This window comes from Canis aureus, chromosome 14 (assembly GCF_053574225.1).
Source record: "Canis aureus isolate CA01 chromosome 14, VMU_Caureus_v.1.0, whole genome shotgun sequence".
Taxonomy (NCBI): Eukaryota; Metazoa; Chordata; class Mammalia; order Carnivora; family Canidae; genus Canis; species Canis aureus.
Genome location: NC_135624.1, coordinates 48,130,023 through 48,247,132, shown reverse-complemented (window position 1 = coordinate 48,247,132; position 117,110 = coordinate 48,130,023). Strand labels below are relative to the sequence as shown.

Below are 117,110 nucleotides of genomic sequence, written 5' to 3'. Positions count from 1 at the left end.
GACAAAGGCCTGGGATCTAGAACATAAAAGGAACTGGTACAACTAATAATAAAAAAGATGGGATCCCTGGGTGGCGCAGCGGTGTGGCGCCTGCCTTTGGCCCAGGGCGCGATCCTGGAGACCCGGGATCGAATCCCATGTCGGGCTCCAGGTGCATGGAGCCTGCTTCTCCCTCTGCCTGTGTCTCTGCGCCTCTCTCTCTCTCTGTGTGACTATCATAAATAAATAAAAATTAAAAAAAAAATTAAAAAAAAAAGATAACCACGTCAACTATATTCATTTTTTTTTAATTGATAGCATCGAGACCTAAGGGGAAAAAAGGACGTATTTTCTACTGTGTTCGTAACTCTGTGTTGTACTCAAATGCACCACATTCACTAGGTTCATAATAAATACTGTTGACAGAATGAACAATAAGACAAAAAAAAAAAAAAAAGACAACCAAATTTTAAAATGGGCAGAGGACTTGGATAGACATTTCTCCAAGGAAGATAAACAAATGACCAACAAACAAAGAAAAAGATGCTCAACACCAGTAGTCATTAGGGAGACACAAATAAAAGCAACAATGAGACAGCACTGCACAACCACTAGAATAGCTATAATTTAAAAATTAATCAAAAACAACAAGACCAACAACACAGAAATACCAAGTGTTGGCCAGGAATGTGGAGAAATTGGAACCCTGGTCCATTTCAGGTGTGAATATAAAATGTTTCAGCCTCTGGGAAAAATAGTTTGGCAGGTCCTCAAATGGTAAATGGAATCCCCATAGGACGCAGCAATTCTGCTTATTGAAAACACCTACTTGAACAAATACATGCACATGAACGGCAGCGCTATTTACAATGGCCAAAAGGTAGGAACAACCCAGATGTCCATGGATGGATGAATAAATAAACCAACTGTGGCATATGCGTACAACAGAGGATTATTAGCCATAAAAAGGAATGAAGTGCTGATGCGTGCTACAACGCAGATGAACCTCGAAAGCTTGGGAACATGGGCCACATGTAAGAAGCCATACACAAAAGGCCACCATGTTGTATGATTCCACCTTTTGTGAAACATCCAGAATAGGTTAAGTCTGTAGAGACAGAGTAGACCAGCAGTTGCCAGGAGCTGGGGGGGTGGGGGTGGGATGGGGAGGAGACTGTCGAGTAACTGCTTAATGGGAAAGAGTTTAATTGTGGGGTGATGAAAATGTTTTGGAATTATATAGAGGTGGTGGTTGCACCACTTTGTGAAGGTACCAACTGCCACTGGATGGTGCACCCTCAAACAGTTAATTTGATGTTAGTTTACCCCAATAAAAAACAACAACAACAACAACATAATAATGCATTCGAATTTAGGCCTTTTATTATTAATAAATAACCTAGTAAGACACTGTAATCTAAAATGCTCTCCCATCGCAATGCCTCTTCTTTCTTCCCCCCAGCAATGTCACTTTGATTTCTCTTTAATTCTTTTTTTTTTTAAAGATTTTATTTATTTATTCATGAGAGACACACAGAGAGAGAGAGAGGGAGAGAGAGAGAGAGGCAGAGACACAGGCAGAGGGAGAAGCAGGCTCCACGCAGGGAGCCTGATGTGCGACTCGATCCCAGGACTCCAAGATCACACTCTGCACCAAAGGCAGGTGCTAAACCGCTGAGCCACCCAGGGATCCCCAATTTCTCTTTAATTCTCAACTAAGTGCTTGCCACCGAGAATCACACAGGGATGCACGGATTGGTAGGGAGGTGTGTTCTTTGGATGGACAGATTCATTCTTCTCCCTTTTCTATCAGCTGGCTTGTTTCGAAGGGGACATAACTCTTGATTTACCTTAGTTCAATTTATCCATCCTATCTTCCCGAGGTATGCAGCAATGAGGTCTCCTAGATACCTGTAGTTCTTACCTCCTTGCACTCGTTAACAACCTCAAGCCCACTTTGTCGGTCACCATGCCACTACCCTAGTTTCTCAAAAGCACAGGCTGTGAACCAATCGCATCTGAATCACTTCACCCCAAATCCAGGCCCACCGAATCAAACCAACTGTGGGGGCATCCCCAGGAATCTGCATTTTTATTCGGCAGCACTGCCATTGCCATTGTCTTTGTTCTGGATTCCCCTTTGATAGTTAATTTACGAATTCATTCAACCATTCATTGAGTGCCCACCCAGGCAGTAGCCTAGATACTAAGGCGAGGAAAGAAATGGTAACCACAGTTTGCAAAACAAACAGATGAACAAAAAAACCCTAAAAAACCTGTACTTTGATTTGCAAAATAGATTAATTGTACCAAACGTAAACTATCTAAACTCAAATCATCTTAACACTAGCTCATTCAGACCTTTCTATTTCAAGATAAGGCTATAGTAACAGCAACGTCACATGGATTTATGTGTTGCAAAGACCGCGGACAGTGCTAGCAACCTGCCACATTGATTAACTCTGTCAATCCTGACCTAACTCTGATCCTGCAAACTCTGTAAGTATCCTTCCCTAACTTCCCTCTTTGGAGACCCTACTGAGACTCTGTCAAAGTCATATTTTTCCTTGCTCGGCAATTTCAATAAACTCTGCTTGTACAAGCAGCAGGTTTCCTTGGTGTTGTTTTTGTAGGGCTTCAGCAGCAGGCAAAGATATAAAATTGTTATTTTCTTCTATGAATTATCATTCATCTCCCTTACTGTTATTATGCATTCTGGTGTGTGTGATACTACGCCTAGAACCTAAATTTATAGTGTTTCTGGGCATTTCCCTCTTAAGCCACATCAGTCAAGACACATCCATTGGCTGCTTGTTCTCTACACCTTGAGAACAGAGTATTGGAGAGTTATTTCAGGAGTTAAGCTCCTGAAGCAGTAACCATCCCACGGTCTTAAGCAATTTGAAATGTCTAGATCCTGTGGCAACAAGGACTATGATTCTTGAAATGTTGCCAGGGTGTCTCTTGATGTGGATTTAGTCTCCTTCATCCTGTTCAGGATTCAGAGGATATGTTCAATCAGAAGATTCCTCTTTTTTCAGCCCTGGACATTTTTCTTCTACTATTTCTTTATTTCTTCCCCTCCAGTCTCTTCATGATGCACTTCTACACAAATATACAAACTTCTAAATCTAACCACCATGCGTCTTAACTTTTTCCCCCTCTTTAACCATTTTCATTTGAGTTCTAGACAAATCTCGTGGGTTGATCTTCCAACTCAGCAATTCAACTGTCAGCTATGTGCTATTTAATAACCCACTAGCAAAGGGTTTTCGCCCCCTTGTTTTATGAATATAATATCTTCCTAAATCTCCCTGAGTCTAGTTCTTGCATGGGGAATTGTTGTGGTCTGAATGTTTATGTCCCCCTAAAAATCATATGTCGAGGGCCATTGGAAGGTAGTTAGGTTTAGATGAGGTCATGAGGATGGAGCTACCTTGTTGGGATTAGTGTCCTGACAAAAGAGAAAGAGATGCCAGAGCTTGTTTTCTCCACCATGTGAGGACACACCGAGGAGGAAGCTATCTATAAGCCAGGGAGAGGAGGGCTCTCACCAGGAACCAAATCCTTCTGCACCTTGATCTTGGACTTCCCAGATCTAGAATGGTAGGAAATAATTATCCGTTGCTTGAAGCCACTGGTCTATGGTATTCTGTTATAGCAGCCTGAGCAGACTGAGACAGAAGGTGGCCTCCTCTGCGTTCCCTCCTGAACCAGCCTCAATGCATCATGTAGGGGGACGGCTTGCTACATCCATCAGCCCAGTCCCATCTGCTTCTGCCTTTCATGAATTTCTCAGTGATATTCCCAGGAATGCTCAAATCTTTGTTCTGCTAATAGTACCACCTCTTGTATTCCCACACTATTATGGATTGACCCTTTTAAAAATATGTTCTCTGCCTTCACAACAAACTTTGGACAGGAGGCAGGTAGGCACTTGTGTTTAGTCTGTCATCTGGATTTAATAGAAGAACTCTGATCTCAATTCTAGGCATGGCTTCTAACAACGACTTTGAGAAAGCCTGGGATGATATAAAAGGGCATTGATCCAGAACCCAAGAGACCTAGATTGCACTCCTGGGTCTATGTCTCACTAGCTATGTGATTTCAGTTGAGCTACTCACTTCCTTGGGTTTCTGTATTCTCATCTGTAAACCAAGAAGGTGGGCCAGATTAGGGACTCTTAACCTTGGGGTCACAACATGCGAGAAAAAGCCAGAAATAATGATGGCTTAAGTAAGATAGAAATATCCTTCTCTATGCATAAACAGACAGCCCAAGGATCTCAGGAGAGCTCCAGCATCTTCAGGGACCCAGGCTCCTCCTTCTTGGTTCTTTCCTTTGCCATCCTCAGCATAGGCTTTCAGCAACACGGTCCCAGGATGGCTGCTTCAGCTTTCATCTCCACATTTCAGCCCCACAAGGGAGAAAAGGGCATGACTCCCTTTAAGGACCTTGTCTAAAGCCTCACTTCCTTTTATAGTCTGTCACCAAGAACTTGTCCCTAACCCCTACAATGATCATTGTAGCTGCAAGAGAGGCTGAGAAATGGAGTCTTTTTTTTTAATTCTGGGTGTCCATGTGCCCAGCTAAAATTCGAAGGTTCTTACAGGGGCCAGAGGAGAAGAACTATCAGGGGACAACCACAGGCTCTGCCACAGTGGTGTGTCTCAATTGTGATTTGTATATGGAGAAACGTATTACTAATTAAGTACTCAAAATTTCTAATGAATTATTTTAAAACCCTGAGTGGATTCAAGGTCATCCCTCTGTTAGCACTTATTCTCGCTTCCTTCTATTGCGATGCGTTTTCTTGAGATGCAGTGTTTAATTCAACAGTAGGGAATCAAGGAAAACACAATCCTTTCAGTGCCTCAGTCTGCAGTGAATTACTGCTGCTAATAGTGAGTCCTTACCAACGTTCGTAGCTTTGTCAACTGTGAATATGTTAATAAGAAAGTGTCATGCATTTATCTTAATAGCAATCATGTTGGCTCTTATGAAGGGAAAAAGGTTAAGATATCTTACACCAAATGAGCTCTAAAAGTGCTTATCAGCTCGAAAACCTGTGCGATTCAGGACATACAAATTCTCTTCTCATGAACCACTTGCAGTGTTATGACCTGGGAAGCTTCTAGACAATACAGAGCCCTAGGCCCACTTCATACCATAGCCTAAAAACCTCGGGGGGGGGGGGGGTGAGGCCCAGAAATGTCCCGATGGCACAAGCTCTCCAGAGGATCCCTGTGGACACTAAAGGTCAGGAGTACTTCCAGGTGTCCTAGGGGAAAGCTTTGACCAGCACTTTTCACAACCTCCCGTGGACTACTTCAGCTGTGTCTGGCTGCCAGGCTGCTCACGTAGCTTGAGGCAGAGGCCACTTGCTCTGGCAGGATCATCAGGGTGTCATGGTTTCACCAAGTGGCCCTCGCAACAGCATGATGGTTACATTCACAGCTACAGTCTACCGCTGCACCACCGACACCACTGTTCTTTGCAGCTTGGAACTCAATGGAAAATTATAAGCAACTCTTGGAAGACAGATATGCCAAACAAACTCACTTGCTGCCTTCTCCAGCTTCTCTCTTGTCAAGGCTTCACAAAGTGCAGTATACCAGGTTGTAGTCTGTAGATGCAAGAGACCTCTTGGGCTTCCATATACTCAACAAACTGATGGTCTGGGGACTGATAGATCTACCCTACCTGGCAAAAGAACATACCTGCGGTGCTATGGGGTCCACAGCTCTGGGGGGAAAGAGGAAGCAAGCCTCTGTTTTAGGCTCAGGGCTCACTAGGTGCTTCTGAGGCACACAAGCTCATGTAACGCTCATAACAGTCCCCAGGGAGAGTGACATCTCACTGTATTCTCATTCTCCAGGGTGCTTAAGGAATGTGTTTAAGCTTGAAGAGGCCAACTGACCCTCCTTGACTCAGGGTTGATTAGCAAAATGGAAAAAAAGGGGGGGGGGAGGATAATAGTGGTTCTTGAATCAACACATTCCTGCCACAGCGCATCTTCAAACTTCTGTGCTTGCCAATCCCCATCAGAGAAAATCTTTTGAGGGCATCTCCCATATGTATTTATTTATAAATTTATACATTAGAAACCAGTTTGCTCTTCAACTTTTAGTGGGCACCAGTATCACCTGGAGATCTTATTCAGGCACAGCTCATCAGGCCTCATTCCCAGATCATCAGACAGCCTGTGGGTTTGAGACAGGGACCCAAGAATGTGTACGTTTAACACGTTTCTAGATGATGTCAATGCTGCCTCTGATGGGCCCATCTTTCAATAGCATGGCCACAACCATAACCCCAAGAGAGAAATTTAGAGCATGAAAATACGAATAAAATAGTAATTCTAATTAATATTTTTCCTTCACCCAGATAATTGACTTACACAGCTCTGGGGGTGAAAGATCCCATTTTGGAAACCAGTGCATTAAACTGAGCCACACTGGCTTTCCTTGTCAGAGAGGCAGGCTCAGTGGCACTTCAGAAATCACAGAAATTCCCCAAACCTCAAACATTGCGCACAAAGGAGATAATAAAGGGACACATCAGATGGGCACAGCTCTACGTCCCACTAATATCCCCCCGTCGTGCTCAAGCACTCTGACTTTCATTTTCAGCTAACTCTACTCCTATCATCTTTCCTCTGCCTTAATTTTTTTTCCCTTTGTGATAACAGCTACCATCACTTTCAGGTAATGCAATCTAGCACCCCTGTTGTTCCTTTTATGGAAATTCTAGCCACTGCAAGTACATGTGGTACTTGATATCCACAAAGCAAAAAATGTTCTGAGTGAATGACGCTTTGATTGAACTTTAATTTTGCTGTTACTTTGAAGTCCTGGCTCTGCCTAAGTGATGTGCTGTTCAGCATGGTTACACTCAGAAGCACTCGGAAGGGAATTTTTTCCTACTCACATATGATGTGGATTTCCTCCGTGTTTTTGCTGTTTGGGTGGAAAATGGGGCAGGCTTATAGGCAGTAAATAAAAACCAGTCCCAATATTTTAAAAGAGAAGAGACAAGGGATGCCTGGGGGGCTCCGTGGTTGAAGGTCTGCCTTCAGCTCAGGGAGAGATCCTGGGATCCTGGGATGGAGTCTTTCATTGGCCTCCCTGCAGGGAGAGCCTGCTTCTCACTCTGCCTGTGTCTCTGCCTCTCTATCTGTGTCTCTCATGAATAAATAAATAATCTAAAAAAAAAGAGAGAGAGAGAGAGAAGAGACAAGGTGTTTGCAAAAACTTGGTGCATAAATTTAAATCTAAAGGCTATTAAGCAATAGGCTGTAGTAGCAATAGGCTGTTATAGCAATATAATTGTATTATAAATAAAATAATATATGATAAAATTAAGATATAATATTATAAATCTTATAAATTCTAGCAATAGGCTGTATCATAAAAGAAAAGAGCCATTGCTTCAGTGGATGAGAAAAGAAGCATCTTCTGAAATTTCGACATAAAGAAATTGGAAACATAGCTTATTGGTAAAGACAAAGTGCCTTCTGCCCGAAATAAGATAACCCCAGAATTTCCTGTGACCAAATCCGAGCAATAGAGCAAATGTCATGTACTGAGAGGTGCCTTTCAAAAAGCCATTTGTACTGAACAGGAAGACTGCTGTGACACATGCTCTGGCTTTTGTTGAATAAAGACTCGATTTCAAGCGAGATTCCAAAGGACTGATGCATATTGATCAACAAAATGGCTCATGCACATTTCTTGCCCCACAGCTATTTCTTTCCTCACTAGTTTTCCACCCATATTAATCTCAAATAAATGGTGCTTCTTCCATGGGGGAAGCCCTTGCTTGCTCAGAACTCAGAGTAATGTTAACCCAGCAGCATACACTGAAGGCATCATCTGGCACGACTACAATTCTCCAGTTCTTGCGGAGCAATCATCCAGTTCTCCCAGGGGGCCTTCCACCTTTTCCCTCTGCCCCTCACCCTCATTCCTGCCTCGGGAAGCAAACAGGTCAAATGGGAGAAGAGAGGCACTGGGAACGTGGACCATCAGAACCAGACATACATGGATGCATTGGGCACCTCCAGTGACTTTTAAGAGGAGGAGCAGGGCACTGGGGTGGCTCAGCGGTTGAGTGTCTACCTTTGGCTCAGGTCGTGATCCCAGGGTCCCAGGATCAAGTCCCCCATCAGGCTCCCTGCATGGAGCCTGCTTCTCCCTCTGCCTGTGTCTGTGTCTCTGCCTTTCTCTCTTTGTCTCTCATGAATAAATAAATAAAATCTTTTTTTTTTAAAAAAAGAGAGAAGCAAAAAATAAGCAGTGTTTACATATTATGTCCCTTAGAATATATTTATTTGGGTCCAATAAGGTGTCCAGCAACATATATATGCTGGTCTTAGAATCAGCAGTTACTAAATGTTCTATTCTGGGCAAGTCAACTCAATTTGTTTCCTCAGCTAGAGAAAGCAAATAATGCCTTCTGAAATCTAGCTGTGGTAGGTTAAAGATGGCCACACACTTTCTGACACCCCTCCTATTGAGAGGTGGAGTCCTGATTCACAATCTTTGAGTAGTGAATAGGATATGGATGAAGTGCCATTGTTCGGATTTCTGAGTCTAGGCCTTACTCTTCCGGAAGCTTCCATTTTATTTATTTGTTTTTTTAATCTCCTGCAATGCTTACCTTGGGAGCCCTGAGCCACCATATATAAAGTCCCACTACCCAACAATATAGAGAAAACAGCTAACGGGCTCAGCCAAATCTAGCCTTCCAGCTGTCCTCATCAGGGCACAAGCATATGGGTGAAACCAGCTTGGACTCTCCAGTCCATCCCAGCCACCATCCATCCACATGCCAGCAAGTGACCCCAGCAGTCAAGGCCACTTAGAAGGATTGCCCAGCCAAGTTCTGCTCAAATTTCTAACCTGCAAAATAATGAGACATAGTTTATTACAGAATAATAGATAACCTACATTAGATGATTGTGAGACTTAAAAAGAGATTATAGGTGGAAAAGGCTTGTAGACTCCAAAGCAACATGTCTTGTCAATAGTATTTAAAAGAACAAATAATCTCTAAACACAGGCATTTGCTAAGTATTAATTTAATACTTTAATTAATTTATTGGTGACATTTGCCATTACCACTTAGGGATGCAGTCAATTGCCATCAGGTGACAGTAGTGGAGATTAAGAGAAACACATTCAACATCTAGATATTTATTTGGATAAGGGTCAAGGCTCTGTAAGTGAGGGATACTAAAGCAAACCCCAGCTGAGCAAAGAATATACCATCAGGCTTCAGGTTATTTATTTTGTAAAGGAATTTGGAACAATGATTTCTTTTCCTATTATTATATTCACCTTAGAGTATTTTGAAAAAATAAAATCAATTAACCAGAATATTAAAAAACGTGTACTGTATCTGAAAATTCCATCAATGCTTCTTGTTGAAAAGCTTCCCAACATGCCATAATAACGTTCTTGCCTTGGTAAGTTGCTCAGGAAATCCAAGATCTTTGAAAAGATTGTGAAACATTACTTTGTAAGTTGAGTGTTTGAAATTTAAAATGCACTTGAAAGAACACTATAAATGATAATAAGATTCCAAAACCCAAAGCCAATAGAATTACAAATGTTTTACAATGCTGCATAATGATATATTTTGAGGTTTTAAAAAAAGTTTCCCCAACAAATTCCATGCAGTCATTTCTTTAAGCTTCATAAAACATGCTCAACCCTTATCAAACCCTTTTCAGTCGGATCTAAGGGAATCCACAGGATGTCAGAGCCTACCCAGTAGGGCAAGAGACTTAGGGAGGTAACATCTGCACCTGTTGCCCATGTCTGTCCAGGCCTTAGCACAGCGCCTAACCCACAGAAGCAGTCGGCAGGCGTCTGCTGCTATTGATCCCCGAAACATGGTTCCCAGTCAGACCCCAGCTCTCATTCTTCTCTGCCTCTTGCTAGTGGCGACCATGAGCAAAGCTCAGCATCTGAAGCCTCCGTTTCTTCAACAATAAAATGAGAATCCATGATGCCCATCACATGGTGCCCTGCAAAAATTCAACGGAACATTTTAACAGAATTGTACCATGCCTGGCACACAGGAAGCCCTCCAAAAGTGGCAGCAATTATTATTACTATTACTGAATGCAGACATAGCCCATTTGTGGCTACATCCACTGCCTAATTCCGCAATTCTGGGGAGTGGCAGGGGAAAGAGGACGTGCAAGGAGAAACTGTTATGACTTCTATGTATATTTCTTTTTACCCAAAAATATTGGAGATAAATTAAGCTTTACTTATATTTGATACATGGACCTATAAAACCTTATGACATATGGATTTATAGTAGTACATATATGTAAGTTATAAATACATTTAGCGTATCCATTGCGTTGCTCAATTTTTAAATGTTAAATAATATGATTGTGTGCATCGAAATGTTTGAAGAGCACTGGCCTGATCTTTCAAATAAGTCACTGGACCTGAAGCAAGGGCAGTGGCAACCGTGACCTCAAAGGAGCCCAGCTGAGGATAGAGGGAGCTAAATGTTCTCAACCACAAGAGGGATCTTGAGTCTCTGTCCCCCCAGCCTCCAGCAGATGCAATGTCCTGCTTTGTTAAGGTGGGAGTGATGTTGGAGGAGCAGAAGAGAAAAGGAGAATAAGACAAAGTGGGATAAACTCTAACAGCCAGCCAGCCAACCAGCCAGCCAGCCAGGCAATCCATTGGTGGTAAAGCTAGCAAGTGAGTGGGCTTGGGTTCCCTCCGGTCAAGGGACCTCATGAGGTGCAGGAAGGAGAACCTCCACAGGGCTGCTGATGCTGGGTCCGACAAAGTGAAAGGGAGAAACGAGGTCAGAGGGGTGGCTTGGAAAGAAATCTGCCCCAGAGATACAGGCCTGGTACTTGTGCCTGGGCGGAGGGACTAGCAGTAGGTAGAAGATCGGCTCTGTCCCCTGTAGGGTGGTGAATCCAGGCCTAGGGCACCATCTGTGTGTTTGAGACATGTGTGACATGGGCAGACATGACTCAATTGGGAACATCAGTTTTTAGAGTTTGGGCTATCAGATCTCCATGATATTCTCTGGAAATGTTTTCCCCCAACAAATTCTGTAAGAGGCAGGATCATGAGGAAGGTGGAATGCAGGGCCAGGGAGTTAAGAAAACTGTATTCTTGTTTCAGCTTTCCTATTGTTTTCCTGTACCCTTCCATCAGTCACCTGGTGCCTCTGAATTCCATTTTCTCACCTGAAGAACGAGAGCTGATTTACCTAGTCTCTGGATTCCCCCTCTAGCCCAGGGATTGTGAATTCCAGGATTCTGAAATGGGCATATTCTCTTATGATTTGCCTCTTACGCCTAAAAACTGAATACAGGGAAAAATTATAGCTTATTGGTGGTATCTGATTACTTACCAGTGTTTGACTAAGCGTTTCCCATTCTAGAGTCTTCTTCAATGTCTTTACTCTGAAGTAACAGCTACGTTACTGCTCCTACTTGCTGTTCACATCATGAGAGAGCGTTAACTCTCTTCTAGAGCTGCACAATACAGATAAGTTAGATTAAAGGAGTCTAAGAGTGAGTAAAAGAGAATAAAAGATGGAATCATTAGCTCATAGGAAACTCGAACTAAAGCAATCACATGCTTTCCAAATGTACAGGAACGCACACAGGTCCTAACCCAATTGTATAAAGTAGGATAAGTTCACCACTCCACAGCAGAGAAGCATTTTTCCTTTTATTTTTTTCCTGGTCTTTTCCATTGTGCCCAGAACCCACCTAATCATCTAAAAAGTGTACTGAAGGGGTAGCCTAGGTGGCTCAGCAGTTGAGCATCTGCCTTTGGCCCAGGGTGTGATCCTGGAGACCCGGGATCGAGTTCCATGTCAGGCTCCCTGTGTGGAGCCTGCTTCTCCCTCTGCTTGTGTCTCTGCACCTTTCTCTCTGTGTGTCTCTCATGAATAAATAAATAAATATTTTTTTTGAAAAAAGAAAGTGTACTGGAATTCAAAAAGCAAATAAGAAATGAAATGTTGAACTGCTAGATTCCACTAAGTGGAAAATTGGTTAGAGAGCAAGGACAGAAAGGAGAGCCTGGGTCCGGAACAGAGAAGATGCCAGCTATCACGAGTGTGTCCACTGTAAAGTGGGGACAGAGATTGGGATGTTTCCATTTTTCCTCACTGCACTCCCCTTCCTCTCTCTACTGACCACCTCTACTGCAGGTTGAGTCACTGGGTTATCAGACCTATTCTCCTAGTCAGTTGGGGCTGCTATAACAAATAACCATAGACTGGGTGGCTTAAACAACAAATATTTCTCAGTTCTGGAGAGCGGGAAGTACAAGATCAAGGGGCTGGTAGATCCAGTATCTGGTGAGGACCCCTTTCCTGGTTGGTAGTTGGCCATCTTCTTGTATCCTCACATGGTAAAGAGCAGAGAGAGAGAGAGAAAGCTCTTGAGTCTCTTCTTTACAAGGGCACTAATCCTACCCACGACGGCTCCACCCTTATGACCCAATTTCCTCTCAAAGGCTCTACGTCCTAACACCGTCACACTGGGGAGTAGGATTTCAACATATGAATTTGGGGGGGCACACAAACATATTACCATGTTACCTGTCCTAAAGGCATCCTCAAGAAACAAGTGAATTCTCAAATTTAAAAGGAATCTGGAGAAGAAAGAAAGAAGAAAGAAAGAAAGAAAGAAAGAAAGAAAGAAAGAAAGAAAGAAAGAAAGAAAGAGAAAGAAAACCAAAGCCATATTCAACATACTGCTAGCTAGCTGCATTTTTTAAAGGGAAAAAATAAATCTAAATGGAAAACTGCCAGAAATGTTGGGAAATGTTTACAGGGATATTGTTAGAAAGTTTCTGTTATGGCAAAAAAAAAAAAAATGTTTATAGAGTGTCTTACTCTGCCAGCAAGCAGTGCAAACATGACGAATCTGTACACTTTCCTTCTCTACAAACAAAGTAAGCTACAATCGAGGAGGAATTAAGTCCCCAGAACTCCCAGTCATCCTATATTCAATTACAGAATATGAACTCTGGTGTTATCGTTAACAGGAACCCCAAATTTCCGTAGAATTGATTTAATTTCTAATCCATAGATTTCCTCAGAAACCCTCAAAATAAGGGGAGCTAAGAGCTTGTTGTATCTCGCTGGGTTGCCAGCTTATTAGTCATTTCCAGTTTAGGCACCTTCTCAAAGTCTCCCAAGCAGTCCCCTGGAGCCCCCGCCCCCCAATCTACCATACACCTTAGCCTCCAGCAGGTCTGCTCAGAGGGCCCAGCCATCAGAGACCTTGTGAGGCCCACCCTCACCCCACCCAAAACATCAGGGTCTTTATTTTCCCCTGGGACGCAGCAACAGCAAGCATCTGCCTGACTAGATGGTTAGAGGCACTCCGAATTACTAAACTCGCATTGGAATAATGACCATCGGGTTAAGGGGGATCACATGTTAGTGCTCCATGACTTCCTGTTAAAACTGGTGAAAGGTGCATCCTTTGACTCACACAAAGCACAATACTCTGAGGCCCACTACTGTAAAGGTGCAAAGAGATTATTCAATATACCGTTAATTCTAGGTAGACAAAAGATAGTGTCTTTGTAAAAATAAAACGTATGCATTTGAATTTTCCCCTTATCTCCATTTCTTGGAAGACTTCCATCTCTGGATCTGAGTTTCTTCTCACCTGTCTTCCAGCTCTTCTCTTTTTTCTATTCTGATATTAGAACATTTCACTGAGGGGTGGCTGGGGGGCTCAGTCAGTTAAGCATCTGGCTCCTGGTTTCGGCTCAGGTCAAGATCTCGGGGTCATCAAGACCAAGTCCCACATCAGGCTCCCTACATGGAGCCTGCTTCTCTCTCTGTGTGTCTCTCCTCTTTCTCTCTCTCTCATGAATAAATCTTAAAAAAAAAAAAAAGATCTCGGGATCATAATATAGAGCCCCATGTGGGGCTCCAAGCTCAGCGTAGAGTCTGCTGGAGATTCTTGCCCTTTCCTTCTCCTTCGGCCCCTCCCCGTGCTCTCTCTCTCTCTCTCTCTTTCTCTCTAAAATAAACACATAAATACATAAAGTCTTTATTATTTTTTAAAGATTTTATTTATTTATTCATGAGAGACACAGAGAGACAGAGAGAGAGGCATAGGGAGAAGCAGGCTCTCTGCAGGGACCCCGATGCGGAACTCGATCCCAGGACCCTGGGATCACACCCTGAGCCAAAGGCAGGTGCTCAACCACTGAGCCACCCAGGTGCCCAATAAATGAAATCTTTACAACAAAATTTCACTGAATTCTCAATTTCAGTTATACTATTTTTGAGAATTGGAGAATTCTTTTTTCAAATATGTCACATCATTTTTGAGTTTTTGGTTTCTGTTAGAGTGTTCAAGCATGGCTTTTATGTCCCTGAACACAGGAAGCATAATTTTTAATAGTCTGTATCAGTATGTCTGTTCTGTTGTTTCTGCTGATCATGGTTTTTGGTGTCTTACCTCCTACTGTACTCAGTCATCTCTGTGTAGCAGACATTGTGTATGAAAATTGTTTGTAGAGATAATTTGAGATCTCTTATCTTCCTCCTAAGAGGATTATTCATTACATTTTATTTTATCATATCTTATTTACTTATTTTTTCCAGGTGTCTAGGGGTAGGAGCCATCCAGAGAACATCAGGGCTTGACATTTTTTTGGCGTACCAAGAACAGGGCTTCTCAAACTACATAACTTGTGGATCTTGTTAAAGTACAAATTTTAACTTAGTATAACTGGGGCAAGACTTGAGACCATTTTTTTTAACAAGTCCCTCCCAGCGATGTCAGCGGTTGTGATGGTTAATTTTATGTGTCAACTTGACCACAGGATGCCCAGGTTAAACATCATTTCTGTGTATTTCTACAAGGGTGTGTCTGGATGAGGTTAGCGCTTAGATCTGTGGACTCAGTAAAGTATATCTCCCTCTACAATATGGATGGACATCATCCAGCCTATTGAAGGCTTGAATAGAACAAAAGGTGGAAGAAAGGAGAAGTTACGCTTTCTTTCTTCCTGCCTGTTGCTTGAAGTAGGACATGGATCTTCTCCTGCCCTCAGCACTCTTGGCTCTCAGGCCTTCAAACTGTATCTGGAATACAGTATCATTGGCTTTCCTGGTTCAGGCCATCAGATTCAGACTGAATTATACCACCAGGTCTTCTGGGTCTCTGGCTTGCAGAGGGTAGATTACAGGCCTTCTCAGTCTCTGTAATTGTTTGAGCCAATTTCATATAATAAATCCATGAGTATAGATTAGTATATCTATCTCTATCATCTATCTGTTTAACTATCATCTATCTATCCATTTTTCATCTATCATCTATCTCTCCATCCTATTGGTTCTGTCCCTCTGGAGAACTCTAATACAATGCTGATGGTCCGTGGTTCCATACTTTAAGGAACAAGGACTTAGAATGACTTGAAGCAGGCTTGCAGTTCTTTTGAGTGCTGACTTATTTCCGGTGTCTCCTAACATGGGTGTTTTCCATTTGATTTCTGCTTCCAGTAATTCTAAAAGTTTATCTGTAGATTCTGATGGGTTTTCTTATACAAACAATCATGTAGTCTGAAATAATGACAATTTTATTTTTTCTTTTCCAATTCTAATATCTTGTATTTGTTTTTCTAGCCCTATTGCACTGGCTAGGACCTCTAATACAATTGAAGTAGTCATAGCAGGCATTCATTGATCTCACCAAAAAGCCATGATTTCAAGAAAAAAAAAGCATAGTTTTTTCAATAGTTCACTAGTGTCATGTTCCCTGTAAGATTTTGTACATATGCTTTATTAAGTTAAGAAAATTTTCTTTTAAAAAAAAAGAAAAAGAAAATTTTCTTTTTATTCCCAGATTGCTGAGACATTAAAAAATAAATAAATAAATGGGGGGGTGGTGTGCCTGGGTGGCTCAGTCAGTTAGGCATCCAACTTGGTTTTGGCTGAGGTCATTATCTCAAGGTTGTGGGATCAAGCCCCATGGGGGCCCCACCACTTAGTGCAGGGTCTGTTTGGGATTCTTTGCCCTCCTTTCCCCTCCCCCTCTGCTCCTCCTTTTGCTCTCTCTCTCTTTCCTTAATAAAGAAAATCTTTTTTTTTAAATGATGAATGGGTATCAAGTTCTAGCAAACACTTTTCTTAGATATATCTTTACATATATTGTTGAGGTGGAGAATTGGTTGACTTTCAAATGTTAAACTGACCCTGCATCCCTGGAATAAACCTAACTTAATCATAGCATATCTTTTTATCAATGCTGGACTTGGTTTGCCAATATTTCTTCAGAATTTTGCATCCACGCTCATGACAGAGATTGGTCTATAATTTTACTTTCATTTGACATTCTTTTCAGTCTTGATATCCTATTAGTCTGGGTTTTTCAGAGAACAGAACAATAGAAGATGAAGATGATTGATAGATAGATACATACATACATACATAGATACATAGATACCTATATATATCATAGATATAAATAGCTATAGATAAACAGATATACATGAAATATGCATTTCATGATGCCCATTAACAGGAAATAATTTTAGTAAAACACTTGGCTCAATAGGGGGTCAGTGGTCTATATAAGCTACCTGTATCTTTCCATATGCCGTATTTTCATTACTCTTTAGTTCAAAATATTTTCTGATTTCCACTGTGAGCTCTTCTTTGACCCACGGGTTACTAAGAAGTTTGTTATTCTATTTCCAATACTTAGGGATTTTTCATTATCTTTTTGTCATCTGTTTCTAGCTTAGTCTCATTTTCATGAGAGAAAATATTCTGTATTCATTCAGTACTTTGACATTTGTTGAATTTTGGGCTTTTTTTTGGCCTAGCATGTGGGCAATTTGGGTAAGTTTTCCATGCGTACTTGAATGAGTAGGGATCCCTGGGTGGCTCAGTGGTTGAGCGCCTGCCTTTGGCTCAGGGCGTGATCCTGGAGTCCCGGGATCAAGTCCCGCATCGGGCTTCCTGCCTGGATCCTGCTTCTCCCTCTGCCTGTGTCTCTACCTCTCTCTCTCTCTGTGTTTCTCATGCATAAATAAATAAAATCTTTAAAAAAAAAAAAAAAAGAAAAGAAAAGAAAAGAATGAGTAATTTGAAGTTGCTTCGGGGCACTGTTCTATACATTAACTGTGGTAGGTTGAGTTTACCTGTGTTCAAACTTGCTGCTTATTCTGTTTTCTGAGAGAGGAGTATTGAAATCTCCACCTGGGCGAAGCCATTTGAGATATAAGTAGGTCCCAAGGGCTTGATGAGTGAGAAGAAGACTAAGAAAAAGGGATAATTTGGGCAGCCCCGGTGGCTCAGTGGTTTAGCTCCACCTTCAGCCCAGGGCATGATCCTGGAGACCCAGGATTGAGTCCCGGCATGGAGCCTTCTTCTCCCTCTGCCTGTGTCTCTGCCTCTCTCTCTCTCTCTCTGTGTGTCTCTCATGAATAAATAAATAAAATCTTAAAAAAAAAAAAAAGACAAAGGGATAATTTGGTCCGCATCAGAAATTAACAGATATTTAGGGTAGATGTGGAAAGTTAGGTTAATGTGGAAAGAGAAGGTTAAGAGGGAGATTCCTAAACTACATGATGGAGAGGAGACAAAGGATTTGTAAAACAAAGGAATATCTACTCCACTTAAGGGTGTCTTGGGTTGTGATCCTGTAAACTCCTCTCTGTCTTCCCAAGATCTTCAGAAAAATATGCTACCCACTAAAATACATGGCGAGAGTGTTTTGTTTTACTTTGTTTGGAGGAAGTCAGGAGAAGAATCAAGCTCCGTGTTCGCTTGTCACAGTAGAGGTGGGACTGTCACTGTAGATCTGTCTTCCCCAGAACTTCGGGAATTCTCGAGCCCCTGCCAAGTGCCAGGCACTGGCTAGTTGCATTAAGGTGCACTCTCTCTTTGCATTTACCTTGCATCGTAGCACAACCCAAGTCAGAAATGCAAGAGAGAGACCATCTATGAACTGAAATAGGCCAGTGGAAAATAAATGAGAGAAACTGTAAAAATGTGCCCCTTGCCCTTTACCCTCCCACAGTTCACAGAAATCTTGGGTAGGACAGTGTCTTCAGGAGGGAGCAGAGTTAGGATTCTGGCCATCTTATCCAGGCTGAAAGGTAAGGAGACCTCAGTTGGCATCTAGATCATGTAACTTTGCAGTGTTGCTGTCGGGAGATAATGTTGATAAAGCCCTTGGCTCAACAGAGGGTCAGTAGTCAGGAGCTACTATTCAAGCTGGGTTTGTATCTTTCTGTCTCCCAAAATTGGCACTTGGGCTCCAGAGAAAAGAGCGAGTCTTTTCAGTTAAGTGGCACCTCCACCACCACCTTGTGCTTGCACAGGACGATGGCCGTAAGAGACACTAAGTAACCCATTGGCTGTCATCCTGTTCTCAAAGTTCCCCAAACAGGAACAGGTTCAAGGGCTGTATTACTTATCTCCTGATACATAGTAAGTTGCCCCAGTACATTGGTGGCTTAAAACAACAGTTATTGTCTGTTAAGAATTTAGGGGCAGGGGCGCCTGGGTGGCTTAGTGGTTGAGTGTCTGCCTTGGCTCAGAACGTGATCCCAGGATACTGAGATTGAGTCCCGCATCTGGCTCCCCACGGGGAGCCTGCTTCTCCCTCTGCCTGTGCCTCTGCCTCTCTCTCTCTGTCTCTGTGTCTCTCATGGATAAATAAATAAAATCTTAAAATAAAAAATAAAAAAGAATTTAGGATAGCCAAGCTACACGATTGGGCTTAGGTCTCTCATGAGTTGCAGTCAAGATGTCAGCTAGGGCCAAAGTAGAGATTGAAGCTTGGCTGAGGCTGGAGATGCCACATCTGAGGTGGTTCGCTGACATGGCCATTGGAGAGAGGCCTTAGTTCTTCACCACCTTTCCTCAGGGCTCTCAGGGCTGCTCATGACATGGCAGCTGGCTTCTCTCAGACCCAGGAGAGTGAGACAAAGGCAGGCAGAGCCAAAATACCTCTTATAACCTAAGCTTGGAAGTCCCACACCATCACTTCGACTTTACTCTCTTCATCAGGAGTGGGTCATTATGTCGATTCCACACTCAAAAAAGGAGAGGTAGGCTCCACTTTTTGAAGTGCCAAATCATTTGTGGAAATGTTATCTTTTATTTAATTAAAAATGGTTTTTTTTAAATTTGAATATAGTTGACCCGCCATGTTACATTAGTTGCAGGTGTACAGCATAGTGATTTGACAGGTTTATACGTTATGCCACACTCGCCACAAGGGTGGCTACTACCATTTGTCCCCATAGAGCACTATTACAATGTCAACGACCATATTCCCTACTTCTATTCCCATGACTTATTCCTTATTCATTCCATAACTGGAATCCCCCACTCCCCAGCTCCCTACTCCCTTCCCTCTGGCAACCATCAGTCTGTTGCTACAGATCTGGTTCTGCTTTCTGCTTGTTTACTCATTTGTTTAGATTCCACATGATTGAAGTCACATGCTTGTCTTTCACAGCCTGACTTTTTTCACTTAGTATAATAACCTCTACGTCCATTGTGTTGTCCCAAATGGCACAATCCCACCCTTTTTTTCTTGATGAGTCTGGCTAAGGGTTTATCAATTTTATCTTTTCAAAGAAACAAATCTTGGTTTTATTGATTTTTTTTTCAGTCTCTGTCATTTTTTTCTTCTCTCACATTATTTCCTTCCCTCTACTCATTTTGGGCTTTGTTTGTTCTTCTTTTTCTAGTTCCTCTAGATGTAAAGGCTAGGGTGTTTATCTGAACTGATTGTTTCCTGAGGTAGTCTTGTATCACTATGTATTTCCTTCTTAGAACTTCTCTTTCTGCATCCCAAAGATTTTGGACTATTGTATTTTCATTTTCATTTGTCTCCACGTACTTTTTATTTCTTGATTCCTTCATTGGTCCATCGGTTGTTTAGTATCATGTTGTTTAGACTCCATGTTTGTGTTTCTGTGTTTGTTTCAGGTTTTTTTCTTGTGATTAACTTCTAGTTTCATACTGTTGTGGTCTGAAAAAATGCATGGTATGAATTTAAGTCTACTGGAATTTATTGAGGCTTGTTGTATGGCCTAATGTCTGATCTCTTCTGGAGAATGTTCCATGTACACTAGAAAAGAATATGTATTCTGTTGTTTGGGGATGGTATGTTCTCTATATGCTCTATATATCTGTCATGTCCATCTGGTCTAGTGTATCATTCAGAGATACTGTTTCCTTATGGATTTTCTGCCTGCATGATCTATCCATTGATGTAACTGGGGTATTAAAGTCCCCTACTATTATTGTATTACCATCAATTTCTCTCTTTATGTCTGTTCGTATTTGCTTTATGTATTCGGGTACTTCAATGTTGGGTGCATAGATATTTATAACTGTTACACTCTGTGGTTGGAATGATTCCTTTATCATTATATAATGCCCTTCTTTGTCTCTTGCTACATAGTCTGTTTTGTTTGATATTATCTATTTTGTTTGATATAAGTATTGCTATTCCATTTTTTTTTGGGGGGGGGCTTCTATTTGCATGGTAAATGTGTTTCCAACCTTTCACTTTCAGTCTGTTTTGTGTCTTTACATCTGAAGTGAGTGTCCTGTAGGTAGCATCCAGCTGGGCCTTGTTTTGTGTTTTGTTTTGTTTTGTTTTTAAGATTTTATTTATTTATTCATGAGAGGCAGAGAGAGAGAGAGAGGCAGAGACACAGGCAGAGGGAGAAGCAGGCTCCATGCAGGGAGCCCAATGTGAGACTCGATCCCGGGACTCCAGGACCACGCCCTGGGCCAAAAGCAGATGCTTAACTGCTGAGCTATCCAGGCGTCCCTGGGTCTTGTTTTTTTAAACTAATCTGCCACCCTATGTTTTTTGAGTGAAGCATTTAGGCCACTTACATTTTCAGTAATAATAGGTATGTACTTACCGCCATTTTGTTGTTGGTTCTGTTTTTGTAATTCTTTTCTGCTCCTTTCTTCTTCTTTTGCCTTCTTCATGATTGACGAGTTTCTATCAGGTTATGTTTGGCTTCCTTTCTCCTTACTTTTTGTGTATCTATTATAGGTTTTGGGTTTGTGTTACCATGATGTTAATATATAACACCCTAAGTATATAGCAGTCTAATTGATAGTTAAGTTCAAACACATTCTAAAAACAAAATAAAATGAAACAAAACCCCACAACTTCTTGGGTACTCTATATATTCAGAGAAACTGCTCTAGAAATGAACTACTGAAGTGATCCCTGAAGGGTAGTGTAGATCTATTTCCAAACCACCACAGGGACATAGTGTTTTGTATATGGCAGTGTGCTTAATAATACATGTTTACTAAATAGATCTAAGGAAGCCCTTTAGATTGTGACATAAAACCTTTGAATTTCTCTCTCTTGCCTTTTTTATCTTCACCCCAAAAAGATAAAACAACATTTAGGGCTTTTTGTAGTTCTAAGATGGTATGTGCCTCTATAAACATGTAAATAAATTACTATTCCCTGTAGAGATGATGCCTTGGGGCTGAATTCTCCCTATTACCTACGGGCTTGGTTCTAAGGAAGCAAATGAACTCTGTGGGAAGCCTCTGTGGGCTGAGGTGTGCTCCCTGACAGCTGGGGCCTGACTGCAGATAACACCACAGGGTGTCATGCAAAGAAGGGAGAAAAGACAGATGATTCCATCATAGCTCCAGGAAGGATGGTGGTGGCCATGCTTCTCCTGATGAGTCAACAACAGTTATATGAACACATATTTCTTCTAACAATTAGACTTAATCATTAAACATTTTTTCCTTGCTTTGTCCCAACAGGAATTTAAGGCTGCTTGATTTTTTAAGTAGCCCTTCTAGCTCATCAATAAATCAGTTTCCTATTTTTAAGCATTAAAAAGGTAAGACATTTTTATGATTTTATCTCTAGTAGTAAAACTTTCTTATATTACCCACATTCTATATTTAATCAGAACCTTAAGAAAAACAATTTAGAGAAATGCCTTTATTTAGTGATATATTTTATAAACCGATAGAATTTCCCACTGCATAAATAGCATATGTTTTTCAAAATTGAGGTTCTTTGTGTGTAGTTCCCCACTTTCATTCATCTCTTCTTACATACTTTTGTTTTCCTTAGACTTGCCAGTCAATGAATCCTGTTTTAAATAGTTCATAAAAAGTATTTGGGTGTACTCATATGAAAATGATGATTGTTCTCATAATGGTGTCCTTCTTTGTAGGATCCAAATCTAAAAAAAAGAAAAAAATGTAAATGACATGTAAAAGCCATTCAGAAAGGTACAGTCTTAAATAAAATTTCGATCACAATCTATTCTGGTTTTACTTATCTATTATAAAACCAAAAGTGAGGTGATCAATTTACAAAATAAGCAAATGAAGAAATAAAAAAGGATTCATGCATATGGGAAAGGGAGACTACAATTTTAACCTTCAAAGTCCTCTTTCCATGGTTATGAATCATTCCAAAAGCACAACTGTTTAAGAATTATTGGATGATAACATCGGAGGAAAATAATTCTGGATTTCCTCTCTAATCTTCAGTTTGAATAATATCCATTTTATAGATGAAGGGATCATAAAACCTGAAATGTTATTTATGTCACATTAATGCATATGTAATCTACTTTGGCACAATTTTAACTTCTAAGTCTTCTACAGGTGCTATAGCTGAACAACTACTTTGCTGATGAATAATTAATTATATACCTCTGGCTGGTGTGATGAAATACAAAAGGTACTAACAAGGAAGCTAAGACCTGAACAAAGCCACTGACTTCCTTTTCTTCATCAGCAATCACATTAGCCAAATAACCTCCATAACACAGGAGATAGATTTTGATTGTGTCATCTCAAAACAATATAAGGAATATAAAAATAGCACCTTTGATCTGCTATTCTAGGACTAGAACTGAGTCCTGGAGAAGTAATCAAGGATATGTCCGATATAGTAAGGAGCCCCCAGAAGACTTCTTATAATAATGAGAGAACAAATGTGCAAAAACAACTTGGTTAGCTATATTTGGTACATCCATATAATGGAATATTATGCAATCATTTAAAGACATTTTCAGAAGAATACTTTATTATGGAAGGAAGCTCATCATATGCTACCTGGATGAAAAATTAGATGAAAAAAAAAAAGAAAAATTAGATGAATAAATTGAATATACAGACACATATGTACATATATGTTTTATACATTTATAAAGTTGGGGTAATTGTGTGATATATAGATACATATGCACATAAAAAGCAAAGATGTATCCAATACTATTACAGTTGAAAACGTTTGAATTCCTTATCTCCCTACTAGAACATAAGCTCCATAGGCCAAAGACTTGGTCTGATTCACCATTTCATCCTACTATTAATATCTAGCACAAGGCCTAGCATGGTGATGGCATCGTGGTATTCAATGAGTACTGGTTAAATTAAGGAATGGGATTTTTGATAAACTTAGTATTCTTTGACTATTTTTATTTAGTAAATGCTCATATATATGTGGAATTTTTAAAAATTGAGAAAAGCGTTCTGCTTATGCTTCTGCTATTTTCATAATTAAACAGTGGGGAAACAGCTCTAGCTCCCTTCACAGGTGGTTTGGATCCATCTGCAGTTGTGATTAGCCAAAAATATTTTATTTGGACTTCTCAACACTCCTGGTATATGAGAATGAAGAAACGGGAACCTTTTGCTTCCCAGATTTTCTAGGTTCCATGTAAGAAGGCACCTTCAGTCAACAAGAGGAAGAAAGCTTTTTTTTTTTTTTTAAGATTTTATTCATTTATTCATGAGAGAGAGAGAGAGGCAGAGACACAGGCAGAAGGAGAAGCAGGCTCCATGCAGGGAACCGATGTGGGACTCGATCCCGGGACTCCAGAATCTCGTCCTGGGCCCAAGGCAGGCACTAAACCACTGAGCCCCCCAGGGATCCCCGAAAGCTTTCTATTTTCACTTCTGTGACTACTACAAATATTACTGCTGCTATTGTATCCACTGCCTATTAAGCATTCACCAGGCACTATTCCTTTTTTTCCAAACAATTTTATTGAAATGCGCCAAGAGTATATGGGCAACACAAACGTATGAATAGGGGGAAAAAAATCACACGTATCACCATGCACTATTCTAAGAGCCCTGTGCTTCCTTCGATCCTCAAATTACCTGAGGAGGCGGGCACTACTATTTTTCCCATTTTGCAGGTGAGAGACCTGAGGCTTAGAGAGATTAGCCAGCTTGCTCACAGTTACCCAGCTGTTTGCTGGCAAGAATCAGGACTGGAACCAGGTAGCTTGACCCCAGAGCCCATGCTCTTCATGGGTATATTGCATACACAGGGGTAAGATCAAACACGGTAATGCAAGCAATCGAGACCTGGTTATAGCTCTTCTTACATTCATTCCCTACGCTTTGGTACAGTTTTTTCTTGTAAGGAGAGACAAGGAAGAAAAAGAAAACAGCTAAATCCCACCATCCCTCTCCTCAGCACCCCCGCCCCCCGGGAACAAATAAAATGAAGTCTGAGAAGTTTCCTCAGCAATTAGCTGGTAAAAGTAGTTGAGATGTCAAATAATAATAACACAGATGATATTCTGGGCTTGGTTTTATGCAGACATTTCTTCTCATTATCTAGTCTTGGGAAGAAAAAGAACACATACTCCAAAGCACATAATCTGCTGCAAATAGGTTTCTCCGACAACCTCTGTTTAGAACTCAACAAAATCTATTTCACATTCTAGAATCTGCAACAGAAATGAATTATCCACTCTATGTAGCTCCAATGCTAATTGCACATCAGAGTACCTGAGAACAATTTTTTAAAATTCAACAAGAGGTCCTGATGAGTTGGTCTGGCGTGGGGCTCTCCAGGTGAGTCAAGTGTGCAGCCAGAGCTGAGAATGTCAGCAACCCGACCATGCTAGCAGGCCTCCTTCCCCCTTCTTAGCTCCGTCACTCATGAGCCACATAACCCTAGTGAAGTTATTTCATGTTCTTCAGCCTGAACTTCCTACCTATAAAATGATGATAATGAGAGGACCAATCCAATGATGATTAATTGAGATAATACCTGAAGCACCTAAAACAGGGTCTGGGACACAGAACACTCAAATATTAGCTATCATTCCGGTGGTGATGGTGATGGTGATGATGCCAATGTGATCTTTTTCACCTGAGCCTGGGACCCGAGCATGTTCCTCCATCCCAGAAAACAGGGACCATAACTTAACTTCAATCTGAGCAGGGTTTTATCATTTTAACCATGAGTTCTCTTACCTGAACAAACTTCTAGAACCATACATAATTTGGAAATTCATCGTGGGATAGATAATTTTTAGGTCCCTAGAGGGGATGTGATGCCTCGTGAAGGGAATGCACTCACCTAGGATTGAAACGAATCTCCTTTGGAACTTTCGTCTGGTCTGTGACCACTTTCTGGTTGTCTCTGTAATTAATGGGATCATCGGGGATCCTAAATTTGGCCATCTGAATTTCGGAGTCACTCAGTCCAGCATGGGAGATTCTTGCATAACCCAATCTGCGGCAAAAATAGAAACAGTCTGTAAAGGTTTTATCACCGCACAGAAATCTGATGAGATCTAATAGGTATCACCTGCATTATTAGGCCAATTTCCCATTTATAACTCTACTCTGTATGTCACTAGAATTAGCTTGATTTGTTACTCCAAATATTTATCAAAATATTGCTTTTATTATATAAATGAATACGGAACATGCACACAGATTTAATTAATTAAACACACACTAATGAATATTCTATCTCTACAAATCACCTATCATACAATTATGTTTTGCATCAGGAACAGGAGTTCTTCAGGATGACAGGAGGATAAGCCTAAACTCTTTCTTACCTTTAAAAATTCAAATACCACATGCATATTTTCACCCACATTTACAAGTCTGGAATAAAAGCTTTTGTACGTCTGAAAAAATTGCACATCCTGTTTTTGCTTAGAGCTTTCAGTTCTCCAGGAAATCAAAGCATTTTATAGATGTTATCCAAACAGTTACAGAGAGGCCCAGATGGAAAAACGGGGGAACCATGGGCAACCAATTTTATTTATATTTTGCCTCTTTATAAAAAAAACTATCAGCTTCAGTCATTCATTCACTTATTCAGTGAACAAATACATCTCAAGTCCCTACTACATGCAGGCATCATTCTAGATACGGGGGAGAAACAGCAAACAAACAAAACCCTTGCCCTCATAGACCTTTCATTCTAGTTGGGGAGAACAAATTAAATGTGTATGTACGTATAAAATCTGTGAAGTGGTGAAAAGTGCCTAAGTACCCCGGGGAATAAGCAGAGTCAAGAGGACAGGGAATGCTAAGTGGCAGAGGTTGCTGGTGTAGAGTAGATGGTCGGAGCACACAGCTCTGACAAAGTGACATTTGAGCAAAAGATTGAATGAAGTAAAGAAACAACCCATACAGGTATTGGTGGAAGGGTGCTCTAGGGATAGGGAACTAGGGAACAGCAACTGTCCCAAAGGAGAATGTGCTTGGCTTAAAAAAAAAAAAAAAAAAAAAAGATTGATTTATTTGAGAGAGAGAGAGAATGAGTGGGGAGGAGGGGCAGAGGAACAGAAGGAGAGGGAGAAGCACACTCTCTGCTCAGCAGGGAGCCTGACTCAGGATTTGATCCCAGGACCCTGGAATCATGACCTGAGCCAAAGGCAGATGTCTAACCCACTGAGCCACCCCTGTGCCCATGTGCTTGGCCTTTTTGAGGGCCAGTTCCACGATGACTGGAGTGGAGTGCATAAGGGCAAACACAGTAGGAGACGGATGTTGCGCGGATGTTGGGGATGGAAGATGGTACAAAGCTCCTTGCAGACCCCTCTAAGGACTGCAGATATTTTTCTGAGAGTGAGATGGAAATCCAAGCAGTTCTGTGCAGAAATGCAATGGCCACCGTGCAGAGAACAGACTTGGGGGAAAGGGTGGAAGGAGGGAGACCAGTGGAAAGGCTGGAAGGAGGGAGACCAGTGGAAAGGGTGGAAGGAAGGAGACCAGGCCCCCCACGATGGTCTAGGTGAAAGACGGTGGGGGCCAGAGCCAGACGAGTAGGAGGAGAAACATTAAAAACAAAACCTGTAGCCACATACAAAAGAGAGACAGAAACTCAGAGCTGGGGCCCAGGGAGGCGGCGAGCCCGCCCACCGTGAAGGGAGAGAGCTGTCTGACAGGTTCAGCTATGTGTCTAAGCTCAGGCCCAGATCTGTGCAGTTCCCTGTAATTCTAGGTCACCGTCTCTAGTAAATCTAGGTTTTGTTATTTATCAAATCTCTGAGATCAAAGTTCTAACTCATTTCCTAGACACTGCCTTCAAGGGCCTTCTAAAAGTCCTTGAAGGGACATCTGGGGGGCTCGGCAGTTGAGCATCTGCCTTCTGCTCAGGGCATGATCCCAGGATCCAGGATCGAGTCCCACATCAGGCTCCTCCAGGGAGCCTGCTTCTCCCTCTGCCTTTCTGTCTCTCTAGGTCTCTGACAAATAAATAAAATCTTAAAAATAAATAAATAAAAATAACAAGTCCTTGAAGACAATCCAAACTGTCTACTAAAACAAGGAATCTCTTATTGTCCGGTATTTATTAAGTGTTTACTAAGTGCAGGACACTGAATTAGGTGGTTGAGATCAAGTTTATAGAATTAGTTTTACGGACAGAAACTGAAAAACAGTAATCCCTCACTTCATTCATTTGGGTATTTTTTTAAACTCGTTACTTAACAGTATATTAGTTTCAGATGTACAATATAGTGATTCAACAATTCCATACATCACCCTGTGGTCATCACGGCAAGTGTTCCCCTTAATCCCCATCACCTGTTTCCCCCATCCCCACACCCACCTCCCTCGGCTGACCATCAGCTTGTTCTCTACAGTTAAGGGTGTTTGTTGGTTTGCCTCCTTCTTTCCTTTTTCTCCCCCTTTGTTCATTCATTTTCTTTCTTAAATTTCACACATGAATGAAATCATATAGTATGTGTCTTTCTCTGACCGACTTATTTTGCTTAGCATTATAACCTCTAACTGCATCCATGGCATTGCAAATGGCAAGATTTCATTCTTTTTATGGCTGAATAATATTCCGCTGTGTATATACACCACTTCTTGTCCATTCATCTACTGATGGACACCTGGGCTGACTCCATAATTTGGTTGTTGTAAATAATCCTGCTATAAACATAGGGGTGCATATATCCCTTTGAATTAGTGTTTTGTCGTTTGGGGTCTGGCTGCCCAGTAATATGATGCCTGGATCATATGGTAATTCTATTTTTAACTTTTTGAGGAATCTCCTGTTTCCCACAGTGGCTGCGCCAGCTTGCATTTCCACCAACGATGCAAGAGGGTTCCTTTTAAGCCATTTCCTCGCCAACACTTGTTATTCTTGTGTTTTTTATTTTAGCCATTCTGCAGGTGTGAGGTGACCTCATTGTAGTTTTGATTTGCATTTCCCCATTGATGAGTGATATTGAGCATCTTTTCACGTGTCTGTTGGGCCACTTGGATGTCTTCTTCTTTGGAAAAATGTTCATTTCCTCTGCCCATTTTTATTGGGATTATTCATTTTGGGGGGTGTTGAGTTTTATAAATTCTATATATATTTTAGATACTAACCCTTTATTAGATATGTCTTTTGCAAATATCTTTTATATCTTCTCCCATTCTGTACATTGCCTTTTAGTTTTGTTGATTGTTTCCTTTGCTGTGCAGGACCTTTTTATTTTGATGCAGTCCCAGTAGTTTATTTTTGCTTTTACTTCCCTTGCCTCAGGACACATATCTAGAAAGAAGTTGCTATGACCGATCTCAAAGAGGTTGCTGCTTATGTTCTCCTTTAGGATTTTTACAGTTTCCTGTCTCACATTTAGGTCTTTAATCCATTTTGAGTTTATTTTTGTGTTTGGTGAAAGAATGTGGTCCAGTTTCATTCTTCTGCATGTTGCCATCCAGTTTTCCCACCACCATTTGTGGAAGAGACTTTTTCCCTTTGGATATTCTTTCCTGCTTTGTCGAAGATGAGTTGACCATACTCATGGGTTATGGGTTCATTTCTGGGTTTTCTATTCTGTTCTCCTGATCTATGTGTCTATTTTTGTACCAATATCATACTCTTTTGAATACTATAGCTTTGTAATATAATTTGAAGTCTGGAATTGTGATATCTCCAGCCTTGCTTTTCTTTTTCAAGATGGCTTTGGTATTGGGGGTGTTTTGTGGTTCCATATAAAGTTTAGGATTTTCTTGTTCTAGTTCTGTTACCTTTCCATCTGTTATGAATATAATGTTTGTGTCACCCGCAAATTAGTATGTCAAACTATAACCCCCAGTGTATCCATATTTGGAGATGGGGCCTCCAGGGAGTAATTAAATTAAATGAGGTCACAAGGATGGGATCCTGATTCGATAAGACTAGTGTCCTTATGAGAAGAGACGCCATATAGTATGTGTGCTTGCACATGCTCTCTTTCTGTATCTCTGTCTCCAGAACAGTGAGAAAATAAATTTCTGTTGTTTAAGCCGCCCAGCCATATTTAGCATATATATGTAAATATTTATATATTAAAAATATGCCACCCTACTCTTCCAAGGAGAGGTGATAAAGGTCTTGGGCGGCAAGTATACAGAGCCAAATGATTAGCTATTATGGGCACGGGTCCTATAAATATCACTGTTCCTTGGCAACTAACAATATTTACAACTTCAATTTATACCTTTTTCAGTCTATATCATAAACTGTTTTCTAGAAATTCTAATATCCCCATTAAAACAACCACTTTAATATGAATGTAAACAGAAACTGTTTTTAATCTGATGTCACATACTTTATACATAACACTTTAGCATCTCTCTCCCACCTTAACCCTTTGGAAACACCAAAATACTAGTCAAGCTATCTGTCCTGCAGCCACGTGGGCATGTTCTGGGCCTTTTGGAGCTTCTGAATTATTAGCGTAACCAGAACTATCTTGGCATCTCAAGAGTCTCCTTGTCTCATAGACATGGCCAAGAAGCACATGAGAAAATGCTCCACATCACTGGCCATCAGGGAAATACAAATCAAAACCACAATGAGATCCCACCTCACACCAGTGAGAATGGGGAACATTAATGAGACAGGGAACAATAAATGTTGTAGAGGATGTGAAGAAAGGGCAGCCCTCTCCCACTGTTGGTGGGAATGTGAACTGGTGCAGCCACTCTGGAAAACTGTGTGGAGGTTCCTCAAAGAGTTAAAAATAGACCTGCCCTACGACCCAGCAATTGCACTGCTGGGGATTTACCCCAAAGATACAGATGCAGTGAAAGACTGAGACACCTGCACCCCGATGTTCATAGCAGCAATGTCCACAATAGCCAAACTGCAGAAGGAGACTCGGTGTCCATCGACAGATGATGGATAAACAAGATGTGGTCTATGTATACAATGGAATATTCCTCAGCCATTAGAAATGACAAATACCCACCATTTGCTTCGACGTGGATGGAACTGGAGGGTATTATGCTGAGTGAAATAAGTCAATCAGAGAAGGACAAACATTATATGGTCTCATTCATTTGGGGAATATAAAAAATAGTGAAAGGGAATAATGGGAAAAGGAGAGAAAATGAGTGGGAAATATCAGAGAGGGAGACAAAACATGAGAGAGTCCTAACGCTGGGAAATGAACAAGGGGTGGTGGAAAGGGAGGAGGGCAGGGGGATGGGGTGACTGGGTGATGGGCACTGAGGGGGGCACTTGACAGGATGAGCACTGGGTGTTATACTATATGTTGGCAAATTGAACTCCAATAAAAAAAAATACAAAAAAGAAAGAAAGAAAGAAAGAAAGAAAGAAAGAAAGAAAGAAAGAAAGAAAGAAAGAAAGAAAGAAAGAAAGAGTCTCCTTGTCTCATCCCAGTAAGCATAGGACCCCATGGAATTGTTCAGGAACCAATGAAGATAACCATATCCAAAGTTCTTAATAAGAGTCCACAGAACCTTACGTGACCTGCTGCCTTCCTTCCCTGCCCATATACTCCCCCTTACCTCTTCCTCCACCCTCATCCCCCTACACACACTCCAGTCCCACGAGCCTCACTTTTCTTCGGACACATTTGCACTCCTGCCTTTGGACTTTTGCACTAGCTGGTCCCTGGAAGGGTCTTCTCTCAGCCACATGGCGCACTCCTTCAAATTAGCTCCAATGTCACCTTTTCGATAAGACCTGCCCCACCCCCTATCACAATGGCACCCCCTCTCCATGCTCTGGATGCTCCTTATCTTGCCCAGGTGTTTCCCACCGTACCCACCACCTCCGAAAATATGACAACAGGGAATTATTGTCGTTCTCCCTTCTGCCGGGGTAGGGACCCTTCTCTGTTTTGTTTACTGCTTACACCCCTGGTGCCTGGCGTACATTGTGCTCCACCAATACTTGCTGAATGACAAATAAGGTAAAGAACCGTTGCACATAACGGTTTGTCCTCACTAGACTATGACTCATAACTGAACAAACCATATCTCAAATCAGGGAGAAGTTGATCCTATGATTCTGTAGCATCCCTGGAAGGCAACTATTTCCTTTCATAAATGTAGACCACAGGTCTTAAAATATAAGGCTACTTAGGGGTGATCAGTTCAACATCAACCCTAACTTCAAGTAGCCAATTGCTAAGACACCTCTGGGTGATGAACTGGTCTGTGTGAGAAGAGGCTGAGGCCCAGAGACGCCCATTCATAGAAGCCCACACCACAGTTCCCAGCACTGTCCTGAGGAGGGTGGTTAGAGGCTTCAGGTCAAGTATGTCCGAACAGATTGTGTACCAGCAGGAGGAGAGCTGGGAGTTTCAGAGACTATCTCCAATGTGTTCCCTTGATTGAAGAATCCTAGAAGTGGAGGGACCATTGTCTCCATGATCTGTCTTCATTTACCCCCGCCCCCCATCTCACTCTACTCCAGCCACACTGGCTTCCTCGCTGTTGCCAACAAATACCAGGCATTTGCCACCCAAACTTTCAAGCTTTTGTACTTGCTCTTCCTCTTGCTGGCAGGGCCCTTCCCAGGATATCCATAGGTGACCTCCCTCATTTCTTTAGGCTGCTGCCCCTCCTCTGGCTCATACCACAGTCACCCCCCCCCCCGATTCCCCATCCCCATCCTTCTTACCTGGCCTCATCCATCTTTCCATCACCTCTATCACCACCTGTCATTCTCTTTCTTATATACTTATTTTCTGTCTCCTTCTACTGGGATGTAAGCTCTATGATTTCAAGGATTTTGCTTTGTTTCTGTTAGACCCCTAATGCTTAGAACAATGCCTGGCATATAATAGGTATTTAATAAATACTTGGAATGAACAAATGAAAAACTAAATGGTTATTCCTTTTTGGTATTAAACTGCTTTAGCTTTATTTAAGGAAATAGTATCTTCCAAACAGATTTACACAGTTACATATTGGAATTTTAAGATCCTTTAGGTATATTATTTTGGAATGAATATATATATACACATATATATACACACACACGCTAATGTATGTATATATGGCTAATATTCACTTTTTGATTTTGGGTGATTTTTTTTAAGATTTTATTTATTTATTCATGAGGGACAGAGAGAGAGAGAGGCAGAGACACAGGCAGAGGGAGAAGCAGGCTCTCCCTGCAGGGAGCCCGACATGGGACTTGATCCTGGGTCTCCAGGATCACGCCCTGGGCTGAAGGCCGCGCTAAACTGCTGAGCCATCCGGGATGCCCCTATATGGGGTGATTTTTTAAAATATAGTTTACCTATAGATCTCACCCCATATAGCAGTGATTCCAGGAAGTGAGTTAACCTACCCAAAATGACATGATTAGAACTTGGCAAAGCTGGAATTCAGCCCAGGGCTTTCCTACTCTGTGGCCCATGTCTCCACCGTGCCATACAGCCCAAACTGGTGTCATTCCTAACATGTGTTTATAGTTATGTGCTCATCATGCTTAATAACTCACATGGTATCCTTTTTCATGTAATTAAGCCTAATTTACTATTTATTCTTTTTTAAATCATTAGGCCATGCCTTGGAAAAAAAAATTAAACTGTGTAACTAGCCGAATCAATGTTCATAAAAAGCAACAAAATGAATGGCTTCTATAAAGTTTTTTCTTCCAGGATAGGCCCAAAAGATCACAGTAATAGTAGATAATAAAACAGCAACAACCAAAAACCTCTGCTCACCTGATCAGGCCTCGGTACATAATATATTCACACCATCTGTCTTGATCTGTGCTGTCAATATCCTAAATAAAGAACAGAGGAGATAATGTTTAAAGCATGAAAAACAATGCTCTATTCTGAATTGCCAAGAAAATGTGTGAACGACAGTAATAAATATGCTTTCGTGCACGCTGTTTTCTCTGTCTCACTCCTAATGATCCGTTGAGGCCCAAATTATCTATTCATTTTACAGATATTTCCGGAGCCCCTCGTAGGTGCCCATCTAGGTAGGCCCTGTACTAGGTGCTGGGGGTACAGTGATGAAGGTGAGCTACAGGCAAGGTCAGGCAGGTGAATCAGCAGCACAGTCGCTGGCTCCCTGCGGCTTTCCAAGTCTTTCACGCAGAGCAGAATTTACCGCACCCTCATCGGTCATGCTATGCAGTGCTTTGTACACACCAGTACACCGTTCTGTTGTTATTTGTGTCTGGGTCTCCCCCCTCCCCTTCCTGAGCCGAGGAACTCTTAATCACGTTGGCTCCCTGGTACTTAGCATGAAGCCTGGCATTCGGCAGGAGCTCAATCTGAGTTTGTTAAATTGAATCATTGGAAATAAACACATTTGGGGAGTAATCATGAGCCTTTTTGATGTTGAAAGCTTAAGACCAGTGTTATTTTTCATCAGAGAAGCAGAACATAAACATATTCTTTTTCTGTGATGTGCTGGGAAAACTCTAGATATAGAGCTTTTATGCTAAAGAAATTTCTATCTTCTTCTTTTTAAAGATTCCTATAAATATAAAATATACCTGCCTCCTGATCATTTCTCAATTTTACTATTTACTTAAATTTAACTTAAAACATGTTTTTAAATCACTAAAAGAAAACACAATTTATTGTCTATTTCTTCATTTTTTTCGTAAGCTTAGAGGTGAACACATAGACATAGATGCTTGTTGATCTTTACTATTGCTTATATATCACACTCACATATGCACGTATGCATGCCTTTGCATACATGGGAAAAAATGATAATGCATTTTTAAAATTAAATCTTAAAATATGAATGATGAAAAGAGCAAATAAATAAAATAAAAATTTAGTCATTCAGCTGTATATACTGGGAATAATAAACTATGAATATGTTTAACTGTCACGTTTTTTATTAGATTTTAAAAAGATGCTGTCAAATTTTAAGACTGCAGAATTCAAATACTCATTTCTTAAAGAGAAAAATCTGTTCATCCAAGCATTTATGATTAAAACTCCTCTCTGCATTAATAAACTTCCTAATAGAAAAAGCTATATAAGGATCCACTGCCAATCTTGACACAGCTTTTGACTATGATAATGGTAACCAACAGAGGATTAAATAAAAATCAAATAAAATTCCTCTTCCTTAACACCATCCACATCCCTTACACACACACACACACACACACACACACACACACACACTATAAGAATGTAAGAATTCCTTCTCTTAATAGGATGCATTTTTTTTCTTAGACTTGCCAAATACTGTCTTGCCTAACATTCTTTTGCACTTTATAGACCATGTACTTACACATTTATCTTATTTGATTTTATGCACACAGCCAGATGCACATAATACATATATATAGCTACCACTTACCAAGTGCCTCTTACATAGGAGGTTGAGGGCTCTGCAGACGTTATCTTAGATTTCTTCCTTATAACCAACCCCCTGTAATACAGCAGATATGACTACCACCACTTTACAGATGAAGCCATTGAGGCCTGGAAATTTTAAATAACTTGCCCCTAGCTCACACAGCTGGTAAATGTGGCACCAGTTGGGCTAGTGAGACCATATGGGGAGAGAGACCCGGCTGACAACTAGCACCAAAGCCTCAGACATGTGAATGGGGCCCTCTCACACACACCCAGCCACAGCCACCAGCCGACTGCACAAGTGAACCCAGGCAAGAAGGGAAAACCACCACACAACCCACGGAATCAAAGGGATCTTAAACCATTGTTGTTCTGAGCCCCTAAGGTTTGAAGTGTTTGTTACACAGCGCTAAGTAACTGATACAGCCTCTGTGACTCCACACTCGCCAGGATTGCCTTTTATTCTTCTGACCTCTCCATAATCTCTCTTCTGAGATCATGTCCCTTGGCTTCCCTCACCATCACCCCCACAACAGCCACATTAAATGCAGTCTTATCAGAGGTTTTCTTTGGCCTTCCTTCTTCTCTTAGTGGCAGTGTCATCCACTTCCATGGTTTCCATGATCGCTTAGATGGTGGCAGCTCCTTAACCTATATTTCTAGTCCTGACTGCCCTCCTCAGTTCCAAATCTGTCCATCCAGCCGCCTGTTGGACGTTTCCATCAATACCCAACAGGTGCCTTGACTCAGCCAAGAGCTAAACTCATGGTCACCTTTGCAAAACTCTTCTTCCTTCAGTGTTCTCTTTATTTTTTTTTAAAAGATTTTTATTTATTCACAAGAGACACAGAGAGAGAAGCAGAGACACAGGCAGAGGGAGAAGCAGGCTTCCTGCGGGGAGAGCCCGATGCAAAACTCAATCCCAGGACCCCAGGATCATGATCTGAGCCGAAGGCAGACGCTCAACCACTGAGTCACCCAGGTGCCCCGAGTGTTCTCTTTAATAATGTCACCACCATAAGTCCTCTGACCGAAGTCAAAATCAGGAGTCCTCTTAGCTTCACTTCCTGTGTTATCCACTGCCACTGAGATTCACTCATTTCCCCAATAGCTGACTGCCTGTCTCCCCAAGTTGTAGCATTTTTAGCTGGGTGTATATATCGAGATTGCATAATGCACCTCTCAACTTTCGAGACATCCAGGTGTGGCCGTGTGACTAAATTCCAGTCAACTAAATGTAAGTACACGTGCTGGAGGTCAGCTTCCTGGAATTTGCCTTTGGAGAGAACTTGCACATGCTCTTGGCCCCTTTTTAATCCCTTCCTCTGCCTGGCCAGCTAGAACATGGCTGTTGCCATCGTGGGCCATGAGGCACACTGGGGAACGGAGGCCTTGTAAAGTGAAGCCACACGATAGAAGGAGCACCTTCCCGACACCGTGGAGTGGTGCTGGATCACCGGTCCAGGCTTTTACGTAAAGAAATACATCTCTCTCCTATGTAAGCCACAGTAGCAACCCTCATCCTATCATGTTCTTTCTCATCTGTCTTTCCAAACCCTTGGTAAGATGGGTAAGCCTTTTTCTCTGCCAATACCTCAAGACATAAAACTCAAACAAAATGTAAAGGACCAGGAAATTGACATAGACATCTACATCTATATTACAATTATATTTCTCATTATAAATTAATGCATTTAGCATTCCAGTGTACATAGATCTGCCTCAAGGATTTGATTTGTGTGTCAGCTCCCCACTGCGTGATCGTCTCTGGGGACACTGACAAATTGAGGTCTTAGACCCAAACAGGTAAGGACCAATGCAGTTAGTGAGGCCCTATAGGACGGATTAGCCAGCCTTCCTGTATATTTCAGTCTATCTTTTACTCTCAACATCATAATTAAGTTGCATAAGGTAGCACATTATATTTCCTAAACACAGCTACGATAACCCATTCTCCATATGTTAGTCTTATAACGTGACTTTGATACTCCTCCCATGGAGAGATGGGATTTCTGTTTCTCCCACGTGAACGTGAGCTGGCTTCACACGACAGCAGAGGTCACACTGTGGAACTCACAAGGCTAGGTCATACAAGGCAATACAACTTCTTCCTGGTTCTTTCTGGGACACACGCTGAGAGCCCAGCCATCTGCAGGGAGGAAGCCCAAGTTAGCCCATGGAGAGAAACCAAAGCCCCAACTGAGCTCCTGGTCAACAGCCAGCACCAACTTGCCACCTGCGAGGCATCTGCAAAGTGGCTCCCCCAGTCCCCAGTTGAGCCACCCAGCTGTGCAGAGAGGAGCTACCCCTTCCAGCCCTTGTCCAAACTGCAGATCCATGAGCATCTGAGGACTGCTGTTGTTTAAAGCCGGTAGGTGTCTTGGATTTTTATGCAACAGTCTATAATCAAAATACATACTAGATTGTTGCACTGGGGTTTGTTTGTTTGTTTGTTTTTAACATGAAGAAGAAGCATTTTACTTTAAGAAATCAGAAATCCTATTAAGATTGTGTTACCTTCACATCGCCGTGTTCAGTGAGCTGCACATAATCTCTGGAACCGGGCGCTGAAGTGATATATCCCAGGAATATCACTTGATTAGAGCTGCTTTTCAGTAGTTTTGAAACAGCGATTGCCTGAAGTTTCCTGTCAAGGTCATCTCTAAAATGCAAAAACGTACCTCTTTATTGTATTTGCAAGACAATTTTATTTTTAAAGATTTTATTTATTTATTTATGAGGGACACAGAGAAAGAAGCAGAGACACAGGCAGAGAGAGAAGCAGACTCCATGCAGGGAGCCTGATGCGGGACTCGATCCAGGGACTTTGGGATCATGCCCTGAGCCAAGGGCAGGTGCTCAGCCACTGAGCCACCCAAGCATCCCTGCAAGACAATTTTTAAAAAGTGCTAGGTGTGTAAGTTCCCTCCAAATATCTGCAAACAGTATACAAACTCCGAGTGACTCCTAATTGGATAAATGACTCAATGTTACGTGAATGAACAAGTCAGAGATACGGTGCTCCAGCTGGGTAGGTTGACAAAATCTGTACTAAGAACATGATCTTCCCCCTGGCTAATCGGTTGAAATCAAGTTGATTTAAATATCTATTCCAAAACAGCATTTGCTCAACTTTTTGTCAGAAGAGATCACACCAGTAATCTGAGACCTGATTACAGGTCACCAGTATTACAGCTAAAGACTAGTGGGCAAAAATAAATAAATAAATAAAAAATAAAAAATAAAAAATAATAATAATAATAAAATTTTAAGTACGGGTAAGAGCAAAGATCCTAACGTTCATGGAGCACACCCGGCTTATGTGACCTACTCAGCTCCATGAACCAAACAGTTCTAAAAGCCACCCTGGCTCTCCTGGTCAAAGGCTGGCCTAACATGATGCTTTAATTAGGCTAAGCACCATAGGTGTGTAACTGAGATAATCAGGTAGGTACATCATGCTTTTGAGGGGTTTACTGTCAGTCTGTTTAGGAGAAAAATAGAGATATCATATTTGACGTGACCCAGCCAGGAAAACTGAAACTACTCTAGGTGTTTCAAACAGGCTGAATTTAATATAGGAAACTGGTTACCTCAAGGATGGGAGGCAAAATAGGAATCAGAGAAGCAACCACAGTTTAGCAACAATGAGAGACCAGTAGGACTTGTGGGGCTAGAGGGACAACAGGGGGAGATGATATTCTCACAGTCTGGAGCCAGCCCTGACTGGTGGGAGATGGTGCTTTGGGGGAGGCTGCTTATGTTGCTGGGGCCATCGGCGGAGGAGATAGAGCCGCCGGAGACCCTCAGCTCCTGCCAGAGACAGCAGAGAAAGGAGAGAGACAATGAGAAGCACCTTATCTTCTCTCCTCCTCCTGCCCTCCAGCCTTGCACTAATGCCTTCCATGGGCTAAACCTCCCCGGGAGCCAGGAAGCAACAGACTCTGGGAAATGAGGTTCCCTGTGCTGTTTAGCCAAGAGGGAGACAAGCCAGGAATGCATGAAGAATATGTAGGCAGGAGAACCCACACAGGCCCTTATAGAGACAGGTAGCTAATAATGACTGAAGTAAAAAACAAAAACAAAACAAAAATGGAAACAAAACCAAAAAAAATGACAAAGGCCGAGCAATAAGGCCAAGAACTGAGAAGACTGGAGAAACCTCGCCGAGGTAGGATCCGGACAGGACCAAGCTTAGATGAGAATGCATAGACAGCTGAGTACTATTAAAAGATGTCATAAGAAATAGAAGGGTGAAGGGTGAAAAGAGCGACCATTTGTTAAACATCTTTGATACTGAATATTCACAAGAACTGAGAGGCAGGCATTAGCTCTATTTTTAAATGAGCTCTATTTTTAAATTTAAATTTTTAAATGGCTAAGTACCACGCCTATGGTTGTTTCCAACTCCCTGTCTGGATGTGGTCTCAGCCCTTCTCTGTGCTCTGAGAGGCTCACCCCTGCAGATTCCATCTCCTGGGCTCCCTTTTCTGCTGATTTCCAGTTACGTTTGGCCAATTGGAGGCACTGGCAAGAGATAAAAAGGGGGGGAGGAGAGAGAAGTTTGGGTACTTCTTCCCCAGAGCTGCTTTCTTTCTGCCTGGTGGCCACTCTTCCCGACTAGTATTGCTTATCTGTTCTTTTGACCCTTCCAACATCTTGGTCAGTAGTCTCGTAAGTAGGTCTGCTGTGAATTGTGTTCCTTCTGATACACACGACTGGGATTCAAATCTGGCCAAGAGAACTGCAAGGTCACTGTACATAGAGATAGTGCTTTTATGCAAATGTATTTTAGCAATATATTATTGGAAAATAATCTATGAATTTGGCTTCACATTTTCTCAGGTGATAAATTTCATCCAGTGATAATAATAAAAATAAATAGTGTAATAGGGGTGCCCAGCTGGCTCAGTTGAAGGAGCATGCAGCTCTTGATCCCCAGGTCGTGAGTTTGAGCCATGTTAATATAGAGATTACTTAAATAATTTTTTTTAAAGATGTTACTTATTTATTCATGAGAGACAGAGAGAGAGAGGCAGAGACACAGGCAGAGGGAGAAGCAGGCTCCCCGCAGGGAACCCCATGCAGGACTCGATCCCCAGACCCCAGGATCACGCCCTGAGCAGAAGGCAGACATTCAACCGCTGAACCCCCAGGTGTCCCAAATAAATATTTTTTTAAAATGAAAAAAATAGTATATGTTTGAGTATAAGGAGAAGAAAGAGGGAGGGGGTGGGAGGAAGGCGCACCAGAGAGAGAACACATTTTATATTTTCTTTATCAGTTAGTATTTGATCGGCCCAATAACTCTATCGTGTGGGCTGGAAAAAATAATTTTATCCAATTCAGAAACAAGAGGACTGGAACTCACTGAGATGATCTTACTGCAGAGCCAAAATTATAACTACACACTACAGGTTCTGCACTCTTTCTTCTTTGTATATTTATGATGTTATAGGGAAAAAAAGGTGGTGATTAACTGGTGGCTCAGTTAATTATAGAAAATAACATTAATTTTAGTTACGGTGTATACCTAAATGCTTCTAAGGAATGCTGCTATTTCCTATTTATTGGTTGTAAAGAGATATTTGTGTAGTTGGTAATTTAAAAAATCTTGTTGAATCAGCTAATAACATGCATAAGCATTCCATAATTCACTCCTAATGTGACTTCGTATTTGTATGCCATAATCACTAGAAAATGAAATCTCTAAATATTTATTCACGGTGGGAATTTTTTATCTGACACTGTAGAACACAAAGGCAAATGGAAGCCCGTTAACGGTGGCTTCACAAATTATTCAAACGCCCAACTTCTTCATGTCACCTGCTGGAAGGCCACAGGGTCCACGGACGGGGCCTCTCCAGAGCTGTGGCTCGAAGGGGAAAGACTGCACCTCGCTCTGCGCCTGGGACATGGCACAGGTGTGATCTGTGTTTGCCGAATGAATTCTCTTTTAAGCTGCCCAACAGACCTTACGTTTAGGGTTATCTGATTTGGTTTTATAATCACGAGCAGGATTAAATGAGCACTTACTGTATTTGTGCACCTTGCACGAGATGATAATATCCCACTTAATTCTCACAATGAACCCGTATGAAATAGGATTATTGCTCCTGATTTACAAGTGAGAAAACAGAAGCCGAAGGCAACCCAGGGAAGGATATACCTTCACCTAAGATTGAGATCAGCTTGTCTGATTCCAGGTTCTGGAATGCCATGCTTTTAACCACTCAGCTACACTGCTAGCTACATCTCCCCAGTGAGTGTCAGCTAGCACTGTTACTGCTGTGGTCACCACAAGTACGTACGTATGCAGGCGTGTATGCACGCGGGCATGCATAGGTGTGTGCGTGTATTATTAAACCAAGTGAATGAGTGAGAACACCTGAAAGGTGTGGTGTTGATTACAGAGACTTAAAAATGTGGTTCATAGAAAGTTAGAAAAGGTAATCCTTCCCCTCCTCTTTTCCAAGCACATTCTGAGGGCTATCTTTAGTCTCTTTTAAGTCTATTCTTTACATTTTGGAGGTTGAAAGGAGTTGAAGAGGCGGGGGGTGGGGGGTGGGGGGGTGGGGTGCAGGGAAGCAAAGGAAAAACGGGAAGGGGTATATTGAGCTGTTTCTTAGGTTAAGACCTTGCAACTTCACACATAAAAATGCCTATTTTTTTTAAAAAGCCAAACCCAATGCAATGTAAGGTCAGCAGAATGGGTTGTGAATGCCTGTCATTGCTACATGAAAATTATTGAGAGAAACAGAGGCATTTCTCTAAACAGCTTTTGAAAGAGATATGGCCCTTCAGTATCACCTGTCCTCTAAACACGCTGCTCGGGGCACCTGGGGGCTCAGCGGTTGAGCATCTGCCTTTGGCTCAGGGTGTGATCCCAGATTCCCGGGATCGAGTCCCACATCGGGCTCCTTGCAGGGAGCCTGCTTCTCCTCCCTCTGCCTGTGTGTCTGTCTCTTTCTCTGTGTGTCTCTCATGAATAAATAAATAAAATCTTTAAAAAAATTAATAAACACCCTCTTCATTTCTAGGGAGACTAACAAGGGTGCAGTGAGTGAATGGTTCACGTAATTACATTTGGATGGTTTATGTTACTAAGCTCTGACTTAGTTCAGAAAATATTCAAGTATGCCTTCACCGATCCGCATAATGCTGTGAGACAATGGGAAAACCAGGGTAGCAGACACATTCACTTTGTTTCGGTGAAACGTAACAGTACAGTGGTGAGGTTCCACCGTCCTGTACGTCACTTTAAAGCTCTGTGGCCTCTTGGCATTAACGTGGACAGGACCTCTATGCCCCGTTTTATAGCACTTAGGTTAGTGTTTTCTTTTTTTTTTTTTTTAAGGTTAGTGTTTTCAATTGTCACAGAATGCCTACTATGGCAGAGTATAAATTACGTGACTTTATCTTTTATGATCTATGGTTGGCATCATTCATGATTTATTCAGTACGAAGTCCCTGGTTGTAAATGTTGTCCTTTGGGGATAAAGCTCATTCCCTAGTCCTCATGTCCTCGTATAGGACAACTTGCTTAGAAAACCACGTCTGAAAAAAAAAAAAAAAAGAAGAAAAGAAAAGAAAAGAAAAGAAAAGAAAAGAAAAGAAAGAAAGAAAAGAAAAGAAAAGAAAAGAGAAAAGAAAAGAAAAGAAAAGAAAAGAAAACCACATCTGGGGATGCCTAGGTGGCTCAGTGGTTGAGCATCTGTCTTTGGCTCAGGTTGTGATCCTGGAGTCCCAGGATTGAGTCCCGCGTCAGGTTCCCCCATGGAGCCTGCTTCTCCCTCTGCCTGTGTCTCTGCCTCTCTCTCTGAGTCTCTCATGAACAAATAAATAAAATCTTGAAAGAAAGAAGAAAGAAAGAAGAAAAAAAAGAAAGAAGAAAGAAAGAAAGAAAGAAAGAAAGAAAGAAAGAAAGAAAGAAAAAAAGAAAGAAAGAAAGAAAGAGACCATGTCTGTTTTCCCTCGCCTTTTGCTTTTTGGGCGGACTTTCCTAACTAGTTGAGTTTGGCAGAATTAACTGGGCATGCTCGTCTCAAACCTTGCCTCTCTCTTCTCCTTGGAACCTGCCAGTTTGCACATAGGGGGCTTCTGGCATTTTCCCTCTACCAAGGGGGCAGTTTGACGGCGCAGACCTTGCCCCTGCTGGTAGGTCTGCTGCTCTGGGGGAGTTTCATGTGTTGTTGGTGGATGTATTCATGCATACAACAGTTTGCATTGTTGGCGGATGTATTAAATGCAGGTCCATGTGGACACACTTAAGCCATATCACCCACATAGGTTTATCAGAATTAAGAGATATTTTGATCTCCCTGCCAGATTCCCCTGCTTAACCATCAGTGGACTGTGAAGACATGAGGGCAAAGGGAGTATCAGTTAGTCCCCTCAAATCCCAACGGTAATAATCCTGTAGGAGAAGGATATCTCATTTTTCTGTAGTCTGGCTCAGCATGCGGTCCCAAGTGTGAGCCGGCTCTGAGTTGGGTCTGCCCAATGCCTTGCTGCATGACCCTGCTGGAAAAGCCATCTAACCTCCCTCAGTCTAGAATCTTTATCTATAAAATGGGGCTATAATGGTACTAACTCTGTACAGTAATGCACTTAGCACAGCACCTGCTCGGCCACTGCTGGCCAACACGGCCATCGTTGTTGGCCCGTACCATCCTCTAAGGACCACCTGCATCTCAAAGGTTTCTATGCCTTATTTTTAAAACCAGCTACACAACTGGGGCGACTGGGGCGGTTAAGCATCTACCTTCAGCTCAAGTCATGATCCTGGGGTCCTGGGATCAAGTCCAGCTCCCTGCTCGGTGGGGAGTCTGCTTCTCCCTCTGCCTCTGCCCCTCACCTCTGCTTGTTCGTTCTCTCTCTCTCTCTTTCTCCAATAAATAAAATCTTAACACACACACACACACACACACACACCAAAAACCCAGCTACATAAGGAAAAATACTTTGGGAGAAAAAAAGAAAGGTCAATGCATGGAAATCCAAGTAATATATTGGTGATATTTCTTGGCTTCGTGTACTATAGAAAGATGAAAGAAACCCACTCATGATTCCCAAAGTGTGTCACCACAAAATCCAGCAGTTTGTCCGCGATGCTAACGGTCAGTGTTATGGCTGGTGCGATCTCGCCCTCTGGTGACGGGAGAAGGTGATGCTCTGACTTCACAATCGGGTATCGTGACAAAACCATAATCCTGCATTGGAACGAAAAGAAACCCGTGCATCAGGGTCGGTCCCTTTTATACCATGGAGACAGGACTAAGCACATGTGTTAAAAAACAAAACAAAACAAAACAAAACACCCGATGTGTTGCCATGCAGGCAAACCACCGAGGGGCACCGAGCGAGCGGCACTAATGTGCATCAGCTCGACAGGGCGACAAATCTCTTTGCTATTTAGCGTGTCTCTCTGTGTCGCTAAGCACAACGCCATCAACTCTGTTTCAATAAATGCTCTGGAGACACAAAAAGGGTAGAATTGGTAATAGCACGAAATCCATTTTCCTCTCATTGTTACTCTGGCAACGTGTTTGCGTAGACCATTCTAATCTTGGTCAACCCATTTAGGAATGTTCGATCTTGCCAGCAAGAGCTCGGAGTAACAATTTACAGGATCAGAAATTGCCACCTGCCCAGCAGGATACACACACCGTGTCCTATCCCCCCCGCCCCCCCCCCCCCCCCCGAGTCCAGAGCTACATATTCGGAAAGGATGAGCCGAGCTCAGGCCCGAGCCGGTGCTGCTCCCAGGCAGCGGGCGGCCTCCCCCGGCGGGAGCGTCTCCACTGTGAGGCCACCGGGACCTACACACGCGTCCAGCGTCCACACCCCGCCTGGCCCTCCAGGCTGCCCGCACTCCTCCCGGGCCTCACCTGACTCTCCAGAGGCTTCTCAAGTTGGCCCAGTCGGGCTCCCCTGCCTGGTGGTTCCCTTCCCATTAAGCGGCATCATCTCTACCAGGTGTTCAGGTGAAAAAGGTAGATGCTGCCCTTGTGCCTTCGCGGCCCCGACACCTAAAGCCTCAGTAAGTCCCATCAGCTCTGCTCCTAAGGAGTTCCTGAGTCGGCCCCCTTCTGTCCACGTCCCCGGCTCCACTGTCCCCTCTCACCTGTGCCAGCGCATCCATCTCATCACCTGTCTCCCCGCTCGCTCCCACTCTTGCCCCCAACACGCTGTTCCAGGAACAGCCCGAAAGGTCTTTTAAAAATGTAAATCGGGGGGGCACCTGGGTGGCTCAGTGGCCGAGCATCTGCTTTTGGTTTGTCATTATCCCGGAGTCCCGGGATCGAGTCCCGCATGGGGCTCCCCCACAGGGAGCCTGCTTCTCCCTCTGCCTGTGTCTCGGCCTTTGTGTATGTGTGTGTCTCATGAATAAACAAATAAAATCTTTAAAATTAATAATAATAGGGGGGATCCCTGGGTGGCTCAACGGTTTAGCACCTGCCTTTGGCCCAGGGCGCGGTCCTGGAGACCCTGGATTGAGTCCCACGTTGGGCTCCCTGCATGGAGCCTGCTTCTCCCTCTGCCTGTGTCTCTGCCTCTCTCTCTCTATGTCTATCATAAATAAATACATAAATAAATAAATAAATAAATAGATCTTTAAAAAATAAATAAATAAAAATAAAATTAATAATAATAGGGCAGCCCCGGTGGCTCAGCGGTTTAGCGCCACCTTCAGCCCAGGGTGTGATCCTGGAGACCCTGGATCGAGCCCCACATCAGGCTCCCTGCGTGGAGGCTGCTTCTCCCTCTGCCTGTGTCTCTACCTCTCTCTCTCTCTCTCTCTCTGTGTGTGTGTCTCTCTCTCATGAATAAATAAATAAATAATCTTTAAAAATAATAATAATAAAATAAAATGTAAATCAGATCAGATGGCTCCTACCTAAAAACCAGCCAATGGTTTCCCATCAGAACTGAAGTCCTCAGTCCTCGGCATGGACTAGGTGGCTCTCTAAGATTAGGGGCCCACCCTCGACCTCATTTCTCACCAGCTCCCCCTCAGCGCCCCTCTTCAGGCCCAACAAACCTGATCCCGCCTTGAGTCTTTACACGGGCGGGTCCCCCCTCTTCCCAAGGCCGGATCCTGGGTCCTCATGGCAGGGTCTTCTCACAGAGACCTTCCTGACCGTCCCCCTGCCCCTCCTCCCCAGTCGCTTTCCTTTTCCATGTAGTGCTTATCATGATCTCAAACTCTTCCGTATTTCCGTGCATCCGTGTTTATTTTCTGTTTCTTCGCATTAGGAGGTGAGCCCCAGGCAGGCAGCATCAGGCGAGGCACGCTTAGTGCTGTAACCTCGGCTCCTACACTGAACGGTTTATAATCCTGAAGAACTGAAAGTATCCAGCAACAGGGACACCTTTCAAACAATCACGGAATATGTGTATCTTCTGCACCTGCCCGTCCCCCGCAGGAAGCACCCCGGGGGCGTACTCAGAGGGCTCTGGTATGACAACATCAACTCTCTACTGGACAGAGCCCAGGATGCCTGGTCTTCAGGGCCTTGTTCCCAAGGTTCACTTACCCCCAGGTGTGATCCCTCGTGCTTGGGCCAAAGTCCGTATAGAAACCCAATTTCTCCCCTAGCCACATGGTCAAGTCATTGTTCCCGATATAAGGCTTAGAAGCATCACTCTCCAAAATCGTTATGAAATCTGCACCTATTCAGGAACAGAGATGCACATAGGGATTAGCCACAGCTATGCAAAAACAAGTAGCAAAACTTTATTCTTAAACCCTTTGCCTTTCCTCATAAATCAAAACAAAACAAAACAAAACCCCAAAGTCATTTCTAATGAGTCACTCAAGTGAAGTGGATCAAACCTGAGCTACAGAAGGAGTTCCCACCCCCACCCATGTCAAGCATACTTAAAACACGGGACACCCAGAGGAAATGCAGGAAAGGATAAAATCGTAACTTCTAAATTTTCAAATGCTTTTGACACCTTTCCCAAAACTTCAAATAAGCACAATCCCTTTGTCAAATACTCAACTGCTGTGCAGGAATAATAGAGTGGTGTGCAACAGCATTTTATTGCTGAGAAAACACCTCCGTGGTGCTGGCACAGAAGTGAGTTTCCTGGTTTCTACAGACCCCGGCCAGATGTGCCTCGGAGGCCTCGGAATCAGGATGAAGGACCATGGAAATTAGTTTGTGGCATTAGAATCGACAGACCCCCAGCAGTTTCTCAGGAGACATGCTTATCGTTGGGGATAACCAGGGCAGTTTCGGCCTTTGCGTGTCTTGCTCCACGCTCCACGTAGTTGAGTGAAGAACCAAATACCCACATCTTTTAAAGGATGCTACGTATGAAGACGAGCAGCCCAGGGCACAGAAACTTAAATACTGGCCCTTAGGCTCTTGAAAGCAATCTGCTTCACAAAAGAGCATCACTCTGACCCACTCTGCCTTTTAATGTGGCTGCTTTCTGGTCTCCAACAGCGGGTCCCCAAGCAACAGAAGCCACCAGCAGGAGGATCTCGAAGAGCGAAGGCATGACAAGAATTCCCTGCAGATACTCAGTATGAGGCTTTGTTCAGAATCAACTGAATTAATTGCTCTCAAAGACAGATGTGGTTATAGAAACTTAATCCTTCTGCAGCTGCCTACCAGAGTAAAGCCTTTTTAAGAGATTAGTTTACGACCCAGCAAACCCTCCTCCCATGACTTATGATCTTGTTCAAAATAAAAACATTAATAGTAGTCTCTCAAAGCCTGGAACTAATTCCAGTAAAAGGCTTACCTGTTTGATTGAGTAATTGAGCCGATCTTTCTAGACTGGACCATCCTTCATTGTCATAACCAAACCTAAAAGGCCAGATGGCGGCAGAGACCTCTGTGGCTGGTGCCTGAGGAGTGGTTTTAATGGTAATTTAAGATGACTGTGAACAATGGCAGTTTACCAAAATTCATATTTCAGCAAAATAATTTTCTTAGTGAATCTGTCCACATTTAATTCATGAAAATAAGGAGCTGTTTGCTCGGTGATACTGTCATAATAAATCTTCTGTGAACTTCTAGCCAAAGCTTGCCAATTAGGAGGACTATTTGGAAAGTGAGCGTCTGTAAGCAGCACTGTTTATAAAAAATCAGAAGCAACCTGGCTGTTGTTTCAACAGGAAAAATAGGAAAAGGTATAAATAAATGGTGTGACATACATAAAACGGAATACTACACAGCCCTAATAAGTAAGTTAGGCCTTCATAATCTCCATACAGATTAATTTATAAAGGTGATTTTAAGTAAAAAAAAAAAAAAAAAAGTCCGTTGCAAAATATATATGTCAGATGTCATTTAGGTAAAGTCAAAAACAATATAGTCTGGGGCTATATTGTAGGTAGTAACAAGATAAAGAAATGCATGAAAATGATAAGCATCATATTCTGGATGGAGAGGTTCCCCATGCACAGGAGAGGAATGAGATCACAGGGGGATGCACAGAGTCCTTCGTCATAGCTACTAAGCAGTCTGCTGACTCTGAGTCATGCATGCTGTTGCTCCCCTACTGTACTGGCAAGGCCAATGCTCAAGGGCACCGCCCCCTTTGAGAGTTTATCTTTTGGGGCCATGGGCTCAGTCAGAGAATCAGGGCCCAACCCTAAACGTCCATCTCAATAAATGCATACCTAACTGATCTATAACAGGGATCCTGAGAAAGAGTTTGGCTAGATTAGAAGAAATCCATCTTCACAACCGGAAAAACAACTCAAAGTGGACCATACAAGTTCAGGTTGAGAGAAAGGTAAGTAGCAACCTCTTTGCAACAGAAGGCCACCACACATAAACAGCTCCCTGTGCTACCCGGCCCAATAAACTGGGCTTCCCATCCTTACACAGGAAAGGTCATTCAGTTTAGTGACTGTCATAGAAAGGGAATGGAACCACCAGCAGGGATTTCAAGAGGCATGATTACATCCATCAAGCTATCCCTTTTCACATAATTCTATAGCAATAGTCAACTCTGGATTTCTCCGCTTCAAAACCTGCTATTCTCCTGTTCTTTCCTTGTCCATAAATGTCACCACCTTCCATCCGGTTGCTCAAGTCAAAGGCATAAAAGTCATTCTTGATTTCTTCCTTCTCCGCATCCAGCAACATCTAATCCATCAGCAGATCCTATCAGCTCTACTTTCAGAATACCATTGACTCTGGAACAACAGGGGAGTTAGGGGCCTCCCTGCGCAGTTGAAAATCCACGTGTAACTTCTGATTCCCTGAAACCTTAACTACTAACAGCCTCCTGTTGACTGGAAGCCTTACCAATAACACAACAGGCAATTAACACACATATGTACTATATACTGTATTCTTACAATAAAATACCCTAGACAAAAGAAATGTCATTAAGAACATCGCAACGGGGATCCCTGGGTGGCTCCGTTGGTTAAGTCTCTACTTTTGGCTCAGGTCACAATCCCAGATGGTGGGATCGAGTCCCTCATTGGGCTCCCGGCTCAGCACAGGGTGCTTCTCCCTCTGCCTGCCTCTCCCCCTGCTTTTGCTCTCTCTCTCTCTCTGACAAATAAATAAATCCAATCTAAAACAAATCATAAGGAACAGAAAACAGATTCGCAGTGCTATACTAGAGCTATTGATACTATAAATTTACATCATCTGTTTACAAGATGAACTGTGGGTCAGGACGTGTAATGACATTGCTTTATACGTCACAAAACGCTGTAGATGTTAAGGTACTACTAGCAGTAGACATCAAAAATGAAAAGATAATGTGAAAAAGCACTTCATATTGACTCGCAGCTATGACAATTCATGCATTGATAATGAAGCAGCAGCAATATCCATAAGTTTGTTTTATGGTAACCTAGTGTAATCGATACGATTGCTTCACGGTAGCCGAGCCTATAGACTAATGAATGAATTGTTATAAAAATTTTATGGCACCCAGTATTACCATCATAGTTATTATTATTTTTTTTTTTACCATCATAGTTATAAGGCAGTATTGCAAACTCTATTATATTTTTAAAAAACACTTCCCTGTAGTAATAGACCGACACACGGGTTTTCCAATTATGGGGGTGGGGGCTGGCCTACTGTACTGTATTATAATTCACAGTAGGAAAACGAAGACGTTATTAATTTTATATTAAGATACACTCACCTTGTGCCTACATAAGGATAGGCTGTCCCCTTCCATATGAGTCTTGTACACCGTGTTCTATGGGATGAATACCCAGGTGACAGTGCCGATGATGACACCAAAGGTCTCACACAGTTCTCGCCGGATAGGAATTAGACGTTCAGGCAAAGACACACACACACACGCATCCACAACATAAATTTATTTAGCGTATGGCATGGTGATTATTCGCAGTCCATGAAGCGGAATTGGATCATCATAAAGGCCTTCATCCTCATTGTCTTCACGTCAAGTAGGCCGAGGAGGAGGAGGAAAAGAAGGGGTGATCTTGCTGTCTCAGGGAAGGTGGAAGCGGTGAAGGAGAAGGAAGGGGAGGCACGAGAGGCAGAGCCATTTAGCATAACTTTCTGGAAAAACATTGTGATTTTTGTCTGACTGTCTTGCTTTTTCATGTCTCTGAAAATGTTTCTAGATGGTACTAATCCTTCTTCCACCATTTGCTTCCACCACTGCCTTCATCATAGAAGGGTCCGTGGCATAAAAGAAGGGAAAAGCAGTCTTGAATAATTAGACCCTTTCTTCCAGATTATCTAGTGTCAGTTTGTTTTCTGGTGTTGCTCCTTCTAGATCTTCCCCGATGTCTGGCACTGGTGCAGAAACACTCGTCTCCATCAGGTTGTCTTCTGTTCATTCCTCTGGCGTGGTGTCTGTCCGCTCTTAAATCCCTCCAAGATCTGCACCTCGAAACCCTTCAGCCTCCACCTTTTTCCCATTATCCACAATCCCTTTCATGATTCCCTTGATCAGCTCTGTCATAAATCCTGTGAAGTCATGTACAACATCTGGACACAGTTTACTCCAGCAGGAATTTATTGTCTTGAGCTTGATGGCTTTCACGGCTTTTGCTAAACAATGGCATCTTCAGTGGTATAATCCTTCCAGACTTTCATGAGGTCATATCTGTCGGGGTTCTCCGCCAGAGCAGACAATCCTTTCACAGAGTGCTGTCTGTGTGTAATGGGACTTAAAGGGCCATATAATCCCTGATGTAGAGGCTGAATCAGAGACGTGTGTTGGGGTAAGAAGACCACTTGGATGCCTTTGTTGTTGAACTCATGGGGTCCTGGGTGGCCAGGGGGTATCATCTCCTATCAAAAGAACTATAAAGGGCCGTCCTTACCAGCAAGGTACTTTCTGACTTCAGGGACAAAGTATCAGTGGAACCATTCCAGAAAAAAGGGTTCTCATTGCCCAGGCCTCCTTGTTGTGCAATCAAAAGACTGGTAGCTGGTGCTTATCCTTTCCCTTCAAGGCTTAGGGTTAGCAGCTTTATAGATAAAAAGTCCCCATCATAAGCGCAGCTGGATTTGCACAAAACAGTGGAGTTAGTGCATCCCTTCCAGTCTTAAATCCTGGTGCCATACTAATAGATGTGCTTTGTGGCATTCCCCACCCCCCCGAAAAAAAATAGGACACTTTCACCTGCACTAAAAACCTGTTAAGCAGATGTCTTTTCTCCTCAGTGATTTCCTTAAGAGTGTCTGGGAACTCTTGGTGGCTCTTGGTGGGCAGACACTACTTCTCCTGTTATCTTGACATTTCTTAAGCCAAACTTTGCTTTTTTTTTTTTTTTTTAAGATTTTATTTGTTTATTCATGAAAGACACACAGAGAGAGAGAGGCAGAGACAGGCAGAGGAAGAAGCAGGCTCCATGCAGGGAGCCTGACATGGGACTTCATCCCAGGACTCCAGGATCACGCCTTGGGCCAAAGGCAGGTGCTAAACCACTGAGCCACCCACGGGTCCCCCATGCCAAACTTTTCCAAAATTAAATTCTCTAGCTTTAGATCCTTCACCTTCCTTTGGCTTTAAGTTGTTATATAATGATTTTGCTTCTTCTCAAGTCACATTAGCCTAGAGGTTATGCCTTTCTTAGAGCAATCCTGCACCCACACAAAAGCTGCATTTTCACTATGAGATAAAAAGGCATTTTGCACAAGGGCAAGGTTTTTCGCACCTGCTGGTGTGGCTCCAGCAACAGCGTCACAAATTCCCTTTTCTTGGTTTACAGTGGTCCTTACACTGGATTCATTTATCTCAAGATGCTAGTGACTGCAGACCCCAGTGTATAGCGTATCAGGCAATTCAACTTTTTCTTGTCATGACTTTACTCTGCTTCTTGGGAGCACTTCTAGCATCACTAGTGGCAGTTTGTATGGGTCCCATGGCATCACTCAAGGTCTAGGTATTGTTTACTATCAAAAAGATTTTACTTATTTACTTATTTGAGAGAGAGCGTGCAAGCGGGGGGTGGGGGGCGGACAAGCAGACTCCTCACTGAGCCTGACGCAAGGCTCTATCCCATGATTCCGAGATCATGACCTGAGCTGAAATCAAGACTTGAACACTTAACCTGAGCCAGCCAGGTGCCCCAAGAGACCACTTTTTACTGTAATAAAAAATTTACTAGAGGGAAGAACTGCTCAGTAGGAGATCAGCATCACACAGGATCTTAAACTGATACAACGCTTGAGCTCACTGCCACAGCAACAGGAGGGGACTACGAAATTATTACAGCAGTACATTATGTACTACGGTTTAATTTTATACAGTTATGACCTAATACCTGCATCTTCAGGTTTGTTTACATTTCTCTCCCCTACAAATGTTGCCATGTAAGGTCTGCCTTTGTGTGTGCAAGTTCTGACACATTTTAACTAATTATGATAAATTTGTGTATACTTTATGGTAGCAAATGACAAAATAAACTAGTATCTACATATATTTTATGCATTCATGACATACCTTTTGCTGAGTTTTTTCACCATTTCTAGGCTATGTGTTTTGCCTGCAAGTTTTTTTAAATTGTCGCGAATTTCCAGAAAATCCTCCAACATACATATTGAAAAAAGTCTGCATGTAAGCGGATTGGCGCAGTTCAACTTCACATTGTTCAAGGGTCAACTATATATTCTAAGTCTGTCCACTTCTCTCCAACTCCACTACCCACTGCACCTATCCAAACTTCCGTGGTCTCTCTCCTGGACAACTGAAAAAGCCTTGTAACTTATCTGCCTACTTTATGATCCATTCTTCACAGAGAAGCCAAGTTTTTATATATATAACTTATCTCCCTACTTCTCCATACTCCCTACTCCTGTATATATATTTATATACCTCCTACTTCTATATGTATATATATATCATAGATAGATGAATAGATAGATATAGATGTCATGTTTCTTCATGCTCCTGCTCAAAATACTCCAGTGGCTTCCATTGGAAGAAAAATAAAATCAGGGTGCCTCATTGTGCTCTGTGAGGCCCTCTATGATGGGACCCTCCCCAGCCTCTGTATCCTTTTTTTTTTTTTTTTATTGGAGTTCAATTTGCCAACATTTAGCATAACACCCAGTGCTCATCCCATCAAGTGCCCCCCTCAGTGCCCGTCACCCAGTCACCCCCACCCCCCGCCCACCTCCCTTTCCATCACCCTTTGTTCGTTTCCCAGAGTTAGGAGTTTCTCATGTTCTGTCTCCCTTTCTGATATTTCCCACTCATTTTTTCTCCTTTTCCTTTTATTTCCTTTCACTATTTTTTATATTCCCCAAATGAATGAGACCATACAATGTTTGTCATTCTCCGATTGACTTATTTCACTCAGCATAGCACCCTCCAGTTCCATCCACATCGAAGCAAATGGTGGGTATTTGTCGTTTCTAATGGCTGAGGAATATTCCATTGTATACATAGACCACATCTTCTTTATCCATTCATCTTTCGATGGACACTGACAACCTCTCCATCCTCACCGTCTACCACTCTTCCCCTTACTCATCAAGTTTCAGTCACACCAACCACCCTGGTGGGCCTCAAACACACCATACTTATTTCCCCTCAGCCCTGTACAAGCATGCCCTCTGCCTGAATCCCTCACCCCTACCTCTGTGAATAACTGGCTTCATGTTAGCTTTCAAGTTTTGACTCAAGTATCATCACCTCCACAGAGCAACCTTCTCTAACCACCCAGACCCCATCGTTACTCTCTACTTTATAATCCTATATGCTTCTGAGAAGCCTGATCTAAAGTGATCATCTTTATTTATTCCTCTGAATACCATCTTTCTCCCCTACCACAATGTAAACTCCATCAGGGCATCAGTCCAACTTGCTTACTTCTGTACCCCTGGGACCAGGCACACAGAGATACTCAGTAAGTGTTTAGCAAATGAATGAACAAATGAATAAGAAGAACAGGTATTAAATCCAACTGAAATGTCTCCTTTTGTAAAGAGTTCCTGGCTGACATTAGGTATCTTTTTCTGACTGGCATATGTTGCAATAATAACAACTAACAATTAAAGGACAAAAGAAAGAGATCATGTAATGAATTATTTACTTATTAAGAAATAGTCACCAAACAAACAAACAAACAAGCAAACAAACAAAAGAAACAGCTACGGAGTTCTGAATATCACTTTGTGAGGTGCTGGAGTTATGAAGGTAAGAGAAGCATGGTCTCCATACTCAGTATAGCTTTTTATTTATATGAAAAGATCTGCCTAGTAATATAGAACACTAAAATTCAAAGTTAACCATCAAATTCTGCTTTAGCCAAAACTGTAACTCTAACTGCATTATGGAGCACATCAAACTTCACCAGAGCAGAGAAAAAGCACAACACGGCAACTGACTCTTTCTTCTGCCTGCCTATCTAGAAGAGAAAGGAACAATAAAACATTTAAAACTATAGACAACAAGAGGGACGAGGAAGACGAGAAAACCTCCATGACCCATCAGTACACAAGCTACCCATAATCTTCAAATTCAAGAATTATCTACAAGATTATTTTTAAATCAGATTCTCATATTGTTGCCTTCAGCAATATCTGCCAAACAGTACAAAAAAAACCCATTATAAAAAGTTCTTTATTTCATAGTTTAGATATATTAAATCATGGAATGGAATATATAACTTCATACAACAAAATTATGAGCAGCTTGCCTTTAACAAATGGATCTATCCTGTCTCAAGAACCCAACTTCATGAAATAATTCTGTTATCAGCCTATGCCCTAGGGGTTCAAGAAATGGTTTACAGGGCCCTGAAGTCATGACATGCAGATCTACAGTGCAAGCATAATGATAAAGTGTATAAATAAGTGCATATGCATACATACCATATAAAATTCTGTATCAAAGTTTTTCATTACTTACCCCTTTGCCCAATTTATTCTCATAGGCTTTATGTCGTAGTCCTAATCCTAATAGTCCCACACCAACAAGCAGCCACAAAACTAAACAGAAAGAAGAAATAATTATTTAAAAGAAACTGGCTTTTCTTTCTCTTTTTTTTTTTAAGATTTTATTTATTTATTCATAGAGGTGCAGGGAGAGAAAGAGAGGCAGAGACACAGGCAGAGGGAGAAGCAGGCTCCATGCAGAGAGCCTGACGTGGGACTTGATCCTGGGTTTCCAGGATCACGCCCTGGGCTGCAGGCGGCGCTAAACCACTGCGCCACCGGGGCTGCCCGAAACTGGCTTTTCAAAAATGGGGGGGCCGGTTTTGGTAAATAACACTGCAATAAGCCTAGTGGTGCATAGATCTTTTCAGATTCATGTTCTCATTTTCTTTGGGTCAACATCCAAAAGAAAAATTACCAGATCACGTGGTAGTTCTATTTCTAATTTTTTGAAGAACCTCCATACTGTTTTCCATAGTGGCTGCACCAGCTTGTGTAAATGACTGGATACTGAAGATGTGGGGTGTGTGTACACAATGGAATATTACTCAGCCATAAAAAAGAATGAAGTCTTGTCATTTGCAACAACATGGATGGATATAGAGGGTATTATGCTAAGTGAAATAAGTCAGAGAAAGACAAATACCATAGGATTTCACTCAGGTAGAATTTAACAAATGAACAAAGAAAAAAGAGATTGAAAAACTAACTCTTAACTATAGAGAACAAACTGATGGTTACCAGAGAGGAGATGGGTCGGGGGATGGGTAATATAGGTGATGGGGATTAAGAATACTCTTGTGTTGGGGTGCCTCGGTGGCTCAGTGGGTGAAGTATCTGCCTTTGGCTCAGGTCATGATCTCAGGGCACTGGGATCAAGCCTCACATCAGGCTCCCTCTCCCTCTGCCTGCCAGTCCCCCTGCTTGTGCTCTCTCTCTCTGTCAAATAAATAAATAAATAAATAAATAAATAAATAAATAAATAAAATCTTAAAAAAAAAAGAACACTCTTGTGTTGAGCACTGTGTAATGGATAGAGTTGTTGAATCATCATATTGTGCACCTGAAACTAGTATAACACTATATGTTAATTACACTTGAATAAAAAAAATAACTTTATGAAATTATTAAATCTATTAGCCAAGATTTTGTGCAAAGGAGAAACGTCTAATTCCTGGGTTAATTTTCATGTGTGACATGTATGCATAACTGATCCTTGCAACTCAGGTTTCAAGGAATCTTCCCTGAAAATGTTCCAAGGACCATGAGCTTAAAGTAAAAATAAATCATAAATATATACAAGAAATAATACACAAGAAAATAACTCTCCATGAGCAGAAACCAGCAAGAAAGAAAAGCCTGTAAAGTCAAACTCACAAATACTTCAAATATTGGAACTTTTAGAATCAGAATACAAAATAAGCATGCTTATTAACCATGGGTCAAAAAATAAAGGAGGGTATTCAACAGGGTGACTAAGGAATAGGAGATTGATGATTGGGAAAATCTGTGAAGAAATAAAATAGACTTCTAGAAACAAAATTATATGATAATTGAAATTAGAAACTCAGTGGGCAAGACAGGTAGCAGTAGACAAAGCCAAATGGAGAATTAGTGCAAGGGACAGTTTAAAATCGAAGGTAGATACTATGAAAGAGGTTAAGGGACATGGAGATGATAATAGGAAGATCCAACACAATCTAAGTGGAGTCAGAAAGGAAGAAGAGAAAGAATGGAAAAGAGACAATATTTGCAGAAATAAAACTGAGAATTTCCCAGAAGTGAAAAAAGACATGACACTTCAGATTCAGAATGCCCAAACACCAACAAGCAAGCTGGGGGGACGATGATCATATCCGTATATATCACACTGAAACTCCAGGACAGCAAAACAAAGAGAAATTGTAAGAGCTGCCAGAGAAAAAAAGGCAGATGATCTCCAATGGAGCAGGATTATTACACTGGCAGCTAACTTTGCAATTGTAAAGTTGCTTCTTCTTCAGCAAGAACTGAAGTCAGATAACAGAACACCAGCTTTAATGTGCTGAGAGAAGGAAAACAAAACAAAACCCAATTACTAAGAGAATCGAAATTGAAGGTATAATTTCCAAACTAGAGAGCAGAACAGAAAGGAGGGGATGAGAAAAAAAAAGAAAAAGATAACCCAATCAATGCAAAAGCAAACAAGAAGAATTAGAGGGATAAATGTAGCTCAGAAAAGTTGAAAAAGCAAAAGTAAAGTAAGATGACAGAAAGAGATAATAATGCATGCAAAATCACAACAAAATTAGATTATATTTTCAAGCTAAAAGACAAGACGGACAGTCTAGAACAGGCAAAATGATGGAGACTGTTAAAAGATCAATGGTTGCCAGGATTGTTGTTGTTGTTTTTTTTTTTTTTTTAAGATTTTATTTATTTTTCACGAGAGACAGAGAGAGAAAGAGACCCAGGCAGAGGGAGAAGCAGGCTCCCTGCAGGGATCCCGATGCGGGACTCGATCCAGGACCCTGGGATCACACCCTGAGCCAAAGGCAGATGCTCAACCACTGAGCCCCCCAGGCGTCCCTGGTTCCAGGGTTTAGAGGGAGGACGGAAGGATAAATAGGTGGAGCACAGAGGATGCTTAAGGCAGCACAACGATTCTGTGTGATACCGTAATGGTGGATGGCTGTCATTCCACATTTGTCAAAACCCACAGGACATACCACAAAAAGAGTGAACTGTGATGTAAACCACAGACTTGACTTAATAATAATGTCTCAACATGGGCTCATCGGTTTTAATGAACGTACCGCAGTAATGCACGATGTCAATAGTGGTGGAAACTGTGGGCAGCTTCGCTGTCCCTGTGGAGGAGCAGGTGGGGTGCAAGGGGGTAGGCGAACAGGAAGGCCATACTTGGGGCTCAACAGATCTGTAAATCTAAAACTGCTCTAAAAACCAAAATCTACTCATTTTTCTAAAAGACAAAGACAGTGGCTGCCATTGGTGGAGGCAGGGAAGGGTGAAGAGGTGGAGGACAGAGGATTACTCCGTGTGACACTCTAATGATGGATACAGAGCATCGCGTACATACAGAACCCACGGCACGCCCAGCACCAAGGGCGACCCCTAACGTAAACCGTGGACTTCGGGTGCTAAGGATGTGTCAGCGCACATTCCTCAGTCATAACAAATGTAATAATAGGGGCTCCTGAGTGGCACAGCCGGTTAAGCGTCCGACTCTTGGTTTCAGCTCAGGTCGTCATGATCTCAGGGTTGTGAGATCGAGCCCTGTGTGGAGCTCCACCTTGGGTATGGAGTCTGCTTGAGATTCCCTCTCTCCCCCTCTCTCCCTCTGCCCCTCCCACTCATGCTCTAAATAAGGAAATAAATCTTCAAAAACTAATATTAATAATAAGTGTGATCATAAACTCGGGTGGGGGGTACTGATATTGAGGGAGTCTGTGTGTATGTGGGGTCAGAGGGTATATAGGGAATCTCTATTTTCTGCTCAAACCAAAAATGGCTCTAAAAAATTGTTATAAAAAATTCCACAGAACTGTCTAAACAACTTTGTAAATAAATGGTTCCCAATGCCTCGATCTGATGAATGAACTAAAGAATCTTAGTTCTTAATTCTACTAATTCTACTAATTTAGTTACTAATTCTACTTTAATTCTACGACCGCTACAAATCACAACAGCAACTATAAAGACAGAGATTGTCAGGATCAAAAAAACAACAAACAAAACCTACCAGGTCTTAGTTTCAAGAGACACACCTAAAAAAATAAGAACACAGAAAACAAAACTCTACATTTTAAAAATGTCCCCTAAATTGTAATATAATCTTTTCAAGTTATGATGGAACATATGTGAAAGTGTTTACATAATGGTCTTACCGCTTCGTGGCATCTCTTTTAGAAAAAGATCACAATTTTATTTAGTTTAATTGTTTTCTATCTCTTTATACTATAGTATTTTATCTTCATTTTAAAAAGAAATTTTAGGATTTTTAAAAAAATGTATTTACTCATGAGAGACTCAGAGAGAGAGAGGCAGAGACACAAGCAGAGGGAGAAGCAGGATCCCTGCAGGAAGACAGATGTGGGACTTGAATCCAGGACCCTGGGATCACAACCTGAGCCGAAGGCATCTAGATGCTCAAGCACTGAGCCACCCAGGTGCCCCAATATTTTATCTCCTTTATAAAAATATCAAGTTACTGAGGGTGGGGGCTATCTTTGTTTCCTACATAATGCTGTGTAGTTATATAATGCTGTGCACTGTACCTAATACACTATCTGCGAATGTTATCATTTCAATAAACATTTTTATTTAATCTAGTTCATTTGAAATTAGTCAGATTGAATAGTAAACTAACTTCATGTCTGAGTTTCTAGCTCATCAATATCCCAAATGTTAATGTATTTAAGCTCCCCAAAAAGGAGAACAAGAAATAAATAATCTGAAATAGAAATAGTTCTAATAAGAACACATGATCTTGGAAATTCTTCCTGTTAAATAATCTTTTTTGCATGAGAAGTGAAACAAGACTATTAATCGAGAAGTTGTGGCTGAAATGAGAGGCTGTCAGAGATTGGCTTCAAAGAATTTCACCAAAATGAGTAAGGAAGACAGTTGTTAACAACACCGGCAAAAATGTTAAAAATTGTTGGAACTGAGTGAAGGGTACGCGAGGGTTTCATTATACTTTTTAATTTCATATATGTTTGAAATTTTATGATAATTAGGTGCTTTAAAAAAAAAGAAAGCAAAACTTACAAAGTTTCATGTATTTTTCACTCTTTCTGAAAAGCACTTTAGGACTATTTTTTGTTTGAAGAAAGTCAAGGCTTTTCTTAGGACTAAAGAGCATATTCAGTCCAATAATTAGCATCACTGCCCCTGTTAAAAGAGAAAGCAAGAACATATTACATTTTAATCCACAAATCCTCCCAATGGTAAATTCCAGGAGCCTAAATTTCATGTCAATGGCCATACCCTGAAAATTCAGTTATTGAGTTCATTTATCTCAGTACCTAAGCAATTACTCTAGTTGCACTTCTGATAATTGGGATTGATCCTTAGAAATCCGCTAGGGTCCTAGGAACCCTACTTTAAATGACAAGACTCCAGCCTTTCCTGGATGAGAAATGTCTTTTAATTTCCTGAGTGTTTCCTCATTGTTAGGTTGGTAATAGACTACTTTGCTGTTGATTGTGCAGAGGAGGGTGGAGCATAAAAGAAAGAAAGGAACTGCTTGCTGTAGGGACCGAGTTTTCTGCACCAAAAAAGACCTCAGATGCACCAGGTTGTGGAGCATAAAAGGAGGATATATGTAGATTCATAATCCAACCATGTTAGGGGAAGCAATTCTGGCCCGGGATGGGGGTCCTCATGGAGGACTCATGCCAGGACTCACACTGTGCCAATAAGGCCGGCCAAAGAAGTTGAGCTCTGTTCCATGCATTACAACGTAACTTATATGTAAGGTTTACATACTTCTCAAGTCCTATACAATGAGAATGGAAACAGAGGTATGGCTGACCGATGTGTAAATTAGGAGATATTAAGTAGAAGTTAAGCTTAGGTGGAAGGCTAGAAAAAAAAAAATTCTATGCAATTTTCAGGAAATAGCAGGAGTAAACTAGTAAACTTGACAATAGATTCATTACTAGTTTCTGATTTAACACAGATTCTCTTCAACTGTATCAAAAGCTATGCTGAACATTACCAACGTGCCTTCATTTTTGTGGTCTTATCAATGGTCCCTCTTACTAAAAAAAAAAAAAAAAATGCTTTCTTGTATGCAACTGTAACCAAGTGGTTTCAGCAGCCCCATGAGTAGTGAGAGAGAACTCAAAACACACCATTCATGACATTCTGAAGAAATAAACTCATGCTTAGAATGGCTCTTACTGTTGTGTGCTTTCTCCACATGGCAGACCGCTAAGCAAGCTGGGGTAAGAAAAAAGCAGGGCATTGGCCAAGAAGATAGAGCAGGGCAGAGTACACACACCTGAAAGAAACCAGAAGAAATACAAAGTTTGCAAAGCCAAGATTATTGCAGAGGAAATGCAGCAACAGGACGCCTGGGTGGCTCAGTCGGTTGAGCGTCTGTCTGCTTCTGCTCAGGTCATGATCCCGGGGTCTTGGGATCCAGCCCCAGTCAGGCTCCCGGCTCCGCAGAGAGTCTGCTTCTCTCTCTCCCTCTGCCCCTGCCCCTGCTTGTGCTTTCTCTCTGTGTCAAATAAATACATCTTTTAAAAAAAGGAAATGCAAATAAATAAATAAATAAATAAAGGAAATGCAGCAATATATGTCTCCAAGTGGATGAGAGCATGAGAGTTTACCAAAAATAGTAAATCTTCAGTTGTTTTTAACTATTTCATATAATTTTAAAAATATAGCTTCCAAATCAGCATTTGCTGCCAGATGTCTAGCTCGGGGAGTAGAAAAGTTTATGTGAAAAGGTACAGTTGTTGGAAAAAATACCAAAAGCCCAAGGGGGAACTACAGGGGGAAGCCCAGACTCCTGTGCACAACTCACCCCAGCTGTAATTCCGTATGTGTCTAACGTTCCACATGCTGGTACCTTCACTACACAGAAGCTCCAGATGGGCACGGACTATGTCTCTTAAATCTCTAGCACCTGGCACGGTGCCTGGCACATACAGGTGCCCAACATTTTTTTAATGAATACATGAACAAATGGGAAAATGCATCTCTGAACAAACAAGGACTGAATCCCCTACTGACATGTTTTGCCTCCTCAATTTTTCATAATTTTTATCCTACAAGCATTTGATATGTTTTGCTTAAACTAAAATGACAGGCGACATCTGATTTGTGTATGCCTGTATACGTCGGTAATTTCATCATGGCCAGAAGGCAATTTTTGAAATATTAAACTGAGCTAAAGTGTATGAAATTTTCATTTTGCTAGATAATTTATAATCACGGAAATCGGAAAAAAATATTCTATGATTTGGGAATTTGCCATTTAGACTAAGATTCAGAGGTGTAAAATTATTTTATTGGCAAACATACGGTAAATAAAAATCATAGATAAGATTTGGGGAAACCAAAAAAAAAAAAATCACAATTTCCCTTATATATTCATGAGCCAATACTAAAGTAGTAACATGAGCACCACGATCATGCCTTTTCCTAACATATACTGTAACACAACAGTACCCAGCACTTCTTTATACTCTACTATGAATTAAACTTGGGGTTTTTTTCCCTGTAATTAATTTACTTAAGAGGCCTTTGCAGTAATAAATATTAATGAAACTCACTGATGAATTCAGAAATCTTTTAAGTAGTTATTTAGAGATTCCTCCAGTTTTGTTTTTTTTTTTTATCAAGAGAGTCTATTTTTTTAAAAGATTTTATTTATTTATTTGAGAGAGCAAAAGAGCACAAGAGAGGTGAAGGGCAGAGGGAGAAGCAGACTCCCTGTGGAGCAGGGACCCCAATTTGGGGCTAGATCCTGGGACTCCAGGATCATGACCTGAGCTGAAGGCAGATGCTTAACCGATCGAGTGACCCAGGTGTCCCAAGACAGTCTATTTTAATAAAACAGGGAAGATCATCCTATTTATCTCCACCAGTCATGTAAAGTGCTAAATCCTAGTCAGCCTGAAGGGTATTTTCAAGCAGTTACTTTAATCCATACCTTTCAAATATACTCACCCAAAAGCACATCAGATCTCTCTCTAGCATAGACACCTCCTGGGACAAATTTAAAAGCCGTGCACCATGCACAGAAAAATATCTCTAAAAGATAAAATATCATGGCAATGGTCATGGCTTTCCCAGGGCCTGACCCTGAGCTAATAAGATGTGCAAGCACTTGAGGCCACATGGATGCTGTGAAGAGGGCGAGGACACAGCCAGAAACAGCAGCTGCCCACGTGGGCAGGTACAGGAGGCCTGCGGCTGAAGCTGCTCCTGTTCATGACAGAGAGAGAAAGAAAAAGAGCAGAATGGTCTCTTCCATTTTCTACAATAAAAGAAATAATAAGCTCATAAGATGACCAATTTATAGCGGTTCAGAGCCAGAAGGGACCTCGAGGGCTAGTCCAATCTCCAGACTGATAAGAAACTGAGGTCCAGCGTGGTTAACGTGATTTGCTCAAGGTCACACAGCTAGTTACATGCACATCTGGAGGCAGAAGGTGAACCTAGTAAATCTCAGCCCAGAGCTATTTCTTCAGGAAGGGCAGGGAGAGAGACAAATGCATTTTTAGGTTATTTATGTTACGATCCTAATAGCAAAAAAAAAAAAAAAAAAAAAAAAAAAAACCCTGAAAAAACCCGCAATGATCTGTAATACCAAAAAATATGTCTGTTTAGTTTGACCAGCCAGATCCAGGCGTTAGGAAACGTGTCAAGTCAGTGTGGTTTCTAGAAAGGTCTTTCATTAAAGAATGTCCTAAACGCCACCCCTTGGCCTTCAATAGGTAAGTGGGCTTTCCCAAGCACACATCCCCAAAAGAAGATGGGACTGAGACAGGATGGGTGGACTCACTGCTTTAGCCATTCTGCAGGCCGTTCATTCATGACCCCACAGCCTGGTGGGCCCGGTTCACAGCACGCACTAGTAAGTGTCTGCTTGTTTGCTCAGCCAAACCCGAGAGCGTAACATTTCTCCCAATTCCTGTGAAATCAGTTCTGAGACAGCACATCAGGGTCTACAGCACCCCAGTTCCGAGCCATCAGTGTAACACCTTTCTGGAGAATGTGACATTTTACAGACAGTTCAATGCATGTTGTATAATTGTGACCTACCCTCCAAGGAGGTCTCCAGCAGGCTCCTCACTGCTAGGGCAAGGGCTCCAGAAAACTAAGGGGGAGCAGGACGTGGCTCCAGCCAGTGCTCCCTGGTGCTCATCTGTCAACGAGCTCCACTTGTACCACCACAGGGCAAAGCCCTGGGACTGTCTATCCCTCCCCGCCCCCAGTTCAAAGAGAACATCATGCAGGTGAACCCAAGAACCAGATTCCAGAACCCTTGACAACCAGAGTGTAACTCAACGGTCAGACCCTATAATACTTAGATCCGACAATGGTTATTTTAATAATGAAAAAAAATCATTTCCAGGGATCCCTGGGTGGCGCAGCGGTTTGGCGCCTGCCTTTGGCCCAGGGCGCGATCCTGGAGACCCGGGATCGAATCCCGCATCGGGTTCCCGGTGCATGGAGCCTGCTTCTCCCTCTGCCTGTGTCTCTGCCTCTCTCTCTCTCTCTCTGTGACTGTCATAAATAAATTAAAAAAAAAAAATCATTTCCTTTTGAAATCAACGAGGGTAATGACTATTCGCTGTAGAAATTTTTAAAAAATACAGAACTGTAAAGCAGTTAAGGATCACCTAAGATGGAGCCGATCACGGCCAATACTCATATGGATTTTTCCCTTTAGTCTTGTTCTATGGATATAGAAAAGTATTTTTACACTAATGGAATCATATCACATATTGGGGATCATATTTTTCTTTTTATATCAAGAACATTTTCTCATTATATTTTTTTCCTAAGTCATTTTTATGTATATATACTACATTATAGATAAGTACACCACAAGATAAGCCACCATTTTCCTACTGTTGGCCATTTATGAAGCTTCCAACACTATGAGGAACATCTTTCTTTGTCAACTAATCTCTTACTACATCTATGATCATTTCCTTAAAATAATCCTTTAAAAGGGTCTTAAAAGTACAAGTACCATGTCAAGAGATAAAAGCATTTTAAAGAGTCATTACTTAATGGTCAACTGCTTTTGTGAGAGGTCATACCAATCTTCATTTCCTCCAGAAACCTTGCCAAAAGTCTCACCTTTTGAACCTTGCCAAAATTATTTTTCTAAAAATCTTTACCAAGTTAATGAGGAAAACGGTATCACATTTTGAGTTTTACTTTCCTGATTATCAGCGTGAGTGAATTTTTCCTGTTTACCAGCCTACAAAGGCTTTAAAAAAAAAAAAAAAAAAAAAAAAAGAATGAGTCCTGAATTGATATTCTACAGAATGACTTTGTTGCTTTTGTCTTTACTATGCAGAATTATCTGGAAGGAAAGAAAACATCTTTTCAAATGCCCTTGACTATTACTGCTTTTATTTTTAATTTCTATTTTTAAATGGGCTATAGATTTTTAAATTCAAAATCCAAGACTCAAAAAGGTAAAAAGGAGTCCATCTGACCCGTCACCCACTAGTTCCCCTTGGGGAAGGCAATGTTAGCACTGTCTTCCACACTCTTCCAGAGAAGGTCTCGTGCATAGAAAAAAAAAAACATTTCTGTCCCTTTTTCATACAAATGGTGGCATATGACACACAGTGTCGGTCACTTTGCCTTTTTCACTTAACTGCGTATCTTAGCTGTTTTGTGTGTACGACTGAGTCCTTCCAAGTAACCATCCTCCAAATCTTTACTCCTAAGACACCAGACTGCATATTCCAATAATATTGATAATAACCAACATGCTAGTTTTCAACAGATCACATTTTTCCAACCATAAAATCATAGGATCACTGTACGTACGCTGGGGTCCGATCAGTGCATTTGGTCCACCTGTTTTCTCCTTTAAGAATTACTTGATTTTTATAATTTAATTGCCACCAAGATTTAAAGCTCCTGTATCTTTGCATTTGTAAAGTAAAATTCTATTGGTCATTGTCATGACTTATTTTGTGCTGAGACCCACTGGGACTGCAAATTTTAACTACAATGAAAAAAATGTGATTTATTTTTCTACAGTCTGCTTTATGAGGTGGTTTCCAAGGATGGGTCACAGTGAAATGGGGGCACCATTTCTAGGTAACGAAGTGTGAGCTCCAACTTATTTTAGGTGAGCAGGTGAGCAGAGATGGAGCTGTGGCTGAAGAACTGTGATCTCACTTTCCTCTCTACGCCAAGAGCTTGCCCCTGGGGCCTTTTTAAACTACTATCTAAAAAAATAAAAAATAAAAAATAAAAACAAAAGAAAAACTACTATCTAATACTTCAGAGAGGGCAGCCTGGGTGGCTCAGCAGTTTAGCGCCGCCTTCAGCCCAGAGCGTGATCGTGGGGACCCGGGATTGAGTTCCACATTGGGCTCCCTGCATGGAGCCTGCTTCTCCCTCTGCCTGTGTCTCTGCCCCTCTCTCTCTCTCTCTCTCTCTCTCTCTCTGTGTGTGTGTGTCTCATGAATGAATGAATAAGATCTTTAAAAAAATAATAATAATAATACTTCAGACAGACAGCAAAATTAGATTAGTTGTGACTCTACTTACCCAGGGAAAGAAGTATCAGTATAACAGTCTAGGTTCCCAGTTTTTCCGTCCCTGAACAACTTATGTTTCTGGGGACCTCAGTTTTCCTATGTTTAAAGCGAAGCTGCCAAATACCCACCCAAGGAAGCACGTTGCTTATGTTCCATGAGAAAAGGTGTGAAACACATGCTGAACCGACTTCCAATGTACTTCACGTCCCTTCCCAAAACTGCGTACAGATTGAGAAGCTGTTAGGCTCACTGCCAATCTGGCATTGACTAAAGCCTCTGGCCCTTGTCTTGAGGAATCTCATAAGGCATCTCTCGGACAAGAAGAAGGGTTACCTCTATATTCAAACTCATACAAACTTCCAAAAACTCCAAATAGAAGGCCTACCAGAAAATACACATGCCAGCAAAAACAGCTCAACGTGACTGCAGAGGTTTGCTCACACGGCTCCTGGCTCAGCTCGGTAATTGAACCATCTGTTTGGGTTACACGTATGTCTCCACGCAAGAGTGATGGTACCCGGGGTGCAAGGAAGTTTACTTATCACACTAGTCGGCCCACGTGGTCCACTACCCAGGCTCGAACCCACACAGGGCATCCAGGGCAACGCTCTGAATCACCTGGCTAATGAATACATATAAGGGCATCTCTCCTCCCAGAAACCCAACACACGGTTTCGCAGAGTGGGGAGTTTTGTCTTTGACACTAAAACCGACTCTGATCATTTCTGCCATTTAAGGAGAAGGGAGAAGAGGGGCATAATTCAGTCAGAGTAATAAAACAGTCATGGCCATAAAAATAAGTAGTTGCTCCTAAAACAAAGGTGGCCTCCCTCAATACTGTGTAATCCTGACGGGTGTGCCTGGGAGGAGAGGGTCCCAACCTTTGAAGAAGCAAACGTGGATCCCAAAGCTGGATCAGGGTGTGAGGAGCCAAGGAGGACGTCCCTGAGAACCAGGGAAGCAGAGAATCTGGGGGAGGATGAGAGGTCCAGCAACGTGGTGATGGCTGTCCTCCACCTCTTCAGACCCAGGGGAAAACTGTTACTGACACACATGCCTCGTTCGGGAGACGAGGTAGCAGTACGTAGCTCCAGGGGGAGAGAGGCAATGAAGCAGGGGGACACAGGAACCTGGAGCCTGCAGGCCCTGGAACCCATGGTGACAGACCAGTATGGCCGCCTTGGCCTCCCCTTCCACTCTGGGCGCGCACGCGAGTAAATTGTCAAGCAGAGCGGAATGCCGGGCGCATCTCCAGGCAGGTTCCACGTACCTGTAACCCACCAGATTAACCCAGAACCGGGAAACCATGGGCACGTTGAGAGCATCAGTCCGCTTGCCAGGCCCAGCAGAACTGCTCCTCTGTAAGAAAACGACACGCTGTAGGGCATCGGCCGCCATTAACATTTCAGGTCCCAGATATAAAACGGAAATACATCTCCTACCTCTAGTCTGTCCAAGACATAATATGAGGGTGGAAAAAAAACCCACTGAGGTCATGGGATCCCACTGAAAACAAGTATTAAATCCATTCAGAACAGGGAAGTCATAGCAGCTCAGACTTGAAATAGGCATCTTCCATCTTTCATGGTCAACGTAAAACACAGCAACTGAGTTTTCTCGGACTATTCAATCAGACTCTATATTGGCCATGTGACATCTTGTTTTATCTTATTTTTAAAGGTTTTATTTATTGAGAGAGAGTGTGTGTGGTGAGATCAGGGGGAGGAACAGAGGGAGAGGGAGAGAGACAAGCAGACTCTGCGCTCAGCTTGGGGCCTGAAGTCATGACCAGAGCCGCAACCCAGAGTATTACGCTTGACCCGACTGAGCCACCCAGGCACCCCGGCCGTGTGACATTTTAAAGGACTCTCTCGAAGACAAAGAGAAAAAGTCATTGGGCATCGTTTCCAAGTAGTCTGCCTCTTTTCTTTCTTTTGTTCGCCTCAATACAGTCCAGGCCTTTCTCAGACTGCGGTCAACCCCGTAACTAACTGATAGTTGTGTGCGTTCGAAAACAACCACAAACTATTTTTTCATTCTTCTGCTACTTTGGCAAAGGAGAAAGAAAAGGTTGTAACTCATCTTTAGGGGAAAATCCAGAAGCAACGGCAGCTCCGACATGGCGCTCAATTAAATAGCTATGATGTAAGTTAAGCTGGAAAACACAGCACTTACTACCTCCTGGGTGCTTTTTTTTCAGACTTTTACATATATTAGCTCATTTAATCCTTACAAATTGCTAACATAAATGCGGAGGTAGATGCTGGGGCAAAGAGCACTTAAGTAACCTGCCTGAGGTCATACACAGTAGCCCCAGTTGGACTGAGAACCCAATGAAGACCCTCAGGCTAAGGAGTAAGGCTCTCAGTCACTACCCTGCCTACCCCCACCTCCAAGATTAAGGATCATCCTGGGTCTACAGAAGATCAGATGTGAAAAAAGGCCATGAAGGACATGGATGATCTCTTTTCTATCCCCAACTCAATGACAAAGGCTGAGGACGACTTGCTATGTGCCAGGCTGTGTTCTAGGGGCTTGGGATACATCCTAAGAAGGAGACCCCTTTCCTCTGTAGGGCTCACATGCCAATGAGGGAGGAACAGGCAATAAACACACACAATCAACAAATAATACAGGATATATCAGAAGACAGAAAGCACGACGATGAGTGAGAGCACCAAGGTCGGGAGCACTCGGAGGGGCTGATGGGAAGCTGGAAATGCCACTAAGACACAGTTTGTCTCGCTCCCTCATTCTCCCGGGGTCTACCATCTGCATTGATCCTTCCACTACCCGAAGTCCACTCAGCACGCTCTGGGCCTCTCCCTCACCCTCCTCCTGTCTCCCACCTCTTCACACCATCAACACTTACCCAGGACCCATTCCCTTAGGTGGAACCTAATGAATTTTAGGAAGCAAGTCCCACTACAATGGTCATGGCTGGTGATGGTCTAAGGCAACATTTCTTAAACAGGGTTCTGAGAAACACTAATTTTATTGGCTGTTAGCACCTCAAGACACCAGTGTTCCACAGAACACAACCTGGGAAATGCTGGTCTCCTGAGATGCATCTCCATCTTCAGTGTCTCACTCCAACAGACAGGATTATAAAATGTCTTAAAAAAAAAAACAACAACACCTCGGAGTCAGACCGGCTTGTGAAGCCCGCAGGATGAATGTGGAGGTGGCACACAGTGAAGTAAACCCCAACACTAGAGTGATGAATAGCCGGCGCATCTGGCTGGCCTACATCATCTTGGTGGGACTGCTGCATGTGGTTCTACTCAGCAGACCTGTTGTCTGGACCCTGACCAACGTCATCCATAACTTGGCTACGTATGTCTTCTTACATACGGTGAAAGGGACACCCTTTGAGACCCCGGACCAAGGAAAGGCTCGGCTACTGACACACTGGGAATGGATGGACTCGGGCTCCGATTTACCTCTTCCCGCAAATTCCTCAGCGTCTCTCCTATTGTACTCTACCTCCTGGCCAGCTTCTACACCAAGTACGATGCTGCTCACTTCCTCAGCAACACAGCCTCATTGCTTAGCGTACTGCTGCCTAAGTTACCCCAATTCCATGGGGTTCGTCTCTTTGGCATCAACAAATACTGAGGGACAGGGCTGGGGATAACACTGGACCAAAGGGTTAGAACATCCTTTCCTTCTCCGTATTGTCTTCTGTATCTTGAAAGCCTGAGAACTATATCACCTTTCCCAAGCTCCAGGAAGAGAACAGATTAGAAAACGGGGCTCCTAAGCGTCAAGTTAGGAGAGCAAATTTTTTTGAATCAGGCAAGGTGGGAAAGATAAGGGCTAAATCACGCTCCCTCACAGCAGGAAGCTATGTTTAAACAGCTTGTTTGGTAACTGAGCAGCTTGTTTTGTGATTAAGTTTTTCTAGATCTTCTACCCACACCACTTTCCAGCTCTGTTTTGCTGTGTATTTTCCTTATAATAAAGATACTTTTTTTTTCCAAAAAACAAAACACCTCATTTTACAGGTGGGGAACACAAGGCCAGGGACACAGTGGGACTGGTCCACAGTTGAATGATGAGTTGTTGTTGGCCAACCAGGACCTCAGCCTGTAAGCCTGGTCTTGGAGCCCTGACCCAGTTCTCCTTCCGCTCTTCCATACAACTGAGCCTGTTTTCATAGGGAACTTTGGAAACAAAGCTTAAACTCATGAGAATAAACTCCTTCCCTTCCCTTCTCTTCCTTTCTTCCTTTTCTCCCTTTTCCCCAAAGATGCTAAGGCATCCGGGAGCAGAGATTCAGACTCTGAAGGAGATAATATACTAGCTCAAGCACCTGACCCAGAGGAAGTCATAAATAGTAGTTCTTTTTCCCATTCCCTAACCTCAAGGAGCTTAGTGTCTCGAAAGGAAGAAAGACCTAAAATAACTGCAAAATAAGAAAACTGTGACACAGATTAATAATAAGGATATAATAGGGTGGGCGTGGGATTCAAGGTAGGATGTGGTATCAAGAAACCCTTGGGATAATGAGAGAAGACTTCACTGAGGAGATGCCCGTGCTGGGTTTTGGAGGGTGAATAAGAGCTCGCCAAGGCAGAGACGGCAGCCCAGATAGAAGGAAGAGCACACACCTGCAGATGGAGGCCCACAGCAGTCCAGCACCTCTAGGGAACTGAAAGTGATTTCAGCTCAGGTGAAGCACCAGAGTAAGGTGGGAAGTGTCTGTAAAAGGAAGTGGGGTTGGGGAGCAGATCCTGTCTCACACAACCTCGTATGGAAAGACCGCTCACAGGTTTCAAGCCGGAGACTGACGGGGGTCAGACCTGCATTTTGGAGAGCACCGTCCAGGGCAGTGCGGGGAAGGGCACACCGAGGACAGACCATTAAGAGGCAAGAGAGGAAGCCTAGAAGAAAGACGGTGGGGGCTCCACAAGGGCACACGGCGGCGGGGGTGAGGGGAGGGGAGAGATTTGAGAGAAGCAGTAGAATTGACTCGGCTTCGTGCCAAACAGATGCAGTAAATGAGAAAGACACAGTTGTGGGATGACTCCTGGATCCTGGCTTGGCAGATGGGGTGGCAGCCAGAAAGGGTGAGGCAGGGAGGAAGAGGAGCAGGTTTGGGCCTGGGCACTGCCGAGGCCAGACCCAGACAGGCTGAGCTTGAGGCCCCGGGGGCGGGGGGTTGGGGGGATGCTCTCACGTCTGCTGGGGAAGGATCCAGCAGGCAGTTGCACGTCTCCAAATGTGGGGATCTCCACACTTGAAGAGAAAACAGTTATCTGAGGCAGATGTTTTAAAGCCTCTTCTGATCTTTTTACGTGAAAGGCTGGGCCTGAACACAGGAGAAAGGGGGAATCCCAAAGGTTAGAGAGAGGGTGAATAAGGACCAAGTACACGAACCAATGCTTAAACCCAAGGCTGCGGATTCCCCGGTGCCCCGTGGTTGGAGCAAGCACCGGGCGATGCAGAGATCTCCCTGGGCTTCCCTCCTCCTAGAAGATACAGATCGATGCCCAGGCTGCCAACCTGGTCTCTCTCATCAGGGCACTGTGGTCCCATCCCACCAAATGCCAGTGAGGGGTCTGGAGGAACTGTCTTTCCTGCCCCTGAGGATGCTCGTCCATGCAGGGATTCCTCAGAGGGCCCAAGCAGGAGCTCCCAGAACCTCTCACGTAGCCGTGCACATCCCTTAGCCCCCCATCACCTGCTTTCCAGCAATCCTTCAGCAAGGGGGCAGACACCCTCTGGCTCCATCTCCACGGTACGCACGTAATAATGCCACGCAGTGTTTTTGCTATCTCAGGAAAGGGAAATATGAAATATCTACCTGGCAAAAGAAGTACCTCTTCCTTCAACCATAATAGCCAAATTCTTGATTGCTCCCAAATCGAAACTCACCCAAAGGGGTTAGGATCTGGCCCTGGGTGGGGGTGCCCACTCACTGCCCATCTGGAAACAAGCGAGACCTCTCCAAAAATCCAGTGGGTGAGGAACACGAGACTGCCAAAGGCAGCCCCTGCCAACCACCAGGCAGGTCTGGAGGCTGTGCCCTTGGCTGCCTCTCCAGGTCTTTTTCCCTCTGGTTTATTGCCGTCGCCATCTAGGATAAAAAACGGAAAAGAGTCAGTTATGGGGAAATTTACCCTCTACCTTTCACGGACTTTTAGCAAGTTAGGAGATGGCACCTGGCTTCCAGGAGCTTATTTCAGAAGGAAAGTTGAAACATGAAACTACAATACAGAGCAGAGCGGGCTGAGAAGCTAGTTGGCGGGAGAGACCATTCCAGGCGGGCTGGATCGGGAATGATAAGGGAGACCCAAGCATTCTGGAATTTCACAAGTGAAAACACAGCAAGTGGGGCGCCTGGGGGGCTCAGTCAGTTAAGCGTCTGCCTTTGGCTCCGGTTATGATCTCAAGGTCCTGGGATGGAGCCTCACATCAGGCTCTCTGCTCAAGGGGGAGTTTGCTTCTCCTTCTCCCCCTGCCCCTCCCTGTCACTTGAGCCCTCTCTCTGTCTGTCTCTCAAATAAATATATAAAATATTAAAAAGAGAGAGAAAGAAAGAAAATTCAGATTCAGCAAGTTATTTACTTCAAAAATAAATATTTTTATTTGAGCAAAAATATAGAGAGAAAAAGGGGCTGGTATGTTTGGGGAGCAGAGGCGTCCACAACCAGGATACCCGGCCGTGTCCTCCGCAGAACAGGGCTCTCACGTAACCTGCTATGTGCCCGGAGGAACAGCACTTACTGAGGGTCATGAACTCATTCCATCCTCACAACTCATGAGGCAGACTCTATCACTAGTCCCATTTTACAGATTTGAAAACTGAGGCCCAGAGGGAACAAGTCACTTGTCCAAGATCATGTTGCTGGTAAAGAGAGCTCAGACAAGACAGGTTCCAGTGCCTGTGGGCCTAACTGTACCATACTTCATGGGACTCTTTAACCGAAAGGTCTTCTCCTTCCATCGCAGCAATGACTTCAAGTACAAAAACCTAAGAATTGGGCAAACTGTGGGCAGAAGAATTTCTTTTTTTTTCTTTCAAAAAATTGTTTAAGATTTTATTTATTTATTCATGAGAGACACAGAGAGGCAGAGACACAGGCAGCAGGAGAAGCAGGCTCCCTGCAGGGAGCCCAGTGTGCGACTCAGGGATCACACCCTGAGCAGAAGAATTTCTTTGTAGGAACAGAGAACCTGTTGGGCAGATGCCCCGTGATACAGGTAATGCTCTCTGCAGGGTAGAAGAAAGCCCTCGGGTCTGCCTCTGGGGCTAGTAGCTGGACTTCACAAGGAGGAGGAAAGCCATTCCTGCTAATAAAAGAGTCAAAGGGCAGGAGCAGAGCTGGGAGCTGCAAGGGATGCTGGGGCGGGTGTGAAGACAGAGGAGGCCAGGCCGGGAGACTGAGCAGTCTTTAGGGAAAGAGAGCTCTAAACTAAATTTGCTCATCATCACTGTTGTGTCCTCCGGTGGGGGACTCCTCCCCCAGGCCCCACCTAAGCTTCGATTAAAACTACAAAAATGGGAAAAAAAAAAAAAGCTACAAAAATGCCTGGTGTGATCGGATATTCTGGGGAAACTGGTGAGGAGTCTGGAATTTTGTAAATGAGGCACAGGGCAAAAGCAGGAAGGGACCCACAACTGGGCTACATACATTTAAAACGGGAGAGAAAGAAGAAAACTCAAGTCAGAAAATGTTAAACGATACCCTGACGTTCAATCCTTATCAGGCTGTACCTGTGAAATCTGCCGCCTGAGTTGCCGCCTTTGGGTGTTACTGTTTCATAAAACACAAAGCATGTATTAGGGCGCCAGACTGCATCCTAAATGTTCTAATATTAATGTCCAATTTGCTTGCCCAGTGCCCCCTTATTCCCAATGCCCCGGTTTCATGCCAAAATTGGGGCCAGAGGGGGATTATACAAGCACTTTGTTCACGGTGAGCCAAAGCCTTCTACACTTCCATTAATCTGTGAGATTTCTCCTGGTGTGGACAAAAGAACAGTGACTCACTGAGACTTACACAAAAAGCCAGGTGCAAGTTAACCAGAATCTAGTAACACTTCGCCCTTTTTTTCAGAAGGATCTCAAGTTAACATATGGAGCAAACATCCAAGCTGGGTGTGTGTACATCTCTGGGAAAGCCAGCTCCAGAGGGAGACAGGGGACTTCAAAGGGGCTGTAAATATGCAAGATTTCCTTTCTTTTCAAGCTTCAGACTTGGAGCTGAAATATCTTCAGATTCCCAGGGCGCCTGGGTGGCTCGGTCTGTTAAGCCTCTGATTCTCGATTTTCAGCTCAGGTCCTGATCTCAGGATCCTGGGATCAAGGCCCCCCACCCCCCACCCACGTTTCTGCTTATCTGCCTCTGGCCTTCCCCTGCTTGTTCGCTTCTCTTTCTCAAATAAATTAATAAATAATCTAAATTTATAGATTTATATAAATAATTTATAATATATATATATATATATATATCCCAGAAAAGAAAATATATATACACACACACACACATGCACACAAGCCTAGATAGTTCTCACAGCCCTTGCTCACAACTAACTTCTCATAGGCTTAAGGGATATCCTGGGGTCAGGACAGAGGAAGAGATCTCTCTTCCTAGATGCAGGGTCTCATTCCGGGAAGCCCCATCCAGATGGAAAAGGGAGAAAGACAGAGCTGGGAGCCAGCTGGGAGTCTGAGGCCTGGTTTACCCTCCCACCCCACACGGATAGGAGCCAGAAATGGCTTTTTATTTTCACCCTCTGTTCTGGCAAGGAAAAGGTGCCTTCTGCTTAGATAGACTCCACTGGCTGTGCCGGTTTCAGAGGAAAAGGGAAACTCTCCCTATTTCAGAGGGAAAGAAAACTGAAAAGGAGAGAGCGTGCAGAAAGACTTTCTATCTTTTCAAGGTGTGTTGCGTTCAGATAAGAAAAGTAAACTATGCAAGAGAGCAAATTCCTAAATAAATTGGGCGTACCCTTACCTGTGCAAATGCGATCAAGTGTGGCTACGGTACTTAATGTCAGTATCACTCTATTGGACATCTGATAACTCCAGATTGGGTTTAGCGAAGTGTACCATATGCGGAGAACAAGGAGAAGAATCTGTCCTAAAATGAATCCCCAGATTCGGAGGAACCTGTAAGTACGAAAAATATGTTTAACGACTCCTTGATGGGGTTTCACGGTACTGTGTTCACAGTGAATTTCATAATTTCAGAGAACAAGGGTATGAAATAGTCCTGTGAGGAGTAATTTGCAGTAAGGAACATGCCTTAGTCTTTATAGCATCCACTACCCAGGCAACTTATGATTCCTTAAGTCTCGAAATATTATGGAGACTGATGGCAAGTATTCATGTTCTGATTTTGTGAAAAGGAAAAAAAAAGAGAGAGAGAGAGAGACTTTTACCAGCTACATGCAAAATGAATACTATCACTTGGAACTCCTGGTCCCAACTTCCCCGTCCGTAAGTGATCATACGTGTTTGTCTACGGGCGTAAGATACGAACCTTTGTCTACAGACATGAGATACCATACCTTTGCAGGCCACTTCCTGTCCACCACGTCACAGCCTGCACGATCAGCGAGGAAGACACACCAAGGGCAAGGACCACCAACCGAACCCTGGCATTCGAAGCCTGGAAGGAGGCTACGCTGCCTGCAAACGAACGAAGGAGAGCTAAACATTTCTAGCAACCGCGCACGGGAACTGCACCGTCGGCATTTGATAACTGTTGCGTCTGATGCCATCTTTACACTCAGGAAGACAAAGTTAATATAACATACACACGAGTTAATACATAATCTTTTTAAAAAATTTTTTGATGTCATTCATGACAACATAAAATCTACTACGTTAAAGTGTACAGTTCGATGATTTCTAATACACTCACGAAGTTGTGCAACTATTACCACTATCTAAAAAAGAAAAAAACCTATTACCACTATCTAGTTCCAGAACATTTTTGCCACCCCAAAAAAAAGAAATCTATACCCATTAACGGACGCTCCTTTTTCCTCCTCCCTTCTCCCCCAGCCCCGGGCAATCACTCATCTGCTTCCTGTCTGTATGGATTTTTCCCATTCTGAGCATTTTGTATAATGGAACCATGTAATATGCAGCCTTCTGTGACCGCTTCTTTCACTTAGCATAAGGTTCTCAAGGCTTCTCCATACTGTAGTACTTTGTTCCTTTTTATGGCTGAATAATATTCCACTATGGGGACAGAGTGCATTTTGTGCAGTCATTCATCAGGGATGGGAGTTTGGGTTGTTTCCATCCTTTGGCTATTAAGAATAAAGTTGCCGCAACCGTTTGCCTACAAGGTCGTATGTGAACCACTGTTTTCGTTTTTCTTGGGTCTACAACAAGGAGTGGTGCTGCTAGGTCAGGTGGTAACTCTGTTTAGCATTTTGAGGAGCTGCCAAACTGTTTTCCAAAGCGGCTGCACCACTCACATTCCTGCCAGCAATGTGTGAGGGTTCCAGATGCTCCACATCCTTGCCAACGCTCGTCGCTACCTTTTTGATTATAGCCATTCTAGTGGATCAAAATTTTTAAGGAAAGAAATAACCTAAACCAATAGGAGTATGAAGCAGTTTAATAGTTGAGTGCATAGTAATTTGCTGAAAATAGCTGAGGTTGGGACGCCTGGGTGGCTCAGCAGTTGAGCGCCTGCCTTTGGCTCAGGGAGTGATCCTGGAGACCCGGGATCGAGTCCCACATCAGGCTCCCTGCATGGAGCGTGCTTCTCCTTCTGCCTATGTCTCTGCCTCTCTGTATCTCTCATGAATAAATAAAATCTTAAAAAAAAAAAGAAAAGAAAAGGAAAGGAAAGGAAAGGAAAAAAAGAAAAGAAAGAAAAGAAAAGAAGAAAAGAAAAGAAAAGAAAAGAAAAGAAAAGAAAAGAAAAGAAAAGAAAAGAAAAGAAAAGAAAAGAAAAGAAAAGAAAGAAAAGAGGCGCCAGAGACGATAGCATGTAACACCGAGATCTTGTCCGGGGTTACATTAGGTACCTTAGGCCTCTTGAAACACCAAGTCGTTTCACTTCCATAGGAAGCATCTGAAAGGAGTTTGAAGGCAAAGCATGGCTTACATCAGCCTCTGCTTAACCTCAGCAAAGCTCGGTGGGCACCCAGAAGAGCACCTGGCCGACACCGCCTCTTCATCCTCATTTCTGTGTCGCTCTCCTACCCACGCTGTTTTCTCAAAATTGAGTCTACCTCTACTCAAGGTGATGGGTCTTCAAAGAGGAAGGAGGTGAAAGGAGAACAACAGGAAGCATCCCAAACACCACCCCCTCTCCCAGACTTAGTAATATCACATCCCTTACAGCGACCAGAAGTGGACTTAAATAATCAAAAACTGCCCCAGGGACTCTCAGTCCATAACTTTGTGGGTAAGGCTGGTACAAGCAGCACTGAGCAAAAGCAACTGGAAAGGGGCCGCAGATGAGACCATTCCCATAAAGCCAACCAGGGAATGGGATGAGAAAATGAAACTTGCAACACTCGGCCCCAGTAACTCAGAGAAGGATACTGCAAGCCCAGGGCAGTTTCACTCAGTTACTAGGGACTCAATTCAGGGTAGAATGTCTCATTTCTATTATTTCTGGAGCTGATGTTTTTCACAGCCGTTTGATGGGTCTTTCCATTCCTATGGAGACTGTCTTCACATATGGGGCATTTTTTCCCCCAGTGGTCTCTACCACTGTTCTTTCTGAGCCCAGGATCTTAAAACGCCAGAGTCCTGCATCCTTGTGGGTCTCCGCAGAACTCACTGCACTGACCTTGTTCTGCTTCCTCCAGGGGCTGGCCCATAGAAAAGCAGAGGCAATTTCCCAGTAATCCCTGCCACTGTTTCTGGGAAAAAAAAGTCAAATGACTGTTTCTGGAGAGAAGGAATATACAGCGTGGTTCATGAACAAACGCCACTTGGAAACCACTCAGAGAAGCCAAGTGCATTAGAGCAGAAGGGCAAGACATCCAGAGTTCTCAGCCACGGAGTCAACCCCAGTGGGGTCTAGTGTTTCTGTTTAGAAAACATGTTTCTTCCGTGACCCCACCCTCTTACATTTTTACTACCGGTGCCTCTTCAGGGATTCCCAATATTTATTAATATGGACACTCTCAATTCTTTGCAATAGTAAGTGTACATTTAAAATTCTTTTTTTAAATTTTTTTTATTTATTTATGATAGTCACAGAGAGAGAAAGAGAGAGAGGTAGAGACACAGGCAGAGGGAGAAGCAGGCTCCATGCACCGGGAGCCCGATGTGGGATTCGATCCCGGGTCTCCAGGATCGCGCCCTGGGCCAAAGGCAGGCGCCAAACCGCTGCGCCACCCAGGGATCCCATACATTTAAAATTCTTAATTGCTAAAAACAAAAAAAACCCACAATTTTTCCTTTCTTTTTTTTTTAAACCCACAATTTTTCATTGCTAGTTTTCAGCAATGTAACATTCTCAAATTCAGAATTCAAAAGATACCAAGGTATATGTCGTTAAGTTTCCCTTTCATGCCTGTGTCTAGCTAGATACCATATTCAAGCAATTAAAATGCTATGGTTTTTTAATCCTTCTAAAGCTATTTAATGCATGTTCAATTAGATATTAAATATATTTCCATCTAAACTTTCTTACACAGATGTTAGCATCTGCGCACAGTTTAGTGCATCTTTGGCTTTCACTTAACATATTTGAAAGAACATCCCATTTCCTTAGATAAGTAATGTCTCATTCTTTTATGTAGCTGCACAGTATTCTATAGTATTCCAAGTTTCAAAACCATAATTTACTTAACCTATCCTATATACATGACATTTAGGTTATTTCTTATCTTGTGATTATAAATATTGTTGCAATGATTAAATAACCTTGTATTTTCACCCTTTTAACATGCATGTGAGTATATCCGTAGGCTATATTCCTAGAAGTGGAATTTCTGAGCAAAAGAGAATGTATATACCTTTGTAATTTTGATAAATGCTGCTAAATTATTATTGGCAGAAGTTGTGCCAATTTATATTCCCACCAGCAATGTCTGAGCGCCTGCTTTCCCATCCTTGTAATACAGTGTTACTTGATTTTGTTCTTTGGCAATCCAGTACATGAAGCTACATACAAATATATGTGTGTTATTTGTATTCATTGTAATTTTTTTAAGAATCAATTATATTTCCTTTCCAATAAACTGATTGTATTCCTTGTTCTGTTATCTATTGAGCTATTGGTCTTTTTTATTACTGATTTATAAGAACTCTGTATGTTAGTGAAATTAGCTCTTTGACTAAGAGTTGCAAGTATCTCTCCTAATTCGTTGCTTGACTTTGCTCACTATATAGCACTCATCATGCATAATTTTCCTCTTTTCATGCAGTAGCTTTCAACAATTTTTAATGGTTTCTGACTTGTATGTCATAGGTGGAAAAAGAACACAAAATGTTCAAGAGTTGGCCTGTTCTTCTTCATTTCAGTGAATTTTTTTTTTTTTTTTAGGCTTTCCAATCTGACAGAAAAGTTAGAAATGTAAAAGACGTGGTCTAGCCTTCCAGCTCCACTAAAACTCTCTCAGGTAGTTGTAAGAGAAAGAGGAATCTTGTTTCATTTCATCATTTAACATTCAAAGAACAGTCTACATATTTTCACTTGCTTTCCCCCCCCCCAAAAAAATCCTTAAAGAAGCACTTTTAGGGGCACCTGGGTGCCCTGGCTCAGTCGGTTAAGCATCTGCCTTAGGCTCAGGTCATGGTCCCAGGTCCTGGGATCGAGCCCCATGTTGGGCTGCCTGCTCAATGGGGAGCCTGCTTCTCCCTCTCCCTCTGCCCCTACCCTCTGCTCGTGCTCACACTCATTCTCTCTCTCACACACACACACAGATGAATAAAATCCTTAAAAAAAAAAAAAAAGAAGAAGAAGCACTTTTAAATCTTACCCACAGTAATTAACCGCAACAGGATTAGCATCCACCTCTTGTTAGCCAATTTCCAGAAAGGAGTAAGTATGAGGAATATTGGAGAAAGAAATGCTATGCCAAAACCTTCAAGCCCAGTGAGTTCTAGAGTTTGCAGGGGAAAGTAATAGATCATTGGTCCCAGGCCATGGCAGAGAGACCAAGAAACATATCCTAGGGGGAGAAAAAAAAAAAAAGTTTAAGGAGCAAGTGTAAATGTGTCCTTGTTACAAACAGATATCCTGCCACTGTACCCCTTCTGGCTGGTCCGCCCTCCTTCACCGTTCTGACCTCAACCGGCTTCCACTACAAAATTCCCCTCCTTCCCACACCAGCAGTGCAGTGTCCCAGGAGGAGCATGGGGCCTGCTGTGGTGAGTCCCTTGACACCCCGCTTATTCCTTTAAGCTTGTTCACACCCGCAAGCTCAGCCTTCCCTTGAAACCTCTTGATCTGGATCATCTGGGTTGAACTGGATTTTCTGTTAGGACCCTAACTGATGAAATGTCTTTATCTAAGTCAGCCTTTCTATAAAGAGCAACATCATGAGAATCAAAAAGAGAAACAAAGAGGGGTGCCTGGCTGGCTTAGCTGGAGGAACATGCGACTCTTGCTCTCTCTGGTTGTGGGTTCAAGCCCCGCGGTGGGTGGAAGAAGGAAAGGGAAGGGAAGGAAGGGAAGGGAAGGGAAGGGAAGGGAAGGGAAGGGAAGGGAAGGGAAGGGAAGGGAAGGGAAGGGAAGGGAAGGGAAGGGAAGGGAGAAAGAGACAAACAGCAGGATTCAACTCTTCCTCCCACTCCAGACCACACCCCAAGGCAGGTTAGTTAGGCAACAATCATTTTATCTTAAGTGGATTTTTTAAACCTAACCTTAGGAGACAGTATAGGGTAGTGAAAGACCTAGAACTGAAGTCAGGCTCACCTCTGCCAACTACTGACGGTAGGATCCTCTACAGGAACGATAATGAACTAATGGGCACTTACGTGGTGCCAGCCCTTGTGCTAAATATTTACAGAGATCGTCCTTCTTATTCCTCATCCAACTCATGTTCTGTGAAATGGACACTTTTTGCCCCCCTCTTACAAACGTGAAAACAAAAAACTTCTGAGATTTCCCAATAGAATAGCCCAAGGTGGAAAGAGGAGCTCGCGGCAAGAGCGAACCTCCACCCGGGGAGTCTGGCTGCGCGGGGAGCTGTGTAACCACCTGCATAGTAACCCGCTCCCCCCCCCCCCGCCCCTTCTCAGCCCAACTTCCTTAAGCAACAGAGTAGCTCTTTCAGGGACCTCACAGGGCTGTGAGCACGAAGTGCGACGGAGGGCCCAGCACCCGGCACCCTAGGTACTTGCTGAATGTGACTCACTTTACGCCCCTGTACTTAGAAGACACGTTCCGAGCCAGGGATAAAAAGGGGGGGAGGGGGGAGGACGCTTCTGAACATCAGCAGCTTCCAAGGGCAGCCCGGGTGGCCCAGCGGTGTAGCGCCGCCTGCAGCCCAGGCCGTGACCCTGGAGTCCCGGGATAGAGACCCACGTCGGGCTCCTGCATGGAGCCTGCTCCTCCCTCTGTCTGTCTCTGCCCCACCACACCCCCTCTCTCATGAATAAATAAATAAAATCGTAAAAAAAAAAAATATATATATATATATATATATATCAGCAGCTTGCAGAAAATCTTTAGGAAGGAGCCTCTCCGGGCCAAAGGAATGCTTCCCAATGACCCCCTAGATTACAGCCTGCTCCCAAACGTGTGTCTGGGAATTCCGATTCTAATGCTCCGGGTCCGGCACGAGCCCACCCGCAGTCGTTCTCGGGGCCTCTTCGCGGGGCCGCTGGGGGCGCCGCCGCGGGGGCCTGGGCGGGTTAGGGACGCCCCGCGCACCTGCGCCCCGGGCCGCCCCCGCGCTTAGGGCCCCCGCGCTGAGGCTCAGCAGCCTGGAGGTCTGGGGGGCGGGGGCGGGGCCTCCACGCGGACAGCCGGGCGCATCACTGCCCCCGCCCCCATCCTCAATCTAAGTCTTGGCTGCTGCTTTTTTTGCTTTTTTTTTTTTTTTTTAATTCTTGGCTTGGGCGCCACAAGTTTCCAGGGCACTCGCCTGCGGCCCGCTGTGCTCCCTCCCGGCCCCCGCGCGAGCGCCGGCGGCCTCGACTTACCCAGGAGGCTCTCCAGGAGCAGCTCTCGCCACAGCCCGGCCATGGCCGCGCGTGCCCGCCCCGCCGTGCGCTGGGAGCCCCAGCCGGGCCGGGCCGGGGTGGGGTGGGGTGGGGTGGGGTGGGGCCCCCGCCGCCGCCCCCGCCCCCGCCCCCGCCCAGCCCGCGCCGCCTCCCGGGGCCTCGGAGCCCGCCGTCGGGCCCAGCCCGGGGAGGGGCGCGGCGCGCGCTGCGAGCGGGAGGGGGCCCCAGGACCTTGGCGTCGGCGCCGCCGGAGCCCGCTGCGCCCTCTCAGCTCCGCGCTAAGCAGGCGGCGCCCCCCCTCCCCCAGGGCGCTGCGACCATTCTAGGGGCGCCCAGATTTTCGTGGCTTTTAGAGACGTCGCAGCCCTTGCTCAGGGGAGAGAAAATAGCTGATGGGAGGGCACCGTGTTGCCCTCCTGACTCCATGAAAGACGATGTTGGAGAGTGAGGACGCGGGGGAGACGCGCGCATCCCGGGGGAGCCGACGAGCGAGGCCCGCGGTGCGCCCTCAAATATTACCACACCCCGGGGAGCCCTGACATTTTTTTTTTGGAACCTTCTGAAATCAGTTTATTTTAATTCGCTTTAATTTTTTTAAATTTTTATTTATTCATGAGAGGCAGAGACAGAAATTTTTTTTTGGAACCTTCTGAAAGCAGTTTATTTTAATTCGCTTTATTTTTCTGTTTTTTAAGATTTTATTTATTTATTCATGAGAGACACAGAGAAAGAGAGAGGCAGAGACACAGGCAGAGGGAGAAGCAGGCTCCATGCAGGGAGCCCGACGCAGGACTCGATCCTGGGTATCCAGGGTCAGGACCTGAGCCAAAGGCAGGTGCTCAACTTCTGAGCCACCCGGGTGCCCTCGCTTTATTTTTTTAGAAGAGCTTATCGTTGATTGATCACTTCCAGAAAGCTTGTTCTGAAATGGAACAGTGATGAGTTGCCTCAAAGTGTAAGAATCGCTTAAGTGCAATTGTTGCTCCAAGTCCCCAGCGGTTTTGAGCCAAGAGTTCCAAGCCACTCACTTACTAGCACCCTGTCACAAGGACAGCGTATAGATCAATGGGCCAGAACTGAGAGTCCAAACCCTCTCCATTGGGATCAGGTAATTTTCAATAAACTTGCCAAGACGATTAGGCAAGGGGGAAAGGATGGTCTTCAACAAATGGTTCTAGAACAAGTGGATGTTCACCTGAAAAAGAATAAAGTAGAACCCCCATCTCACACAATATGCAAAAATTAGCTCTAAATGGATCAAAGACCTAACTGAAAGACGTAAAACTATAAAACTTGGAGAAGAAAACATAAGAGCATATCTTCAGGATATTCAGTTAGGCAGTGGGCTTTTAGAAATGACACCCAAAGCCCAAGTGACAAAAGACATAAGAGATAAACTGGGTCTCATCAAAATTAAAAGTTCTGTGCTTTGGGGCAGCCCGGGTGGCTCAGAGGTTTAGCGCCGCCTTCAGCCCAGGGCGTGACCCCAGGGTCCCAGGATTGAGTCCCACGTCCGGCTCCCTGCATGGAGCCTGCTTCTCCCTCTACCTGTGTCTCTGCCTCTCTCTCTGTGTCTCTCATGAATAAATAAATAAAATCTTTTTTAAAAAATAAAAACAAACAAAAAAAGTTCTGTGCTTTAAAGGACACTATCAAAAAAGCAAAAAAAAAAAAAAAGGTGCACATCCTGTGAGACAGATTTTCAAATTGTACATCTGGTAAGGAACCGGTATTCAGAATACACATTTAAAAATACCGGGCAGCCCAGGTGGCTCAGCGGTTTAGCGCCGCCTTCAGCCCAGGGCCTGGTCCTGGAGACCCGGGATCAAGTCCCAAGTCGGGCTCCCTGCCTGGTGCCTGCTTCTCCCTCTGCCTGTGTCTCTGCCTCTCTCTCTCTCTCTCTGTCTCTCATGAATAAATAAATAAAATCTAAAAATAAAATAAAAATACTAGTCAACAGTAACCAATTTAAAGACAAACAAGATTTGATAGACCTTTCTCCGAAGAACATATACAAGTAGCCAATAAGCACAAAGACTATTCAGATCAGTTCATTAGGGAAGTGCAAATCAGAAGCACAATGAAATACCACTTCACACTCACTAAGTGGGCTCTAATTAAGAGGTCAGACAGTCACAACTGTTAGCAACGATTGGCAGAAAGTGGAACCCTTCTACATTGCTGGTGGGAATGCAAAATGGAGTAGCCACTTTGGAAAATAGTCTGGTAATTCCTCAAATGATTAAGGAATAGAGTTACCATACGACCTAGCAGTACCCCTGGGTGAGTCTATAGACCCCAGAGAAATGAAAACATGCGGAATTTGTACACACATGTTCGTAGAAGCAGTGTTTCTAATAGCCAAAAAGTGGAAATGACCCAAACGTGCACCAGCTGATGAATGGATAGACAAGGAGTGGTATATCCATACACTGGAGTATTACTGAGCCATGAAAAAGGAATGAGGTACTGATACGTGCCTCACCATGGATGAAGCTTGAAAACATTACGCTAAGTAAAAGAAGCCCATCACAGCACAAATCACACATCGTGCAATTTCATTTAAATGAAATTTTCCAAATAGGCAAATTTAAAGTGACCAAGAGTCAACTGGGGGCTTAGGGCTGGGGGACAAGTGGCAGGGGACAGGGAATTAATGGGTATCCAGTTTCTTTCAAGGGGGGATGAAATGTTCTAAAATTAGATTATAGCTGTGCTTGCACAACTCTGTGAATATACTACAAATATTGCATTACACATGGTAAAAGGGTGAATTATGGGTGTGTAGATTATATCTCAAGAAGACAGTTTTTAAAATGCATTCCGGTTATATTTTGTAAAAACATTTTGGCTCTGCTCCAGTCATTTAGTATTGGCCGTCCTTCCCCATGTGAAGGACTTGAATGAATATCAACATCAAACACTGCATTTTCCATCCACTTTGCCCACATTCATTTATTTTTCATGCACCCAGATGAAAAGCATCCTATTTAGTGCCGTGAGTGCTGCGTAGGTGCTCTGTAAAATGTGTCCTGTCCAAAGCTAAGTTCTAGGGAAAATTGTGCTTCTATTAAGGATGCATCGTGTTTTTTCTTCACTGAGAGCTGTTTAGTCTTAGTATATTTTTTTTCTCAGGATGCTCAGGTGGCTCAGTGAGTATCTGCCTTCAGGTCGTGATCCTGGGGTCCTGGGATCGAGTCCCACATCAAGCCCCCCTGCAGGGAGCCTGCTTCTCCCCCTGCCTGTGTCTCTGCCTCTCTCTGTGTGTCTCTCATGAATAAATAAATAAATCTTTTTAAATATATATATATTTTTTCTCTTTAACCATTTGATCACAGCTAACTTCAAGGGAGTCTGGAAAAAAAGCAGTCTAGCTGTGAACCCAAAAAGGAAAGAATCCAAGTTGTGGTGAGCAGCTGTCTCTGCTATAAACACCTACTTTATACATAGTTGTTTTGAGGTTTAAATAGATTGAGTACTAAGGCGCTCCGAACATTGCCTGTGGTATTTACAGCATTTAGTAAGTGATAACTTGTCTGTCCCTTCATAATATTTGACCGTATGCTAAGCATATTGTAGGTGAGTACTTGTTTGGCCATTACGTCAATAGCTCTCCATTCTGAGCTCATTTTAATTGCCTTCTCTAGGCATTCTCTAATTCATTCTGACTTTTTTCCAATTGCAGAGAGAAGAATGGCATTAGATCCCAGGGAGAATTTCATCAGAGGTTGGTTTGTTTGTTTGTCTGTTTTAATTAAGATTTTGTTTATTTGTCAGAGAGAGAAAGAGAGAGCACAAGCAGGAGGAGCAACAAACAGAGGGACAGAGAGAAGCAGGCTCTCTGCAAAGCAGGGAGCCCGACGTGGGGCTCGATTCCAGGACCCTGGGATCATGACCCGAGCCAAAGGCAAATGCTTAACCGACTGACCCACCCAGGCGCCCCCATCAGAGGCCCCCCCTTCTACAAAGGGACAATAATATTTCAGTTGTGTTTGCAATAGTTTGCAATAGAAGATTTACTATTTTGTCCCTCTGTGGGACATTGTGGGAAAATCTATCATGACTCCTGATCCCTTCCTGTGTAGCTTGGGAGTGTCGTTTGAATTTCTGTTCCTATAGCAGGTTAATTGTGAAGTCGCTTTTAACTTCATCCCCAAATGCCCTTAAGTCAAAGGGAACGCTTATGTGAATTTTTAAGTAACTTACTCTCCATTTAATTTCATTGCTATTTAACTACTGTTACTGTATAACTTTTACTCATTACACACAGATTATAAATTACTATATAGCTGATGTCAGCATCATTCAGGTTGATCTGCTCTGTGAATGCATCCATTATATGTAATTCGCTGACACTACCTCAATCTTTGTATTTACAATCTGCCTGGTTTTAATCTAATTTCAAAGGCCACAGTCTTTTCATTTTTGCCTGTATCTCTTCTCTATGTCCAAATACCATCTGCATTCTTATTTTACATGGAAATGAATGAAGCCCATTATGGGGTTGCCCACTGCTGCTTTCTTCCTTCTCCATTTCTTGGAGCATGAACACATCAAGGTCAGTCAGAACATATTAAGACTATTTTTATCAGAAGACATGAGTCTCTACAAGGAGATCATATTTTTTATGGAATAATAAAGATCTTCTGGCCTAATAACAACAAAAAAATAACAGAAATAATTTTCTTTGAAGAGCCAAAATAAGAAGAAACCCCTTTGTGTCTCTTGAAGCTTTCAGGTCTGCCCACTATTTTGTTAAAGCATCCGTGTCACTTTAGTATAAGCTAGGTTCATGTTTTACAATGGCAAATGTTTATCACACCCTCGTATCACATGTGCACGGTGCTCTTCATCATCGTGAATCCGAAACTCTGGCTGAAGGAGCAGCCTCTACCTGCAGATCTCATGGAAGACCACGTCTTCCAAACATACGAGTGGTCAAGCCAACCTCAGTGGAGCAAAGTCTATGCAAAAGAAGCAAGAAGTGTTTTGAACAATAATGCAATCTATGACATGCAAAGGGAGAGAGAATTTATAATTCTGTTAATCTTTTTCATTTTAATTAGTAGTTGATTAGTAGTTATTTAATTGCCTTTGATTATTTGCTTCTTACCTAATGCATTGCGAATACTTTCTCATGTCCATAACCAATCTTCTGCAATGTGACTTTATTTTTTTTTAAAGATTTTATTTATTTATTCATAGAGACACAGCTAGAGAGAGAGAGGCAGAGACACAGGCAGAGGGAGAAGCAGGCTCCATGCAGGGAGCCCAACCCGGAACTCGATCCCAGGTCTCCAGGATCATGCCCTGGGCTGCAGGCGGCGCTAAACCGCTGCGCCATCGGGGCTGCCCTGCAATGTGACTTTAAACGGCTTTATATTCTTGCATAGCATGGTTATATATAATTGATTAACCATTCCCCTTTTGATGGATATTTAGGTTCCTTTGTTTATGGTAATACTCAATAAACAGACTCCCTAGCTAGAAAACATGAACATTTTCCCCCATCAGTTCATTCAAAAGAGAGAGGCTACCTGTCTCTAACAAAATGAAAAAAGTAATGAGCTTCTCTAAAAGACTGATGATCTTTGGCTTTATTTTAGTCAAAGTCTTCAAGGCACTGGATTTTGCTTGAGATCAGCAGACTTCATCTTGTGGCTCTGAAGGAACAGAGGAGTACTCATTGCCTACATCCCTCCAGCTTGGATGGCTAAGTTTCCTTCCTGGAGTGGAAACAAAGTAGAAGCTCCCAATGGCAGAGAAGGTTAACTATCTGCCCAAACATTGCTGTCTGTCCTCTGCTGTCCATGGAATACAGCTGTTACTAGAAAGGAGCAGCCAGCCAGAGGCTGCACTTCTCAGCTCTCGGGCATCTCCACGGTGTCTCAGGTGACTAGTTCTCAGCAGTGGAATGTGACCAAGTGACCTGTCACCGCCAGACTAGGAGGTTGAAATGTCCTGCCTCTCTCCCCTTCTCTCCTCTTCTGCTTGTGATGAGGTCCTAGGGAAACTCTGAGCCCCAAAAGGATGGGAGTCCAAGTCCTTGACTCATTACAAGGACGCATTACAAGTCTGAGCCGCAAGAGGATGGGAGTGCAGGTCCTTGACTCATTACAAGTCCTAGCCTGTTGACTGGGAACACCGACCTTGAACTGGTGTATGTGATTAAGCCACTGAAATGCTGAGTTCATTCATTAGAGGACTAGCATTGCTCCAACCAATATGCCCATATCCAGTTTTCTCCCCAGAGGTTAAGGCGGGGTATAACAATTAAAGGGAATGGGAGCCTGTTGGATCCAGCACCCTGGAGGAATAACGCAGCTCCCATACACCTCTTTTACCATCCATTGAATGGAGCTGCCCGGTTAGAGCAGAGACACAGATCCTGTGGATGCCAGAGGCCATCTGTTAATTATACCCCTCGCAGCAGGTTCTCTTGAGGGAGATCTGAGGGGCACACCTCCCTGCCGCCAGAGAATTGCTCTCATCTTTTCTTCTGGCATCACTGGCTCCTGAGCCAAAGTCTGATTGATGGAGATTAGACCACCTGCAAGTGACTGGCATAGTAAGCACCAAAGGAGGAAATAGTCTCCTTAAATATAGGTCAAAACAAATGAGTGTAAAGCATGCAAAGCACTTAGCCCAATGCCTGGTGTATAAGGGGCACTGGGAGAATGGAAGCTGTTTTCCTCACTCGTCGCCCCAAAAATGTCAGGGGAGGTAATGGAAGGAGAGACACTGTTCAGTCTCTCCTAGATTCAAATCTTGACCCCTGCCTTCCAGTGCAGTCGGGCAAGTGACTTACCCTTTCTGAGCTACAGGTTCTGCGTCTGTATAGCCTCCTTTGCAGAGTCATCGTGAGGGTTTGCATTACAATATGGAAAGTGGTTGGCTCAGAGTAGGCTCCAAGAAAAATAGCAATGCTGTAGTTACTTAGTAGTGAACAGAGTAAGGAGCACCAAGGTTACGGTGTACACTCACTCTGTGGGGGTGGGCACAGTGCCTTGTTCATCCCTGTAGGCCTGGCGCACGGTACGAAGTGTGACAGATGCCAGGCCTTCCAGAGATATTTGTTCATGAATGAACAAATGGATATATTTTTTCTTATTGATAGATAACAAAGAGAAAGCAACATCAATCACCTTTTCTTTTGCAGGCTAATTCTCCCCAATTATGTCTTCCCTTCTTATTTTTTTCCCTAATGTTCTTGCATGCAATCCAGGCTTTCCAAAGAGTTTAGGGATTATATACTCAAATAGTTTTATTTTATTTCATTAATTTAGTCTTTGTTCTTATCAGAGTAATAGAACACATAGTTTTAAGAGTCACATGGTAAGGACAAAACATCTTTCCCAGGGGCAACGCCCTTCCTCACCCTTGATCCCCATTCGTCAGAGACAACCAGCCTCAACTCCTTGGCTGTGTTTTTTGTATAGTGGGTGTTTGTGTGTGTATTTTTAAAGCTGCACCCATTTATTTTAGAGAGAGAGTGTGCACAAGCAGGAGGAGGGCAGAGGGAGGGGGAGATAGAGAAAGAATCCTCAGCAGCCTCCCCACTGAGCATGGAGCCTGACACAGGGCTGGCAGGGTCCAATCCCAAGACCTGAGATCATGACCTGAGCTGCTATCAAGAGCTAGCTGCCCAACTGACGGAGCCACCCATGTGCCCTCCTTAACTATTTTTGGGGGATTTACTTCCATATTTCTATTTGTTCATTTTTTTTAATTAAACATTGTTGATTTTTTTAAATTGTAGAACATGGAATTCTAAATCTCTTCTCCCTACACACATAGACACAAACACACACATGCATTTCTTGCTTTCTATCCGACATAGTTGTGACAGTTATTTCACAAATTTTTCATAGGTCAATAGTGTGTTTATTGTGCTAGGATTATGTCACCGCTGCGTCCTGTGTAAGACTGCAGTTTTATTTTTCACATAGTTTTTGTGTCCTCTTTAGTTTGTAATTCATTGATCGATTGATTTCATTTACTTAGCTGTGACAACCAGAAATTCATTCCCAAACTCTCCCCTATCATCTCTCCTGGTGCCCTGCTGCTCCAATCTGGACAGGCTACTCTCCAAGGCTGGCTCAAGAATTCTTGTCCTGGAGCTTCCCGTCAGCCCCATTTGAGAAACTGCTTTCACCTCTCTTCTGTGTTGGACCGTCTGTTTCCAGGATCCAGTGTCTTCCTCTTGTTGGTTTACTTCAGTGGCTTCCTAAGAAAGAGTACGTAGGAGCAAGTAGTTTTTTTGAGGTTTTATTTGCAAATGTTGTTATCTATCCTGTCAATACAATGCATTGACATTGAGAAATTATTGGAATAGAAAACATGTCATTGCAATTATTCGTCCCAAGCTTTGACCAAATATGATACAAATTCCAAAATAACAGTGACTTCAACAAGTTGAGGCTTTGTCTGTCTCACGTAAATGTTGGCATCTGTAATCCTGGGCTGGGACGATGGCTCTGCAGTCATCAGGAACCCAGGGTCTTTCTATCTTGTTGCTCGTCATCCTCAACAAGAAGATTCCACTTCATGACTCAGGATAGCTGTTTCAGTGCCAGACTTCATATCCTCCTTCAGACCAACAAAAATAAGAAAAGAGAAGGAGTGGGAAAAGATGGCCTTTGAAAGACATTTCCTAAAAGTTGCAAACACTACTTACACTTATATTTCATATGAACTCCATCATACGATTGCATTGTTCTTTCCATATGTTATCCTTTTTTTAATGATTTTATTTATGTATTCCTGAGAGACAGAGAGAGAGGCAGAGACATAGGGAGAGGGAGAAGCGGGTTCCTTGCTAAGCAAGGAGCCTGATGTAGGACTCGATCCCGGGACCCCAGGACCATGACCTGAGCTGAAGGCAGACGCTCAACCACTGAGCCACCCAGATGTCCCTTTCTTTTAACCTTATTTTTATGGTACCTGTCACAGATTTTATTGTACCTATATATCTGCATCATGACTATTGTTATTTTAAGCACATAGTGTGAAGTAAACATGCATCTTAATTTTTATTACTTTTATATCTTTAATTTGCAACCCATCTTTAATTTGATGTTGGGTCTCATCAACCAGCGCTTCCATTTTATTGATTATACCCAGTTTGAAGTACAACACCATCATATCCTCTAGAAGAAAACAATATATATTTTGAAAACAAATCAATAAGGATTTTTGGAAGTTTGGTCTGTTGTGTTCCAGGGGAACTTTGTCCATGTAGATGGCTTTTTAGCTTCCACCTTGGTGGTGGATGTCATGCAAGTAAGGCAGGGAAATGCTACTTGTTTCCATGTGGAGTAAAGTGGTTTGCACTGGGACAAATGACTACATGAAAAGAAGGGCAGAGGGATGCCCCCCAGGTGGCCCAGCCAGTTAAGTATCTGCCTTTGGCTCAGGCCATGATTCCGGGGTCCTGGGATCCAGTCCCACATCGAAATCCCTGCTCAGTGGGGAGACTGCTTCTCCCTCTACCTGCTGCTCCCTCTGCTTGTGCTCTATCTCTCTCTCTTTCTGACAAATAAATAAAATCTTTAAAAAAGAGATAGAGAGGAGAAGAGTCCTAATAGTATTCAAGTTTCCCTTTCTATTTGTTTCTAAGACCAAGCTGCACCTTTCCCATAGTTTGCTCGTTCAATGCATCCATGCATTGCGTTGGACAATAAATCCTCCCATTTGCCCAAGCCAGTTTGATTCATGTTTCTGTCGCTTAAAAATACAATAATCTTGACCAGCTCATATTCAAACAAAGTAGCCTCTTGTAATTGCAACAGAGCTTTCTCATTGTGCACACTAGGTTGGGGGGGGCGGGGTGATGATAGGGAATGATGGTTAAAGAATGCAGTTTCTTTTTGGGGTGATGAAACATGTTCCAGAATTGGGGGGGGGGGTTGCACAACTCAGTGAATACACCAAAAGCCATGGAATTGTGTACTTTAAACAGGAATTTTATGACATGCGAACTAAATCTCAACAAAGCTGCTTTTAAAAACTAGTATGGGGGCAGCCCGGGTGGTTCAGCAGTTTAGCACTGCCTTCAGCCCAGGCTGTGACCCGGGAGACCCGGGATCGAGTCCCATGTCGGGCTCCCTGCATGGAGCCTGCTTCTCCCTCTGCCTGTGTCTCTGCTTCTCTCTCTGTCTCTCATGAACAAATAAATAAAAAATATTTTAAAAAATAAAAATAAAAACTAGTATAGGGGCACCTGGGTGGTTCAATTGATTGAGCATCTGATTTGGTTTGGGCTCAGGTCATCATGACCTCACAGTCGTGGGATCAAGTCCCACATCAGGCTCCATGCTCAGTACAGAGTCTGCTTCAGGTTCTTTCTACCCACTGCCTCTCCCCATACTCTCTCTCTCTCTCTCTCTCTCTCTCTCTCTCTCTCAAATAAATAAATAAAATCTAAAAAGAAATAGTATAAGTTGTAGAATTTCAATCTGTGCATATCAAATAGTTAGCAAGGGATTCTCATTGTATCTACCTGGAGCCAATTTCTACTCAGAGACCTGCAGGAGTAGTGATGGAAATGATAACTGTCATCCCCATGGGAGACAAGGCAGGTTGTGTTCCTGCAACAGCAGAGCAGGAAGTGCCTGTTCTCAGAGACCAACAGAAACAATTACTGTGGTGTGGGCCAAGAGGGTTTCTCAGAGAATGAAAAGGAAATCCATCATGTTGGCCAAAGTACAGAAGTGCTTGAGTGAACACTTTCAAATGGTAAAAGAGAATAGGAAAGTCTAGAGAAATATTGAAATAACATTGTCATATAAGCATTAGGTTTTCTTTCATTTAGGCTTATAATCAAGAGCACTATTTTAGCACAGGTTACAAAAAAACTTACTTAGAAGATGGGCCTGGAAAATCCAGAATCGTTCAGCATGTTCTTGGACTTCTACATTTTTACTTAGTCATTTGAACATTTCCTGGGAGCCCTCTGGGTGGGAGGGGCTGTCATCATCCATGAGGGCACAGAGGGCATCAAGGCAAAGTCCCAGCAAGGAAGGGGCTCCTGGTGTGGTGGTGGAGCTGAAGTGCTCAGGTAATCATGACCCAATGTAGAAAGTGCTGCATTCCCTCACAGGAGAGAGTAGACCTGCGGGCCCTTGAAGTCACGGTTGTTACAGTCTCTGTACTCATGAAATAATGTGATGCTCATTTACATGCCTAAACCTCCATTTTCCCACCTACAAAGTGAGAGTAATTATAGGACATATAAAATGATGGTATCTGTGCACTAACTGGTCTGACTTGAAAGAGATACAGATCAAATATATTATGCTTCGAGTTAGCTCCCTTGGAAGACTGCGACCCAATATATAAATTTCTGGAAGGAATTTCCTAAATACAAGAATTTCATTGGTGTTTTCAGATTTGGATATCATTTATTCATCAGGTCAGTGTTTATTGAACATCTATTAGCCATGCTTCTGAAACTGGAATATATAACAGGGGTGAACAGCCGTGTATCAGAGAATTATGTAGACTCAGCAATTCAATATTGCACATCTTCTCAGAGCATCATGGGTACTGAGTGTCAGCATTTCAGAACACTTTTATGTTAAATATGGGTATAATACAGAGAAGGATGCAAAATGCATATGAAGTTTTAGGATAGAGCATTTAGGGCTCATAGTAGATTTCTTTAACATGTCTTTCAGAATTTGGCGGAGGGGGCAGGAGATTTGTCTATTTTCTTCTGCCGTTAATTAAACCCTGGTTGTTAAATAAACCTCTTAGAAGATGCAAAATAAGATCCCTCCAAGAGTATACAAACCGAACTGAAACAAAATCCTTGAACCAATGAACCAAATAGATATCCCCATGTGTGTCTATTAAGAAGTGTGAGAGATCAGTTCCGTGTGAAATCATTTTCTATTAGACCTCTCCATGACAGGACTATGAAAAACCAATTCAGGGCTCCTCTAGAGAAACTTCAAGAAGAAAATGGAATTCAGCAGGTAGCTTATCAAGGAAACAGATTTAAAGCGAGAAAAGAAAGAGTCCAAAGAAAAATAAATAAAGAGAAAAAAACCAACAGGGAAAAGAAAGGGTCCTTGTAATGCAGAGAAAAATCTCACACCACTAAAGTGATCAAAGCAGATGGGCCTGGAAGTACAGAGAGGATTACCAAAGGCAGGGATTGGGAGAAGCCCGTTCCGGATAAATGGAGTGATGCCCAGAAAAGGGACAAAGGAAAAGCAAAGTTGTCCATGGGGTTCAGAGAGTGATCTGTTGATTTAAACAGAGGTGTCACCAAGCCCGCCGGGAGTCTACTGAAGAAACCTTGATCCCAACGACCAAGAACGTGAAATGTACCTGCCACTTGGCACATCCTCAAGTGACACTTGCCAAGCACGTGAGAAGGACTGAGCAGGCGTGGTGAGGTCCTCCGCAGCTCCCCGGCAAGTCAAGACGAGTGCAGCAGCAGAATCAGCTTGGGGCAGTTCCAGTCAGCCTCCTCTTCTCCCATCTCATTGTCTATCCCATCCCATGCTAACACACATGCAGAACACGTTTTACAATTCCACCCACACCCTTAGCTGCATCATGTTCAGTCCAAGAGCAGTCCCGTGTGATGGCTCATCCAGAGGTGGAATTAGAGCTTGTGCTGGTGGGTGAAGGGGGAAGAGTTGGAACTACCCAGTTGGGGGTGGGGGAGTGTAGGCTACCCAGGTGAATTTGTAATTTTTACATCTTCATAGATGCTAGGTGGGCCACTCCCCCTGGGAAGGTCCACTCTGTCTCGATTCATGCAGTTCCCTGTGTCTGGCACATAGCGTGGCAGTTTGAAGGAACCAATAAATAGCACCATTGTTCCCCACCCAGTACCTGAACCCGCTCCACTGAGAAGTACAAAGGAAACAAGCAGATTGGAGATTTAAAACCAGCGGCTTAATGACTGGTGAGGGCTGAATGGGAGCCTGTGGTTGAGATACGCAGCAATAATGGGTGTCCTGCTCACAATTCAAGAAGGAGATAGACTCACCCATCCAGCTACACGCACCCTAGAAAACCACAACTCTCAACCCACTGGGTAGATCTCTTTTCACGGGGCCAGTTGCAGAGCAGAGCACCTGCTTTCAGCGGGTTGATTCCAGAGAGAAGGACAGGAGGAAAGACTGAGCATTGTATGCCAGAAACTCCTTCCCAGATCAAGAGCAGCTTGGGGAGACTTGAGGAGGGTGGCACGATGTGTTACCTATTAGGGGTCCCTAGGGGCCAAGAAGTCCTTCCCCAAAAATGTGACATTATGAACCATGTGTGCACTGGATGTCGTGGGGAACTTACGAAGGCCAGATTGAAATAAGAGGCCCATCGAACAGAGGTGCTCAGTTATTCCAGATGGTCCTCTGGTGGTGGAAGCTGCAGTGTACCTTCTTGTCTTGGGAACAGTCATCTTGTCAGCCCCTCTTAGTTATGACACACATTGTCCAGGAGGCATGGGAGGAAGGCAAATTTGCATCAGAAGGAATCCTGGCACTGTTCTCCCAGAGATCTCTAGAGTCCAAAGCGGGTTGCTGGAGAAGATGAAATAAGTTTGCACAATGGGCCCAGGGCCTTCCAGGAGAGAATAAACCAGGGACCCAACACTTTGAGCCTTAAGACTTGCTTTCAGAAATCTGAAGACTTGTAAACTGGCTGGCCGTGGTGGAAATAGCATCAATTGGTTCTAAGAGACCATAAGATTTAGGAATGCAAAGCAGAATAAAGCAAAAAGGCTTTTATCTTTTATTTAAGTTATTTTTATTTTTTTAAAGATTTTTATTTATTTATTCATGAGAGACACACAGAGAGAGAGACAGAGACAGAGACACAGGCAGAGGGAGAAGCAGACTCCATGCAGGGAGCCTGATGTGGGACTTCATCCCGGGTCTCCAGGATCAGGCCCTGTGCTGAAGGCAGGCGCTAAACCTCTGAGCCACCCAGGGATCCCTATTTAAGTTATTTTTAAAACAATATTTTTTTCCCTAGAAGGTGACACATTTTTCAACAATTAAAAAGCTTGACACAATGATTTTTTGCCTAGTGCTATATACCTACAATATTCACTGGACAACATTAAATCAGTGGTAATCACCAGGGAACTGGGCTGTAATTAAATTGTGTACTATAACAGAACAATGTGGGATTCTAAGCCTATTAATAATGTATAAGGTCGGGACTAAAACAAATATTTAGACCGTTTATTACAACCGAAGTATTCAAGCCTAGTAGCACACAAATAAATAATCTCCCTAATTATAAATAATTACTGCAAGTTCATTTTTTAGAAAAAGGTCTGATTTGCTGTCTCCTTAGAAACAGCCCAGTTGGAGACAACAGGATGGCTCAGGGGTTGAGCGCCTGCCTTAGGCTCAGGGCGTGATCCCAGGGTCCTAGGATCGAGTTCCACATCGGGCTCCCCGCATGGAGCCTGCTTCTCCCTCTGCCTGTGTCTCTGCCTCTGTCTGTGTCTCTCATGAATAAATAAATAAAATCTTAAAAAAAAAAAAGAAAGAAAGAAACAACCCAATGTGTGTGTATATATGTACATCACGTTTACAGAGGTTTTGAGTCAAAGAGGATCTTAAAAATCATCTAGTTATTTAGTTCAACGGATACCCCAGTACTCTCACTTTACAGATGAGTAAAATCACTTTACAGATGAATCAAGGTCAAGTTGTTTCAGGGACAGAACCAGACCAGTCTCTTGTTTTCTAGCTTATACCGTAAAATGTGTATTTAAAAATATTTCCTAGTTTGGAATTTTCTCTATTTTAGATTGACTTTCTAGCCACCCGACCTAAATTAAAGCAGTTTTCTGCACAGACAGGAACCACAGAACAGAATCAGTCAGTAATGTCAGTAATACAAAGTTGTCCCCAAACCGTGGCACTTCCTGGGAACAGAAGTAATTACGGTAAGATGTAGAGATTTCCAGGGGCCCTAATGACCCTGCAAGGGGTTCCCGCAAGGTGCGCACATGGGCATACATGTACATACAATTTTCAAAAGTAAACTATTTTAACCACATTTGGTGCAGGCAGCTGTCCCTTTCCACTCCCGCTTCCTGTCTGTCACATTTCCCACCTGCACAAACCTTTGGGATCCTGCTAAGGAGAAACTGGGTGGGATATGTGTCATGTTACCTGCAATTTGGAAAGTTTCAGCTAAGTGAGATATCACTGGACTTCTTATTTATTTATTAAAGAACTGGAAGGAAAAAATCATCTAGCTTTATTGAGGTGTAACTGACACGTGAAATCGTATAAATTTAAGGTGTACAAAGTGATGATTTGACATACGCGTACATTGTGAAATGATTACCCCCAATAAAGTTACTTAACACATCCATCATCTCACGTAGTTACCCTTTTGAAAGAAAAATTCAAATAAAAAATTAGTAGAATATGAACCCAAAGTGCTTACAGCGAAGAATGACATCAATAGAAATTAGTCCGAAAAAAAAATAGAAATTAGTCTGGGGTGTGATAAAAAAATTTCATATCAAACCAAAAGCAGTAATTCCCCAAGAGAAAGAGATGCATTTCAGATAGAAGTCATAAATAGGTTTTTTGGATTGTTTGCTAATCCCAATAAGGAAGAGGAGCAAAAATACAGTTAGTTGGAAAAATATTTAAATTTCTTGCTAACTTGGGACGCCTGAGTGGCTCAGAGGTTAAGCGTCTGCCTTTGGCTCAGGGCATGATCCTGGGGTCTTGGGATCCAGTCCCACATCGGGCTCCCTGCATGGAGCCTGCTTCTCCCTCTGCCTGTGTCTCTGCCTCCCCCCCCCTCTCTCTGTGTCTCTCATGAATACATAAATAAAATATTTTTTAAAAATTTCTTGCTAACTTGACATGAAATAGTGCCATCTAAAAAGGTAACGGAAGGTGTGTATACTCCTACATAGTAAACGCCTACAAGGGGCTCACAGGGCCGCAATGATTAATAAGTGCTGTCCCTTCAAACAGTAGTCCAGATTAGACACTGTATTCTAGAACATGTCCTGAAATCTTACAGCTGGTACATGAACAGTAGACTTCCCCAGATTTGACCACAAACCTCAGTACCTAGCTACACACTACAAATGAATTATGAGGCTGGAAAAAATTCCTCCCAACTACCAAGAGTAAACAAATTTTGATGAGCCATGATTGAGGAAAATCTGAATTATCTTTCTATTCCCACCTACAAAATATCACAGAATCATTTTTAGTGAAGAGACAGTGTCTTAAATGTCGGGGAAAGAGTGTTAGAGGAGTATGTGAGACAATTAATTTAAAAAAATTATTTTTCTGGGTTGTGTGGTGTTTGAGGAAATTGTCAGGTTTTTGGGGATTTGCAATGTGTTGTCTCATCTTAAAACAGATACTCTCTTCCATACCTAATTTTGTATTTGCAATTTTGGAGTCTGTCATCTTAAAGAGGGTCCCTCAAATTGAATAAGCTTCAGGTGTCACGATACCAGGACCTGGCCCTGGATGTAATTTATTTTTTATTTTTTTAAAGATTTTATTTATTCATGAGAGACACAGCGAGAGGCAGAGACACAGGCAGAGGGAGAAGCAGGCTGCATGCAGGGAGCCCGATGCGGGACTCGATCCCTGCACCCTGGGATCATTCTGTGGGCCGAAGGCAAACAGACGCTCAACCCCTGAGCCACCCAGGCGTCCCTGGATGTAATTTAAAACGTATGTTCGTACTAGGAAGGAATGAGGGCATCTTCTTGCAACCCTTGGGGAGCACTCAGAAGCCAACCAGTGTGGTCATGGGCCTGTAAGTCACCCGGAGCTTTGACCAGCAGGTGGCAGTGAGGGAGAGCCATTCCGAATGACAACCCCAGCTGCCATCAGAAATAGCCGCAAGATAAAAGGTTATTTTTTGCATACTGCCTGGCACCAGATGTTTTTATTTCGGTGCTTTGGAGTATTTTAGAGGAAGAATGTTTTAAGAAAGATATGAAGCATGAATATCGCTTCCTTAAGCAGCAATACAGTTAATAGATTATAGAACCTCCCCCCCTATTAGAATTATCTTATTAAACTGTTATGAGCACCGAGCTGCAGAGTTTCACTATAGCAAAACCAGTTTCTCTCTTCCTCATTGCCCTGCAGGAGAGGAGGTTGTTTTTCCACTTAAGAACAGCCTCTTTTGGGGCCCCTGGGTGGCTCAGTTGGTTAAGTGTCCAACTTCAGCTCAGGTCATGGTCCTGGGGCTCCCTGCTCAGGGGGGAGTCTCTTTCTCCCTCTCCCTCGGCCCCTCCTTCTCCATGTGCCCTCCCCCCTGCTCCTGCTCTCCCTCATGCACTCTTGGTCTCCAATTAATTCTTAAAAATCTTTAAAACAAACAAACAAACAAACAAACAAACAAACAAACAATAACAGCCTTTTTCAATCTGGAAGAGCAAATATTAGTTTCCACGGTCTGTTACATGCAGATTTAAAAGAAATTTCCTGTTGATGAAGAACAGCCAAAACAATCACAGCAGCCAGACAGGCTGGTGACAGGTGGAAAGATCATGGTCAGTTAAATCCAGGGTTCTTTCCAGCACTGATGCCCAACACCCTTGGCATAGCAACAGCAGCAGCGAAAGACTTCCACGGGGCTGGCTCCAAGTCATTCATCATTTCGTCTCATCAGTTTAAATCATGCTCCTAACCATTGAATCGGGTGGTCCTGTCATTACTCTGGTTTTCAGGTGAGGAAACTGGGCCGCAGACAGGTTAAATAACTTGCCCGGGCCACGCAGTAGGCATAGAGCTGGGCTTTGAGCCTGGGCAGCGGGGTTCCCCATTGGGGGTGCTCACGCTGCCTGCTACTGCCTTTGCTGTAGGTCCAAGCCCATTTTCAGCCCTTCCAAAGAGAACATCATTGCAGAACAGTAGTAGGACATCGCCCCGAGATCGGTAGTGTTGCAATATTGCCCTCTTTCGCCGATGACAAGGATGCCAGGCCTCGGTCCCATTCCCCCCGCACCGCCGGAGAGCGGCCTGGCCCCCGAGTGCAACAGAGACCACCCGCCAGCTGACATTTCTCCCTCGGGGTCCTCCCCTCCTCGGGCCCCCTGAGTCTCTTGTCTCCTAGCCTCGAACCTCAGATGGAACAGGCCGTGCTCACATCCCCTGCTGCCTCAGCACCCACGCAGACCTCAGTCCCTCACCCCGCTTCGCCCCATCCACCCCTGGGAAGCTGAGGTCACCAAGGTCATCAAGAACCTTCCATGGGCCCCAATAAACCAGGACGTGTCTGGTCATGGGACTGGGGCAGCCCTCGAGGCCTGGGCCTCCTCCTCAGCCCTGCCCTTCCCTCCTTGGCCTTGTTTCTCTTCTCTTCCCCTTTCTCTCCACCCATCTCCCTGACCCCCTCTGCTCCTTCTGACCCCACCTGCCTCATACAGGGTGGAAGTTCCTCTCTTTCTTTCTTTCTTTCTTTCTTTCTTTCTTTCTTTCTTTCTTTCTTTCTTTCTTTCAGATTTTCTTTATCTGAGAGAGAGCCAGAGAGCCCAGAAGGAGGGGAGAGGTGGAGAGGGAGAAGCTGACTCCCCGTTGAGCAAGGAGCCTGATGCAGGGCTCCATCCAGGACGCTGGGATCATGACTTGAGCTGAAGGACAGAGCTTAAGGGCCTACCTGGCGGGGCCACCCAGGCACCCCCCGGCTGGAGGTTTCTAACCTGTCTGGTTCCGCAGCTCTCCTTTGCTCCCCCTGATTTCCTGCTGGCCACTGTACGTCCCTCTTTGGGTGTGCCCACCGAGAAGGTCCCAAACCTCATCTCCTGCCCACCAGCCCCCTTCCTTTTCTTCTATCCCTGCTGCAGCTAAGGGCATGGGCATGCACCCGGCTAGAGATCCCAGTCCCATCTCCCTACCCTCCTCTCCCGTGAATCCATCTGCCAGTGAGCACCTGCGACTCCCCCGATGCATTTCCAGGCCTCCTCCGCGTGGGCTCCGTCCTGCTGCCACAGCCCCTGCCAGGCTCACATGGGTCCTCGTCAGCGCACCAGTGCTTCCTAACTGCTCGGGTCCCTCTCTTGCCCCTGCCAGGTGCCCACCCATCTCCCTGAAATAAAGACCGCTGGTCTCAGTCTCCCACCTGAAAATCTTTGGTGGCTTGTCACTGAAGACCGGTGGGTCCCTGAGGTCATCGGTTTAGGGAAAGCTGCCGTTGGTCCCCCCTCTGACTCTAACGCCCACCCCATCCTTCACTGGCCACCGTCTGCATCAGCCACGCGTGGGCACCCCAGTCGCAGGGCTGGCAACGGAGACAGGCGTGCTGCGCAGACAGCCTGGGGCCAGTATCTAAGGCCACCCCTTCTGGCTTAGGTGACTTCCAAAATATAGTTTAATCTCTCTGGGTCTTAGTTTCTTTATCTCCGACACGGCTGTAATGGTTTTCTAACAAGGAGGCCTATTCACTGAACAAATATTGATAGAGTACCTGCTCCCCGTTGAGCATGGAATAGGCCCTGGCGCCCTCCCTCCACCCCCTCCCTCTTCACCTCTGTTGACCCTGTGCTTTCCTACCTGAGCAGGATCCCCCCACCCCTGTTCTTCAAGGTGGTTCAGTAGTGATCTGTGACATTTACTGAGGGCTGAGCCTGACGGTGAAGCCTGGGGGAGGACCTGGAACCCATCTTATGCTGTGGATTTTGTTGGTTTTCTACTGGGTTCTTCCTTTAGGCCAAGAGCTCCTTTGAAAATAGGAATGATGTACCATGTATCTGCATTGGATGCACCTAAATGTGCACCTAAATACAGCCAAGACGAAAAAAACTAGTGCTACCTATCGTTGCCGAGACTTTATGACTCTTAGCGTGATTCCCTGGAAATTAATTATGAATACACTCTTGTAGAGGTGTCCCCAACATCTTCAGACTGCCTTTCATGTCGTGCCAAATAACTTCCTGCCTCCAGACAATAAAACCTTATCAATGCGATGTATGAAGCACCAGAGAAAATAGGGTTTGATTGCACCATTTGGATTTTTCTAATATTTGTTTTAGAAAATGGTTGTTGATTAGTTGGAAAATAGGCCATTGTTAATGTGTGTTATTTTGAATAAATTGTTTTGAATTAATGATGTTTAACTATACGTGTTTCTGCTATTATTAGACACATGTCTGTTTCTTGGGTTTTCTCATTGTTGTTTTTTGGCCTGTCTCCCCTGCCAGAATGTAAATGTTCAAAAAGGCAGGAATTTTGTCTTGCTCACTGCTGTGTCTGCAGAATGTAAAGTACTGCTTAAAAATATCTGTTGACTAGGTAACAAATAAGGAAGGTATACTACATTGTAATTTTTAATAGAATAGAAGTCATTAAAATGTAAATTTTGTGCGCCAACAGACTTAAGAAATTAGTTGAATTTCTTCATTCAACTAATATTTGTAGTTCTAATATTTGTAGAATTGTGGTCCAATTTTGCAGATCTCTCCATTTTTGTGTGACCCACTAGACCTCAAGATTTCCTGTTAATGTCTATTTGAGTTTCCAACCCATATGCCACAGCCCAACACATGCCTTAGACCCAAATCCCACCGCCATTTCTTTCCTCCTTTGAATATACTCTTGCTTCCTCCTTCCCTTACTTGAAAGTTTAGGCCATCCGCTGTGATCTCCTCAACTTCCTCCTTTTCTATTTCAAAGTTAACTCATTGTCACCCTTACTCATGGTTTCCTTTTCACGCCTCCCACTGTTTCACCTCTGTACACTTCCTTGTTTTCTAGAATTATCTTTCCAAGTCCACCTGCCTGAATTCTGTTCATTCTTCACCACTTACCACAGAAACTGTTTTCCCCTCGTTCTGGGACCTCACCAGCCAGAAGTAACCCATCCCTCATCTGACTTTTTTCAGCACTTTAGGTACATTTCCTTTAGGGCATCCTAACAAAAAATAAGACCGACTCTGTGCAACGCATGACAGGTATTGGGAAGGTTAACAGACATGGTTCCAGTCTTTGAAGAGTTTACTACCTAGGAGTGTAGTCCAACGAACAACTGTGGAGCATTATCATCAAGAATGTTTTAGATCTCTCTCTCTTTTTTAAAAGATTTTATTTATTTATTCATGGGAGACAGAGAGAGAGAGAGAGAGGCAGAGACACAGGCGAGGGAGAAGCAGGCTCCATGCAGGGAGCCCGACGTGGGACTCGATCCTGGATCTCTATCCCGGGTCTCCAAGATCACGACCTGGGCTAAAGGCAGCACTAAACCACTGAGCCACCCGGGCTGCCCTGTTTTAGATCTCTTTGTAGAACATAAGCTACCTAAATGCAAGTCTTTGGTTTTCTCATCTTTACACTCCCACAGAGCATCTTCTGTGGTGTTATGTGCTGAGCAAATGCATGTTTCTAGGTTATTTAAGAAAATTCTGACTTTCTGCACAAAAAGTGTTTGCCTGCCCTTCTTACCACGTTGTCCAGACAGGAAGTCCTCCACCATCACTCCCAGAATAAGGTAAGGTTTCTTACGATCAGTCAGCAGATACAGATGAGAAAGCCAGGTACTAAAAAAAGAGATTGTTCCTTTTTTTTTTTTTTTTTTTTAATTACCCTGGAAGGAATGAGGACGGGAGCAGAGAAGGGGGAAGAAGTGAAGGATGTGATCATTAAGATGTGCTAAGAAGACCTGAAGAGCTCTGACAGGCAGATGGTTATTTTCCACAAGAAAAAGAGCAGTGGGGGAACAGAGAGAGAGAGAGAGAAGGGGAGGGGAGGGGAGGGGAAGGGAGGGGAAGGGAGGGAGGGTAGAAGAGGGGGAGGAAAGGAGAAGAGGGAAAAGGAGGGGAGGGAGGGGAGGGGAGGGGATTAGCCCTTGGGGGAAGGGGGAGGAAGTAGGGAGTACCTGCTAATGGGTATGGCATTTCTTTTTGGAGTGGCAAAAATGTTCTGGAATGAGTATTGTCGGTTGTGTCATTTTGTGACCACACACACACACAAAAAAAAACAAAAAACAAAAAACAAAACACCACCATACTGAATTGTATATTTTAAGAAAATGAATTTTGTGGCATGTAAATTCTATCTCAATAAAGCTGTACTTTTTAAGTAACTATCTTTGACAATTAGAAATTTAATATCCAGGCAAAGAGGCCTCTCTCCACCCCACTAAGGCCTTCACCACCCTACCCTTTATCAAACTCCAAAACAGCAGGAATTACTTAGCCAGTTGTTTTTGTTTTTGGTTTTTTTGGGTTTTTTTTTTAAGATTTTATTTATTTATTCATGAGAGACACAGAGAGAGGCGCAGAGACACAGGCAGAGGGAGAAGCAGGCTCCATGCAGGGAGCCTGATATGGGACTTGATCGGGGGACTCCAGGATCACACCCTGAGCTGAGAGCTGAAGTCAGGGGCTAAACCCCTGAGCCACCCAGGGATCCCCTACTTAGCCAATTATAATGCTAATACTTCAAACTAAAAGTAGGGAGACTTTTCTTTCTACTCAAGAAACCATCTTTAAAGTCTGTAGTTCTTAACTGAGCTACTTACTGCTCTGTTAAGTGGTCTTTAAGAATACAAACATTTGATTAGCTGTAACTTCTTTTCTCACTTTTACAGTCTAGTTGGATGAAGAAGAGATCATTTACATTTCCAGGATTAAGTCAGACAACAGCAGAGAAGTTTTGCAAAAGTGCTTCTATTAAGGAAGAGGCTATTTCGGGGCACCTGGGTGGCTCAGTGGTTGAGCATCTGCCTTTGGCTCAGGTCGTGATCCGCCTGGGTCCTGGGAACAAGTCCCCAGTCGGGCTCCCCGCAGGGAGCTTCTCTCTCTGCCTGTGTCTCTGTGTCTCTCATGAATAAATAAATAAAATCTTAAAAATATATAGAGGCTATTTTGACAATGTCCAAAATATTGGGTACAAGCTAAAAGTTAAACATTAAAAATGATTAAATTAGTGCATACTTCCCAATGGAAAAAATATTTTTGAGGGGATATAGAGCAATATGGGAAAATGTTCATGACGTTATCATAAATGTCAAAGAAGATACGGTTTACAAAGCATAATCCCAATTTTATCAAAAATTGTGCATATGTAAGCGAAGACTAGAGGGAGATGCTCAAAACAGTAACAGAAGTAGAATTATAGGCTTCGCGAACTTTTGAATACGAGCTTGTGGTTCTTTAATTTTTAATATGTGCGATTTCAAATAGAAAATACAAGCATATCATAATGAATTTATAAGATGAAAAAGGATAATGTAGAAATGTTGAATCATTGTACTCTACTCCTGACACTAATATAACACTGTATGTTAATTATACTTCAATAAAAACATTTTTTAAAATACAAAAGGGTGTACAGTGAAAGGATTTCTTTTTCCCATGCCTCTGTCCTTCACTTCCCTACCCCAGAAGCAACCACAGATATGTGTGTGGCTCCCTGCATGTGCTTGGAGAGAGAGCTGGTGTGCATGCAGGCAGGCGTGAGCTCCAGCTGGAGCTGGAGTGGGATGGTCCCCTGGGTGAGCAGCTGCCCCTGGAGAAAAGAGACTAAGGACAATTCTTTCTAGCTACCTCCCCTCCCCACAAATTTTCTCTAAAATGATCATAACATTTACCTCTCCACAGCAAAAAATATATATATATATTTTTGGGGGGTGGATTTTGGGATCCCTCTCACCCCACAAGTCTTCCCCATGTTGCTCCCTAATGCCTAAAATCCCTTTAACCGGAACAGAGCTTTTCCCATCTTTCTCATCTTTGTTCCTTTGCTCATACTACTCCATTCCTTCCGAGTACCACTCCCTGCTACCACCTGCCATCTCCATCTATTAAATAATACACAACTTCAGGACTCGGCTCAACAGCTTTCTCATTCACGAGGCCATCCCATGTCCTTCTGGACCAGAAATAGTCCCTCCCTCCTCTTGTCTCCCATGGCCTTTGGGCATCTACAGGGTGTTTAAAGCATATCATAGTTATTTATATTCAAGCTGGACTTCATCCCCTTACAAAATGCGTATGTTCCTGACAGCAATCTTGCCTGGCCCCTCCCCAATGTCTAGTCCAATCCCTGGCATCCACCATTGAATAATGTTTCTTGGACTCAACCTACCATGCAAACTGTCCCCTGTGGATACCCCTACCTATTCCACAATATCTCAAGTTTAAAAAGGCGAATTAGCTCTAGGGCGTGTATTGGTTTGTCATCTGTCCAGAGATCGCTGTGTTAAAAGGTTTTCCAAAACTTTGCACCTGCTTTGCCAGTCACTCCATTGTGTTCCATTGGCTTGCATTTCAGGGTCTGGGACAGAACGTTTCAAAAGACAAGGAAAAGAAACTGGAGGGAATTGAAAGATCCTAAATCTTACCTGTGCCAACAAGTTGCAACTAGCGCTCCATGTAAAAAGATGCCAAGAGGGAGAGTCCCTGGTGACTCAGCCATGGTGCCCATGAAAACAAGGGAAAAACACTTCCAGATGCTTGGCCATCAGCAAACGGCACCGTCATTCCCTTTTAATTTCTGATCTAGTTGGAAAGGCCATGAAGTGCTTTGTAAATTTATTTCCCGGGCTTTCAGCCACGTTAAACTTTTACCCTTTGTATTTTCCCTTCCCCATTAAAAACTATAAAACTCAGCTCTAATGAGGCCTCAATAAAGTGGTGTGACATTTATTCAGGACTTCCTAAAAGTGTACGGGCCTCGTGGTGATGGAAAAAAAATCCAAAAATCTATGGGATGAATAATATGGGCAAAACCATCATCCCTTCTTAAGGCAGTGAGCATTTGAAGTTTGAAACTTTGAATCTCTAAAAAAAATAAAAGAAAGAAAAGAAAAAAAAAAGAAACTTTGAATCTCCAGGTGGGATAACACTGAGTTTCGTGACTGCTTACAGGTTTTTTTGCTTTGATTTCTACTGCCATCCTTAATCCCAGCAGCTTCCAGGGTCTGCTTGCTCCTCCTTTAAGAACCTGTGTTGTAGGGCACCTGGGTGGCTCAGTCAGTTAAGCATCTGCCTTAGGCTCAGGTCATGGTCCCAGGGTCCTGGGATCGAGCCCCATGTTGGGCTCTCTGCTCGACCGGGAGCCTGCTTCTCCCTCTCCCTCTGCCACTCCCCTCAGCTCATGCTCTCTTTCTCTCACTCTGTCTCTCTCTCTCTCTCTCAAATAAATACATAAATTAAAAAAAAAAAAAGAATCTGTGCGGTGCACATCCAAGAAACTTCTCCTCACCCCTTAGCGCAGCTGAGGCAGGATAGAATTTTCAAGAAGAGTTTACAAAATGCCAAAAGGCAAACAAGGAAAGTAAGTACAAAAAACAAACAAACAAAAAAAAAACAACCCATAAGAAACAGTCGAGCCCAGCAGTTCTCAAACAGGCCCCCCAGGGAACATTTGGCAATGCTGGAGACATTTTTTTTTTTTTTTAATTGTCACGACTGGGGAGATGCTATTGATACCTGGCAGTAGAGCATTCGCTTTCTCCCTGCTTTCAGTACCCCCGGTGTGATATTGCTAACTCTCCCACAGTGCCCCCAATAACCCCCTGCAACAAAGAACTATCCAGTCCAAAAAGCCAACAGTGATGAAGTTGAGAATCCCTGGTCACTGGTTAAGAACCAAGAGAAAGAAAAGTTCCAGCCCTTTGAGGGAGTCAGAGGACAGCTATCTCAGATGGCAGTTAGAATCAGAGGGCTGGGACTCAGAGTGAGCTCATGGAGGGCGTCGTGTAGACACCCTTCTCATAGTCTCTCCCTATCATCTTGACATCTCAGTTGGCACGTCCAAGAGAAAGAAAGATCTCCATTCTGTTACTCCCTTACACTTCTCCCACCCAATTCTGGGATCAAGGCCGCTTGCCCAGTTGATGACACAATGACTTATCTTATCCTTTAGGTATGACCTCACTCCTTATCCCATGACAGTGGTTTTACTCTTATGTCCAATGACATAAGTGTACATTATGCAGAACAACCATCGATGCGTTGGCATAACACCAATGCTCCATGTATGGCCCTCAACCTAATCATTTGGGCGCAAGTAACATCCAACATCGGCAGCTCCAGCAGCTGAGGAACAGTAGCCCTAATATTATCAGGGCTTGGAAGTCATTCAACAAGTCCTGGAGCCAAGCCCTGTGCTAGGGGCAGGTTAAAGCCCACTGAGCAAATAGGCATGGATGATAAAAAAATGAATCAATAAGTTGGCGATTATAGTTAACTGTGTGCCAGGCACAGTGCTGTCTGCTTTATGTACACAATTTCAATTAATTAAAGCAATAATCTCATATGTTGGATGCTTTAAAGTTGAGAAAATAGGATCAGAGAGGTTGGATAACTTTCCTGATTGTCTTTTTTTTTTTTTTTTTTTTTTAAGTTGTGGAGGTAAGATTCAAACTCGAATCTGTTTGAGACCATACCCTAAGCTCATAACCACTCATGGGATGGAGATGTCAAGGAGCATTTTTAGAGCGCAAGCCTCCTGTCTGGGTGACAAAAATGTCACATCCCTTCCACGGCAATGCCAGGAGGGGAAATGAGAGGTGGTGAGGGCTGCTGACTCATGCTTCTCCTTGCTCCTCCAGAACGTACACTGGTTTGTTTGCACCAAGCATCTATTTTCTGTACCTGAGGTTATATCCAGAGGGAGAGATCAAGGCCTCCTCCCACATGTACCCACATCTGCCATCTTGCTACCAGCAAGAATATAATGCTCTTCTGCAAGACCCAGAAGATAAGAAATGAAAATATCTCTAAATGGCGACCAGAGACAAGAGAAGGCACTAAGACATCAGACAAGAGGAGAAAAGGAAAGAGTAGAGAAATGAATCAGCTAGAAAATAAATTTGTTAAATGTAATCCAAAAGGGGGACGCAAAACTCCACCTTTGCAAATGTTCTAGAAGGAGTCTAACATGATCCTCTGTGACATGGAGCATGGAGCCCACAGGTCTGTGCCCTGCTTTAAATTCTAGCACCGTGGGCAGGAATGGCCTCTCCTATAACCTGGACCCACGTCAAGATGGTACAATCACTCCAGGCAATCAGGTAAATGCTTTTTCAACCCTAGAAACTATCGGATTTGAATAGAGATAAAGAAGCCAATGAAAACCAGAGACAACAGCTTTGTATTCACTTTGGAAATGGGTGTTTTGTAATTCCTCGGACCATCTGCAGGTGTTCTTAAAAGGGGTAGAAAATATGGTGGAGGAGAAAATCCAGTGGATTAGATTTGGGACGACTTGTGATTTTAAGATGAAAAGCAAAAGAAAACTCGAAGAAATATTTAACCAGTGCTGAAATGTTTAAGAGAATAAAAAGAGAACTAGGTTTACAGATTTAACTAATTGAATGTCCAAGAGTTATCTAAGTGCTCAGGAAGGTTTTGCTGGCTAGGTCGTATAAATGTGTCTTGTCAGATGTTTGAAGCACTTAGAAAAGTTTTCTTTATATACATATATATAAAAATCAAAAAATTTTAAATTAAAAATTAAATGTATATATTAAAATTATATTAGACATAGTAATTAGAAAATTAAATATATATAACATCTATAAATAGACTTTTAAATGTTTAAGGGAATTTATTTATTTATTTTTAAAGATTTTATTTATTTATTCATGAGAGGCACAGAGAGAGAGAGAGAAGCAGAGACACAGGCAGAGGGAGAAGCAGGCTCCGTGCCGGGAGCCCGACGTGGGACTCGATCCCGGGACCCCAGGATCACACCCTGGGCTGAAGGCAACGCTAAACTGCTGAGCCACCCAGGCTGCTCTGTTTAAGGGAATTTAATTGTGTAAGTGGGACCAATGTTTGGGGTAAATTAATCTGGTCAAACTGATTCAGTCTAACATTACCCTGATCGTGTTTTATTAGGCTTATAAAAAGTCTAACAAGATTTTTAAATTTCGCATAAAGGCTTAAGAAAAAGAAATTTTAATATTTATGACTTTAAAATAGTTGGATTTCAAATACAAAAAAAAACATGTCAATAGTCCTCTCCGGATACAAAGATGGCATTAAAAAAAAAATCTGGTAACAGATCATAAGGAGAAAGAATGCTTCCTAAACGTTTCCAAGGACTCTGGAAGGATGGGTGACAGTAAAAATGAATCTAGAAAGTTGATTTTACATCCCGTCCCATAATGCATTTTTTTCCACATAAAAATTATTTCCCCTAAAAACCTTCCAGAAACCATTGACATTCCACTAAGAGGCACCATGATAACCCGCAGTTTCATGCACTTCCAGGGACTCTCCTCTGTCCCTCCGGGGGGGGCAAGCACCCTTGTGGGAGAAGCAAAACCCAGCCCTGCTGGAGAGCAGCGTCCACAAGGCACAGGCTAACAGCCCCTCTCTAGCCCCACCACCCACGCCTCTCCCTCCATCCTGGGGTGTCTACGCAACACAAATCTGTCCTTTTCCGATGGCCTTGGTTCGTGGATCTCTGCTTAGGGCCAAAGGGGAGTTGAGAATAGGCCACCCTTCTCATGCCCAGTCTTCAACCGCTGTCTTCGAGTCCTTCAGATGACCTTGGGCCTCCCTGGCCTGCAGTGGGAACCACCGCGCTGGATGTTACAGCATCGCTTCTCAGGTCCAAAGCCACCTTTTCAAAAGCGGTGACGTGGTGGCTGGACTCAAAGAACAGTATTTTTCTTTTGCCTGCTTGCTCCCCTGTTGGGTTCTGCCGCTAGAGAGACTGCTCCCAGTGGCCTTTTACCCCAGCAGCTGGAGTGTTCCAGATTCCCACTTTTTCCAACGTGCCCAGAACCAGCCTCATTATACCCCCTTTGGCGGTGCCAGTACCACCGGGACACGGCTTCTTTCTCAGTTATCTACAGCTCAGCTCCAAGAGGCCCATCCTCTGAATTTCTGGGTTCTATCATCCCAACCTCTTCCTTCTGTTCCAGCGGCCCTTGGGGGGAGGAGTACTACTTCCTGTAGTTGTTACCTGTTTCGTTGTTACCTGTTGCCAGCCCTTTCTGCTCCTCTGGCCCTCCCACACCTATTCTAGTAAATTCTCTGTTGTGATAGCCAAAGTGGCTTGTCTTCCTGGCTGAACCCCACCTGCTACCTGAGCCCCACTTCCCGTTGCCCACCCCAGCTGCCCCCATTAAGAGGGCCTTGAACTAGGCCTACGAGATGCAAGGAAAAGGAGATCCAGGCTCCCAGTACACATGAGTCTGTGTTCATCAGAGGACCACAGTCCGTTGGCACTTGGCAGGCAAGCCCCAGTGGAATTGGGGCTCTAGAATTTGTTTTGGTCTCAGGGAAAGTGCTTTCTATATATCTTTGGGGAATGAATAAAAAGGTTTCATTCAAAAAGGTATATATTCAATTTAGAAGAATCCCTATGAAAAATCCTATAAAAGTCCTGGAGCTCTTTTTTTCTTTTTTTAAGATTTTATTTATTTATGAGAAACACACAGAGAGAGAAGCAGAGACACAGGCTGAGGGAGAAGCAGGCTCCATGCAGGGAGCCCAACATGGGACTCGATCCTGGGTCTCCAGGATCATGCCCTGAGCCAAAGGCAGATGCTCAACCTCTGAGCCACCCACGTGTCCCATTGGAGCTCATATTGTTACAATGTTTCTCATGTTTATACCTGACTTGGAGCCCCCAAAAATCCCATCACGGAGGGAGGTTGGGCACCTAGACAAACCAGGGACAGAACCACGTCTCTGTTCTCTATTTCTTCTCTGTTCTGTCTCCAGGACGTGCTTAATGTAATGGTTTTGCTTTACTTTTCTATTACTGGACAACAAATACCACAAGCTCTGTAGCTTAAAACAACACCCATTTATTAGTTCATCGTTCTGTAGGTCACATGCCCAGCAAGCCGGGGCTGGGCTCTCTGCTCTGGGTAGCACGAGACTGTAATCAAGGTGCCAGCTGGCCTGACACAAGGAAAATTTGTTTCCAAGATCATTCTTTTTTTTTAAGATTTTATTTATTTGTTCATGAGAGACACAGAGAGAGAAGCAGAGACACGGCAGAGGGAGAAGCAGGCTCCCTGCAGTGAGCCCGACGAGGGACTCGATCCCAGGACCTCGGGATCACACCCTGAGCTGAAGGCAGACACTCAACCACTGAGCCACCCAGGCGTCCCTCCAGGATCATTCTTGTCATTGGTAGAAGTCAGGCCCTTGCCACTCTGGGGCTGAGGTCCCTTTTCTTTTTTTTTTTTTTTTTAAATTTTTATTTATTTATTTTATGATAGTCACAGAGAGAGAGAGAGAGAGGCAGAGACACAGGCAGAGGGAGAAGCAGGCTCCATGCACCGGGAGCCCGACGTGGGATTCGATCCCGGGTCTCCAGGATCTGCCCTGTGCCAAAGGCAGGCGCCAAACCGCTGCGCCACCCAGGGATCCCTGAGGTCCCTTTTCACTGCTGTCGGCTGGGGGCCACTAGAAGCTGTCCACGTTCCCTGTCAACTCCATCATCCTCAAGCCACCACCATCGCTTCAATCTTTCTTGTGCTTCTAATCTCTGGCTTCCTTTTCTGCCACCAGCTGGAGAAAACTCTCCACTTTTAAAGTGTTCACGTGATTAGGCTCGGCCACCCTCAGATGATCAATTGTGTGATACCATCTAATCTAATCACAGGAGTAAAATCCACCTAGTTCATTATCCAGGGATCCTGTAGGATGTTAATGCCAAGGACAGGACATCTGGGCAGCTTCTTGAGTTTGTTCCATCACAGTGTTACCTGCGGACTCCTGAAGCAGAATAACCTAAGACACTCGTTAAAAATGGAGATCCTCAGGCCACACCACAGACCCCTGAACCAATCTCTGGGGGCACTGGGTCTACGAATCTTCTCTTTACTTCTCAGATGATCCTGATGCTCACTGAAACTTGAGACTCTAGGGGTGCCTGGCTGGCTAGATTGGAGGAGCATGTGACCCTGGATCTTGGGCTTGTCAGTTTGAGCTCCACTTTGGGTGTAGAGATTACTTAAAAATAAAATCTTTTGGAAGAATTTGAGAATCTAAAATCTGAGCTTAGTACTTTTGTAGCATGGGATAAAATACGGTGTGATATTCACCTTGACGGAAGTGAGGATAATGTGGACTCTGATGGAAGTGAGGAGAGCGTAGACTCTGATGGGGGGTGTGATGCACCATCCAAGGGCCTGTGTTGTGACCTGAGCACTCATTTTCCCAGCCACTGAGAGTGCTGGCCCTGGGCAGCTCCCAGCTGAGTCCCTCTCCAGGAATTGCCCTCCTGTGAAGGGAGCCAGGGGGCCCAAGGTCATGTCCTCCTTCCGGCAGCAGTCCCTTTCCAGGGACTGGCCCCCCCAGGGAAATGAAGACCTACCTCTTCTTGCTTCAGTTGGGGAGATCTCAGCTTTAGGTCTCCCTCTGCGATTGTCTGAAGCCATGGCCGTACGTGTGGGTCCTCGTCTCTGTCTGCCCCACCCTGTGCTCCTCACTTCTTCCCACTTTTGAGAGCACTCCATAGAAAACTCCTGCTCCTCCCAAATCTCCATCTGAGAGTCTGTTTCCAGGGTCTAATCTAGGTAGCCTGACATCGCTTGTTGGAGGTCTGTAGCTCTACATCACATTATATCCCAAATCTGCCCATTTCTTTCCATCTCCACTGCTATTGCTCTCAGGGCCACTATCCTTCTCTCCTCCCTGCCCAATCACTTTCCATACTCCTCACAACAACCCCAGGGAATGAAAACAGCCCCTGTTACTTTGTTTATGGTCTAATTCCTCCATTGGAATGCAAGCTTGAAGAGGGCAGGAACCGGGTTTTGGGTTGAATTTCTTCACCACTGTATCCCTGGCATGGAGTAAATAACGTCTATTAAAGCTTGTTGAATCAATTAATAGATTAAAGCACCAACCTCCCGCTGATAACCAGAAGAAACCATAAAATACTCAAGTACAACAAATTAAGATTAGAAAATACCCTTTGTGCTTTCTTCCCTGGAATTAATGACATGAAGTCCACAAAGTTGTTTTCATATTAGGATTTTCTTCTGGAAAACTTTCAATAGCTAGGATTTTGTTCACCACTGGAAAATGTCAGAGAAAGGAAGACACTTGGGCCTCCAAGTCACTGTGGATCCTAGTATCCGATTGTCATACTTTGTCTTTTTGGTGATAGCTACATGCCAGCAAAATATGTGATAATGGTCCTATCTGAAAAGGAAATGTTATTCTTTCAATGACTAGCAAAATTAGTGGTGTCTTTCCTGGAGGGGCTGGAGAAATCATTTATGGAGAGATCCAATAGAAGACTCTTTAGGAAGATACGTGAGCCTCCTCCTGCTTAATTCTAGAAATTTTAACGCAGCTGCAGTAAGTTTATTTAAAATGGAGTATATCTGGGGGCACCTGGGTGCCTTGGTCAGTTGAGCATCCGACTCTTAATCTTGGCTCAGGTCTTGATCTCAGGGTTGTGGGCTTGGGCCCCATGTCAGGCTGTGTTGGGCATAGAGCCTACAAAATAAATAAATAAATAAATAAATAAATAAATAAATAAATAAATAAATAAATAAAATGGGGTATATCTGTATAACATAACTTGCCAAGTGAACTTGAGAAATGAAAAACATGTAACTCATTTTTACTGACAGCTTCCTTTTTGGAAACATTCTAATCTTAACTGCAGTGATTAGTCAGGAATGGGGCACATAGTCACTGAACTCGTCATTCCTGGAATAGGAATTAGGAAAGGACAGTTTTGTGATACAAGCACAATTTTGGAATGACTATTATTAAGGAAGAAAAATGTTCTCTGGGTAGTCAGAATGATTCAGACTCCAAAAGTATCACGTGATTTATAAGCAGTAATTTGCCAGCCTTGGCTTTCTCAGGAGGAAAAAAATCCTTGAGACACACGTATATAGTAATTGTATGCATAATACGTAATATATATTGTAATTATATATATTATATGCAAAAGCTAATGCCAAAAGGTGAATGACATCGCCATCAATTTATTTTTTTTTGCCGTCAATTTAAAAGCAAAAATTTGAGAATAAAAACAGCAACCCCATTCACTGACCACAGCAATCTTATGCAACACATAGAGCATGAAATCCTAGTCTGTGTATTTGGAGCCAATTATTGTGCACAGAGCATCTTTGTCAGGTATTACGGCAAGTTCTAAAGTAACAAATAATAGAACTACACATCCCGGTGTCACATAGACCTAGTTATTCCTGCTTAGGTGCCAACATTGGACAAAAACCCATTGGAATTTATTAGACCCAATACCCAAGGAAGAAACTGGAAACATTTTCAGAGAATTGGCTATCTAAATGGACTTTAACACCAAGCGGTCAAACTGACCGGGTTCTCACACTTGCAAAGAATGAGTCATTTCAGAGCAATGTAAGTCACTCCAGCATAAAAAACAGAACTAAAGGGCAGCCCGGGTGGCTCAGCGGTTTGGGGCCACCTTCACACCAGGGTGTGATCCTGATCCTGGAGACCCCCAAGATCGAGTCCCACGTCGGGCTCCCTGCGTGGAGCCTGCTTCTCCCTCTGCCTGTGTCTCTGCCTCTCTCTCTGTGTGTGTGTCTCTCATGAATAAATAAATAAAATTTTTAAAAAATAAATAAAAATAAAACAGAACTACCCTGGGCGCCTAGGTGGCTCAGGGGTTGAGCATCTGCCTTACGCTCGGGGCATGGTCCTGGAATCCCAGGATCGAGTCCCGCATGGGGCTCCCTGCGTGGAGCCTGCTTCTCCCTCTGCCTGTGTCTCTGCCTCTCTCTGTGTGTCTCTCATGAATAAATAAATAGAATCTTAAAAGAAAAAAATAAAATAGAACTACCTGATTTCTTCTATAACATAACTGGTAGCAAACCCTGACATGACTAGCCTCCACAATGAAAAATACACAAACAGCATTTCTTCTGGAGAGCCTTTTGGCCACATTAAGGACGTGTGTGCCCTCTGACTCAGGAGTTCACTGCTGAGCACATATCCTGAGGACATTCCCACCCAGGTCCATGAAAAGGCACGATGGGTCCCTGCAGCGTGGTGGTGGCAGGGAGTGGGAGTCCTGAGCGTGCACCTCTGGGAGAATGAAAGGTGAAACGTGGGCATGCCACAGATTACTTTGCAGCAAGGAGAAACAGAGTTGGACATCCTTATAGCTGCATGCATTGATCTTAAAACCAGGGTGTTAGTGAAAAATTCAGGGAACAGAATAATACAACACCACATCAATGAAAAATACGTTACGCAAAGCAATAATACACAGTTTTCAAAAACACGGAATAGAAATAAATATACACGCTAAAAGGGTTGCAAAAGAAAACAAAAAACCTTCCAAAAAAGTAGTTCCTTAGGTGAGAACCCTGACGCCCTGAGATATTACTAAGGCTTAAAAAAAAAAAAAAAATGAAGTTTTCCCCAATAGAGTGCTCCATCTGGGAAATGCTGAGTTAAACAATGTCGAGCAGATTTTCTTATCATATGATCTGTCACAACCTTGATGCTATAATAGAAATTGTGACTCTCCAAAGGACTGAGCACAGAGATTGGTAGGTAGCATTTCCCAAAGCAATTTGCCAATGGAATCCTTCTGCTTTGATGGTAGAGGCCCTGGGAGCTGAGAACTACCCCCAGGAACCGCGA

The 117,110-nt window shown here is 43.3% G+C and overlaps 1 protein-coding gene and 1 pseudogene across 2 annotated transcripts; one reads left to right on the top strand and one right to left on the bottom strand.

The window, feature by feature from the left end:
- Positions 1–21,958: 21,958 nt before the first annotated feature.
- On the bottom strand, positions 21,959–82,631 carry CWH43 (cell wall biogenesis 43 C-terminal homolog). 2 transcript variants are annotated; one of them, XM_077847967.1, is made up of 16 exons: positions 82,547–82,631; positions 80,377–80,568; positions 75,982–76,102; positions 75,426–75,580; positions 72,340–72,541; positions 67,730–67,818; positions 62,888–63,145; positions 59,972–60,094; positions 55,176–55,255; positions 47,601–47,706; positions 46,382–46,517; positions 43,904–44,053; positions 37,359–37,503; positions 33,228–33,289; positions 25,373–25,528; positions 21,959–22,220 (listed from the first exon to the last, which is right to left on the bottom strand). In XM_077847967.1, the coding sequence occupies exons 1-16, from the start codon at positions 82,587–82,589 to the stop codon at positions 22,142–22,144; spliced, it is 2,097 nt and encodes a 698-aa protein (XP_077704093.1). In that variant the 5' UTR covers positions 82,590–82,631; the 3' UTR covers positions 21,959–22,141. The 2 variants fall into 2 exon arrangements, with proteins under 2 accessions (XP_077704093.1, XP_077704094.1); XM_077847968.1 differs by lacking the exon at positions 80,377–80,568 and having other exon boundaries at positions 82,547–82,616.
- Positions 69,631–70,270, top strand: LOC144282939 (ORM1-like protein 2 pseudogene; annotated as a pseudogene).
- Positions 82,632–117,110: the final 34,479 nt, after the last annotated feature.

What these genes read in the sequence shown, in the direction of transcription:
- CWH43 (XM_077847967.1), bottom strand. Translation starts at nt 82,589, where the DNA reads ATGGCCGGGCTGTGGCGAGAGCTGCTCCTGGAGAGCCTCCTGG. An exon ending in GTTAATCTGGTGGGTTACAG is followed by an intron (nt 63,146 to 67,729) that starts GTACGTGGAACC and finishes TGTCATGAACAG; the next exon opens with GAGCAGCTTCAGCCGCAGGC. An exon ending in CTGAACACGGCGATGTGAAG is followed by an intron (nt 33,290 to 37,358) that starts GTAACACAATCT and finishes TTCTTTATTTAG; the next exon opens with GATATTGACAGCACAGATCA.